The 144,179-nt window shown below is 42.9% G+C and overlaps 2 protein-coding genes and 1 long non-coding RNA gene across 5 annotated transcripts in view; 1 reads left to right on the forward strand and 2 right to left on the reverse strand.

The window, feature by feature from the left end:
• Positions 1-5,362: 5,362 nt before the first annotated feature.
• On the reverse strand, positions 5,363-35,615 carry LOC310893765. Of its 2 annotated transcripts, none has more exons than XR_014579274.1 (4): positions 34,945-35,615; positions 33,303-33,494; positions 18,715-18,892; positions 5,363-15,676 (listed from the first exon to the last, which is right to left on the reverse strand). It is a non-coding gene; the product is annotated as an uncharacterized lncRNA (long non-coding RNA). The 2 variants fall into 2 exon arrangements; XR_014579275.1 differs by having other exon boundaries at positions 5,363-17,492.
• Positions 35,616-36,063: 448 nt separating this feature from the next.
• PIK3R4 (phosphoinositide-3-kinase regulatory subunit 4) lies at positions 36,064-63,314 on the forward strand. Its single transcript, XM_083823148.1, has 20 exons — positions 36,064-36,423; positions 36,673-37,433; positions 38,679-38,812; positions 38,979-39,561; positions 41,805-41,939; positions 43,837-44,058; positions 45,221-45,394; positions 46,591-46,736; positions 48,691-48,894; positions 49,714-49,915; positions 51,483-51,682; positions 52,628-52,838; positions 55,976-56,141; positions 56,930-57,094; positions 58,305-58,516; positions 58,795-58,926; positions 60,283-60,383; positions 61,437-61,525; positions 61,959-62,067; positions 62,695-63,314. Exons 1-20 carry the CDS (start codon positions 36,194-36,196, stop codon positions 62,863-62,865), a joined length of 4,347 nt encoding a protein of 1,448 aa, XP_083679274.1. The 5' UTR covers positions 36,064-36,193; the 3' UTR covers positions 62,866-63,314.
• A 47,968-nt stretch (positions 63,315-111,282) lies between these two features.
• The window catches only part of COL6A6 (collagen type VI alpha 6 chain), a 52,319-nt gene continuing 19,422 nt past the window's right edge, over positions 111,283-144,179 (reverse strand). For both annotated transcript variants that reach the window (XM_083825693.1, XM_083825694.1), the window contains 30 exons: positions 142,809-143,158; positions 141,515-141,593; positions 140,018-140,163; positions 139,814-139,906; positions 138,284-138,337; positions 137,254-137,325; positions 136,743-136,769; positions 134,016-134,060; positions 133,714-133,767; positions 133,397-133,459; positions 132,331-132,396; positions 131,408-131,461; positions 130,456-130,491; positions 129,724-129,786; positions 128,859-128,921; positions 127,897-127,959; positions 126,462-126,524; positions 125,986-126,036; positions 124,121-124,156; positions 123,945-124,007; positions 123,719-123,781; positions 123,252-123,287; positions 122,312-122,348; positions 121,739-121,750; positions 121,143-121,636; positions 117,067-117,157; positions 115,750-116,421; positions 114,220-114,313; positions 113,704-113,972; positions 111,283-112,024 (listed from right to left, as the gene is read on the reverse strand). In XM_083825693.1, coding sequence (XP_083681819.1) covers positions 111,852-112,024; positions 113,704-113,972; positions 114,220-114,313; positions 115,750-116,421; positions 117,067-117,157; positions 121,143-121,636; positions 121,739-121,750; positions 122,312-122,348; positions 123,252-123,287; positions 123,719-123,781; positions 123,945-124,007; positions 124,121-124,156; positions 125,986-126,036; positions 126,462-126,524; positions 127,897-127,959; positions 128,859-128,921; positions 129,724-129,786; positions 130,456-130,491; positions 131,408-131,461; positions 132,331-132,396; positions 133,397-133,459; positions 133,714-133,767; positions 134,016-134,060; positions 136,743-136,769; positions 137,254-137,325; positions 138,284-138,337; positions 139,814-139,906; positions 140,018-140,163; positions 141,515-141,593; positions 142,809-143,158 — 3,482 coding nt within the window. In that variant the 3' untranslated portion in view covers positions 111,283-111,851. The remainder of the gene's footprint in view (positions 112,025-113,703; positions 113,973-114,219; positions 114,314-115,749; positions 116,422-117,066; positions 117,158-121,142; positions 121,637-121,738; positions 121,751-122,311; positions 122,349-123,251; positions 123,288-123,718; positions 123,782-123,944; positions 124,008-124,120; positions 124,157-125,985; positions 126,037-126,461; positions 126,525-127,896; positions 127,960-128,858; positions 128,922-129,723; positions 129,787-130,455; positions 130,492-131,407; positions 131,462-132,330; positions 132,397-133,396; positions 133,460-133,713; positions 133,768-134,015; positions 134,061-136,742; positions 136,770-137,253; positions 137,326-138,283; positions 138,338-139,813; positions 139,907-140,017; positions 140,164-141,514; positions 141,594-142,808; positions 143,159-144,179) is intronic.

Genomic DNA, 144,179 nt, shown 5'->3' on the forward strand with positions numbered 1-144,179 from the left:
CACCACACAGGGCAACCTGCTGAGCTCAACTGCACTTCCCACCCCAAACGTTTGTAGAGTGAAAGAAGCTAATGTTAGTATTTGGTGAATAGCACCTATGCCAACATGGGACAGACCCAAGGAGAATGAATACAATGTTTCTTCAAGTATGCAATGTTTGAGCTGTTAGCCATTGCAAAAACATTAGGAGCAAGAAAGAAAATAATGAATGTTAGTGTACCAAAATAAAACAAAACAAAATTCCAAAATATATCATTTTAAAGGAATGTGCTTTTCTATTTTTTTGTCTGTTGACCTCTCATCTAGAGAAGTACGCTGTTCAACATCATTTAGCGCACAAAGAAGGAAAAATGTTCAACTGTTTCAAAGGAATGCACAATTTCAGCTCTTGTTGTAGGTTTCTTATGAATGTTAACCACATTGCTTAATACTGAGCACATATTGGATGAAAGAACAGTAAATCATCAGAGGTGGCCCTGTTGTAGCTTCACCCCTTCTCCCCCATGCTAAATCACTTCCACTTCCTTGTGGAACAGCAGCAGCTTCACATAATTCAGTTCCCTTCAGAATATTCATATTGGATTTAAGTCAGGAAATCATGATCTACTAAAAAGATTTAAGAAACTAAATTATGATCCCAACTACCAAGAATTCAACCTTTTACTTAACACAGATGAAACATAACAGAGAGCCCAAATGCTGACCAGTCCCTACACCTCATCCCAGAGGAATCAACATTGCTGAAGAGAGTCAAAGCCGTTACAGCACTGAGAGAACAGATACGATATTTACGGCTGGCAGAAAAGTTATAAGAAAGGAAGTCTGTTTTGTTCTGTAGAAATATTTCGGAATTCACTTTCTCAAATGTATCTCCCTTAGTGTAACAAGCAGATTCAAGCCTACCCAAAGGAATAGCAAGTGTAGCAGTTTCTTGAGCCAAGGACATGGAGATGAATGATTCAAGATGAACTGGCATTACACTGAAAATGGCTCATGACAGCAGTGAAATACAGATTTTTGTGATTCTCAATAGACAGGTAATGACTAAACTTTATGATTTCAAACCGCAATTGCTTTGTCTCTCATAATTACCTCAGAGTCAAAAATTATTTGTTCTCAGGGCCCATTTTCCTCAAAGAGCCCTTATAAAAACATAAACATGGCCATTATTCCAAGATACTGACATTTAGAAAACAGTGCAGCTAAACTTCTTATCCTCTCCCTTTAAAACATAGCTAGGTCACCCACAAGGTTACAATTTTTTGTATTATTATTTTACCTTTTCTTGAATCCTCTTGTCTTTCACTGTCAATACAAGTTTCCAAATTACATGGATAAGAATCTTTATGAAATAGAAGAAGAAAGATTTATGCAGTGGATTATCCATAATTTAAGCAATTTCTTTTGCTGCACAGCTAAAGAAGCTTTCACATCTGGAATTTGAGACCTGAACGCATGCTTTCTCCCTCTTCCCAAAAAAAGGTAGTCTTCAAGTGTTGCACAATCCTTTTCTGCAGAGCAAGCAGTGAAAAACAGAACATCAAATGCAGAGCCTAAAACAAATGACCAGTGTTAAAATGTGAGCTGGAAGAATTGAGGGGAAGTTCTACCAAATGCAAATCATTTCCCTGACAGCATGCTCTAACAGTCCTACTTCTGATAAGGCTATTCTGCTGCAAAATAGAATGGTAGTAACTAGGTCCTGATTTTTCCTCCCCTTCTTGCTACAAAGAATAAATCCTAACGCCTCTTAAAGCTTGTTCCGCTGCAGTTAAGCTGTTAGGAAACTGCTGTTCCTAGCATACTCCCCTCCTTTGCCCCCCCAGCTGTATTTCACCAACTGCACTGTCTGATTTCACTTTTGTTTGCGCACAGTCCTGTTATGTGGATTTCAGCCAGATTAATGCATTCTTTCATTCTCCACTTCCTAAACTGGAACTGCAAGGCACCAGTCACAGGGCATAACAATGTAAGCTTATATAAAGCTTAGCTTGCAATTGGAGCCTTTGCCTTAAATCATACCTGCAAGCTCATTTCCCTTCAAGTCATTATATCTCCTTCTTTGAGCCCTTCTCTACTTTGCACCTTTGATCAGCAGACAAGAATTAATGTTTACCTGGATTTTGTAGTGGATGTAAAAGCAGCAGAGCACATTTTCATCAATTATTATCCTAAATTCTTGACTTTAGAGTTAGGGAAGGGTTTTTTTCTTTTCTTTTTTTTCCCCTTCTTCTTCTTTTCTCTTTGTCATCATTGATCTTTTAAGCAGAGGTGTCCCAGAGAGAAGCCAGGTTCTTATTACAGCTAGGCAATTCAGTTCTCACAACTCCGCAGACATTGGAGATTAACTCAAAGTCCTTAAGTCTTTACTAAGGTTACTTCTGTCTACAGTAAATTATTTAGAGCTTGGCTAATACTGTAGAATTTATCCTGAAGCTATTAAATACAGATGCCAAAGACTAACCAGTCAGAGATATGTTATGGGCCTCCTGTACATCAGCGTCTGTGGGAGGCAAAATAAACCATTTCTTTACTTTGTCAGCATAGTTTCTGGAAAGCAATCCATGTGGTAAGGAAATACTACTGCTTTGCAGGATTCTTCTCCCACTCTTCCCTTCTAGCTTTGCACAGCTAAGGAAAAAAAAAATAAATCTCTCAATGGATCCAGGAAAGGATCCAAAACAGATTTTCATGTTTGTTTTCGGTGTTAGCTCATCCCACACTACTTGCACATACCCTTCCCTTTAGGTTCGGAGGCTTGACACAAGCAACCATTCCGACATTTCACGCTTGGAAACTTGCCTTCAGCAAATCCATTTTATGTTCATAAATGACTGTTTGGCTGCTTATACTTCAGCCCATCTGTTTGGATGGCACAAGGCCCGCTTACAAGGTGAACTTCCAGTTTCACTACTCTTCACATCCTGTGATGCAAACCAATTTTGTGCACACTGTACAATTTGCCTGCCCTCACATTGGTACAAGGCCCTGCTGCATCAGAAACACTGCTTCTGTGCTTTTATCAAATTTGTTGGCATTTGTGTAGCTCTGACCACCTGAGGAAGAAATCTGTATTTGTCAGCACTGAAAGTTGCCAAGTACACTTGTTGCTGTGAAGCCGAGGAAATGTTACAAAGCTGAGCAACACATCATAGCATGAGAATTTTAATTGCAAGCACTCTGCAAAGCCAGGCTCACCACGAGCAGAAGGACAAGAACAGTAAAACTGAAGACACAAACCACAGACAGAGAAGCCAAGCAGGTGAAAGCATAAAGCTCTGCTTTGTTGTAACGGTTCTTTCAAGGCGGACAAGCACTAGGACATAATGGTTTTGCATTACATCTAGCTTGTACCTAAGATCAATGTTATGTTTTACGCCATTCACTGAAAAATCAGATGAGGCTGAAGACACGTCTTGTGAAGTTCTGAAGTACATGACCAAGCTCTTCCAGAGGAAGGGGCTGCTTGCCAGTAGGCTTGTTTCAGGCTCTGCTAACATCCGTGCTTCAGCAGCCACGTGTACACCCACCTCTTGCGTGCTGCATGTGGGTATTTACTGAGCACAAAGGGAGACATCTGCAGTAATCCAGATGGCTAGAGCCTTGAAAGCGTAGGAGGACATCATCTGGTTGCTACGTAAGTTTGCCTTGGCCAGTAGCAGAGTTCTACATTTTGTTTAATAGCCCCTTAAATTCCTTACTGGAACAAAGAGATAAAATAGTTAAGTGCTGTACTGGCTTTCTTAACTAGAAAAAACTTGCTAGAACAAGAGTAAGTCAGTGGTATATAAAAAAATGTTTTTCCACCCTTCCTTTAAGAAAGGCAGTAACAAGCCAAGGAAAGCAAAGACAAGCTTTCAACATATGATATCAGCTGTCAGAACGCTTTAGTTTAAGAGTTTAGTGAAAAATTCTCATTTCCCCAGTCCAAAATAATGTGACAAAAAATTCCAAACGAGCATTCTGACACCTGAAAGAACAGTTTCTTCTTGTTGTACACTGTTTTTATTAAAGAAATCTGAACTGTTTCTTCCTGTTGTACACTGTGCTTTTGTTAAAGAAATCCACTGGCTTCTCATGCCACAATATTTAAAAGGGAAAAGAGAACCACCTACAAGTGAACTCAATTTATCACTAAAATAGTGATCCATTATGTGCACAGAAAACAGTAAACAACAGAGAATAAGGCCCTCAGCTCTGGTATGGCAACTATCCAGCATCAGCAAGAATAACATCAACCTGCTTGTTTAACAAACGCATACAGTATCAGTCCAGGTGAATTTAGCAGCTCTCACACAGCACATAGACAACTCCCACCCCGTATGACAAAAATCTTTAATGACAGTAATAAAAATATGTCAATATAGCAGCCAAAACCCAAAAAGAGCAACCAGATCCTGTTGTAAAAGGGGTAAATAATTCTCTTCTCTTTGGATGCAAAATTAGAGAGATCTATATCCATTTACATATATGTATATAGATATATAGATGCACACACACGTATTTATATATAGGCACACCCTGAAAACACACATATGAAGCAGCTGATCAAAAAATATAGATTTTGTTCTTCTACTTCACTGCAAGCTGGTAGTAGCTGGGCAGGTAGCAAGATCTTGTTCATCATGAGCTGTTTGTTTTGCCATCTCCTGTCATCCTGCTGTCTCAGTCATTTCATTTCTAAGTTCCATGGACCAAGACTTCTCTGTCCCAATGAAGCCATGGCTTTTGGCTCCTTTAGGCATATCCTGTATGCATTTTGAGTTTGTGGACTGTCACAATAAGAATTTGCTTCCTCCACTCTTCCACATGCCTTATTGCTTTGATAAATAGCAATGATTTCCAACATAGCTCTTAGTATAAGATTTTCAACTCATATCATTTCCTGTTCTTGCACGCAGGATGTATTTGCTCGGTTCTAGTAAACACTTGGTCCAGTTCCATTTTCATTTTGAATGATGCAAACTCTGTCTTCAATATGCATCGCTGATCTAGATTTTCTAATGTTTTAATGAAGCAGGACATTTTAGTTCTGCATCCCGTTAGGGGCTCCTCAGTACAACAAAGAAATGGGGATACTGGAGCAAGCCCAGCAGACAGCCACAAAGATAATTAAGTGACTGGAGCATCTGTTGTGGGAGGAGAGTCTGAAAGAGCTGGGAATGTTCAGCCTAGAGAAGAGAAGCTCCCATCTCACTGATATGCATAAATACCCGGTGGGATTGGGGTAAGAGTGGAGAGGGCAATGAAGAAGAGGAAGCCAGACTTTTCAGCAGTGCCCCATGAACAGAAGAAAGGCAATGGACACTAACCAAAGTACAGAGATTTCATTTTTTTCTTTTTTTTTTTTTCCCTTCCCCCTTTAATAACAATAGTGATGAAACACTGGAACCTGTTGCTCAGAAAGGTTCAGCTCCGGAGATACACAAAACCTGACTGGAATCAGTCCTGAGCAGCCTGGTCTAGCTCTGCTTTGAGCAAGGGGGGTTGATCTAGATGATTTCCAAGAGTCCTTTCCAACCTCAGCTATTCTAAAGTTTTGTGAAATTACAAGCTATTACTATTAAGTCCTAAGCACACGTAAATGATAGCATCAATTCTGCATAAAAATAAGAGCTTCAAAAAAAAAAAAAAGAAAAAAAGAAAGAAGATAGAGTTTAAAATGTCATCACTTTGATTCCCAAATGTATAGATTCATTGTTGGTGTAGTGCTAACATATAATATTTACTTGAGTTTTTATAATGTTTCTCTTAAACATAATACAGCATTTTTGTGTACATGCATTCATACAGACACACAAATAACTATATATAGTACGTCTTGTTGCAGACTGCTAGCTTGGCGCTGTTTGACCAGATAGTTGGTCTATAACTCCTCCTAAATCTCAAAGTATTTTGAAATTTTTCTATCTCTCACCTCTTCCACACATGCATGCAGCAGTCTGCTTCCCCTCTTCCTTCCTAGAGGCATCTCATTCCCCAAGAATACCAAGTTGTGATAACCAACAGCCAGTGATGGTAGTTTGACTTTGCCAGGGCCTCAATCTAGATGAAATCACTTTTCAAAAAAAGACCACAGTTCTAAGAAAATTCAACAGCAACATACATTTCTCAAAACTTCTTTCCTTGGTTAAGTTACACATGTTCACCGGCCTTCCCCACCAATCAGAAGATACTGCCAATTCAGTTTTGTAGCAGGCAGGAATGGGTTGATGAAGGGGTAGATGGGGGTTGAGACTTTTACACTTAGATTAAATTTTCCATGACCAACAAATCTTCCACCCATTGCATTTGCCAAGTACAGGAACACACATCGATGGATCAGATGCAGGTGCCTGATAGGGTGCCATATGGCTGAAAGGTGGACAGTCAGCAGAGCACACCATGCTCATGTGCCTCTTGGAGGCTGTGTACACTTATCTCTATCAGCTCTTCACTCTTTTCGGAAACTTTATTCCTTTACCATCTACCCCTGAGGTCACAATTGCAGAGGTGTTTTATTATTATTATTATTATTATTATTAATAATAATAATAATTTTGTTTGTTTGTTTTAAATGTGGACAAGAGTTTGAAGTTTTCCATTTGCATTACCACACTGGAAACACAAAACAGAGATCCCTGTGGCCACTGTCCTACAGGCGACCTCCCTTTTTCCTCTCTGCACAGTAAGGACAGCTATTTGTCTTTTTAAAGCTCCATGGTACTGGGATTCGTGCCCCATTTGTTACCCACTCTCCTAAGTTCTTTGCATTACCAATCTTTAATCAGCAGCTTTCCATTTTATAAAGTGTCACCCTCTAGTGTATTATTTAACATTTATCTAAATTAAAATCTCACCCTACTTAAATTTTGCCTCTTATTCTAAAATCTCTTGATCAATCATTCTGTAGCTGGTTTGGCCTTTATGAATTTGATCAATGCATGCTTCATTTTATCTTCCAGATTGTTTAATAGAAACCTTAATTAGTGTTTTCATTAATTAATACCAGACCCAGTACTGATCCACTGATATCCTATTTGATACCTCTCTCACCACTGGTGTTTCACTGCTAATTATTCTTGCATTGTAGCCCAGGCAATTCTATATTCATCTTAAAGGATTATGAAGCAAATAAAGTTTTTTTTTTTTCCTACCAAGTTCTTCCTGAAGGAGCTCCCCACACATAGCAGCAAAAAGCCATACTAGAGTTAGATAACAAAAATCCAATGTGTTTTCTTTGTCTGCTAAACACATAATATGCTGGGGACTATTAACTCTGTTTGAATAGGAAAGATCAACTAATTATTTATATATGCCTCGAAGAAGCATGAAAACATCTTTCTCACTGTACTGATGGGCTGTGAGTTAGTTTTATGGTGCTTGACAGGGCCGTAGGGTTAGAAAGGACAGGCCAAAATCGGCTGCCAGATTCCCAAGCAGCAAGCTTGGCTTCTTTGCACCTCTAACTCGCATCCAGGGTCTAACATGTTAGAGCCCCACGGTGTTGTCTGCCCTGCACAATTAATCTTCCTATAGAGTTGCTGTGCAGTAAGTAGCCTCAATTTTGCCTTCAAACACAGGAAAACAGACCATTAAAACCACACTAAGTTGCTAGCCATCAGAAAACACTCGGATCCATCCCCCTCCAAGCACTGCAGTGAAGGGGACCTTTTCTCATTAGCCTTTTCTCTCTCACATACACAAATCTTCCAGCTCTGAAGAGGACTCATCTGAATGTTTTCCATCTCTTACTCAGAAGAGTCCAATGCAAATGCACTTTCACAGGAGGTCTGCCTCAGCTGGACAGCACTTAGAAATACAGTACAATCCTTATCTTTAATGATCCTGTTCATTTAAGACCTAGTCAGAGACATACAAGGTCAGATTATCTAGAAAACCCACTCTAGAAAACCCATTACAAGACGGACATTGAGGCCCTGGAGCGTGTCCAGAGAAGGGCTACGAAGCTGGTGAAGGGCCTGGAACACAAGTCCTGTGAGGAGCGGCTGAGGGAACTGGGGTTGTTTAGTCTGGAGAGGAGGAGGCTCAGGGGAGACCTTATTGCTGTCTACAACTACCTGAAAGGAAGGTGTGGGGAGCTGGGGGTCAGCCTCTTCTTACAGGTAGCTAGTGATAGGATAAGAGGGAATGGCCTCAAGTTGTGCCAGGGGAGGTTTACGTTGGAAATGAGGAGACATTTCTTCTCAGAAGGAGAGTCAGGCATTGGAACTGGTTGCCCAGGGAGGTGGTGGAGTCACCGTCCCTGGGGGTGTTTAAGGAAAGGATGGACTTGGTACATGGGACACGGTACTTAGGGACATGGTTTAGCGGGTAATATAAGTGGTAGGGGTATGGTTGGACTAGGTGATCTTGGAGGTCTTTTCCAACCTTAATGATTCTATTATTTTTTGAGAGTATACAAAAACTGCATAGTGGACATCAAGGACTAAATCTGTAGAAGTACTTGGGGTTAAGAGACTCATAATATCTTACTAGGATCCCCATAACAGTCTCTAGAATTTTTTTATTATTATTATTATTTTAAATCTTATCAGAACAGTTATAGTAAGAGCCAGAAATGTTACTTGCTTTTGAGATACCTTCCTTTTCTTCACACCTAAACAGGAGAGAAGGTCTTTATCAAACCGAGTCTGGTTCCAGCAATTCACTCTTGAACACTTTGCAGATGCTCTTTGAAATATTTCTCATATAAGGCTAGAGAAAGGTAACAGGGGAATTTAACATGCATTCAGTCATACTTTACATACATTTTTCTCCTTTAAATTAAGAAGACTCAAATATAGTTCACTAAACTGGTAGTAGCATCCTCTAGTAACATACCTCTGGTATTGAAACCTGCTGTGCAATTGCTATTCAAATGTGCAGTATCTTCTGCTTTTTTTCCTTGTGGCTTTATACCTATGCAAAACTTTTTTTTTTCTTTTTTTTGCTTTTTTAAATACAGCTACCATTCCCAAGACAATTCAACAGCTGAGAAAAAATAACTGACCTTTTCTCCCATCTTCTCATAGTCTATAATCTTTTTCTTCTCTGAAGCCTTTCCAAATGATCCCCAAGGAACACATCCCTTGAAAACATTGCTACACACCACAGAAGAAAGGAAGGGGGCTGTGACTGGCTGTATAAGGGGTCACCTTGCCCCCTTCTTTTCCCCTAGTCCTAAGAGACCTAAACTAGCTTACTGTTTATGGACAGTACTGCTAGCTAATGCTAGCTAATTCTTTTTGTTTGTTTTGTTTTGTTGTTTTTTTTTGTTTATTTTTTTTCTCTCATCTTTGCGAAGACATCAGATTTGAGGCTGGTGAAGTAAGCAAGCAAAGAGAGAAGATACTGTGAGCGTATGAAATGTGACTTATCCTAGAGCAGAGAGTGTGAATCCTACTAATGACAGTGTATACAGGATCTAATTGAAAGCATATACGTAATCTGAAAGCCAGTGGAGAGTAAGGACCAAGAAGTGCTGAGCACCTTGAACTCCAAGTGCAATTAATAGTTCAGCTGCTTAACATCTATTGAAAAAAAACATACCTGACTTCATAAAAGACTCAATTTTTAAAGGCCTACCTCCCAGGCCAGTTCATTTCTGTGCTGATCAGATGAAAAGAAGAATGTGTTAGAAACCTACATAAAGCAAAAGGAAGAATCAGCATGACAGTTTAGAGTTTAGAATAAAAGCTTGGCCAACGGGCTCCTGAATTTCATGTAGTAAATTGGCAAATGCCAGACTTGAATGGCATTTGAAAGTAAAAAGACACTCAGAAAATGTATTCTGGAAAATTATTATTGGTACAGGCTTTCTCTGCTTAAATATCAAAGGGTGCTCTTCCTAGAAGCTGCATGTCAATCTGTTCTTTCTGCTTTTTACATACTCTAAAAATTATTTTAGGATTGAATTAGCTGTCAGGTTTGGGTAGCCTGGATCTCTCGTGCTGATGATATACAGCCACTTTAAAGACACCAAGCAGAGAAGATTGCTCACATTATGAGTGGATGATCAAAAAAGTGTGCCTGGAGAATGAGACAGAGCAGTGGTTTCAGTCTTATTTTCTATTTTAGAACCTAAGGATGTGTTTAAACGGGAGCACCCATAGCCAGATGTATCATCATCTCACAAAAAACAGCTGCAGAAATGCAAAGATACAACAATAATGGTCATGAGTTCAAAAGCTTTTGTATGAAGTAAGATCGAAAAGTTGCAAACTGTTTGGAGTAGGCAGGAGACAGACACAGAGGGAAATAAAAGAGTATAGAAGAATAGGGTACAGCACAGAAAGGGTGAGCTTTTATTGCTTTTACTCCATACAGCAGAAGAACCAAGCCACAGGACATATGAAACACAGGAAAGAAGTAAATTTTTTTTTTTTTAGAATGAAATAGGAAGTGATTAAAATGTGGAATTTTTTGCTGCAAGCCATCTCAGAGGTCAAATGTTAGTCAGATTCAAAAGAAGATTGGACACATAAGCATATAATGGGAACATTCATTAGAAATGGTACAGGCTGGGATGTATGCTTCAAGGCATAAGTCCCTAATCAACTCTAAGGAATTAGAAACCAGACTTCTATAAGCAGTTATCCTTGCAGACAGGGAAAGAATCATTAATTTATTTATAATGCTTCTGACCCAAAATACAAGGGGAGTATATAGAAACAAAAGAAAACAGGAATAGACTTAAGAGAAAAAATACAAATGAATCAACATGTGATGACTTAAGAGGAAAAAAACAACTTGCTCTTTAAAAAAAAAAAAAAAAGATCTGAAACATCAATTCATCAGCCAGAGAGAAGCAAATGAGATTCCGAGGTTAGACCCAGTAAAATGCAAATATGAGAAGGAAGGAAAAATGTTCCACATTTTTAAGTGGAATAGAAAAAAGCATGACAGTTATAAAGAGGGTGGAAACAGAACAGCACCATACTGAAGAGATCGATAAATTGATTTTTTTTATTAAAACAAAAATTATAAGAACCAAATTACAAAGCAGATGCAACATTAACCATTAAAATTTTATTAATGTAAGATGGTTCTTCTCTGAGGGACGCAGTTTGTCTAAATCATTTACTATATGTACTTTCTCATCCTGAGCCTGGACGTGGTTCAATTCTAGCACAGGCAGAAGGTAACAGAGAAATGATCCTTCACCAACAGCACTGAAACTTGTTGACAGGAAAGGGTGACGAAACCTGAATTATGTGCTTGTGCACAGAAAGGATCATTTGACAAGGTTGCCAACCTAGCTTCCTTTGACACTAAATTCTCAAGGAAGGAAGGCAGGAAGAGAAAACCTGCCACAGATTTTCCTTCTCATGAGTCAAATGTGATGAACAGATTCCAACTGCAAAGCATGTTATTAACTTTTCTCAAATCTGAACACTGCGTATGTTGATGGACAATCTGTTGATTGCTGGTGTGTGCTTCTTCATTAACCCAGCATTGCCTCAAATGTACCATAAGGCATGTTTCAGCCCAGGCCATTTGATTATCTTCTCCGGTGTACAGTCAAAAGAAACCCCTGGAAATCTACGGAACCCCAACAAGACATGTCATAGTCACTTTACCATCCCTTTACCATCATTGCTGGAGTTCACTGAGCAGCCATGTACATACATACATACCCCTACTGTTTGTGTTTGGCATGGTAACTTTCAACCTTATAAACTCCTGGAAGAGAATCTCTGTGAAGATGTAACTGAATTATAAGTATAATATTACTATTAGACCTACTGTCTTTTCTCCCAGTGTGTGGAACCACAGGTGCTAGATTCACACAGCAAGGAGGCAAGGAGGCAATGTGATGTAGAGGGTGACAGCTGGGGTATGTGCCTGTGCCCCACAGCTGAAGATATACAAAAGACATACAGTGCAGAAAGCACCAACCTCTCCATTATTTGGGGAATGCTCAATGGTGAACAGATCACAGATTGGGTCACCGAACTGGTCACGGCGTATCAGACCTCACAGTGGGCTACAGACATTGGTGAGGCACAGCAAAGACGTGAGAGAGAAAGCTAAGAGATGAGAAACTGTGAGCTATTGTGTACCCGCAGGCTGGTGGGGCACGGCCTCACCACCCAGGCCCCGTCCCACTGCCCCCATGCAGGGTGCAGGGCAGAAGGGAAGGGGGGTCACTGGACACTGCCCAGAGCCCAGGTCACTAGGCAAGTCCATGGGTGATGAGGCAGGTCTGGGGTCAGGCTGCAAAGTCCTTTCATGGGTCAGGGCCCGTGTATGCATTGGCAGGGTCCACAGCAAAGCACGGGCATGGCTGTGATGCAGCTGCAACATTGGTTGAGGTCCAAAGAGACAGAGTTTGAGATTAAAACCAGATTCTGGGTGAACAGGGGGCAAGAGACCCTCACCAAGGCCTCCCAGCTCTCCACCCATGACCACCAGCTGTACAATTGCTAGACAGGGGTGAGGGATGCCCTCAGGGCCTGACACGAGGTGAAAGGCTCTCCTCACCCATTTCTGCCAAACAGAAGGGGTATTGTTGTGTTCTTGTATCATGAGTTATGGCATGAGAAGATCTGGGTTCTCTTTGTATGTCCTAGAGTTTGCCTTAAGCGATTCATAAGAGCAGCCATACCCAGCCTGAGCACGTTTCCGTCAAGACCTGCCTCCTGCAATGGCCGGTAGCGGATGCATGAAGAAACGACTCTGAGCAGATCAGGCACACACTGCCTCTTCTCCACGATACTTCCAACAATCTTCCAACAGTCTGCATGTCATGGACTTCCTGCACCAGAAGTGGTATCTTTAGGTGCACCAACCCAGATGATTTTTTTTTTCTTGCATAAATTCATCTAATTCCTCTAAAAGTCCATATAAATTCTTGGCACCCACAACATCTTGTAGCAATGAGCTCCGCTACTTAGCATTCCTAATTCTGACAAACTCATTTATGAATCAATTTGAGTTCCTCTAAAAAGCAAAAAACCTATACATTAGTGTAGTTAAATTACTGCTGAATTTTTATGGGTAACTGAGAACAGACCTTGATCTCATACAGCTATAGCAGTATCAGTTGCTTTGAATGACTTCCTACTACTGTACATGCAAATATAAAATTTCAGGCTTAGAGATTCAAGTAAAAGGACTCTTGGAAAGAAATGATGCAATGTTTTTACTTTGTGTAAAATATGGAAGCCAAAATGTTGAGCAGATGAAAGGAAAAAGTAAAGGGCATAATGTTAGTAGAAATTTTATTGTGAAGAGATACCTCCAGAGACTGAACAAGCAGAGCAATCACAGAGTCAGCACCATTTATCACTGTGAAAAGACTCAGTGTTCCCACTACAGCCTTCTGTTTCTATGGAAAAGGCATTCTGTTAGCTTTCTACCTGTTGTGATCAATATGATACAATGAATATGCACAAATGCAGTTTCCAGACATAATCATATATTCATAATAGAGAAATGATACACAATTTGTCAGTCAGAAAATATTTAACATATGGTTGGAACAAAATTACTTTACAAATACTGCATTTGGGTTACTTAGTGCAGCATATAATTGGGAAATTCTGCCTCACTCTATGGATCATAGAGAAAATGTGAGAAGTAGAGTTGCAGTACTGGGATAGATCAGTGTATCATGAGAATGATATCAACCTCTGCTGGTATCAAATGCAGGGACTTTTTTCCCTGTGTCTCTGCAATGGGAATGTGCACATGGGTGATTAGGATACTGTGCTGTTATACCTCTATCGCACTGCCTTTTGAAGGGCAGGAAAAGTTGCCCTATCCTTGAATATTGCTTCTTTGGTTTACATGCATTATATTGAAGGAGTGGGTTTCAAACTCAGCTCTCTGGAGAGCTGTTTGCCAAAGCCAGCTGGGCATAGCTTACAGAACTCTTCCAGTCTATCTTGAGTTCCTTCAAGCAACTTCAAGCTGTTGCTGCTGTCTAACATCCTGTAAGAGAAGCTACCCTCTTTCCCAGATGGCATCAGCTCATGCCAGTGACGCTCTGATGGCTTTAAAATCGCAATGAAAAGGAAACTTCCATTTTCTTCATGTCTCCATTTTAGCTTTTGGTTGCTATTTATTTATTTATTTGGAAGGACTTCCTGTGCACAGAACAATCAACTTATTGAAAGCTCTTGAGCTGCTGTGATTGTGGGTGAATAAAGAGGTAAGTTTCATGCTTTCAGGAGAACATTTAATAAGCAGGTTTATTGTGGAGTTAGTGGTGTCACTACTGGAATTAACAGGGCACCTCACCTCCCCCCATTTTTCTATTTAAAGCCCATGCTCAGCATATGGGTCATTCTATCACCCTATAGATGCTTCAAGTGCATGTGTAAGACATAGTACTTTTCTGTTTCCATTAATTTTTCCAGGTCATTCCAGGAAATAACATGATGATATTAACATTGTGATTTACTACTGTTCTCTTTTGCTTCTCATATCTCTCCATTCCAGAGTGCAGTAAGCTAACCTTCTGCTCTGTTGTCTCAATGCAATTTTCCTTATCACCTCATGGGAGCTAAGTCCATATCTTCTTCATAAGCCTTTGATTCTGCTTTAAATAACAATCTTCAATCTGACTTTACAAGAAGTGCACTGTGCTCCCTGCTGTCAATACAATGTTTGATTCAGTAAATAAAACTATTATGACACTCAATAAAAAAAATTATTAACAGTGCAAGAAAATAACATTTTCCTAAACTGTCAGTTATCCACCTGGGAAGACTGAATATCAGAAACATCTGTATTTATTTTTGACTATATCACAATTTGATTCAAAAGTACTGACTTATTTCATTCCCTTGATTAAATGGGTACACAGAGTGCCTTTTATCGGAAATTAAGTAAAAGTTGTGTATGAGAGAGATGAAGATTGCTGGAATAGAAACAAATGCTTTTGGTGAAAAGGAAAACGGTCTTTAATATCCATTTTTGTGTGTCAGGTATAGTATTCATGTCTAATTTACCTGATGCATTTGCAAGGAGTTCTCTTCTCATAGGACATGAAGCTCAGGCAACTGGAAATACAGACCAAATCTCAACTAAGGGTGAGAGGTTTAAGGCCCAGTACCCAGTCAGTCTAGTTATGGCCACTATGACACAGTGAACACTGGTATTCTATAAAGCGGATTTTGCCACCACTGATTCATTGCATATTGATGACATATATAAAAACATTGTCTGTCGTCTGGCCTGGATTCTAACTTACAACTGTTAAAGGCTTGGTAACAGATCTATTTCAGCGTATCCTGAATATGGTGCAGACAAAATAGAAATCTTTGTCTCCCAACCCCACTACCTGGACATTCACTCTTTTGGTTGCCTCCCCATATTCCTGGTAAATGACCATGCTGTAACCACAGAATGACCAGTTGTGATATTATACAAAACTGCAGTGCTCTAATGATCTTATAAATAGGTGCAAGTTGTATCCATTATTTAGCATTTATAACAAATCATTCAAAATGTTTAGTATTAAATTACAATTTGTACTTGATTCCATCTTTCACCTATATGCCTTCCACCACAAAATTACCTCGTGTATTTTATTCAGCAATGAGCAAGTACATAGAGGTAGCATAGATAAAACACATTTGTAAGAAAATAGTTTACTGCATGCATTTTCAATGGAAAGGATGAAAAAAAAGCCTTAGTTCCATTCTTAGATTCTGCTTGATCCTCCGTACCAAAAGCTGAAAGGAGGCTAGAAAGCAAAGCAAGCACGTTATTTCTATCTTCTCTGCAAATAAAAGGCTTTAGTTTCTACAGCTGACACATTACAGCACCTTTGTATAACCACAATTAAATTTAAAAAATAACATGAAAGTTCAAACCAGGGATATCAGAGGACAATTTCCAGTGAATTTACTCTGAGGCAAATCCAGAGTACCTCCAATGAAGTCATGCCAGGGCTTGCACTGGCATACTATAAGATGACATTTATTAATATGGCCATACGTTCAAAGGAAAACACCTGTCACTTGTGATATCACTTTCAAGGCCACAGAATACTGATTCATCAGTTCACTTATAATACTATCCTTTTTTCACTCAAGCAACATCATTCAGAACTGAAGTGCTCTCTCAGTACCTTTTAAGTTCTAAAATGACTACAGTGAACAAAGATCAGTAACACTCACATGCCCTTTCAGCCAAAGGACAATATGAATTTTTCACCCTACATATCATTTACTCAATAGCATATTTGTCCCACTGTGTCACTTCTGTTGGGTAAATATAGCAAAGACTACCCTTTATAGCAGTGTGTCATAAACAAATATTGTCTACACATAGTAGTTTTTTTAGAAAGTAATTTTGACTGAGAGAAAAACAGAAATTCCCAAGCACTAGAAAATAATTTTCTAGGTAATCATGGGCATGCAGTCTCTGCTGCCAGAGATGTCACTCTGAAATTACATTCCTCCCTCTGCAGCATGAAATTCCTACTGTACTGAAGGTAATGGCAATGCCTTATTGATTTTACGGGGATGAAGTTTTCATCCCGTTCTTTCCAAAGCATTAGGCTAGAACACCATTTACCAAGTTATTCTGCTAACAGGTTCCCTTCTGAGCTTACAGCCTGGTTGGGAGTGCTTTGCCCTCACAGCCCCCCGGTTTGTGAGTCAGAGATTCCACGTGAAGCAGCTCAGCTGTTGATAAAAATTATCAAATTGCAAACTTCAGCCTGGTCTTAAAAAATGATCTTGCTTTCAGTGAAATGAGTTGTCTTCTCATTTGACATGAGATGATGGGCTAAGGCCAGAACTCTTACCACCTCTAAACCACTCCTGAATTTTTCTAAGACTTCTCAAATTCTCTTACCAGTTTAAAGCATTAAACTTCTACTAGGTAACAGAAGGGACATGTTGGGCAAACCCATTTCAGTATGCATCATGGCAAATTCCACTGAGAGCTTTATCAGCTGTTTATTAATGCTTGAGGAGAAGGTTGATAAAAACAGCTGTGCAGAAAGATTAAATATATTTCCCATGCTGACATTCATATTGACTCAGAGTTCACAAAAACCTCTCAAAATATTAGCTGTGAAGCAGCATCCATCTAGACCAAACAGATTACACGCCATTTTGTCAGTCAGGACCTTTCATCAGAAGTAAAACAGGTAGAAGTAAATGAGAATTTATAGACAATTCCTTTGCCTCAAAGTTTGCTGCTTTTACAACCATCACACCCAACTGCTACAAAAAAGGTCATAAAAATAATGAAATTTGGATGAATGGGCTGCAGATTGCAGCAATAAACATTTATGTTTGCCCTTGGAGCTTATTATAGTGTATTTAAATAGGAATGTAGAAGAAAGTCTCATATCCTCACTGTTATTACTCTGCAGTGAATGGTGCAGGGAGGATGCCAGGTAACATCTACTTGCAAACATGTACCAGTGTTGTAAAGCAAATGGATACAAATGACTTATAGAAGTTATCTAGTTCAACACTTCTTTAGAGTTTTTCACCACTTGCTCTTCAGATCTTAGATGGCACATTCGCGAACAATTAAAAAACCTGTAACATTAGCAAAACAGAAGGCCAAATATAAGCAAAGAAATGAATAAAAATCTTGGTTAAAAAAAAAAAAAGTTTAGCACAAACAATTCAATTTCAGCCCAGATGTTGCTTGGTTATATAAGAAAACAACTATCACAAAAACTAATATATCTTTCTTTGCTTAAAGCTTGGCTTGTCCTTCCAATAAAAAAGGCTGAGAAACAATGATATATCCTACTGCTCTGCCTTGAACCTAGTATAGGTCATTTCTCATACTGTTTGTTTACTCTGTACTCAAAGACTTTCAGTGATAGACATTCCACAGCTTCCATGGAGCAATTCTAGTGATCTGCTGATGAGTAATCTATCAGTCAGAATATGGCCCCTGTGATGCATTAATATAGTAGTTTCTTAAGAAAATGAAAATAAGAAAATAAAAACCATGTGTTTTTAACACACGTTCTTTCATTCTTTTCTGGAAAAGTGTGTTCCTTTGCAGAGAGAAATTAACAAAGAATAATTAAAAACTAAATATAAAAGAATGAAATATTGAAAGTCATTAGTCCCTGAGACAATTTTAATTACCTTACTCAACACTGCCCTGAAAGGCTACAGAAATATTGTGGTACTAGAAAGTTAAATCATCCAAGGACTAGCGTTATATGATATGATGACATTAGGAGATACTATGACTCAAGTTTTTACATTTGCAGATTCAGGATCTTTATTCACAAGATCTGAAAGGAGGTTTGACAGTGTTATTCTAGTCCCTATCTGTAGATATCAGAGAAAAATGACTGTTGCAGTTGTACAGCTGGCTAAGCCTGTTCAGAAAAAGCTTGGCATGGGAGTAGGAGTGATGCCGTACCTCAGGAGTTAGGTATCACATGCTCCTGTTACTAACACATGAAAACGTCAGCAAACTATTACAAAACCTGCCTTTGACTCTTAAGTAAGAGCCAATGTATCCCATCTGGTATGCCAGGCCTACACGAGGATATGCATGCTGCAGTTTAGGAGTTGCCAAGAAGTGCAAATGAAGGTGTGGTACGTGGGAGGTAGGTGCTGTCAGTGAAAAAACAATTTGCTGTATGGTAATATTATTCCTTAGGAAAGCAGTAACAATGCAGTAAAAGCAGAATTAATGGTCATCTCTAAGATGCAACATTGTGACTAAAAAAACCAAATCTCTTCTCTAGAGAATACTCTCCAGAGAATACAGCTCATCTTGTCTGATTACCTGAGAGAGTCCATCACTCTGCTAAATTGTCGAAATCCGCTGTGAAGTTTCTTGGTTGCAGGTATCTGGGTTGGAATGTCCAGAGCCTGGGAAGAGGTACGATCAGTGGAGATTCCTCATTCCGGAATTCAATTTTCTTTTCCATCCACCACAGTCCTGGTGCTTTGACTGAAGCAGGCTGTGAAAAATAGATTATATCAGTATAGTTTCAAAATGCATTTGCTTGTTGTGTGCACACGAATATGAATTAATAATACTTTAAAACACTTCAGTGCTAGTGGAATCTAGCACAAGTGGAAGCAAATATTGGACACAGATTCTCTGCAGGAAGGTAAGGACGAACCGTTTCCCTTCTTTATATATCAAAAAGCAAGATAATTTTCCGTCAGTTTAGCTCACTGGACATGAGATGAAAGATAATCAAATAGCTAGAATTAAGTATGGCTAGGAGACAAATTATTAGATACAAAAAGTATTTTTTCAGACAATCCTCTGAAACACCTTTCAATGCAAGTCTTGTGACGTTGAACCAAAGTTTTATCTTCTTGCTTTGTTTGTGGAGGTCAATTAATAAAAAAAAATCCTTCTTAAGCAAATAGACTAATATCCCCAGATGCTGGTTATATTGAAAATTTCCTCAAGCATCAGGTTATTTTGTTATCTGAATTTTTTCTTTGGCCACCTTCTAAATACAGGTGAACAAGCATATGGTACAATACAGATGTCTGCTTGTTATTTTACCCAGCAACTCCAGAAACAAGCACTAAATTTGAAGGAATACTATAGCACAATTATCTAAGTTATAGATAAAATGAAAATAATTTCTACTTCCAAGACCATGCAGCTGCTAATGACCATTTTAAATTATTCCTTACTCCTCATGAGAAATGTCTGGCCTACAGAATTATCATATTAGCCTTGACACTGTGGGCTAATTAGAAATTAAGTGTAACAGCTCAAAAAGGAAAAGACCTTCTTCCAACATTAATTCTTACAAGGATCGTTTGAAGAATTTCTACAGCAAACCTATCTTGTGCACAGTGCTCAGAGGAAGCAAAAGAAACACCAACACTGTAGATAATTTTCACCCAGTGAGAGAGCCAAGCGCTTGGAGAAGCAAGATTCTGCCAAACCTCAGCCTGCAACGGACACACATCTTTTTTAGCAAAACAGGGGTATGAAATAGCAGTGCCCAGGAACCAGGACCATTTTGCTGACTTAGCTGTGAAAAGCAAGCTATCCTGCTCCAGAAGATGCTGATGTGGAAACACTTCCCTGCCCACAACTCTGAAGAGCAACTACACATTCCTTTTCTTAACTATTGCTCAGATTACTTTTTTTTTTGTCATGATTACGATATTTCTACACAGTCATCCAGGGAAACAATCTCACAGGCAAGGGCTGAATTTCTGATGTAACACAGAAGCAGAAATGACCGGCATCGTGTAGAATGCATCAGACTTCCTCCATACATCATAAAGAAAGGGGAAAACATTTTTTTTCCTTTGTACACAATAAATACTTGAAGATTTTCAAATAGATTATTTTTCTATCAGAAATTTTACAAGTTTCATATCTTCTCTTGAATGACAATTTGCCTTCCAAATACATCGGTATCCTACAGTAATTTTCAGTCTTATGTAGACTTCATATCCTTGGAAAATATCTACCTAAAATCAAAGTAACTATTCAGAGCAATGTCATGAAATCCAAACTGTGTGTGAATATAAACAACCACTGGTATAGTATAAACCTTTTATCCAGGATATTCTTAACCAGAACATCTCCCTGGATGCTAGTTTAGCACAATTATACTTAATGATAGTGAAACTACTTAGCAGGGATGTATTCATTCAGTGACACAGGGAGATTAGTATTAGCAAGCTTTTAAATCAGCGTGAAACGCCAAACTTCACTTCAATCACGAAAAGAGATTCCAGCAATAAGAAGGAAATAAATGCCAAAGAAAAATGAAATGCTGTGAGTAATCTCCTTACTGGAGAATTTTTTCTTTAGTGGGCACTTTATGCCATGATGAGTCTTTTCAGAAGCATTTTTGCCTCTCCTTATCAGGATAGCTGTTTAATTGAGTTGGCTGTCTACCAGTTCAGAGCATTCAGCTGAACTAATGTTCAGATTTCCTGAGCTTTACCTAAACAGATGTGCAGATGTGGAATTCCTACAAGTCTTTCAATTAGAAAAACAAAGCTTATGCACTGAAGAGTATAGGTTAGAGTAATGAAGAAGATGTCTCGGGGGAGACCTTATAGTGGCCTTCCAGTACCTAAAGGGGACCTACAAGAAAACAGGAGAGGGATTCTTTGTCAGGGGAGTAGTAATAGGACAAGGAGTAATGGCTTTAAACAAAAAGAGGGAAGATTTAGTTTAGATATAGTGAATAAATTCTTTACTATGAGGGTGGTGAGGCACTGGCACAGGCTGCCCAGAGAAGCTGTGGATGCCCCATCCCTGGAGGTGTTCAAGGCCAGGCTGGATGGGGCTTTGGGCAGCCTGGTCTGGTGGGAGGTGTCCCTGCCCATGGCAGGGGGGTTGGAATGAGGTGATCTTCAAGGTCCCTTCCAACCCAAACCACTCTGTGATTTTAAGATTCTGTAACTCTATGTCCTGCAGATATATATTCCTTAGTGTACTTATTCTTCCAGATTACCATCTTTTCTTTTCAATTTTAAACCACTGTTACAAATCACCATTGGAAGAAATCTATGTTTTGTTTACGTTAAGTGATTATATATGCATAAGCTGAATGTGAAAATTAAGGTAAAGAAAATAAGAAAAGAATTAAAGAATTAAAACATCAAAAAGAAGTCCAAATTAAACAAGTAAAAAGTGGCTAAATCATTTTTAAAAATGCCAACCAACTAGGTTGGCTATGTAGTTTTTCTGTTTTCTTTTTTACCAGCGATACAACACCAATCCAAATTACTGTAGAAATAAGGGCACAAACCCAATTTCCATTTATCCCTGCAGGTTATCTTCATGCTACAAAAATAGAAGAAGAGATGTCTACTGGAAGGAGAAAAAAAAAGAAAAAGGAAGATGAACAAATTACTTTCAGAAAGGAATTAATGAACAGTTAATTAGCAACCTTACTTTCAGCAGCCCACATGTAATTTCAAGACCTAAAGCCAAACCTGGCTGTTCTGTGATTTCTGGGGTGTGCAAAAACAGGGTGGTCCTCATCATGAGGTCTGTGCCTGAACACAATCCCTTCCCTGCTGAGTTTTCCTCCCACTTTAGCAATCCTCTGTATTCCTCACTCCTCTGCTCTCAAAGCAGGGGGCTGTGCTGCTCACTCTGACCTGGATACACTTGGCCAGCCCAGAACAACACGTAACATAATGGAACTTAGTAGTAGGGCGTTTATGCAGAAAAATCATTACTAGTGAAGTTTCCAGTCTGTGAAGGTGTATTTCAGATAATGAAAAGGACTGGGAGAAAGAGGTACAGTACAGCATCACGATTTTGTTTTGTGCCTCTTGAACCTGAGAGTTTTCTTCTTTTATGGTAGATTTTTTGTTTGTCTTGTCTTGGCCACTAAGCCCTTCCATGGAGGATATGGAATCTCCTTCCTTTATTTTTCTTCCTTTTTGCATTTTTCTTCCTTTATTTCACCATGGCTTTTTTAGGACCTGCATTTAGGAGCTGTATTGCTCCCGAGAAGAAATTTACAGCTCGGCACATCAGCTCCAGAAGCTGTAAGAGTATCAGAACTCCACTGATGAAAATTCTTTCCACTTTGATGAAAATCTTTCCACTGATGGAAATTTCTTACTTTCTGAAGTGCACAGCAAACAGTACACATTGCTTAAGTAAAAACACGAACTCCAGCCCTTTTTTCTTCCTTTCCTCCACATTTCCACACCACACCTAACCTCTCCCCCTCCTCCCCCCCTCAAGGACACACGGATCTGTCACTCACCTTCCCTACTAGCTTGTCTGCACCATCTTCCTTTCACTGCATCCTCACTGTCCTGCCACCCTTCCCCAACAACCCCTCCACAAACATTAATGTCTCTCTCTGGGAGGAAGCAAAAGTATCCCGCACACAGACTCTGGAGTAGAAGAAGCTGCAATCGGAAGCTTCTAAGCTTGATTTTTTTTTTTTTAATATAACCCGTCCTTGCTGGTTTTGAGTGGCAAATGGAAATAAACTGAAAACAATACTGAAAACTTGGCCATACTCAACACGTATAATGTACTGACTTGCAACAGCTGTGTGTGTTACTCAACCTTTATTTCAGAATAGTTACATTATGCAAATGTCCCACAGAAGTAGAAAAGCAAGACTTTTCTCTCTAATACAAATTTATGGAAGCCTTCTGGTAAAATAAGAAGACGTATGAACAAAAGACCAGCATGGAATCTTAATATAAACTATTCAGGATCCCCTGAATATTTTCTTCAGCTCAGTTTCTGAAATCCCTGCCAAGCTGCTAATGATTTAGAAAATCTCGAATGATGAACAAAGTGCACGTTACTTCCAAAAAGTGAACTGTTATTTATATGAAGACCTAGCAAATAAATACAAGATGTCAACTCGCTGGTATTTTTGCCCATACTGACAGGTTACTGACAGTATACACCAGTTTTCTTCTTCGGTTTATTCTGGTTTGATTTCATTTGTAATTGATAACTGCATTTGTTTTTTAATATTTGCAATAAAATACTGTGAAAACAAAATTTGGGAGTATATACATGCAGTAAATCCAGTATCAACACTGACTGGCTGCCAGATTTGGAACTGATTCACTGATTAGTTTGAGAGTGATTAATTTAAATCTCTGATTTAAAAACACATTTATGAAAAGACAACTGACAGTATAAATAGCACTTCAGACTGATAGAACTGTTCCCTTTACGGACTCTGCTTTTGTAAAGTGCACAGGCAAGTTTTTGGTCAAGTACCTTATAAAATAAGGTGATGATGTTTGGATGACAAATTTTTCAGCTGTTTTTGCAATAAGAAATGATAATTGTTAACATGTTTGCTGAGGAAAGACTTGAATAAAATCCACTTTTTTTTTTTTTTTTCAACTGAGAGGACCAGCAAGAGATGGACGAATAGGATAAAACAGATGTACTTTTGACATAACCACACTTGGAAGTTCAGCATACTGTATGTATATTACTTCTAGCCAGGACACAGCAAGCAAAATGGCATTTTGGGTTCAGATAATAAAAGAACTCCCTGTAGAGAACCCAGTGGTTTGCTTGTTTAAGTGTATCTTGACTAGAAGCTTCTCCCAGCACTGTAATGTCAGACTTGGCATTTACCCTCTCTGTACGCCTCTGTCCAAAACACATGGGAAACATGTAGTCCAGGTCCAGCCATGACCTCCTAGGTCAGTACGCTGTCCTGACTGCTTTGCAATTCTCCAGGAACAGGACAGGAGGGAGCCTACACAATGAACACACTAATAACCAAATGTCAGGACTATGCTGGAAAGAAGGGTTCTTGACACTGTGGCTTGTTTTGAAAGACATTATGAAGAAAAGAGGCCACAGCATTAAAAAATGCTTTTTTGCACAGATTAGGAAGAAAATAACCCTAGGAGATCAAATAATTTATTATTATTAGGACACAGCTGCATGCTTCCCCTTGAAAAGAATGAATACATATCCTCTTGTACCTTTGAACTCATCTAATTCTGGTTGTTTGCCATGGGATACTCTCTTCTGATCCTTCTAGGGCACTTCCTTTCTTAAAATGACAGCAGCATTTCAATAGATAAATTAGATACTGGAAGCTCTCATGTTTTAATTTACATACATGTATAATCATATATATGATTATTATTTATTTGACCTTTTCATCTGTTTACCTCTGCTTGGACATGATAGAAGCTGCCAGTTTTTCATGGAAAATGAAACCACCAATTGCATAATATATTTTTTCTCTGTTCTCCACCTCCTTTCAAAAAGATTTGTAAGTGAAATTCAACATGAATGTAACACTGTCCACTAAGACCCAACATAGTGTATTGCCCAGGCAAATCTCCCAGATGTTTGAAAGGTACACAGTTTGTAACTGTTCTCCTTGGTGAATTAATTTTGGTGAAGTGCCTTTGCAGCCCCTAGAAAATTTCATTCTATTATTTCTTATGGCCATATGCAACATGAATACCAGTACAAATTTGTTGCACTGTTCTGCCTTTCTAGGTAAGAAAAGAAAATTGCCTCTTTTTCCTATTCGATATTTCAGGCTGCCTATTAAAGTGAAAAATTGCTGTAAACATACTGTGTAGCAACCACCCATCACGATTTGGAAGAGATTTCATTGTTTTACAGAAGTCAGGCAACACAGAGCTGACCTAAAGCGATTAACACTGGCTTGGATTATGTTCAAATCAACAACTGAAGGGAGAAATCCCACAGACATCATTACTCCCTCCACAGCAGCTCCACCTTTCTTTGTAGTGAATTGATCCCTACTGAACCGGTATGTAGAATCAGAGGGAATGGCTTCTGGCCCTTTATTGCCTTCCACCGAGGGAAAAAATTGATCATAATGTTAATACTTGACTAGGAGGCACATACAATAGTCTAATTTTGCTGGGCTTATTCACTGTTCTTCAAAGACACAAAAAGTATGACTTCTTGTTCAGAAAGGAAGAAAGGAAAAAGGAAGAAGGAAGAAAAAAAGAAAGAAGACTGTGTTGCAAGAACTTTTTCTTCATCTTTTGAAATAAATTCAGCAATATGTCTTCATTTAAACTGTAAGGGAGCTGGCTTGGGTCCTGGAATAGACTCTGGTTCCTTTTAAGACAGGGAAATAGCTCCTAAATACATTGGTCTGCTTTTTGGAACTTATGAAGCAGAACACAAATCTAAGAGCTGGCAACATTTAATGGTAATGAGGCAATTCTTACATGAGAGAGTTCATTACAGGATCAGCTAACAATGTTTTCCAGCAGCTGGAAAATGGAATCTTCTGCAGGCTGGGAATGAAAAATCTGTCTTTAAAATTATATTCTGTATACCCCAATATACAATTAGTTTAAAATGGAAGCCTAGCAGAATTCATTCTGCTGCTTCTAATGCATTGTGTTTTTTACTGAAGGAAGAAAACATGTTTTCCTCATACAGTGCTGCTGTGCCAGCTGAGCTGCAGCACGTGACGGAAAATGAGACTTGCCTGTGCTTTGGTCCTCTGCAGGACAGGCAACCCTGCTCTTGTACTAGGCAAAAGCTGTCCTTGTGTTTAAAGAGCACAAGGACCAGGATTGTGCCTGGCTCTGGTGCAAAGAAGAGGCTTTTATTTTGCTTTCTGACTTGTGCTGGGCCCTCCTTGCCCTTGTAGACACCGTTCCATTTCCCTCTTCCTCTTGCATGACTGGCTCTGTGGCATTTCCATACAAAGGAACCTTTGTTATCTGGCATAATTCCCCAAGTGGTCCTTCATACTGTATTTTTGCCATCGGTTGGTTTCACAGCACAAGTATGGCCTGGGAGGAGCTGGAGGTCTCTTTCCAGCCTCGTAGCTGGAGCATGGTCCCCACCAGCTCACTTTCACTATTCGTTTCCTACTTAGATTTTGACCAACAGGAGTTGTGATATGTCGTTTTTCAAAGTCAACGTACTGGTCAGTCAGCGGATGCTACTACAATAGAAAATCTAGTTGCTTAGCCTCTCGCTTTGCATTTTTTTCTGGTGGTCTGCAGAGCGTGTACTGAGAGACTCTCTAAACGACTCAGGGCTGCACTACACAAACATCATCACCCCAGAACACGCAAGTCCCACAGGAAATATTTTCCCTCTAGGGTGCTCTCTGCCATTCTTCAAAGTATTTCTTTCCAAAGATGTTACGAGAACTATTTCACTTCTCTTGCTACCTGAACACTCTCTCCAAGTTTAAAAGAGACATAAATAAATCAAAAGCAACAGAACAACAGCAGAACAGATTAGCAGCCTGCACGGCCTTTTTAAAGGACGCAGAAGCCCAGAGGACACCTATAATTGAACCTCTCTGGAGGCACCAAGTCACTCAAAGACAGCTGTGCTTTCTCACCAGCTACTGAGCTGGCTCATACACTTGATGCTGGAGTTGAAAGGGACTGTGGAAACCTAGCACAACAGCTGATTTCCTGGTGAAGCTGAACACTCGGTTACCCAGACAGCTGAGGGAGCTTTGTCATCACTATTTCCCTCCTCTCCAGTTACGCCTTATGCAGGGCTCAGATTTGCTTTAGGAGTGAGGCCACAGAAAAAAAGTCAGGGAATTAGAAGGGGTGTGGGTGGAGAACAGAGGTGAATTGCAGCTGGCAGGGATTTTTAAAAGAAGGACCTCTGTAAGAAGGAGCTGTGCATACTTTCTTGTTGAGGCTTGCAAACATTATGTTAGCCCTGCTACCCAAGTCAAAAGATAAGCAAGCTGGGCGAGAACAGCACTATGAGTCAAAGCCAGCATACCCTTACTTTTTGTTTCAGAAAAATGAATTAGGAATTTCTAATGCTAGAGAGCTACATAAGTTAGACAATAAGCAATGTTTTCTTAAAACAGGTGGGTTGGGGGAGCAGAGGTCAAAGAAATTTGAAAAACCTTGGCTGGAAATAGTGTTGAGGAATCACAAAGTAAGATGTTAGACTGCTGAACCAAGATATTTTTTGCTTCAGCTGGAACATATTAAAAAAAAAAAAAGTGCTGGCAGGAAAAGCAGCAGGTATCCCAGCTGCAAAGGCCAAACAGAGAGCAAGAAACAGATTGCTGAAGGAAGATACTCAAGTAACTCAGCCAACTATTTACTATGATTTATAGCAAAGCTTGGCCCAAAGTCCCATACACTCTAAAATACACTAGATGAACAGTAAGAATATGAATGAAAATGCATCTGCAACTTCTGATTAATTTTATAGCAACTTAAAATTATCATTGTCATTTAAAAGAGTCACCAGCAATGGTTTGAATTTCAGAGACTAGTGAAGGAATGGACAGTAAGCTCTGAATGTGATATGAAATTAAAAAAGAAAAAAGAGAGAGAGAGAGAGAAAATCTCCTCCAATAAACCAATACCAGTATTTTTCTTGGTGACTGCACAAATGTACAGGTTTGCGGAAAGCTGCTGGCTGAATTTTAGCCTCTATCCACTTGAATTCAAACTAGCTGTTAGCAGCCATTTCTGTTCTGAAACCCAGTCTGTAGCTCTAAGAGACTATCATGTTTTCATGGCTCAGTGAGAGCAAAAAAAGAATTTCACTGCTGTTTGCAAATAGAGTGATATGGCTGAAAGTCTGGGTATGCTCTTCTATGCTGGAGAAGATCTAATTTAACACTCTTGGACCCAATTTTACCCTCATTATAGGCAACTGACAACTTCCCAGAGAATTCAGTGAGCAGAAATCAGATCTCTTACTGTGAACTGACAGAAAAAGAATAAGCTGCTACATGTAAGAATGTGATTTACCCAGGATGTTAAAAAGAACAGAATTTCTAATAGATCTATAATATCAGGGATTCTTTAAGAATAGAGGAGGGGAGCATTGGGATGCATAAATGACAAAGCATCATTATGAAAAAAGCCAAGAGCTCAGAAACGTGACAAAATCTTTGGCGAACACCTTCAAAATAGTGGATGCATTAGAGGCATTTTTTTTTGAATCAGTGGAGAGAATAGAACAAATGAGAAAAGCCTAAAAATGGGGGAAGGCAAGCAGTAAAATAAAGTTCTCCAAAGATGAATATGCTATTATTGTTATCACTAGCTTAATTGCAACTGGATTTGATAGAGAGGATTCTTGCAAGCATTGTAGCACTCTGCCTTGCCCTTTCTTACTCTCTTGCTGCTCCCAGAAATGGCAGCTATGTTGCAATTCTTGAAGCACCTGCTCATAAGAGCAAAACCCACAAGGAAGCCTGGTGTGTTTCTTTTCGTGCCCTTTGTGTGCAAGGAGTGAAGCCTTGGTTAATTACCTGCCTCCAGCCACTCCTTAAAAGCTGAAGAGCTTTTCTTTGTATTTATATAGTTACAGTAGCCATGGCAGCTGCTCATTTATTAGTTGCAGCTTACATTAAAGCAGGCTGGGTAACTACATTGTGTGGAAGGTGAAGATGTGTACAATTTTCTATGAAAAAAGCCAACAACGTGTTTACTGAGAGCAGGTAATGGAGATGCTAATGAAAAACAGAAACTGCCTTGTATTTTGCCATAAAGCAAGAATGACTAATGACCATGATATTGCACCTATGAACAAAATATATGCATCTGATACGTCTAACTATCCCAGGCACCTGAAAATAGATCATTCACTAGAGATGGGCCTAAATCCACAATTTTCATCTCAAACTTAAATAACTAGACCCTTAGGCATTGCACTCAGACTGGGATTTAGTGCTAAACATAATGTCTGACTCCGGGAAAGCTCAAACTTGGCAAGGAAGGGTAAGAGTGGAGGAGAAAGGGCACTGTTTGATATCACAGTATAAACATGACTGCTTCTGTCTGTACCAGGACATTGTTATTAAGAGAACAAGATGAAATCATTTAAAGTGAACTAAACTCACTACCCAGGAACTTCTTCAGTACAGACTGTATGTCTACATCAGGAGATCACGAAGAGCAGCTATTCCGTTCTCACTCTTTTCTCATGGGGAAAAGCCCAATGTCACAGTGGTTGCTCTGACACATGGGTCTGGAGGCAGAAATTGTTATCCTCAGATATGGGACTGGCCTGAACTACTTTCATGTCCTCTTCTCTGACATTCCCATAACTAACAGCACTGGCCAAACAGGTGTTCCCAGCTCTGCATCACCTCTCCAGATGTTGCCATGCCAATTCTCCTGCCAGTTGTGCACTGGGCAGGCTGACGGCTTAACAACTGATTTGCCTGATTTGGCTTTCTCCAAACCATACCTGCTCTCAAAGAGCTCACATGCCTATCATCTCTCTTGCAAGGAAATCCTTTTAATTTGATCCAGATTTCACAGCAATCGGGACCCACTTGCTGTTCCTTGCTTGGAAATATGTTCATCTCCGTTCCTCTAAAATTCCAGCAAAGGATAATTTATTAAGCACATGCATTTACAACATAATATTCTGCCTTTTGTCAGCAGAAGACTGAACAGTCCCCTCTACCTTCTGGTAGAATTATTCCCTGCTGAGACAGAAACCTGTGGGCTATAGGAAGCCAAAGAGCTGGAAATGATGTGCTACATTTTTTATGAAAGGTCTCTGTTTTCCATAAATCTGTCTGTATAAACAGACTTCCAAAATGTGGTAGCTACTGTATTAGTCTTTCCCTAATTCTAATCACCGTACAAAATAAACAAATGAAGCTCTCAGCTTCCAGCAAAGCTGCACGAGCCCTGGAAATACTTAATATTTTAGACAGCACGTTTCTGGATGGGATCCCCTGAGCCATGGGGCATTTTGAAGCACTGGTGCTTCCAAGAGTAGCAAGGAAGAGGAAGCACTGCCACCCAGTGGCTAACGAGGACAACCCTCTGATGGAACTAATTCTCAGCCTCAGTGCTCTCAGACTGGTCGTACAAAGCTGGACAGATTGCTTGGGCAAAGTTTCATGTCTGAACCTGCAGGTTCAAATCATACTAGGCTTAACTCATTTAGCAAACCACTGATATTTTTAATGAAGATCGAGTTAAAGAGGTACTCACGAAGCAGTGCCAAAGCACAGTATTTTGGTTTTGTACCCAGAATTTCTAAGGCAGGCTAAGTAGACATATTCTAAAAGAAGAATAATCATAAGGTATTTGGCTGATTTGAGGGCTGACTTAGGCCAAGAAAAGATTGTCATTAACTGATTTGTGGCCAATACAAAAGAGCCATTTCTGAGTCTCAGGAGAAGGAATCAAATGTGGGTTGGGGGAAATTAGATAGTTTGTTCCTTGATATTAAAGAGTTATTGAATTCACACTTAGAACTAAAAGGCGCTGAAATTTCTCCCCCTGAATTTCCATATTTTCGTGAAACAAAAAGCACAACATTCTTCTTGCTCTACCCTCAGCTCCAAGGGCGCTGCTGGTAAGAACTATCACCAGCTTACAGGTATGTTTAGGGTATAATAAAGTTTGGTTTTACAACGTCTTGCTTTGTCATTTTAATTCTCAAAGTTAAAAGTCCTGCAGACGTGGAAGAAAATAGCGTTAGTATAATTTAACAGCAGGAATGTAAGCTAGTACAATTTAACTTATTGCATGGCATGTAGAGATTTGTATCAGAAATACTAAACTTGGTCTGAATGAATCATTAACAGAAAAATATATAAGAAAGCACCAGAAGAAACATCAGAGCAAGACTTAGAAGAATGGTGGGCGCTGACAACCAACAGTGCCAACAGTAACAATACAAATGTTGAGGAATGGGCTGTCCACAGCAGGACCAGAAAGGCAGCGCTCTGGTAAGAGAAAGGCAAGAAGACTGCAGCACACTGCATGTGCAGTCCTCTTCCTTGTTAACCTGACAAGAGAATGGGCTGTACTTGAAGCAAGGAAGCATATGCAAGGGGCACCAACACTTACTGAGGATGCAGTAAGTAATATTTTGGTGAAAAAGGATAACCGCTTGAATCCTGCATGGTCTGCATGAGCTACATCCACAAAACAGGTCATCATTTCCAAACAAGAGGAACTGCAGAGATGCAAGGAGGACTTGATATCCAGTACCAATGTTCTCTGTATTGCACATAAGGGACCCTCGTTGGATTACTTGGACACACACCTTGATGTTTCTAAGTACACGGTGTGGGAATGCAAGGGAGTGACATTAGAACAGCATTTGTAAGTGACTGAAATCAACGTTGTATAAAATGAATATCGCTTTCCCTTTCCATATGGTCTCCCTGAGTTTTGCGAAATTAATTCTGTATATGCTGTTTTGACAGAAGCTCCAGGACCAAGCGATTCTCATTCAAAAACAATTACCATATGACTACAGAACAAATCTGTTCATGCTTCATAGTCTGAAGACTAAATTTCAGGCAATTCTACTTCAGGTGCTTGTAAAGTAAGTACTCTATAAAGGTTTTCTCAGCTCAGCCTCTCTCCCATTTGAGTCCCTGTGATCACTGCCATATCACATGCAGTGAAGTAGTGCTAAATCAGCAAGACAGACTGTCAGAAGATTTGATAGAGGAGAGCTGTGCTGCAGAAGGTTTTAAAATGTTTACACTTACTAATCAGGGGCAAGATGCATAAATCTTGAAAAAAATCCTTAATTAATACTGAGAAAAATGCCATTCAGATAAAGTCAACTGATATATTAATAAACCTCTTAAAAGGCCAAAAAAATCCAAAACACTGACATAAAGAACCATTTCAATGAAATTCTCCCAAGCCCTTTTCAGCAAAACACATGAATTTGAGTTTCAAAAGCCTTGTTCTTACTCCAGGATGCTTTAGAGGGGAGATTCATTAAACCTATCTTTTTCTTCCAAAGCAGTTTTGGTTTCACACAGTGTAAATAACACTATAAGCCCTGGAATTAGTGAAATGTGGTTTTCTGCAGAGTTGTGTCTCCTGGTTGATCAACTCTGGTGTCCAACAAGAACTCACACTTCCTTGAAGTTCTTCCCACTGCTGAAACCCAGAAGAGATCCACTTCCCCTGGGGTTTCTGCCATCAAAAACCTGGGAAGTCATAGCACAGCTCCTGCTCCAGACAGGACACCTACAGAGTTTTTTCCTTTCCCCTCTTTTCCATTTTGAGAAATTTGGTGATTTTTAGCAACTGCATCTTTCTGTTAAATTTGCTAGAAATTGGCTAGCTTAAAAGCTAGAAAGGACACATACACAAACACACAAAAGCACAAACATAAACAATCTGGCTGAGCATAACTTACTTGAGCCTTTTATCTATCTATCTAAAGTAAGATAATAAGACTTTAAGCTTGCCAAACAACAGCCTCTATCTATCTACCTACCTACCTATCTACATATCTATTTTAGTATATTTTCCTTTATTACCTAGTCTTGCATCCAACACTTTTCTTGGTTTACAGACAATTGTTTCTGTTATAGACAACCTGTTATTTAAAAAAAAAAAAAAAGCATCTTGGCCCTTTCCCACTCATTTCTAATTATGGAGTAAATCCTTGGTACCGGATCAGGAGTGTTAGAAGTCCACAGGACACAACGTTGAGAACAATGAGTTTCCAGGCTATTTCTAATCCCCATCCATGATTTAAATGAGATTACTGATACCACAGTGGTTTTGCTTTTCTGCATCAATGCTCAACTCCATAGAAGCAGCAGAGTTGTGGTATTTTCAAGTCAAAAAAAATGCTTTTCAGAAAGGCAAAACAGTCTGCAAAGGTACCCATGGATGTATGCTTTAAAAGGAAATCTGATTTGGGTGATGGGGGAAAACACAGTAATGTATTTGGCAGCTTATTTCATTTTCTTTAACCTCTTATGAGATTTCCATCTTGTGCTAGTGCTGGCTTGAGAAGTCACTCTAGTCCAGTACTACTGTGTCCGCAGAGAAGCATATATCTTAGCTAGGAGACAGTAACTAAGAGCTTCACTGCTTGACTGGGAGCAAAGTCTGCTTACAGGAGTTACAAAAAGCCTCAGTATCAAAAAGCCCTACCCTCTTACTTTTGAAAAGTGAACTTACCTCCTATGGGCAAAGGAGAGAATGCAGCTAGGCAGCAGGGGCTGACAGATGCTCCTCTCCTGTTGTCTGGAGCTCAGCTATGCTGTCTCTGGCATCCCTTCAAAACGGTACTCAGTCATGGGGAAGTACAAGCACTCACGCACTCGGTTTTGGGAGGTGTAGGCTGGTAGGTTGTTAGGAGTAACACGTTTCCTGTTCATAGAGAGTGAGAGGCATGTCAACAGGGTGGGCTGGCTCACTTCTGACTAAACCCTGACAGTTTCAAATCCTGAATAGGGGCTGCTGTAGCTGGAGTGACAGTTTCATAATTTGAGCAGGAAGTAAGAGCATGAACACAGGTTCTGGTCTTCATCAAACACACAGCTAGCAAATACTTAAAGTAGCTTCCATGACATTTATATTCACTAAACTTGTACATTCGATTCCTTGAAATAGATTCCATACATCTGATTCAACTAAGAAAACCTTTCTGCTTTAAATCCAATAGCATTCCCAGAGAGAGCAAACCTGCAAACTTTTTTTTGGTTTTGTTTTCCAAAAAGCCAACGGAGATTTTTCTCATTATCCAGTTACTAACTTTTAAGAAAATGTCCAACTTTCCAGTAGCCTGAAAAAGAGACTTTCAATGGCCACTTGGTTTTCTCCCCATACAGCTGTCCCCAGCCATGTTATGCCCTGAAAGGAAGGAATAAAGTGCAAGGGGACTAGGGGTGATCAGAAAGGAGCATCTGGCACCTGCAGGCTTTTTCATCATCAGAAAGGGAACTCAGGAGTCCTAACATCACTGTCATTTCTCTACCTGCTCTGACCAGAGCTAAATAGCAGTGGTCAAGAGTGTTAGTGTTACAGCACAGGGCTGACCTGCTAAGCCTCAAGCAGCGCAGAAAATTGACTCCATTTCTCTACTCAGACAGATCCGCTTTGGCAGCACCTCATCCAAACCCTGCCCGCTTCCAGGCAAAGGGACTGTGAGTTGAACAGTTATGTCCTGTTCGTGGTTCCCAAGGGGCAAAACGGGCACACTGGCAAGTCACAACTCTAGAAGAAACCATGGCTAGGCGACAATCTGATGGCTACAGGTTTTGTATTTCTCACTCTCCTAACCCGAGTCCTAGCTCTACCATAACCCGAAGCCTGGGCTGAGATGTCTGCCCTGGGACATGCTGAGCCTCCAGGTGCAGACTGTTGGTGGAAGAGTCCTCCCAGCAGGAAGCCCTCACTGCCACAACATGATCCGCTTTGGAGACAACCCGATTAAGTGACCTCACACATGGCTGCTGAAATTGCTTATTTGTGTAAGTTTCCATCATACTTGCACACATGTAGGGGACCCAAATGTCGCTTCTCTTGTAATGTGAGAGTTACAGATGGCAATGAAACAACATGGGAAATGCAAAAAATAAAGGAAAGCAGGAAAAGACTCTGCCCTGGGCTTCTGCTTGCTCTCAAGCATTTTCAGATCGAGAATGAGAAAGATGCCCTTTTCGTTTCATTCTGGGTTCGCTATGGAAGGCGTTTTTCTGCTATCTCAGGTACATGGTTCCAGGACAGACCCAGTAGTGAAGTCATCTGAAAAGTTCCTCGCGGGCATCCAATGCTGAACACAGGGAGAAAGAAACACAGCAGCTACTCGACACTTCACCTGGCCAAAAAGACATCCTGGCTGCACCTCAAGCTGGTTCTACCGACGTAGCTGGTCTCCTGCAGCACCTTCTGATCCAGTTTACACCGCCTCAGTACCAAACTCACTGAAGCAGATACGCTGTACCTCCCCACACTGCTGCAGCTTCTCCTTGACATCGAAAAATGCAGACAAAAATAACACGAAAACTGCCTGAACACTTCACTCTTGCTGCTGTCATATCCTCTTCCCATAACAAAGCAGCAGCCAAAAATAGACGCCTTTTAAGGGATTACAAGTAGCAAAAAAGTTCACCAGAAGAAAACTAGCCCAGATCACTTTCAAGGCCAAAATTATGTCACTGAGTTAGTTATTAGTCCAAAACTCTTCCCTTTACAAGTCACGGGGGACAGCCCAGCAGCCTTATGGAAAACACCGCCAGCAGGCAGCCAGTCTGACGGCAGCCAGGCCTGGCCTCATCCCTCACAGAGGGGAGAACAAGTAAAGCTGATTTTTGGACGATGAAAGTCATTCTCCTACTGTGCATAAGCTCATTCAAACTAGGGAGTAGAACCACAGAATGGCTCTGGGTAAATTCACCAGCAAAAAGATGCAAGGAGGAAAAATGAAAAATGTCTTCACGTATTAATTAAAATGAAATTGGGGGGGGAGGGGGTAAAGAACAGAAGAAATAAGGGCGCAATGAAGGTCCAAGGTATTTAAGTGCTTTCACAGACACTCGTATTGTAGAAAACGGCTCCATTTCACCCTGTAAGGAATTTTGTTATTAGTTTGTGCTGCTTCCACTGCAGCCACGCACCTTTCCAGCTCCTCAGCAGGAGTAACAGCTGCACAAAGGAAACCAAAGAGCGGACAAAAGAGAAGGGTGCAGGGTCCCTTTCCAGGAAAGCTTTTGCCAAGGTTGCAACCCCTCCTTGAAAACTGGAAGGCAGCATTTTTAGCACCTTACGAGTTCCCCTCTCACTCCGCCGTGCCTGAAAGGGAAGGACTAAAGCCTGGAATTCCTTCCTTGGGGTAACTGCATGGGAAGGGCTAACAGGGATGTGGCAAGTCATCCTTAACACACCAAACCTGAGCCTCTAAGCCCTCCTCCTCTCCTCCCCAGGAAATCAAACAGCCCTGTTGGCCTCAGAAACAAAACAAAGGGGTAAAAACGAAGAGCCCTGCTTGTCAACCGGCACGGTAGCTGCTGACCCCTTCAGGTCCCCCCGTCCAAACTCTCCAGGACAGAGCTCGGGAGAATACAACCATGGTCAAAAAAGCAAAAAGGCAAAAAAAAAAAAAAGAGAACCAAAACCCCAGCAGCCCCTATGAGAGGGACGGCGGCTATGGCGGCGCCGTGAGCTCACATCCTGCACCGCCCCTTCCCCGCCCGCCTCATGGTGCCGGTTCCGCCGCCCTGAGTCCCGCCTCGCTCCAAACCGCGGCCGGGGAGGGGGGTCCCGGCTCTGCCTGGGCAGGGCGAGCCGTGCCGGGCCGGTGAGCGCTGGGGAAGGGGCTCCGCTGCCGGTGGGGGACCGCTGTGGGGAAAAGCCCCAGCGGCGCAGCCCGCGTCGGGGCCGGAGCGGTGGCGGCGGGGCCCGCGCGAGGTGGGGGGGACACGGTGGCGGCCCGGGGGCTCCGTGGGGTCGTGGGGGGAAAGGAGCTGAGCTGTGAATGCTGCCGGGGTCGGCCCGGGCCTGTCCGGTGTGAAATAGTGTGAATTGTCTTTTTTTTTTTTTTCCCGAGGCTGAGGGGTGCCGTCCGCCGGTGCGCCGTCATGGGGAACCAGCTGGCTGGTATCGCCCCTTCGCAGATCCTGTCGGTGGACAGCTATTTCTCCGACATCCACGACTTCGAATACGACAAGAGCCTGGGCAGCACCCGCTTCTTCAAGGTTGCCCGAGCCAAGCACCGGGAGGGCCTGGTGGTTGTGAAGGTGTTTGCGATCCAGGATCCGACTTTACCCCTAACGAGCTACAAGCAAGAGCTGGAGGAGCTGAAGATAAGGTTACACTCGGCGCAGAACTGCCTCCCCTTTCAGAAAGCAACTTTGTCCGAAAAGGCTGCCATGCTTTTCAGACAGTATGTACGGGACAACCTTTACGATCGGATCAGCACTAGGCCATTCCTCAATAACATTGAAAAAAGGTGGATCGCTTTCCAGATCCTTACTGCGGTGGACCAAGCACACAAATCCGGGGTCCGCCACGGGGACATTAAAACTGAGAACATCATGGTGACCAGCTGGAACTGGGTTCTTCTCACTGACTTTGCCAGTTTTAAACCAACGTATCTTCCTGAAGACAATCCCGCTGACTTCAATTATTTCTTCGACACGTCGCGGAGGAGAACATGCTACATTGCTCCCGAGCGCTTTGTTGATGGAAGTATGTTTGCTACAGAGCTGGAGAACATTCGGGATCCTTCAACCCCTTTGGTGGACTTGGCAAATAGCAATCAGCGAACGAGAGGGGAGTTAAAACGTGCAATGGATATCTTTTCTGCAGGTATTTGATCTGGAGAGATCAGTGTCTTCTTAACGGTTGTACGTCAGGGGTGCAGAAAAAGTTTTGGGTGGATTTTTTTTTGGTTCTTTTTAACCAATTTTTAACTTTTTTGCAGTGGGTTTAAGAGAACAGCATGTGGAAGAACTTGCTTGTTTTAAGCATTAAGACTGAACGCCAAACCTTTCATTCACAGAAAAAGTACAGACACAATAGAGTAAGCTACATAACTTAAGCACATCATCATGTTCAGGTGGCTGAGGTCCCAGGGATGCATACTGTATGCCTCATGGGACCCAAGAGGAGGAACCAGTCAGTGGCACACCTAAGATCCACCTGCCTGGGGACTGTGCCAGTTTTCAGTGCAATTTGGCAACGTTGACTTTAGAAGCCCCTTCTTGTTTCATTTTTTCCCACAAGTAGGAAGCTGGATAACTCAGTAAGCTCCTCTCATGGTGCTTCTCACAAATACTTGATAGAGCCTCATTGTAGGAGCCTGTCCTGAGTCTCGGGCTTGTCTTGAGTAACTTGAAAGCCATATGTTTGGCCTATTTAAAATAATAATAATAATAACTAAAATCTGGATGTAAAGGTAACGGTTACTGCACTTTTACCAGCTGCTCTTACAGCCAAACTTCCAGGCTGCTCCACTGATACAGCAGGATGCTGACCATTGGGAATAAACTGCAGGAATGGGACACAAGCCTTTGAAGAAGACATGTATCATATACACAATGGGGGGGGAGGGGGAGGGGGAGGGCGTTTGGTAATTTTGTCATTTTTCACTGCGCTTTTGAGCTTGTTTGAGTGAATGTATGCTGTCCCCCAGCATCACTGCAGAAGTAGAGGTTATTCCTTTACCTTCTGTAAAAGGGCCACTTAGTTTTGACCTCCTGCCTGGTCCACACTTGATTTACTGGCACTCTTCTTCCATGTGACAGTGATGTGGGTTCCTTTTCTGGTGTTGTATTTTCCAGCTGGCAGTGCCTCATGTTTCCTAATTGCAAACTCCTCTGCTGTTGGCACGTTTGAAATAGAATACCTGGGAGACATTTCAGGGATCAAGTGCAAAAGCCAGGTTTTGGAGGTGGAAATACTGTCCCATTTCCACAAGCTAATTTCTCAGCTTCTTTGCCTTGTTTTTAATTGAGCTAAGATTGATGCAGGTTCTGTTCTTAACTGCATATAGGAAACAAAGTTAAAATGTCTGCTTATAATCCTCTGATATCTTTGACTATTTTTTTCCAGGCTGTGTAATAGCAGAGCTCTTCACAGAAGGTGTACCGATGTTTGATTTATCTCAACTTTTGGCTTACAGAAATGGCCTCTTTTCCCCTGATCAAGTTCTAAACAAAATTGAAGACCGCAGTATCAGAGAACTGGTAAGGATGGACTACAGCAGTAGAACCATTTGTGTAATCTGTGTGTAGTTTTTCACCTACATTGGTGACAAATTGCTTGTTGATTTTTTTTTTTTTGTTTTTCATTACAAATGTCTAAACCTTTAATCTTTCTCTCCCGCTCCCTCCTGCTTCTGCCTTTCTCAAGGTCACTCAGATGGTCCATCGTGAGCCAGATAAACGTTTAGCAGCTGAAGATTATTTGAAACAGCAACGTAACAATGCATTTCCTGAAATATTTTACACTTTCCTTCAGCCTTACATGGCCCAGTTTGCCAAGGAAACATTTGTATCGGCAGATGAGCGTATATTGGTCATACGTAAAGATCTGGACAACATCATTCACAATCTCTGTGGGCATGATCGCACAGAGAAAGCCGAGGGAGAGACAAAAGAGAATGGGCTGGTTATTCTAGTGTCTGTGATAACTTCCTGTTTACAGACTCTCAAATATTGTGATTCAAAACTGGCTGCTTTGGAACTGATTCTTCATTTAGCACCAAGATTAAGTGTAGAGATTCTTCTGGATCGTATTACTCCTTATCTGTTACATTTCAGCAACGACTCTGTGCCCAGGGTGAGGGCAGAATCTGTGAGGACACTAACTAAAGTTCTTGCTCTCGTCAAAGAAGTGCCACGCAATGATATTAACATTTATCCAGAATACATCCTGCCAGGCATTGCACACTTGGCCCAAGATGAAGCCACTATCGTCAGACTTGCATATGCTGGTAAGAGGAAATCCAGTCAAAACTCCAAATCTTGGGTTTTTCTGTATTTCCTTAACTGTTTTCTCTGCTACTCAAAATCGTCACACAGCTTGCTGTTTCTATTTCAGTGAATCTCCCCAGAAGTCTCAGAAATTTCTGCAGGTAAAGATACCTGTATTCACCTAAGCTAACTGATTCAGGGGGTGGCAGCAACTTAATAATTTATGGGAGTTGGCTTGTATTATCAAATGAGTTTCTAGTGTAGGTCTATGCCCGAAGTAAATAATTATATGTAAAATAATTGGCAAAACTCATTTGCTCTTTGCTAGATGATTTTCTTTTATATGTATAAATTAACATTCATTCTTCTCTGTGGTTCTGCATGTACAAAGAACTTGCAGAATGTGTATATTCATTTTGGGTTAGGGCCTGAATGTAGCACACAGCAGGTCTGCTCGCAGCTAAGGTAAGGGGTCAGAGTTTAGAGCCTTGTGCTCAGGGAAGCAGCCCTGCATCTATTCCCTAGATAAAAAAGAATGTAACGAGTAAAACCACTTGTCCAAGCAGCCATGTGTATCTAAGTATGTGAACAGGGCTTTCTGAGCTTACCCACCCTTTGCAGCTTTTATAAATTTATAGTAATTGACATTTCATTAGCTCAAACTGTTTGCTTGGAGTAGCCCAACTGAAACGAATAAATATGAAACTCCATTTAAAGCATCACTTCGTTATTATGCTTCAGAGTTATTTTCCCACAGAGTGAAATTTGATACTTGGAGCTGAAATCATATTATTTGCTATGTAATAGATTGACTTAGACCTTAGCAGATGTTTTCTTCATATTTTATTCAGTTATCTGAATTCTGGTGGTTCAGGAAGAAGTTTTGTAATGATACCTCTATTTTCTATTTACCAATTACCCTTATTTGCTATGACTAGCATATTTTTACCTTTTTTTTAAAATTTACAAATCCATAAGTCAGTTGAAGATGATGGCTGGCTGTCTTTTTTTTTTTTAAACTAAATAAACTGATAAAGCTCATTATTGAAGGCAATGTATAGGTAGTGGATAGAACCAGGTGCTTTTGTTCACCTTGGTCTTCCACATTTAGGGCTTTATGAAAGAAACATTTTTCTCATGCCTCGCTTTTATTTGTAGGCTAGGAAAAAAAACCAAAACTAAATCTTGTAAAATTCCGGTCTGTTCATAATAAAATTCTAATTTAACTAATATAAAGTTGAGCTTGTTAAATAAACTGAAATGGAAAAAAATAAAATGCCATCTCCTTTTTCTACAATTGCAAAAAGGCTGCAGATTTCACTACTCAATAGATTCCAATTGCATCTGCTTAAACAGAGTTTCTCTTTTTATGTTAAGTAGTTTGACTTTATTTTCAATGCACCTAGAGTATTTTCTGAAATTTGACAGTTATTTGAATTGTAGGTGGTTATCTGGCTAAGTTGCCTTCAATTCAAATAGCTTTTCTTTTAAGAAAACAATTATATTTCAATAAGTAAATAACAAAATATGTAAGGTAGCTTAATGCTTGAGCTAACTTGTGTTACCATAGGACACTTTTTGGACATGGTCAGACTGGTCACTTACAGGATTTGATCTGGCTGTGTACAGTCTCCATTGGCATGCTGGTGTTGTCTTGGATGAGACTCAGAATGACTGCTTAAGTGGGACTTAAGCCTTGACGGGATTATTCCTGTGCCAGCAGTGGCCTGACCCATATAGCTTGGGTTGCTTCGGCAGCTTCCAAACACAGCAGAATAGTGCCAAATCCCATGGATAGATATGGGTATGAATGTCCTAAAACTGGAATCCAGCCCTCGAGGGTAGCCCTGTTGTTATTCCCTAGGGTACATATCTTGGTGTGGTGGTTTGTTGTTGGTTTGGGTTGTTGTTAATTTGGGTTAATTGGCCTTTAAGTTCTATCAGGTTACTTAGTCATTAGCCTGAGATTAGGTAGTGGTTAGGGCTAGTTCTAGAAGACTAAAATTAGTTGTTGTTACATTTGATATCCTTACAATTTTTCCACTTGCTTACATGACATTACTGTGTGATGTACTCAGTAGCTTCTCTGTGGTCAGGGACACGAGTCCCTGAAGTGGGTTAACAGAACACGCTGTGTAATTTCAGTGCTATTTGCCTATCGTGACTGGTGTTCTGAGTGGTTTTAATCTCTCATAAGGGATCATCGAAAGGGTGTAAATTGGCAAAGCAGAACAATTCTTAACCGAAATGTTTTCCTCTGCAGAAAACATAGCGTTGTTGGCAGAAACAGCTCTGAGATTTCTGGAGTTAGTCCAGCTGAAAAACCTGAATATGGAAAATGAACCAAATGGTGAAGAAATGGATGAAACATCTCAGCCTAGTGATAACTATGACACAGGTATTGTCATGTCTACTTACCTTGCCTGCTTATAACAGCAAATCATACGTCAAAGCTCCTGCTTAGTTCTGATTTCACTCAACACTTGAAGGTTAGCCTTCCTATTAAATGAGAAGACTGCTTTGCCTCAACCAGTATCAAAGTGTATCTGATACAGCTTCATGCAGAAACTGACACCTCTGTTCTGAACGCTGTGAAAGACAAAAATAAATAAAGTAGCACACTTTTCTTCTCCAGAAATTCTCAAGGTATTTGACTCTGATGCTGACTGACTGGCTGTATATCCTGCTTCACTCATGGTCCCATAAATAAGTTAGCTGCGTAAAGATGGCTGTGTTCCAAATACCACTTCCTTTGAAGTGCCAGGCAGGGTTAGCTTTGAAAAATCTGGCAAGTTCTAGCATAATCATAGTAGTGTATTGTTCAGTCATTTTTTCCCTTCTGTTCATATGCCTGGCAATTTTTGTCTGTCTTTTGTCTGAAAATGCTGAAAATGTGGATGTCATTGGACAGTAACATGGCAGTCTGTGGTATAGCACAGAGAATGAATTAAAGTTCTAAGGATGGCTTTTTTTTTCTCTCTCCTGGAAAGGAGGGTTAAGAAATAATTGGCCTTTGTGTCAGCTTCAATGCCTTTTAGTGATACATAGTTTTCTTGAATAATGCTGGGCAACTTTTCTAAATTGGGAAGAGCTTTTTGGTTAAAAACATGTCACTTTAATCTACTTAGCCCAGAATAGATCTGTGACTAATTGTAATGGTAAATGGCTCGTGCATACTCCATTTGTCAGGGAAAAATATATGCTTCAATTATGTTTTAAATAGTTGCAGAACAATGCCTTAAAAAAAAAAAAGGGCTCCTTTCAGTTCTTCATGTAAGCCATTGGGTGTTGAGAATTGCTTAAGCATGAAAGAAAGGAAGGTCCATCTCACAGGCTATGTTTCTAAGAGATACTGTCCTCTATTCCTCAAAATAGCTTGGAGATGAAAGAAGTAATGCAAGGAAGAAAAGTTTGATTAGTTCTGTTCTTTTCATGCTTGCAGAAACTGAGCCTGAGAAATTTGAACCCAGAAGGCAACTTTTCTATGTGACTGACAAACAGTGTTTTAGAAAGCAAATTAACTGGTCTTGTGACTGTCTGTGGGCAAATGGTAATTACTCCTGCAAGGCTGGGATAGCAATATCTGAAAATTTTGTGCTATTTGCTTGAGAACCTCCCTTGTACGGCTTTCAGTATGAGCTTATGCATTAACAGTATTATTACTTCCACTTAATGGAGGTGGTTCATTTTTCAATTGCATCATGGAATAGAAGCCAGGGGTGAGGTCACTTTCAAATTGTTTTGTCAGTGTTGTTAGGGTAACTGCTAGTATTGAATGAAATTGGAAGTACTTTTTGGAGTATTGTTTATTTCCCTCTGACCTTAATGAAGCTAATCTACATACCTAAGTAAAAATACAGCCTTGATCTGTTTTCAGTTCATGAATTTGGAAACTGGCAGTCAAATAAACATGTAAAGACATAATTGTTTTGAAGTACTTTGGTTACTGTTGTAACATTGGTGCTGACTTTTTCTAATGATTCTTCACATCTGCGTTTCACCTATATATGAGATGAGTTGGTTCATCCGAGTTGAAGTTTTTACAAATTTAGAATTACATTTTTCTGGGAAGAGTATCTCATATTTCTATAGTTTTTGATTTTACCACCACCCTATTGCTTAGTCTGAAGTCTTTTTATGCCAGTCCTTGGAACTGTTGGGATCCTGTGGCATTGTCCATCTCAGCAAGTTCTTCAGGGTGTTTTTCAGGGTGATGTATCAGCGTAACTCCTTTAGCAACAAGCAGTATATGTGCACATGCTGTTTCTCACCTATCCAAGTGTTTGCTCTTGCAGAGTTGCAAGCGTTGCATGAAATGGTCCAGCAGAAAGTTGTGACTTTGCTGAGTGACCCAGAGAATATTGTGAAACAAACACTAATGGAAAATGGAATAACACGCCTCTGTGTCTTTTTTGGACGTCAAAAAGCCAATGATGTTCTTCTGTCTCATATGATCACTTTCTTAAATGATAAGAATGACTGGCATCTTCGAGGAGCTTTCTTTGACAGCATTGTAGGTAAGTGTATGTTTTCAGCCAGCGTGGAGAGGTAAAATATAAATTTTATTTTTGCATATCTTGGTAACTGTTAAGTCATTTCTTATTAAAGAAGTGCATAATTTTTAGGAAAGGACCTGCTGAATTACTGTGTATAAATGTTTCTTGATGGAGTACACAAGAGACAATGTAAATACAAATATCCTTTTTTTTTTTTTGGTCCAAATATTTCATACAAATGAGGCTGACACATTTAAGGCTAGGTTAGATTAACATAAAAAAACCCACATAAATTAAAGTTTATTTTTAAATCTTTCTAAAGCCACTAATTGAAAAATTTAAATTACAACAAATAAATGCTAAAGTTTTTGAAAGACAAAAAATCCTGCCACCAGAATCTTTCATCAGTGCTCTTTCGTCCTTTCCACATACAACTGCAGGCACTGTGTTCTCACCCTTTAGGAGCACAGCTGGTTTTAGCCTTGCTGTTTCAGACTTTGCTGGCCAGCTGTGTGTTTACATCCATGCCTGATGTCTGGGACCTCTGCAGGCACAGGAATCTGTTTTTGTCAAACAGCTTTCAGAATATTGGTCTAAATTTGAATGGAAAGAAGCTTCCTTTTTTTTTTTTTTAAATGGCTAATCTTCTATTTTCGTATGTCTCTTCAGATGTTCTAAAAATAAATACTTGAACATCAGCAATGATGAATTTAAAAGCCCTTTTTTTAACTTGGGGTTAGTGGAAGAGGTAGATTTAGTAATGTTAAATCATCCCATTTAACTTTTCATGTTATGCTGTCTTATTACAATGTGGTGCTGGTCAATCTAAAAGATTGAAATAAGATTAGAAATAAGTATGTGTCCTTCCTAATCTTTAACACTTTTTTTTTTAATCTCTGATTATAATCTGTGTCGCAGGGAAGACCATCCCTGGTCTTCTAAGTAATTTTAACGCACATCCTGCGTTTTGCGCGTTTACAGTTTTGTTGGACTGAGGCTTTGATGTTTGCTTCTGCATTGCTGTCTCAATATATGCACATATTTCTTGTTTTGATACTTCCTGGAAAATGTTATCGATTCCTTGTCTACCAGAGGATCGAGATTATAAACTTTGGTGAGGAAAGGCAAGGAAGTGCTACTTTGGATTTTTATGTGCTTTCTTTTTGTTTTGTTAATGTTTCAGGTGTTGCTGCTTATGTTGGCTGGCAGAGCTCGTCAATACTGAAACCTCTGCTTCAGCAAGGTCTCAGTGATGCTGAAGAATTTGTCATTTATAAGGCCCTGAATGCTCTTACTTGTATGTGCCAGTTAGGCCTCTTGCAAAAGCCCCATATTTATGAATTTGCTTGTGATATTGGTAAGTTGGAATACTGAAGATAACCTTGTTTTGCTATTAAAGAAAACTTAGTACTGCATAAAGTTTCAGTCAGCTTAGCTGTCTGATATGCAAACCTGTTGTACTGTTTTAGAGTCTACTTGAAATTAAGTTAATAAATTGTTGCTTGTTGGACTGTATTAGTGCTCAGAACTCTTTAAAAAAAGAAAAAAAATCATTTTGGTGGAACAAATTGAAAACGTCTTCTCTGACTTCATATAGGACAGCAAAAAAAAAAAAACCAACACACAATACTTGAACCTTAAGTCTGATAACTTTCTGGTTTAAGATCTTTTCTTATTCTTCATGTCAACCTCGGATCACTAGTTACTTTCTGGAAGCTGGTCAGGCACATAACTTGCGAACTGTCTTACCCATTGGCCTTTGATGAATGGGGGAATCCAGTCTTTCAGACGACACATGATCCCTTCTCATCCTGTTTTGAACACCATAAAATTGCATTTCACTCATTTACAATTTATTATAGAACTTTAAATACAGAGTTGGCCTCTCCTTCCTCATCAGGCTTAAATTAGGCATTTACAAGCTATTTGTAGAAAAGACCAACTCATCTTTTGAAACTGTCTGCTTCTTCCTGTTACGACTTTTCAAAAGCATTCAGAATTTGAGGCAGATGATCCGTGGTTATATCTCATGACTGGATACAGTCCCTTGATTATAACTTCTTAAAACCCACATAACTGAGACAGACTTTTGAGTCAAACAAGAGAACTTAGAAATAATCTTACAACATAAATAGCGACTGTGCAAGGAAGAAAGTGGAAGAAGGAAGGAATAAAGTATTTACTTAAAAATGAAAAAACAAAACCAAAAAACCCCTGTTATTTCAGTTCTCTGTAACTGCCCAGATTAAGGTTAGCATTTATTTTTGGTTTAGTTTCCTTTGCAAATCTGGAGCTGACAATTAGGAAGTGAAATGAATAAACAGGAAAATCATGCTTTTTGACAACAGCAAGGAAGCTGAGTGCCATGGGCCCAGTAAACTCTCTGAAATAGTTTTCTCAATTCAGGTGTCAACCTTGGTGCTCTGCAGGAGGAAGGGCTGAATCTGTGGGGTGATCCTAGGGGAAGGAAATAATATCACAGACTGCCATATACAGGATGATCCTCTCTCTTTAATTTGAATGATGTATTTTAACAGCTTAATTTTCTTTCAGCACCTTTCCTGTGCCATCCTAATCTTTGGATACGTTACGGTGCAGTGGGCTTTATCACTGTGGTAGCACAGTATTTAAACATTGCTGATGTCTACTGCAAGCTAATGCCATACCTCAATCCTTTTATCACACAACCAATAATACAGGTAATATTTCAACTATTAATGTGAATATACCTCGAACAGTCATAATTCTTAGGTCTGTCATTCTCATGGTCCTGGTTATTAGATTTAATTTTTTTTCTAGTAAGGGTAGAGGTGATAGTTTTTTGATCTCAGCAAATGTTGACTGAATGTCCATTGCCATGCATGTTTGAAAGGCTTGTCTCAAATTTTTTGTTTGCAATCAAACTGCTGCAATATTGCACTACTTTGTAGAAGTCTAAAAGGCATGAAAAGTTGGCTATGACACAAGTGTTTCTGTGCTCTGTGCTTTCAGCTACAAACATCTAGTTTGCCCCACTCACTGAAAACATGAACAGTCTGCTAGTATTGCTAGCTTGTGGTTTTTGCAGTGCTACTTGTGTGCTTTGCCCAAGACTAAGAGCAAAGTGCTCAGCATGAGTAAGTTATTTCCTAACAGTATATGTATTGGAATGGCCTGCATAATGCTGGTAACATGAATTATGTAGGCATCTCTGTGTACAGCTTTAGGGCCTGTAGAATTCCTCTCAGGTCTTTAAATAGATAAGAAATAGTCGCAGTACTTGCATTGAAGAGTGCATCATGTGTTTAACCTTTTTTTTTTTTTTTTGGAAATCATGCAGCCGGCACCTTAATTAAAATAATATTTTTCTCTGTTTTCCTCTCCTTGAATGGCTTTTGCTGTGTTTTAGGCATTGGTTGATAAATATCTGTCTTGTTCATTTCTTGCTTCATTTTTAGTGTATGAATCTTTTCTTTGCTATGAAGCACTAAATATAGTAAGCAAGTAGGGACTTGGATTGTAATGAAGAAATCCTCACTTTGGACTAATGTTGAATTTGTATTTCATGTAGACAGCCTGTTATGAGGAGTGAGTTGGAGTTACGAGGTTTTCTGTCACTTGTGAAAAAACAATTGCAGTCTCAACCCCATCCCATTAACTATTTTGAGTATTCCAAGTTTTATATAAGCATTTATGTCATAATTTTGGGTCAAGTTAGGTTTGGCTAACTCTAGGACTGTAACTGGGGGTGTCTATCTCATGAATATTGCCCTCTTCCCTTGCCGCCATCATCTTAAGACCTACTCATGAAACAGGAAAATTTAAGGACTAAAATAAACATGAATTCAAAGGAGTGTTGGGGTTGCAAGTACCCTGAATGGTGTACAAGATTTTATTTGTTCAGACATGTTCTCTAGTCCCAGACATTGAATCACCACCTGTCAGTATTGAAAGTTGTTGTTTTCTGTTTTAATAGTAATGAACAGTCTTTATAAGCATTTCCACAGATAATGATTCTAAATTATGCCCCAACCCATTGATTTCTTGTGACTGTTTACTAAACTCGCAATATACTTTTGATTATTATGTAATTACATTCTTATGCATCCTTATGCCATTGTATACATTGAAGGAAAGACCGTAATCTGACTGATCCAGGAGCTCTTCTATTTGATACTTTTAGAGGGTAAATGTAGGTCAAAGAATGACAGAGTTTGAAATAGCGTTGTACTACTAGTAGATTTCTTACTTCCATTTAGCAATGCCAAGCTAAAATTCTGAGATTACGGGGAGAACAGGGAAAGAAAATTGAGGAAGTCTGGTATATCTAGTATGAGAGATTTCTTTTTCAAGAAAGGAGAGAAGTTGAATTTAGATTATTGGCGTAATCACATGCAATAATTTTGATGTCCTAGTGTGATGATTCTGTTGTTGTTATTGTAAGCTTAAAATCATCTCCTCAGGACAGAGTTTAAAAGTAGCTTTTAGAGCAAGCCTTCATAGGAAGATATGTTTTTATTTTTATTAATATTTGTAGTTGTCCAGTTACTGATTTGTGGGCTAGGAAAAAAAGTTAAACTGTTGTAGACATGGAACTACAGCACTTACTGTTAGATTTCTCCATATCTATATGGATATCCTCTATGTTGACTGTTTTCTCTTTTTGAATTACAGATAGACAAAGAAATAGTTCTGCTAAGTGTACTTAAAGAGCCTGTCAGCCGTTCCATATTTGATTATGTCTTAAGATCAAAGGATATCACAAGCCTCTTTCGACACCTTCAGATGCGTCAGAAGAAGAGGAATGGTGCTCTCCCTGACTGTCCGCCCCCTGAGGACCCTGCCATTGCACAGCTGCTGAAGAAGCTACTTTCACAAGTGATTGTTTTTCATTTGTAATTTGAGAGTTTTGGGCTCTGTATGTCTCTACAGCAGCCCTGCAGTTGATGCTCTTAGAGGCTCCTGGTCTGAGGTTCTGATCCTGCAAACCATTGACTTCTCTGATTTCTGTATATGCTTGCAGGACAAAGAGTTCAGAAGTCATGGAAGAGTCTTAAAAGATCTACCAGAAATAGGGTGACCTTATGTCTGGATTTCCCAAGTATATCCTCTTTTTATAGACTTCAGTTGTATGTCTCAATTTCTGACATAGACAATATGTCAGTATTACAGAATACAGGCTGTGTAGAGTGCTGTAGAGGAGAGTATGCATTTGTTGAAGAGACAGACATGCAAATAACAGTGCCAAAGCCAAAGGGAACTGAAAAGTTTTGAGGTTTATATGTGAAGAGGGGAATGCTAAGAATCACCCACACAAAGCAGTGAGAACTGGGAAGAGGAAGGACTGCAGCTAAGTGTGTGTGGTTGGGTTTTGTTCATTTTGTTTCCTACGGTTTGTGGGCTGTAAGAATAGCTGAGGTGGCAATTAAGCAGATTGCACCAGACAGTGATCCAATATTAAATGCAATTCTGCTCTTTCATCATTCCTAGGCGTTTACCTGAAGAAGAAAGATGTACTAAAGCAACTTACCCAAAGTTCATATCATATGAATGATAGACTGGTGTCTTGAGTTCTGGGGATGTGCTCGATAGCTTTACTTCTGAGCCAGTCATTAGTCTTGCTGCTGCTTGCATCTTCATGCCTTGTTTCATGTTCTTGCTCAAAAAAGAAGTAACATCTTTTCTCTTATTCTGCAGGGGATGACTGAGGAGGAAGAAGACAAACTATTAGCACTGAAAGACTTTATGTTAAAATCAAATAAAGCTAAAGCCAATATAGTGGATCAGAGCCACCTGCATGACAGCAGTCAGAAAGGGGTGATCGACTTGTCAGCTCTGGGAATAACTGGCAGACAAGTGGATCTTGTTAAAACAAAACAGGAGCCTGATGACAAACGTGGTTGGTATATTTTGTGGTCTATATAGATAAAGTATTGTTTTTCCTTCAGAGAACTAAGTCTTTAATTTACTCAGCAATTCATCCTACATAACTTTCACCATCCTCACAGAGTTTGCAATAAGGAAATCTAGAACAGCTTCTCTGTAGCATGCTGCTATTTGAAACATGAGGTGTTGGAATGCTCTCTACAACAGTGAAATATAAGAAAATTTTGCTTGTAAGAGTACTTAAATAAGATTGCATTTGCAGTAGCAATATGCACAGGTTGTTTTAGCTGGTTGCGACAAAACAGGACTAGAGACCCATGGTAAGTAAGCGTAAATTGTGAAGGACACATTTCTACTACTTCTGTTTCCTCTTAAGAAGTGATGAGCTCTTTAAATTTGAAAATCCAGGATGTTTTCTTGAGGTGGTATGGGGAAGACTGAAGCATAGGTGTGAAACAGGCTAGCACTGAGGAGTGTTGTCATTCATCTAAGTACATACTTTTTTTGCTTTAGAGTTCTTCAGCTGCCTGTCCACCCTCATTTTACTTTGTTGCCTGCTTTCCTTTATGCTTAGAAAACAATAACAAAAATAAAACAAAAAAAACCACCTCTCATATTCCCTGGTCCAGCTTTTAAATCCACTTTCTGCTAACCCTTTTCCAGTTGTCTGTATCCTCAAAAGTTTGTTTTCTTCTAGGTGATGTTTGATCTTCCTCTTAGCTCTTTCAAACTTGTAGGTCCCTTCTCTGTATGCCACTCTTAAGTTCTATGGTTTTAGATGTAAAATACAGAAATATCCAGAAATATCTGCAAACTGTGTAACTACTGCCGTCTTATTTCCAGGACTAAGATATTCTCTGCAAATGTTTTGCATCTAATTTTAAAGGAAAGTACATAAGTACAGGATTTTTCATTTTTGTGTATCCTCTGGAGTCAGGAGTGGGCAGGATTTAAAAGTTAGTAGGTGGAGAATGTGCTTGGTCTGATTTTTTTTACACAAAACTCTTGCCTGCAAAGTCTTTGTGCCTTCAGCTTTCCTTCACTGATTTCATCCAAATCTAATCACGTGTTTTCATTTCACTTTCTGTATTTTACAGTTTTTAATGACTCCAAAAAAATGATGAAAATACATTTCCTGTTTACAGATAACATTCTTGAATCTATAGATGATGTGATTTTGTTGGAAAACTGATTGTATTTGACTTATCTACTGTTCTATTACAAACTTATCCCAGACTTACTCCAATAATGGAGTAACACTTGCAAGGAAGAATTTTTCACATGGAGTCTAATTTTGTAGCTTTATAAATACAAAATTTCACGATACTGGAATGAGTCAACTGTAGGTTTAATAAGGTGTAAACAGAGCACTTGCCACATGTTCTGTTTGCTTCATAAAGCCCTGTCAGCCAACTTAAACCACCTAGCAGTGGTTTTTCTCCATTAACTATATACATAATAAATTGGCATGTAAACATTAATCTCACATGTAGTCTGAAAGCAGTGACCAGCCTGGATGAATATTGTCATCACTGCATTTATTCTCTCCCTCCTCTCCCTCATGCCCCAACTGCTTATAGCTAGAAAACACGTAAAGCAAGATTCAAATGTAAATGAAGAATGGAAAAGCATGTTTGGGTCCCTGGAACCATCTAACATCTCCCAGCCAATACCCAAAGGACACGGGCAAACGGCTGATCCTGAGTCTATACAAGCTGGGAAACCACTTCGTTCAGAGTCCTCAGCTGGCATTTGTGCTGCTCTATCATCCTCTCCACAGGTATGGCTGAAAAACACCATCTTTGCATCTTTCGTCTTAAACTGAGATGATTCAGTTGTTTAACATGTTCAGTTTAATGTGGAGCAGGACTACGGGGAAGTGGCATTCTTGTTTCGTTTGGAACTTACTTTAAACTGTTGTTGTTCTCTTGTGTTTTTCTCCAGCAGAGTAGCAGACTTTAAACTTCTTATTTTTAAAATAGGAATTAAAAGAGGAGGGAAATAAGTCTAGTCACTTGAACAGAAAAGCTTTACTAACAAATGTATGCTTTGCATGAAGGGATGGAGCTTTGTGTAATAGCCAATTGTTAGATAAGCTGTTCTGATAGGGAAGACTTCTCAAATTGTATGCTCTGATACGTGTTGTGAGGAAGAGATGAGATACCATGACTTTAACTTGGAAAATAGGAACTGGTGTATCACATCATAGCTGCCTTTAGACATCCTGTACCTGTAATACTTGGTACTGGCTACAGAAGGATGGGCAGGGAGCCTTGCAGGCTGGGGAAGCGTCCCTTGACACTGAGCTCTGCTGTCTGTTCAGTTTCTAGTTGGAAATTAACTTCTGTTAGCTTTAAATAAGTGTCCACTCTGAACTAAGATGGAAACACTTCCCACTTTTATTTTTCAAGCCAAATATAAACAATTAATCATTTGGGAGCTAATTTGTAATTCTGTCAGTCTTAAGAGTGTACAAAAATAGGATATAGAACATACTAGGCAAACTAGGTAGGATAACTGAATGGTTATGCTTTTCTATAAATAATTTTCACTCTTTAATTGTTTTCAAAAGTTTTTGATTGAGTTTGTATCATGATGGATCTGAAATATGAAATTGTCAATAATGTTGTTGCTATTGTATATTTGTATTAAAACCAATCACTTCTGCAAACATTTACTGTTGTAAAATGTAAGGCATGTATTTTTAAGTGCTTATCTGTTACAGACATCCGATGGAACAGTTGTTCAACCCAGGAAACCGACGATACAGGTACCAAGCAGTTCGGTGTCCCCATCTGCATACCAGCTACGCATCACCACTTGCAAAACGGAACTTCAGCAGCTGATTCAGCAAAAGCGAGAACAGTGTAATGCAGAAAGAATTGCCAAGCAGATGATGGAGAATGCTGAGTGGGAGAGCAAGCCTCCACCTCCAGGTAAATCACAGGCCACTGAGGTCATTGGGCAAAAAAAAAAAAAAAAAAAGTTAAAACACGTTAATCCCAAGGAAAAATGCAAAACATTAGGAAAACAGGAAATTTTAGGCAATATGCCTGCTATGCAGAACACCTATTTAGCAAAACATATGCATGACCTATGAAAGAGGATCTGGACCCTGGATCTTTACTTTTCCAGTAATGGACCCAAACCACTCGTCTAAAGCCCGGGGTGTGCTATCTGTTCCAGAGAGTTTTATGAAGCAGGATGTTTACAACAGGATATGTGGCAGATAACGTGCCATCCTGTGACAGCCTGTAGCTTGGTTTCAGCAAGGGTAGAAATGCTGTTGGAAGGTGAGAAATGTATTTTTACCTGGGGAGTGACTCCAGATTTTCAGCCATCCTGTGTGAAAGTTTTAAACTCTCAGCCAGGTTTTGTTAACCAGGCACGCGTACTGGAGTGAGCTGTTTGAGCTGCCCTTGTTTACAAAGGGGCCTGTCACCTTCCGCAGTTGTAGCGGCAATACAGGTGCCCAGCCAAGAACAGATGTATTCCTATACTACACTGTTGCTTTCAGAGAGGAAGGAAAGCCATTTTTACCTCTTGTTCCCTTTTCTTTACCAGAAAGGAGCAACACACAGGTTTTGCTGAACAGAGCTTTGGCAGCAGCCATGGAGGAAACGTGCACAGTTTTAAATTTGTCATCTTCCTATGACCTCAACTTAAATTTTGATGCTCCAAATTCCAAGTTTGGAATTTACCCAGATTAGTCCTCAGAATTTTCTGCTGGTATTGTCCGCTGCATGTGCTTGTTAATGAGTATCCCTTATGAAGATTCCAGGCTAATGGGAATTCATGTGCTTAAATTTCAGATGTTAGCAGAATCTGTACTGGCTAGGCTTGCAGTGATCAACACTATGATGCTAAAGTCTTTTGGTAGATCTAGCATGAAGTTACATAGCTAGGTGTATAAGCTACCACATCAATTTAAGGGAAGTTGTTGAAAATTACAAGGAAACTGATAGAGTCAGATAGCATTTGAACTTAGCTAACCTTGATCAAGCTTGGCTAATTTATGTGTTTTTGTCTTTTGAAGAGAGTTTTAGAACTTATCAAATAATGGGTCCTGGTACAAGCAGCTGATTTGCTCAGCCACAGAAGGGATTGAGTGCCAGAATCATAAAATCACAGAATGGTTTGGGTTGGAAGGGACCTAGAAGGTCACCTCATTCCAACTCCCCTGCCATGGGCAGGGATACCACCCACTAGATCAGGTTGCCCAAAGCCCCATCCAACCTGGCCTTCAACACCTCCAGGGATGGGGCATCCACAGCTTCTCTGGGCAACCTCTTCCAGTGCCTGCCACCTTCACAGTGAAGAATTTCCTCCTAATATCTGATCTAAACCTCCCTTCTTTTAGTTTAAAACCATTCCCCTTGTCCTATCATGTGACTGAGCAAAATGTTGTTCTCCATCCTTTTTATAAGCCCCCTTAAAGTAGTGAAGGGCTACAATGAGGCCTCACCGGAGCCTTCTCTTCTCCAGGCTGAACATCCCCAGCTCTCTCAGCCCTTCTTCATAGCAGAGGTTCTCCAACCCTCTGATCATCTTTGCTGGCCCCCCCTGGATCTGCTCTAACAGCTCCACGTCCTTCTTGTATTGGGGCCCCCAGTCCTGGATGCAGCACTCCAGGTGGGACCTCACGAGGGCAGAGCAGAGGGGGACAATCCCCTCTCTCGCCCTACCGGCCACCCCTCTGTTGATGCAGCCCAGGACGCAGTTGGCCACCTGGGCTGCAAGCACACACTGCTGGCTCATGTCGAGCTTTTCGTCCACCAGAACCCCCAAGTCCTTCTCTGCAGGGCTGCTCTCAGTGAGTTCTTCTCCCAGTCTGTCCTCATGTCTGGGATTGCCCCAACCCAGTTGCAGCACCTTGCGCTTGGCCTTGTTGAACCTCATTAGGTTCACGTGGGGCCACTTCTCCAGCTTGTCCAGGTCCCTTTGGATGGCATCCTTTCCTTCTGTTGTATCGACTGACCATTCAGCTTGGTGTCATCTGCAAACTTGCTGAGGGTGCACACAATCCCAATGACTTCCTAATGTCTAATCTGAGCTAAATCTTTAGTTTAGTCTAAAGCTGCTACCCTGTCCCTATCCCTGTACTCCCTGGCAAAGAGTCCCTCTCCAGCTTTCCTGTAGACCTCCTTTAGGTACTAGAAGGTACCTGAAGGTAGAGAAGGTCTCCCCGGAGCCTTCTCTTCTCCAGGCTGAATCCCAACTCCCTCAGCCTTTCTTCACAGGAGAGGTACTCCAGCTCTGATCATCCTCATGGCCTACCTCTGTACTTGCTCTAACAGGTCTATGTCTGTTAATAATGTTTATATTTAAAGTTTCTGTGTTACTCTGAAATTAGCTGTAGTCTCTACCTCATTAATGTTCATCTGTTGTTAATCCTTCACTGAAGCAGATGCCTGTTAGAAATGAAGCTAGATATGTCTGCTTTGCTTATGTCAGAGGAGGAAACATATCACACAAATCTTGGCAATTTCTTGGCAAGAGTTACTGAATGGCTGCTCAAGTCCTCAATTCCTTTTTTGAAGGGCTTGGATAAAGTTTCTGTGGGATTTAGAAGAGCTGCAACTTCATTTTATTACGTACATAAAGCTGATGTGTAGCTTGTGCTGCAATGCTGAGCCTGTCACTTCAAGCACTCTACAGACAATCCAGGGGTATAAGCCTGCTCAGATGTGTTGCTCGCTATGTGCATTTTGGGCTTTTAAGGGATTGCCATTCACAGCACAGAAGTATGCATAGGCTGATTACAGGTGATCTGTGCATTAGTTTCTCTACAGCATGTACGGGTTCTGAAGGGTTCTTTGTAATTTCACTGAATGTGCACAGAACCCATCTAAAAGAAAACACTTACTCAGTTCTGCCAATAGACTTCAGTTCGGAATTGAACAAGCTTTTGCCTTGAACTTTTAAAATGCATTGCCTGTGTGTTTTCAGTGCCTTCTATGCTTTGGAACTATAATAGCTGTATCCCAGTATGTCTGAGATCAGGGGAATTTTCTTGTTCCTGTTAGGTTACAAAATTAACCCCAAACTTTCTGGTTTTCTGTTTTCCCTGTAGGATGGCGTCCCAAAGGGTTGTTGGTAGCTCACCTCCACGAACACAAGTCTGCAGTGAACCGCATTCGGGTCTCTGATGAACATTCCATTTTTGCTACTTGTTCAAATGATGGCACAGTGAAAATCTGGAACAGCCAAAAGATGGAAGGAAAAACCACTACAACCAGGTAGTTTTAAAACTCATAGGACTACGGGGGCTACTCTTTAGAATAAAAAATAAACTAGAGCTCAGAGGAAATACAAATCACTTGTGGCTATATTGGAGATTTTATTATTGAAATATACTGGTGTTTTTCTTGGCATGCAAGCCTAAAATACTAGATTGCATTTGCAAACCTTTTTCTTTCATTAATTAATTGAAACAGCAGAGGGAGTGCTTCACAGTTGTAATTACAGGCTCTTTGACTTCATTTCTAAGCATAAATAAAAATATTTTGGTGCTGCTGTCTAAAGCCATTTGAGGGTGTTTTTTTCAACAAATCAGCTTTATTCTAAACTGTCTCGTCCACTGATATTTGATGCAGGAAAGCTGTATTGTTGGTTGAAACACAGGTAGGGGGGTATGAGGCTGACACTCTCTGTGAGAAGTATCTTTGGAAGAAGAGGATGTGTCTGAAAATACTTTTGAAAAAGGGCAGTAGATTGCAGTATCAGTTATGTAACAGTAACTACAGTATGATAATTTGATACAGATCTGCGTTAGACTTTTATTCTATTTTGTTAGTTGACAAATATGTGCTGCTGAAGCTGGAGACTGTCATAGCCTAGAGGGTCAAAGATGGACAATTAAGCTTGCAGGAGCAACTCTGGCTTTGTTGCTTTCTGATTTTGGAACACTTAGTAAACATTCTCAGAGCTCTCTCAAGAGCCAGTGGTGTTTGTGGCAATGTAAATAAAAATTACTTCTCTTAGAAAACATTTCTTCTTTTTCTCCCCCTCCGCTTTTACTGTTCAGATCAATTCTGACATACTCTCGAATTGGAGGACATGTCAAGACGCTTACATTCTGCCAAGGCTCGCATTATTTGGCTATAGCTTCAGATAATGGTGCCATCCAGCTTCTTGGTATTGAGGCTTCAAAGCTCCCTAAATCTCCTAAAATTCATCCAATACAAAGCAGGTACGTACTTACAGCATTTAAATCTCACCACACAGCTCAAGCTGTTGGTATATCCCTCGCTTAACGAGTCTTTGCTCTGTGCTTCTTGCTGGCTGATCAATCCCAGGCTGTACTGGAAGGCTATAAGCAGTGATCTTATCCTGCTTCGTAAAGACAGGTTGAAAAGCAACAGCGGAGAGATTTGGATTTATAGCTCTAGGTTATCGGTATCTCCTGTGTCACCGGACTCATTATGAGCTTGAAACAGTCACTCAGTCTGAATACTTCTCAGTTCTTTTATTTATGCCCTGGGATTGGTAGCTTCTTACCTCCACTGTTACAATGTTAATATTTATAAAGTAATTTTAGAGGTTCTTTTTAGAGGTCATTAGATGGTTATTCACAAATGAGCAATAAGTGATTTGGCCTCAGATCTGCAGTTTTTTGTCCCAGGCTTTTAAGGTGAGGAGTAAGGTCGCAAATATATGAGGGATAAGACACTATTTAGTAGAATGTGTGGGGATGATTTAGACCTTTCTTACCTGTCTCCATGTAAGTGATTTTGAATAGTTGGCACTGATTAAACAGCTTGATCTTCCAGCATGAGTGAGGAACACGTCCAGGCTCCATCAAATCTAGCCTTTGTCTCAAAGACTGCTTTTTGTCCAAAGTAAGGTTTTGTTTCAAATGTCCTCTCTTACTGGGATTAAGTTCATAAATGAAGTAAGCAAAATCTAATGGAGGTGTAAACTGCAAACCAGAGGCATGTTTCCATTTTGGTGTATACTGTGTTTGTGCCTGAAGAAGGTCCCATTTGCACACACAGTGAGTGACTGAGTACAATTCTGGCAGTAGGATAGTGGAGAAGAAAAAAATAAAACAGGTATGTGTTCCTGCCTGTAGACTCTGGGTAGATGAATATCTGATAAGCATGGAATGTGAATCTGAGAGAAATATCTGAAACAAAGAGAGCCAGAGCACTGCAAAGAACATGCAAAGAGCTCTCGACAGTATTTTACTAGCCTGCAGAAGGCCTGCAGGTTCTTCGAGCAGAGAGTTTTCAGAGAGTGTAAGCATCCGTTGCACTAAGAGTGGAAAGTTGTTCCCAAGGCAGATGCCTTGAGAAATAATGTGAAGGCAATGCTGGTTGGCCTTAGCTATTGAAAGGAGTCTTAAACTTGGGAGTACTATCTGTTTCTAATTTAGTTTTTTTTTTTTTTTTTTAACCCAGGTCTCTAGATTTGAAGGATGATGGCTGCGTGGTAGATATGCATCACTTCAATTCAGGAGCGCAGTCAGTGCTGGCTTATGGTACAGTTAATGGGTCTCTGGTTGGATGGGATTTGCGATCTAGCAGCAATGCTTGGACACTGAAACATGATTTGAAGTTAGGCCTCATAACTTCATTTGCTGTGGACATACACCAATGCTGGCTGTGTATTGGTAAGCCTGTATTTCCTACTAGCTGCTTTTTGTTTCGCCACTTTAGTTTTATTTTACAATAACTGTAGCTCAAGCTTCTGCTTGATTTGATTTACTAGAATATGCTGTTCTCTAAGAAGGGGAAGGAAATACCTCCTGATCTATTTGTGGGAAGTATTCTGCTCTATAATTATTTGAGGGTGAGGTCCCATCTCCGTAGAAGCAGAATACAACAATATGGAGCTGTGTAAAAACGTGTGTAATTGTCCTTCTGACTGTAGACAGCTGTCTCTCACCAGGCACAAGCAATGGTACCATGGCATGCTGGGACATGAGGTTTCAGTTACCAATCTCCAGCCATTCTCATCCTTCCAAGGCCCGAATCAGACGCCTGCTCATGCATCCTGTCTATCAGTCCTGGGTAATTGCAGGTAAAAAGATTTTAAACTTACCGCATAGTCGCCAGAGGTTGTAATTAAAGAAGCTTCTGTTTCAACTTCTGCTTCAATCCCTGGGTCTTCTTTGTTTGTTTGTTTGTTTTTCTTCTCTTGTAGTTTTTCTTGTGCTTTGCTTGGGGAAAGGAAAAAGGGAAAGTTCATACTTGTATTCTACCACTGTGCCCTTCTTGGCTTTTTAAATTTAAAAAAGAGAGAGGAAAAAATAATAATTAGTGCTAAGCCATTATGAAAACGACAGCCTTTCCAATTCTCATCTTCTGGAGCATTACAACTCTTGTGAGCGTCCCTCCCTGTGTGCTAACACATCATTTTTTATGGACAAAATGTTTTAAAAGACAAAACCCGATCTTGTGCCATACATCGAAGCTGACGGAAATTCTGCCACTGCCTTCAGTGCCTTTGTACAGCAGAGACTGAAAGGTTGTTCCATGTCCAACTGCCTCTTGAATCTGATCCAGCTGTGTCATGGGTTAGAGCTTTCTAAAAACTTCCGAGAGTCTTCATCTGGTATACTCACAGCTGCTTCATCCTCACCGCATGTAGCCCTCTCATATGCTGTGCGTAAGGAAAGTACTTCTAAGTGTTTCTGTCAGGAACATTCTGAAGTGGACAAGTAGCTTAAACTAATCCTACAATAACAAAGCTGATAAAGTTGATATGAAATGAGAGCGATTTGAGTTTCATATCTTGCTTAAACTTGCTTCTTAGGTTTGACTACTTTTAGTAATGAACCACCCTGGGACCTAAACAAATTTCTTTAAAAACATGTAAAAAAAGGAAGCTACTCTGTGCTTTCTAGTTTTTTCTTCTCTGCTAAAGAATAAATTAGTGACAGAGTTAATCATTTTGGAATATTATTCAAAATCCTTGCATGCTAGGTTGATGCCAAGCATGTAAACAGTCCCTTTAACAGAATTCTTTGCCTTTTTACACTAAACATGGGTGTGAAACTTCATTGTAGTTACTGAACTTGGTAACTTTGGATTCCTGTCTTAACTGCCCAGGAGTAATCTCCAAAGTCAGCAGTGCTGAACAGATCATCTATCATTCCTAAAGAAGTATGTGAAGTTATCTAGGGAGGAAACAATGAATTTTTAATACCTTTTTTAAAGGGTTATAGATTAAAGCTCTCTTAAGGGGAGGCACTGTAGTGCTATCAAGGGATAAAATCAACAAAATGCATGCATGGCTGATAAAGCAAGACTAACAAATGCTGCAGAGAGCAAGTAAAGAGCATCTGTGCCATACTCTCTGTCATGTTAGTAAAGTGAGTAGTGAGAGCCAAGCCACATGTTTTATTTGTATGCATTGACATTATCTTTCCTGTAGCTGTTCAAGGCAATAATGAAGTCTCCATGTGGGATATGGAAACTGGTGATCGACGCTTCACTTTGTGGGCCAGCAGCGCACCGCCTCTTTCAGAACTGCAGGTCTGGTCTTTTTCTCTTCCCACTTCTGTTCTGTAGCTGGGGCCAGAACAACCTCAGACTCCATGCTGTGCATCAGTACAGTTACCTGTCTCCATGGCCTTGCCAGTTGCACCAGCAACTTGCCCTGGTATTTATTTTGGCACCATAATTGTTTTGCTGTCAAAATTAAATTCCCTTTGTAAAACACTAGTGTAACTGGAATCTTCATTGGTATCTTCCACTCCATGTGGAATGTACTTGTGACGTTCACTTGTTATATCCAGTCACATTCTCACAAGACCAGTGAGCCAGGCAGGCCTGTAAAGATTTTTAGCAACGCAAAAATTTGTGGTATGGCATCTTGTACTTACTTTTACTTGTAGTTTCTGGGATAATGGGTACCTCCGTAAGCATCTGTTCTTTTGCATGTTCATTTTGTAATATAATGCCACTGCTACACTTAACTGACAGTTTAGAGCATGAAGTTCCTCTGCTTCCAGGAGTTAATTGGGGAAGGAGCAATCTGGGAGATCTTTACATACACAAAAATAACCCCATGTTCTTCATAAACATCGTAAATGCAGATCAGGAATCCACCTAAACTTGAATTTGTACGTACTAGAAGGACTGCAAGTTCAGTTCATTTTGGTCACCCGCTTTGCAAAACCAGACAGGAAACTTCATGATTCAGGCTCGTTTTCTGCTGTTATATCCCTTCCTTAATGCCTTAATCACGTAAAAGTTTGAGCTTCCATATGCTTCTCAATATGATTCACCTGCCTGATTTTGTTAGAAATATTCTTTCTTATTTGCCATCATTGAGAATACTTCTTGGTATCTTGGAAATTACATTATGAAGGGTTTAATTCATTACACTGATCTGTGAACTGTAAGAAACAAAAGGAAGCAATTTACTTTAATATTTTAAGATGTGGCCTGTTAACAAGGTAACTTGGCATTTGTCACAAATATTTGGAAATTGTATGGATGAATATGGTAAAGAATGCATTTACTTCGTGAAGCATGGCAACAGCTTTTGATAGTACTTTTTTATATGTTCTTTTTTCCTAATAGCCTTCCCCTCACAGTATCCATGGAATATACTGTAGTCCAGCATCTGGTAATCCCATATTACTGACAGCAGGCTCGGACATGAAAATAAGGTAATGAAACCAACAACGTTTTTGTTTGACACTCTCCCTTTCTACCCTTGGCAGTGTATTAAGTTTTGCAAAGCACTGTATAAGTAGGCTCCAAGAAGCCAAAACTATAATGCTGAAGATGCGTTCACTAGCAAGCATCAGTGAGCAGAAAGAATTGTTCTCAACAAAAGCAGTGCAAAACTGTGCTTCCCTGGGATGCAGTGTGTACCGTTCTGTGAAGCAGTTGATAGGCTGCATGTCAAGAAACAGAAAAAATAGCATGTCTAAGCTTGATATGAATACTAATTTCTCTTCATCTTCGTTCCACCAAGTGTGGAAAGCATGCAGTATTTGGTCTCACGCATTTTCACCATAAGAGTAAGACAGGTTTCAAACAGCCATATTGAGTTGATTAAAAATTTTAACAGCTTTATTTTTTTCTCTTTCTGTTTAGGTTTTGGGATCTAGCCTACCCTGAGAGATCATACATTGTTGCTGGAAGTTCTAACTGCCCATCCGTTTCCTACTACAGGAAGATAATTGAGGGCACAGAGGTGGTTCAGGTATTTTTGCTTTGTTTGATAGATACCTATTCAGCATGCCTTTGGGATGGCCCTCTGGGTTACATTAATTTCATGATGACTTCAATTACAATTCTCTCTTAATTTTAATGGATGGTGTCAGCGTTGGATTTTGGCATAGTTAGGAAAAAGTTATTTTAAAAGGAAAAAAAAAAAAACAACAGTTGTTTCTGACAAAATTAGGCTTACCAAATAACACATGCAGAAGCCACATCATATGTTTCCTTTTTTATGTTCCTTCTATTGAACTGTTTTTTATAAAAACTCTTGGAAAGCTAAGATGTATGTGTTGCTGTAACCTTTATTTTTCCCTTGAGGAACATCAAATCTTATTAGTTTGTGTTATTGAAATAAATATGACAAATGACCATGATTTTCCCTAATGAGCTGTTATGTCAGTTCAAATCAAGACTTGGGTTGTGTATGATGAAAAGAAATGAACCAAGGAATAATCATAAGAGAACCATCAAAGGGTGGAAGTTTGTTGTTGTTGTTGTTGTTATTTGAAGAGGGGTTTTTTGGTCTTCATATGCTGACAAGCTACTATAAGGGACAATAACCCTTTGCAAATCTCACCGTTCTCTAAATACATTTTTTTTTACTTTACAGGAAATTCAAAACAAGCAAAAAATGGGGCCCACTGATGAGACCCCTCGGAAGGGTCCAGAGTCTCTACCAGTTGGACATCATGATATTATCACAGATATAGCAACTTTCCAGACCACTCAAGGGTTTATAGTAACTGCATCAAGGGATGGGATTGTTAAAGTGTGGAAATAAAAGTTGTACTAATATATAGTATGTAAATATTTGTAATAAAGAAATAGTGTTATAATGAAGTTTTCAAGGACTACTTCCAGATCATGGAATAGAACGGACTTTAAAAGACTGTAAAGGGGGTGATAAAATCAGTTATCAGTGTCCTACCACCCTGTTGAAAGCACTTCTTAATCACTTTTTTTATTAAAGGTGTTTAGTATCTATGGCATTTGCCTGAAAGGCCAAGCAGTTTTTGAAGAAATTGTTTAGCCTAGTTTGTCACTGTTCTTCAAGGATCTTTCAGAAGATGATTGAAAGAATTCCCACACATCTAAACATACAAAAAGGAAACGGCTGGTACAATTTCAACGTCTGACTGCTGCTGCATTGAATCTGAGAAATGAAATACCAACCAGTGCACTAATGTCCCTGTATATTCTAATAACTATAATAAAGTCCACTTGAGCTTCCCTGTTTGGTACTCGGTTCTGTTCATACCCATTGTTCCTCTGCAGTAATTTTGTTATATTGTGGCTACAGTGTAAAAAGAATTTGTGTTATAAGATCCATCTCTACAGTGTTAAAGCGCTTTACAGTGATCATTAGAAGGTTAAAAACTGGGGCAAGCAATGATGCTTCAAAACCTCTTAAGCATAAACTGTATGTCTGTGTGCGGCTCTTGACAGTATACAGTAATGTGGAATGACAAAATCATGGTGGCCATTCTCATGAGAAAACTTGTTGGACTTCATTGGCACTACTTGTAGGGACAACGAGCTTTGGCCCAGCCTTTAGAAACGTCAGAATTGTCTGGCAGCACAGCTGTTCCAGTAGTTCCTCTTTTGGAGATGCTGTAACATGTCTTCTATAGACTTCTGATTTTTCCTTTTTTTTCATTTTTTATAGACAGTTCAGAGGCTTATGTTTGAGCTGGCAGTCTGTTAATGATATCGTGATCAAATACAAAGGCTTTTTTTTCTGTTGTTGTTTAGTTGGCTGGTTGTCTTAAGTGAATGTAGACAGTGATTTGAATATCTGTTGTTACGCATGCTCTGCTGTCTGCCTGTTGGCTGCAGTGAAGCAACTCATAACATGAGAGCCAGTTGCAAGAATTTGGAAACCTGGGTCAAAGCAATTAAAGTCTGTTCTCTGAAGGTGATAGCTTTTATCACTAGTAATTGGGGGGTGGGGAGGGGGGAGGTGTGATTATTTAACAATTTCCATCTACAACACCAATACACAGAAGAAATCGTGTCTCACACAAAACACAAAGTCAAGTAACTTCTTGCCACAGCAGCAACTATGTACTGAAGTGAGGGAGAAATTTTTATTACTTCCTATCTGTTAGCAGTTTGCTGAAAGAAATAAGACAAGATACTGCAGTATGGAAACACTTTGTTCTTCCCTTCTTTGTATGTTTTGTATGTTTACCAAAGGGAACATTCATATATTATATTGCATAATTGTTAACCATGTGAAATCAGAGTCTTTGTCTTACTAGAGTGGGGTGCGCATGTATAAAATCACTAAGCTATTCCAGTAAGACTATACGAAAATCCAAATAACTAGAAGCTAAAGAGCAGCTCCTAAAGGGTTATATAGATCAAAACTCCCATTGTGCCTTAGTGCTGTCAAACAGTATTTCAAGAACAAAAATTCACACCTGTTCACTGTTTTCAAGTTAGCACCTCTGCTTGTTACTGCCTGCTGCAGTCCAGGTAACTCACCCAGCTTGGTCTTTGTGCCTTTGCCTGAGTCGGCAGGTTCTACAAAATAGTGATTTAGCTGAATGGAAACATCTTTCTCAAAGGAAAGAAGGGTGCCTATTAGAAAAAGATTTCAGCTTTATGCTAGTATTTTTATATGCCTGTGCATGTTTCAGCAAAAAGTTGGGCAAGCAACATTTGAGACAGAGTTGTACTTAAATAGACACAGTCTCTGTGTCTAAGAATGATGAGGAGAAAATCATTTTTCTCCTAGTATTTCCCCCCATATCACTCACTAACAGTTTCATTCATCATTATGCATTATTTGTCATAAAATTAGATTCGAAAGGTGACCCAATGTTTTCCTCGGATGCTTTATGGTGAACAATCGTCTTTCAATATCAGATATTAGGGCTTCTGCATAGCGTTGTTCCTTGTGCAGTTCACGCAGATTTTTAGAGGTTGATCTCTTTTCAGACTACATTTTGTAACCACAAAACTTGTAAAATGTCTCTCTGTTTCTGATTTACCATTGTTCTTTCATATTGTTTTTATTCTAGTCCAGCTATTTTTGAAGCAGTTCATGTAACCTACCTTTATAGAAGAGTTAAGAGTGTACTATTTGCCCTAGTTTCGGGCCCAGGAGGAAAGAAGGTACCATAAAACAAGTAAATTATGGGATAATACTTTAAAATGTGTATGATTTAGGAGAACTAGTTTGGGGGAGAACTAGTTTGGGAGAGATCTAATCAGCAAAGCAAATGACCCAAAATGGTCATTTTCACTGTCCTACGATTCCACAGATACAAAACCTACATGAAAAACAGCTGTTCTGGGCTTTGAGTTTCAACACAGGCCTAATGAGCGCTCCTAATGGTTCAGTATGCAGTAAGTCTTGCTGCATAGAATAGAGGATAAGAGAGAGCATTCTTTCAATTTCTCATCATCTTCCCCTGTGCAAATATGTTTCATAGGCCAAAAAGAAGCGCTGATTCCACTCAGCTCCTATCTGAGTTCAGAGACCTTTTGCAATAGGGTAATGTTTTGAGTGTGAAAATCTAGTCAGAGAAAGCAGCCACTGTACTGAATTCTGAGATAGATGCTCATGTGAGTAGCTGTTTTTTTCTGTGCCTACAGTATGTTCCCAGGCAGGGTAAGTGCTGACCCTGGCACAATATTTTGTGAGAGCATTCTGGAAAGTGGAAAGTGTTCATGTTTACTTTCTGTTGAGAAAGGGAAGGCTAAAAAGAGAGACACGACAGCACCACCAACATTTTTTTCCTACTTCATCAGCCACACTTCAAAGCATTACTCTGCAAAAAAATGTTTTGTATTTTGTCTTTTAGAGCAGCAAAGGTTGTTATGGTTCTGAATTGAGGCTGTGAGGAGCAGTTCCTTCTATGACCACAAAGTTCCTGCAAAAGATCACAGCATTAAGCAAAACACCAGCTCTCAGATTTTGTGCTGGCAGGTGTGGGAGGCTGCCAGCTGCCCTGGCAAGGCAGAAGGCCAGCATCTGGCCTGGTGGTGTTAGAAATGGAATCTAGGTATAGCTGTCATGTTGGTGCACCTGCAAACCTATCTGTGGTGCACATTGGACTTGTCTGAATGTTTGTAAGGAAAGAAGGGCCAGGGGGAAGAGATGCTGTGCAGGGTACAAGGTGACGAGCATGTGAAGACTCAAAGAGCCTTTACTTCAGGAGAAGCAAAGAGACAGAGGACAAAATGAATCTATGGCTGCTCAAAAACTTTAGGTGAACTAACACTCCACAAGCACGAGCTGCCCATTTAGTCAGCTGTTAGAGGCCTCCAGCATCAGTGTTGATAGCTGCTGAAAAAGACAGATGAGAAGCAACATTCATTAATGAGTGACCACTCAAGATGTTTATCCACAAGAGCTGGAAACATCAGGATTGTATATGAAGTAATGTTTCATTTACTTAAGGGACATTCTTTCCACCATATGTGAGTGCCTGGTGGTTGCAAAAATGTCCATGTGATAGAGCATGTTTTATCAGTGCACACATTTGATAGAACTCCCTCAATTATGAAAGTTAACAAAACAAGTTAACTTAAAATTAATTAGAATTAAATATTACACTACTGAACTACAGCACAGAATTTTCTATTTTTTTTTTTTTCACATAGGAGAGAGATGATTGTTCCATAGCAGAGCTGTCAACTAGGAGGACAATATCTGTAGGGACTGAAACACAGAGAATTTAGTTTGCTGCATTGCCTTTCTCTTCTAGAGCCATCATATAGTCAGATACTGCAACTGTCAAGAAATGAGACTTTGAAAAAAAGTCTGAACCTCAGCTAAATTTGCTAGTGACCACATATCTAGAAAAGGGATGCCTGCGCATAGGGAAATCTCTGTAGCCAATTGTACGAGGCCAGAGCTAACCAGATATTCCAGCAAGTGTAATTTCACTTAGCAACATAAAAATGAAGGAGAGAAGGACTAAGATATAACCTCTATCTTGCCGCTTTGCCTGCTTACACCTACATCACTCTCTCTTGCACATGAGGCTGTTATGTAGTTAACAGTTTCCAAGAATGTGAGAGATAACTGTTAGATGAAAAACATGGAGTAACGGGCTAGCAGGTAGATTGCCAGCATAGGAAATTCAGCAAAAAGTGCCACAGGAAACCATGTTGACAGGAACTGTATAAACGGGGCATGACCAGCAGCTACTAAACCTCCTGGCATACCTGTGGGCAGGGGCTGCAAGGTGGGCTCATGGCAGCTACCAATCTCCTGCATCCTATTCCCAGGGAAGGCTGCACTCTGGAAAACAGCCAGCCTTGCCTCATCTGCCCTCTCCTTAGCTTACACTGCACTTCATACCTCACCTCACACCTCACACTTTCACACTTTGCACTTCACATTTCAGCTCACATCTCATACTTCACCTCACCCCAAAACCTCACCTCACACCTCATACTTAACTCAACTTCATACTTCATACTCACCTCATATTTCATACCTCACCTAAGCACTCACTCCTTAAACCTTGCCTCACACTTCACACCTCAACTTGGACTTCATCTCAGCCCTCACTTTACCACTTACACTTCACCTCACCTCTCCTTACCTCATGCTTCACCTCATACACACCTCACTGCTCACCCCACCTCCCACCTCCAACTTCACCTGTTCACACCCAAATCTGCTTCTGCTACTATGCACAGACATACCATGCACTAAATACTGAGTGTGTTTAGTGCAAAGATGTAGAGCAAAGATTTTTTTCCCATTAACAATTGCATTAAAAAAGATAATAAAATAACAGTATGCTGAGGCATAGACGTGTGTGTCTAGACAAAGAGGATGATGAACAAAGCCAGCAGCTTCTTCATCTCAAGGCAAAGTCCTCTGCGCATACTTAGTGAGGGAGGTTTTTATTTAATTGGGGATACTAGAATGCATGTAACTGGTCATCCATTGTTCAAATGGTAATTATTATTAAAACCAAGAAAAAAAAAAAAGAAAGAAAAAAAACCAGAACTGAATTCTGAACAGCTATTTACCTTTATTGAAAGGGCATGACTGTAATATTAGCAGTGCTGGGTAAATTATATTTAACTGCTACCATTTCCCATGAAAGGTTTTAATCTTTTTTTTGTTTCTCTTTTTAGTAAACTGTGGTGAAAAGATGTTTACACAGTACTAATAGATGATACAACTTCTGATTTTGGAAGAGGTATTATGGTTTAACCTGAAAGACAGTAAACCACCATGCAGCCATTTGTTCACTCCTTTAATCTCACAGTGGAATGGGGGAGAAAACTGAAGAAAAAAGTGCAAGAACTCATGGGTTGAGATAAGGACAGTATAAGAAAGAAAGAAAGAAAGCGAAAGAGAGAGAGAGAGAGATGGGTGATGCAGTTAGAAAGTTACATCACTTTTTGCATTTCACTGTTGATGAGGACACAAGAAGAAACTGAGGAACAACTTGTCACCTGGAAAGGTGGAAATTAGCCAGAGACAGTGGGAACATGCATGAGAAATTTAGGGTTGTTTAGAGAAAGTCAAGAAACTTTCCCACCTCTTGGCTGTCTCAGGAGGACGATAGAAATGAGCAGCGCCTCATTGGTTACGTGAAGTGGTGGCATCCTATGCCATCTTCTGTGTCAGTGGTACAAAAAGGGCCTGTTTTTTACTCAGAAGGGGGCTCACAGAAGGGATGGAAAGGAAGGGACCTCTTGAGGTCATTCCTTAAGGACCTTCCTTAAGTCCCATCCCTAAGGATGCTGCAGGTTGCCAGGCCCGGTTCCCAGCTGGCAGGCATTCTCTTCTGGCAGGCTTTTAGGAGGCTTTTGCTGTCAGCCTTTGTCCCAGTCGGGCCAGGTCACCTTTGCAGCTGCTCCCATCCCCAACGCTTTCCCATTCCCATGTTGACTTCTCATCCCCCAAATGACTTCTCACCCCCAAGTCTCACTCGGGGACCCGCCACCCGCAGCCACTCCCCATCAGGAGCAGACATCCCCAAACCAATTGGCGGCATGGGCAGCAGGAGAGGTCTGCATTCAACCCTCCTCCCCCCCCAGCCAATCAACCGATGGAGGAATAAGTGCAGGCAGAGGCTTTGCAGGGTGGAAAAGTTGTAATTTATTCCTGGGGTAATTGTGGCTGCCACCCCCAGCCCGTCCCCAGGTGAGGCGCGGCCGCCTGCTCAGTTGCGGGGCCTGGCCTGCCGGCCCGCGTGGTCGCCAGACCCCGGCTCCTCCTGCTGGACCCGACGTAGCCACTCTATGTCCTCCGGGTTGTCGTACCACAGGGGCAGTGGCAGTCTGTGCCTGTCCTGCCCCAAGCGCCAGGAGCGGCTGCGGACAAGCTCTCGCGCTTCAAAGGGGCTGCCCTCCCTGCGCCTGGGCGAGGCGCTGCGGGAGCGGTAGCCTGAGGGGCTCCTCTGCCGCTGCTGCTGCTGCTGCTGCCGCCGCTCCAGCCGCGCGTCGCGTTGCAATCTTCTGCGGGGTCGTCGGGCCAGGCGCACAACTCCAACAATGGGCCCGCGGCACAGCGGGCAGGTGTTTCTTTCTGCAGCCCAGGCCTGGATGCAATCCAGGCAGAAGGAGTGCCTGCAGGGGTCCACGCAAGCTGCGTTGGACAGCTGGTCCAAGCAGATGGGGCATGTCTCGTCCTCGGGGGCCTCCTCTGGCTGCTCCTGCTGCTGTGGCCGGCTCATGGTGCCTGCGGCTGCCGCGACGTGGAGCTGGTCGTCCTCTGGGGGAGGCTGCCTTGGTGGCAGGCGCTTAGCAGCAGCCTGGGGTCTTCAGCACCTCCCTTGCCTCGCGGGTCGCCGGCAGGACCTCAACGCCTCTCGTGTCACCAGCGTGCCACCAGGAGGACTACTGCAGATAGAACCAGGAAGAAAATATTCTAGCAGCAAACAGACATTAGCTTTCTAGGTTCAACCAAGTTGTCTAGAGTACTGTAGCTGTCAACATTCCGTGTATGGATTGCAAACATTGCTATTAGAATGGCAAATATGCTTATGATCGGTTATACTTGGCAAGACTGCGCTTAGGACAGATGAGGTACATAGATGTCTATAGATTTGAGACCCTTACCGAAGGCCCTCGATGGCTCGCGTGCAACAAGAATGGCTTCGCGTGTGCCTCTTGCAACACCTCCGCCTCTCTCTCTCCTTCCAGCCGTGGGACCTCGAGCTCTCGACCACCACCAGCCGGACTGGCCGCAGGCGCGCCGCTCAGGGCACTTATAGCCAGCCACCTTTTGTGAGGTCATAGGGTGACATCAGAAGGGTCTCGGGGTGTCCCTGATGGCAGCACTGACAGAGGTCACCTGACCGTTGTGAGACAATGCTGACGTGAGATGGCTGCTCCACGCTGACAGGAGCCACGTCTGCCAGGCTGGGGTCCAGGCCAGGAGGTCAGCCTGGGAACTGCCCCTGGGAGCCAGGGATGTCCTTGACGTGCAGCTGGACACCTGAGCATTGGAGGCATCCTGAAGAGACCATGGAAACAACGAGTATAAAACACAAAATGTGTAACTGTGACCCGAAGGGATTGCTGAAAATTCTCAGTTGTTGTATCAGCCTCACGCGATAAGAAGACTCAGCTGTATGCATAAAATCCAGGCTGAAGAAGGAACACGGTGCCCAAAGTAGAACTTAAAACAATTAAGCTAGCTGAGTTTATAAAAGATCAAAAGTGCTGAAGCAGTTAAACAATGACTGAGCATGTGCAAAATGGAAAGAAGTTCAAGATGAAAAAAACTATGAGCCTTTATCAGAAAGCCCCCAAAGTGCGACCACCAGAGGTTACTGCACCTGCGATAGTAGGAGGGGCAATATGATAATTAGGTCTGAGAAACCATTAGCATAAATCCTGCCCTTTCTTGCAAACTGCATGAATACGGATATCACCATACCATGAATAAGTACTCCTTGTCTCGCTTAGGTGTACGTGTTGGGTGGAATTATCCCCCACATACCCAGCGCTGTTAATAAAGAATACCTGCTTTCTAATTCTCCCAGAGGAGTCTTGGAAAGTGACACCACTTTTTGCGTTCCACCATTGACGAGGACACAACAAGAAACTGAGGAACAACTTATCACCTGGGAAAGTGGAAATTGGCCAGAGACAGTGGGAACGTGACTGAGAAACCTAGGGTTGTTTAGAGAAAATCAGGAGCATCGGCACCTCTTGGCTGTCTCAGGAGGACGATAGAAATGAGCAGCGCCTCATTGGTTACGTGAAGTGGTGGCATCCTACGCCATCTTCTGTGTCAGTGGTGTAAAAGGGGCCTGTCTTTTACCCAGAAGGAAGCTCAGAGAAGGGTTGGGGATGGAAGGGACCTCTGGAGGTCGTCTGCTCCAACCCCCCTGCTGAAGCAGGGCTACGTAGAGCCGTACGGCCGCTGGGCACCGCTGACCAAAGCCTGGCTCCATCTTCTTTGCATCCTCCCTTTGGGATGTCTAGATGTTGCTAAGATCCCTCCAGCCTTATGTCTTCCCTGATGAAGAGTTAGAGCTCTCTTAGTCCTTCCTCTTTGGAGAAATGCTCCAGGCCTTCCACCAGCTTGTCTGCTGTTCACTGGACTCTCTTCAGTATGGCTTTGGATGGGGGAGCTCAGGACTGGACATGGTCCTTCAGGTGTGGCCTCTCCCAGTCTCAGGAAAGGAGAAGGATCGCATCGAGATACTGGCAATGCTTCTCCTAACGCAGACCGGGGAAGAGTGATTGCCAGTTAAAACTGAGGCCAAAACATTGTTGAGTACCTCAGACTTCTCCATGTCTGCTGCCACTAGTTCTCCTGTCTTATTTAGTGGTGGGCTGGGTGTGTGCATTGTCTTTAATCTCCCTTTTCTCACCAATGTATCTGTAGAAGCCCTACTTACCATTCCTCACCTTCCTTGCCAAAGTTACCTCCTTTGGGCACTTTGGAGAGCATTGCTTGCCCAGGGCCTTTTGTGCAGAGCTGCTTTCCAGCTGGGCACCCCCAGCTTGCCCTGCAGCCTCTGGTCGATCCTTCCCAGGGGCAGGACATTGTGCTTCTCCCTGTTGGACTGTATGAGGTTCCTGTCAGCCTGTAGAAGTGCCAACAGAAGAGCAGGAGTATGTGAGCTGAAAGAAGCTGCAGCTTGTGGAGTGGCCCCACAGGATCTGATTCTTGGAAGTGCAGCCTATGGAGAGGAGCCCATGCCAGCGCTGTTCTTGAGAAACTGCCGTTTGTGGGAAGCCAGAAGGAACTATGGAGTGGAGAAGTGCTGCTGTGGATTAGAACAGCTGTCGGTGTCTGCAGACGATCAATAAATTCCAAAACAGAGGAAAAGAAGGAAGGAGGAGCAGTAATTAATTGTAAAGTTGTGGTTGTCAGGGTGTTCTCCCATTCAAGGGCCATGTCAGCCCCTTATCCTGAATATGTTTGAATGGGAAACCCGGGTTTATAGAAAATGCAAAAAGATGCAAGACCAGGCAGAGCCTTTCCTGAACAGAAGAGACCTGAGTCTCTTCTAAGCCTCACTGCCACCAAGAGACCCAGTTTCCAGTTGCCCACCCATGCCCTCATACCTCCCTCGATAGTGTCTTTATTTTTCCCTTTTAGCTGCATGTCCTTACAAATGCCCCTTTACCGCAACAATTTCAGACAGAGCTGCCATTCGGTACACATCTCCAGCCAGGTGGAGGGAAGGGACGACTGGGTTTATCAGACTGCGTGGATTTGATGGCCTGGCACATCAGACCCACAGGAGTATAAGGCTCTAGTGGGCACCGGTGTACAGTGTGCCCTGATGCCGTCAGGCTACCAAGGGGCAGAACCCACCTCCTGTATTTCTGGAGTGACACAGGGATCCCAACAGCTGATGGTATTGGAGACCGAAGCAAGCCCAGCTGGGAAGGAGTGTCAAAAGCACCCCATGGTGACTGGCCTGGAGGCTCCGTGCATCCTTGGCATAGATTGCCTCAGTAGAGGATATTTCAAAGACCCCAAAAAGGAACCAGTGGGCTTTTGGCATAGCTGCCTTGGAGATGGAGGGCATTAAACAGTTGTCTGCCTTGCCCAGTCTCTCAGTAAAGTCTCCTCTTCTCTTGTGGGGTTGCTGGGGGTCAAAGAACAGCACGTACCAATTGCTACCACGACGGTGCATCAGTGGCAATATCATACCAAGATTCCCCAGTTCCCCTCCACAAGCTGATTTATTAACTGGAGAGCCAAGGAGCGATCAGCAGGACTTGCTCGCCCTTTGACAGTCCCATATGGCCAGTGCAAATATCTAGTAGCAAGTGGATCCTCAGGATCAATGTCCCGGGGGGTACCAGCTCCATCTGCATGAGTAATATGCACTCTGAGGCTTGATTTGTGTGAGGATTTTTTAGCTGACATTCACTGTCCAACATTCAAACGATGAGTGTTTATGTTAATAAACAACCAAAGGAATCAGTGCTGTCCTGAATGTTGGAACTGCTTTTGATAACCAGCATAAAAGAAGGAGGAAATATCCCACTTAAGAATGAAGTTTTCTATTTGTACTACACTGAATTTGAAGAGTTGCCAGGCTAAGCCTATGCCAAATAAAGGCTATTTCCACATGGGCTGTGTTGTGCTTCCAACCCTCTACGGGAAATGGTCCTTAAAATGTCTCTGCGAGTGATGATTCACTGCTGACCCTGTCTACAAAGTGAAGTCTTCTGCATACCAGTGGAAAATACAGATAGTTAAATAGTCAGTACTGGATGAAGGTCTGGATGTTCTCAGGAACTCACAGGTCATAGTGTCACAATGCAATGTGGTTTAGGAAACCTTTGGCCTTTTTCTCAGTAATGAGGGGGTGTGAGGTGAGAGCTTTTACAGGGACATGGAGTGATAGGACAAGGGGTAATGGCTTTTAACTAAAAGAAAGTAGGTTTAGATTAGAGATTAGAAAGAAATTCTTCACTCAGAAGGTGGTGAGACACTGGAATACGCTGCCCAGAGAGATTGTGGATGTCCCATCCCTGGAGGTGTTCAAGGTCAGGCTAGATGGGGCTTTGGCCAACCTGGTCTGGTGGGAGGTGTCCCTGCCCATGGCAGGGGGTTGGAATGAAGTGAGCCTTAAGGTCCCTTCCAAGCCAACCCATTCTCTGATTTTCTGATTCTGTAATACTCAGAAGCACTAACATCGTATCAAAAAGTGACAGATAATATCTGCTTTATGTGTCCAGATATTTTCTATAAGAACCGACAGATATATATGGCTTGAGACAAAAGAGACTGATTTTCAGTTGTAGGCATGGTCCTTCACAGTAACAGAAAACAGTTTTACACATAATTATATTTAAATAAGAACTGTAACTGCTTTCTTGGGACAAAGATGCTGACTTTACTGAAAGTAATATGAAAAGTTTTTCCCCTGCAAGTAAATAAACTAAAAAATTGATATGTTCACAGAAGCTATTGATTTAATTGACATCTATAGCAACTGAAAAGGAACTTGAAGGATACAGGGAAGTACTGCTCTCAGAGAGGAAGACACTCAGGAAAAGAGACTGACAAAGTAGTGATGTCTGTCTTCACAACTTTGTCTACATGTATTAGACAGGACCCCTCAAACCTCTCACCATAGTTTAAAACTAAAGTGACAGACCTGCCTTGTCCAACAAACTTCTAGCCTTGTCTTGCCTGTATGCTTAAATCATCAAGCTAAACAACATGACTGCTCCATGTTAAAAATTTTCATCATTCATGAAGTTTAACTGGTAGTGTGCAGATTAGGAAAATGTGTTCCTTTACAACAAGAATCATAGAGCGCTAAGTATATTGTTAGCTGCCGTGACTGGGGCTGCTGTAGGAAATTTGTGATGTAAGACAAGCTTCCATACACATCTGGAGGAAAAGCCACTCCTGTGGTGGCAGGCTGGTACCTTCCAGAACTGACATCTCTCACTTGGGCATAGAAGGTGAAAACAAAACAGTTGACACAGTGGTCAACTGTCAAAAAATGCCTTCCAGCTCATCCTGAGAAGTAAGTTAATTATTTTAAGTTCAAAATCCACCACCATTTAAAATTCTCTCCAGTACTAATTAAGTTTAGATTTGCCTATTATATAAATACTATATATACTATAAAAGAAAAAGAAAAAGAAAAAGAAAAAGAAAAAGAAAAAGAAAAAGAAAAAGAAAAAGAAAAAGAAAAAGAAAAAGAAAAAGAAAAAGAAAAAGAAAAAGAAAAAGAAAAAGAAAAAGAAAAAGAAAAAGAAAAAGAAAAAGAAAAAGAAAAAGAAAAAAAGAAAAAGAAAAAGAAAAAGAAAAAGAAAAAGAAAAAGAAAAAGAAAAAGAAAAAGAAAAAGAAAAAGAAAAAGAAAAAGAAAAAGAAAAAGAAAAAGAAAAAGAAAAAGAAAAAGAAAAAGAAAAAGAAAAAGAAAAAGAAAAAGAATTAAACCCTCTGTGTTCTTCCTTCATCCCTTACTGTTGGCCTCTCTTACTCCCTTGCACAAGAAACAATCCTTTTCAGCACCATTCAGCTTTCACAGTTAACATTTAACATTCTGAAAGCTTTAAAACTATGCTTTTATTTTAATAATTTATATTTAGTGGGTAAGACAAATCCCTGACAGAAAGCTGGTGGAAAAACTGGTTGCATCATTGCTGGTTAATGTTTGATAAGCATCAGATCAGTGAATAATGTTGCAAGCCTAGAATCACAGGACTGTGAAGTTTTTGTCCACGTAACCATTTGGGTGTCACTTCATCGTTTAGGAACTGAGTGCAAAAAAGAACAAGCTGAAAACATCACTAAAAGGGATTTTTACGTATCTGAACTCTTTTCATTTTTCTCTGTTCAGAAAACTGTATTTTTGTATTTCATCTTTGATATTTTTGTAGAAGTTCATTGCTTGCTGAATGCAACATATCTCCAATGAAAGTCCGCAATTTCTAGATACATGAACACTCTAGAGAAGGTTAGATAATCAGTTTCTGTCTCTTGATCTCTAGGCATTAAAAAAAGTTCAAAGCCTGACTTCACAAAATGCACACTGCAGCAGATAACATTTCACCATACCAAAATGACTGACAGAGTAGGAAACCATGAGGAGAAGTGGAGCCAGACAGAGTAACCTGGATCACTCGATAACTTGTGTTCATTCAAACAGAACATGTTGTAAGGCAGCCCGATACAAAAATATGTTTCTGAAGCATGGTCTATACTTTTAACCTCACACCCCATCTTTTGACTTACAGTGTCACTGCGCCTGAATAGTAGCACTGACATCTCTCTGTGAGTCTGATTATCTTCCGCAGCATTTCTTTCCTGTCACAGAACTATTGTTTTCCAGACAGACTCCGTAGATGCTCATGCCATGTGCACGTGTTTTCCCAGACAGTAATTTTTATTAATTATGTAGTAGTCCTAAAAAGGTAGGCAACCTTTTAGGGCGTGACTGGGGTCCAAAAGACGTTGTGCAGCTCTTTAATGCAGAGATTACCTCACGAATGTTTGTGACTGGAAGATCAGGAATGTTTCAGTGCCTCAACCAGCATGCATTAGCACTGCAGTTGTGAAATGACACCCTCTGATCTGCTCTTCACATTCCCTCTCAGTTCTTGGAGAGCCAAAGGTGACATAAATGTGCCACAGGCTTCTAGTGCAGGATACTGCACCTGAAGAATTAGGAAGGGCCATGCCAATGCCAAGGGTTGGGCTGGAGAAGGCGAAATGTCACAGACGGCACAGAAGAGAGTTTTCAGTCTTGCGTTAAATTTCATTTTGCAAACAGTTTCACTGAGCTAAATTCAATGGTAGTTGCTAATGATGTCCCTTTTACTCTATGTCACTCCAAAAAATTCAACTGCTAGAGTTATATCACGTCTGCAAGCAGTTATTTTATGCTATGGAACCAGTAATGCTAACACCACATACCAATGACCTTAATTGTTGACGTCTCTTCATCATTAGTCTCAGAACACAATGTGAGAGAGAATTAAAATCAAGTTTACTTGCCAGTTGGCAGAAATACTTCCCAGTTTTTCTTAGGAAATGTTATGCTATCTTTTATATATTCCCTCCACATTTTTTAGACTATGATATGTCCATGCCAATAAATGTCCCATTTGATGGAAATGCTACACTCTAGCAGTTCTGCTGCTTCTCCCATGCCAACAGCTGTCCTCGCTTGGAGTTGGAGCTGGTGTCAGCATCTCTGCCTCCTGAGTCAGGCTTCTGGGAAAACAGTTCAGCTGCAAGGAAGAGCCATGTAAGAATGTCTTGGAGAAGCCTTGCCTGGATCTTCTGCCCTTTGCTTCAGGGGGCTGCACTGCAGCCTAGTCTCTTGCTCTGAGAAAGCTAGTTCTCAATCCCAGTCTCCTAAAGTGGAACATTGAAAAACCTGATATTGACCAATCTCTTTAAAATTCATGGCAGTACTCACTGCCCAGCACCAGCAGAAAATGGGCATCTTCAAGTGCCAAGTACAAAAAGTTTTAGCAAGTGGCTCTGTAGAAGATCTTTGTCACTTCAGATAGCTGAAATGGGGTATTGTGCTTTACGTAACTTATTTGTCTTTTACAGCCATTCCACTCAAGCAGCAAAATTCCAGTGTTTCTCCAGCTTCCTCTATAGATCTGCTCTTGATTTACAGCATAACGGAGAAAGTTGCTTAGCCCAGGCTTACTCTAAGAGTGTTCTTAGAATCAATGAAACATGTAGTAATAGCTGAAATCATGACTATAAAACAGGCTTGATATCATTTGCTTTCATTCTATCTGACAAGTCACGAATGTTCCATTTATTTCATCTAGAGCAGTTAGTTTACTTATTAAATAACTGATTTGAAATTCTCCCACACGTAGCAGAAGCGTAGCCACTGCAAGACTGTTAGAAAGAACTTTAAATTTTCTCTTCTGTAAACTAAGCTAATAATCAAAGTATTCAATAAATGATGATAGTGAAAAACTTCAAAATAATTGTGCACAAATGGCTAAAAAGTGTAATTAGGAGTGTCTGCCCCTCTCAATGGACACAGAAAACGTATTAATTCTATTGTTCTTTCAAAAGATCGGTGAAGGAGAAATTCTGTATTACTGAAAAATGTTTTTAGAGACTATGAAAATAAGTATAAACGTAGGTTGTTTATAAAACTAGGCTGTTTATAAAACCCTAGCTAATTCCGATGAACTAGGTTTCAATAAAAGTTACGTGAACTTCAAAGGAAGGACACCGAAGCATGCACATGGCACACCACAACAACCTTGTCTGATAACAAACCCACAGAAACCAATTCTGAGCTGGCAGCAGACAACAACTGAAAACAGCCCAGACAAAGGGAAAAATGTTGTCATGAAACAACAGCTGTGTCTCTTGGTCAGGCAGTTGGACTCAATGACCTTTCTAAGTCCCTTCCATCTATTCTGTCCTGTCCTGTCCTGTCCTGTCCTGTCCTATCCTGTCCTGTCCTGTCCTGTCCTGCCCTGCCCTGTCCTGTCCTGCCCTGTCCTGTCCTGTCCTACCCTATCCTATCATTAAGGACTGACTGGCTGACTATATATAAATTTAGGACTGTGATCAGGCCGTAGTCAATGTGAGTGTGCTCTATCAAATCTTTGTATTGCTCATGATGAAGGTCCCCCAGAATGAGGTTGAGGGGCTGCATGCACATTGCAGGAAAGAATTTCTTTGTAATTCTGTACTTAGGAGTGTCCATGTCCCCTTCCTTGGTCAGCTATAAAAGATCCCATGTACAGTATTTCTGCACAACCAAGACAAACTTCCCCATAGTTTTTACATGAGGAATTTCAGGGGGGTATGGGACTGCATTCAAGATGATTCTTCCAGTAACAGAGAGGAAGAGAAGCAAGAAGCACCACACCAATGCTTTTTTGTGCCCCTGCTGGGTCTGGATCCATCTGCCAGGACTGGAGTTAGCAAGCCATCCAGAGAGGTAAAGAAGCTGGGGGATGCTCTTCTGAAGATCACAGCAAGCAGGTAGCTATTAAAAAACAAAAAAACAAAAACAAAAAAAAACAAAAAACCTAACCCAATATTTCTGAAGCCCTTTCAGTCACAAGAGAGCACAAATCTCTATGAGGCATGTTCAGGAGGACATGGTCAACACATTGTATTTATTTCACTGCTACTTGTAAGTCTAAGGTTCATTGATCAGTTACATTTCTTTTACATTTTTTTAGTTCAGCTGTCTTGGAAAGTGATACTCACCCTTGATTTTCAGGCATTAACACAAATATGTAGATTATATCTTGTTCCTCCCATTCACAGAACTATTTTTTTTTTACTTTTATCAAATCCAGTTGACTTGGCTTTTAGTTAGATTTTAAATATGTGAATTTCAAGAAAAGGATCACCCATCATCGTCCTCATGCCTAACTCTTTACAGTAAACACAATTAATACCAGTAGGAGTAATACTGTTAGAGAAGATCAGGTTCAAGACCATCTAAGGAACCTGAAGGTGCACAAGTCCATGGAATCTGATGAGATACATCCATGGGTCATGATGGAACTGGCAGGTAAAGCTGCTAAGCCACTATCTATCATATTTGAGAAGTCGTGGCAGTCCAGTGAAGTTCCCACTGACTGAAAGAGAGGAACCATAACCTCCACTTTTAAAAAGGGAGAGAAGGAAGACCCAGGGAACTACAGGCTACTCAGTCTCACCTCTGTGCCTGGCAAGATCATGGAGCAGATCTTCCTGCAAACTGTGTTAAGGCATGTGGAAAATAAGGAGGTGACTGGTGACAGTCAACATGGCTTCACTAAGGGCAGATCATGCTGAACACATCTGCTGGCTTTCTATGATGGGGTTACAGCATTAGTGGATAGGGGAAGAGCAACTGACATCATCTGCCTGGACTTGTGCAAAGCATTTGATGCTGTCCCCCACGACATCCCTGTCCCTAAATCGGAGAGATGTGGATTTGACAGACGGACAACTTGGGCGGTAAGGAATTGGCTGGATGGTCACACTCAAAGAGTTGCAGTCAACAGATCAATGCCCAGGTAGAGATCGGTGATGAACGATGTTCCTCAAGGGTTGGTGTTGAGTCCGGTGCTGTTTAACACCTTTGTTGGTGACGTGGACAGTGGGATCAAGCGCAACCTCAGCAAGTCTGCTGATGACACCAAGTTGTGTGGTGCAGTCGACATGCTGGAGGGAAGGGATGCCATCCACAGGGACCTGGTCAGGCTTGAGAGGTGGTGGGCCTGTGTGAACCTCATGAGGTTCAAAAAAGCCAAGTGCAGGGTCCTGCACGTGGGTTGGGGCAATCCTAAGTACAAACACAGGCTGGGTGGAGAATGGATTGAGAGCAACCATGAGGGAAAGGACCTGGGAGTGTTGGTTGAAGAGAAGCTCAACATGAGCCAGCAATGTGCGCTTGCAGCCTGTAGAAAACCAACCGTATCCTGGGCTGCATCACGAGCAGTGTGGCCAGCAGGACAAAGAAGGTGATTCTCTCCATCTGCTCTGCTCCCATGAGATCCCACCTAGAGCACTGAGTTCAGCTCTGGGGCCCCCAGCACATGAAGGACACAGACCTATTGGAGAGAGTCCAGAGGAGACCACAAGGATGCTCAGAGGGCTGGAGCACCTCTGCTGTGAAGACAGGCTGAGGGAGTTGGGGTTGTTGAGCCTGGAGAAGAGGAGGCTCCGGGGAGATCTTATAGTGGTCTTCCAGTAGCTAAAGGGGCTACAGGAAAGCTGGGGAGGGATTCTTGGTCAGGGATTAGAGTGAAGAGAATGGGAAAGATGTGAAAAAATGGCTGATGACCAACATAATATAATTCTTCTCCAGAAATGAGAAAGGGCAGAGATATCTCTGGTCAAGAAATAATGAAAAATAAAAATGAAAAATAAAAAATAAAAAAATTTTGGTTGCAAAATATTTGAATTAAAACTTGCTAGCAAGTCCTTGTTATTGTGCAAGTGATTCCTTTGAATCAAAGCAAAACCTACATTCTTAAAGGATAATGTAAAATTTTACGGGAAGCTGACACTGTTCTGAATTCAGTGTTGGCCATTTTTGTATATAGAATATATGTAATTATTTCATTTTATTTCTTCAGTAGGACACATTTTGTACATGATTTTTACTGCTGTTTTTTTCCAGTGTATTGTTGTGGGGTGTTGTTTTTTTTTTTAATTCTTTTTTTTTTTTTTTCCCAAAGAAGCATAAACAAAGCTGCTGCTAGAAGTATTCTTGTCATTTCTAGTGAAATGAGGTCAAGCCTTCTACTAATCCTTTCAGCATTACTCTTTGAAAGCAAGTTTTCCCAGAGAATTGGTGCCTTCATTCCTGAAAATGAAGCATACTCAAACCAGCTGTGTTCTTAAATGCCCTTTTGTAGATTAGTTCTTATTTCACCTCCTCTTTTCCTCGGTAGCATACCGCTTGGTGTGGCACTACTCTGCTGTGCAGGTTTACCAGGTTTATCAACACATCATTATGTAAATGGATCCAATCTCGGAGGAGGCTGACAACCCTTCACTTCTGCCACTGACACCATGCAGCCAATAACCCAGCACACCCCCAGCAGATTCCTGCTGCCTTAAGGGAAAGCTAAGGTTTGTCACGGTGCTGGCAGCATTCCCTCAACAAGCACAGCCTGCGAGGGCTGCACTGCTAAAATCACAGTCGAAGACTTTGTTTTGGCTGCCAACAAAGTATAGGAAGAGATCAGACTCTGTCTCTCCTCTTCGTCCGGGAAAGGTGTAGCTCCACGCATCTGCCAGCTAAGCTTCCATCTGCAGTTAAGCTGCCTTCTCCCAGGAGTTCTGTGCATGGGGTCAGTCACGTCCCTCCACTGCCGTCTCTGAGTTTGGGCTGTCATGCTGCATTCAAATCTTGCAGCCTCATGGACTTTGTGATGTGTCCAGCTTCTGCCTGTTCAGTTACAGAAAGTCCTGCTAAAACTAGTTGATTTGGCGATGTGTGCAGAACATTTCTTGAGTGAAGAGGAACCAAGTAATTTAAATTCTTTGCTGGCTATCATTATAACTTCTTATTTAACAAGAAACATATAAATTTCTATTATGGCAGTAGGTGAATGCCAGAACATAGAGTTGCTGCTGAAAGCTTGTTTTTCAGCTGGATTCACTCCCACAGCCTGACTGCAGGCAGCAGAGTTATTCTGGAGAATCCAAGGGCAGGGTTGGCTAGGAAAGTTTATGTTTGAAATTGTATATATATGCACGTATATACACGTGACCTCTTAAAAAGCAAGAGTGGAGGGTTGCCTTGCACATCCTACTTTGCAAATAACAAAATCACTTAATGATTCTAAAAGCAAACACAGCTCCCACCAGGCCCTCAGTGTGCTTCAGAAGGCCAAGCAGTTCCTTCCAAGCAGCCTCTTGCAGACCTGGCCTCGTTCAGCCTCAATTCCACATAACTGCACATGTTATGGGAGAATTGAAGGTCCTACAATGACACGGGAAACTTTTCTGGGTCTCAGAATTCAGCTACTCTTGATTACAAAATTTAGACGATATATTTGGATTGACATATGACAGTAGTAGTATTAGATTTAGTATATCCACATTCTTGCACTTTTAAACGACAGTTTATCTTAACTAAGACCCTCACCAGCACCAACGTCACACACAAGTTTACTGTAGCAAAACTAAATTGCTCCCTATGTAGATTTGTGAGTGTGTGGCTTGACTCTCTAACCATGACCTCTGGCAACATCCATAAAGAAGCCACTTCTTTGTTACTTCTGAGAGATTCATGTGTTTTCTCTTATACTTTGGGAGGAATGTGGGATTGAGCAGGGAGAGGTTGTCCTTAATTCACACAGCTGAGCAGTAGGTACATCTTCAGAAGACTTTAATCCTTGGAGGAGAGGATGTTATTTCAGGACAAACAACTATATCCCAGTACAAATAGTCATACCTCAGTTTTTATTCTCTTAATGGGCAGCTATTCCTATACTAATTATTCTTCTTTAAAATGCTGAGATTATGTAGTGGGTTTACGTGGCAAGGTTTTGGTAGCAGGGGGCCATAGGGGTGGCTTCTGTGAGAAGGATCTAGAAGCTGCCCCATGTTTCGTAAGGGCCCCACTGCCGACCAGAGCTGAGCCAATAACCGATGTTCTTTTGCGCCTCAGTGAGAGCAGATTTAAGACAGAGAAAAAAAAAACGCTGCGCCACACAGCAGCTGGGAGAGTGAGAGGAGTGAGGAACAGCCTTGCAGGCGCCAAGGTCAGTGAAGAAGGAGGGGGAGAGGTGCTCCAGGTGCCGGAGCAGAAGTCCCCTGCGGCCTGTGGTGAGGACCATGGTGAAGCAGGCTGTCCCCCTGCAGCCCATGGAGTGCCACGGTGGAGCAGGGTTCCACGCTGCAGCCCATGGAGGAGACCACGGCGGAGCAGGTGGACCTGCACTGACGGAGGCTGCGGCCTGTGGAGGACCCCTGCTGGAGCAGATTCCGGGCCGGACCTGTAGCCTGTGGAGAGGAGACCCCGCAGGAGCAGGGGGTCTGGGGGGAGCTGCTGCCCATGGGGGATCCAGGTTGGAGCAGTTTGCTCCTGACGGATGGACCCCGTGGTACGGACCCATATCTGGAGCAGTTCTTGAAGAGCTGCTGCCTGTGGGCAGCCCACGCCGGATCAGTTCAGCAAGGACTGCATCCCGTGGGAGGGACCCCACAGCACAGGGGACGAGAGCGACCGAGTAGGAGCGGCAGAGAAGAAGCACTGTAGACTGACCATAACCCCCATTCCCCTGTGCCACTCGGGGGGGGGGGGGAGGGGGAAGGTGCTTTTGGTTTCTTTCCTTTGTTTCTCACTTCTCTAGCTCGTTAGTAACAAGCAATAAATCTTACTGTCTCCCTATGCTCAGTCTGTTTTGCCCGTCACGATAATTACTGTGCGATCTCCTTGTCCTTATCTCAACCCTTTTCATCATATTTTCTCCCCATTCCTCTTTGAGGAGGGAGAGTGAGAGAGCGGTTGTGGTGGAGCTTGGCCGCCCACCCGAGTAAAACCACCACAGGCTCTTGTCAGCGGTGCCCAGCGGCCGTACGGCTCTACGTGGCCCTGCTTCAGCAGGGGGGTTGGAGCAGATGACCTCCAGAGGTCCCTTCCATCCCCAACCCTTCTCTGAGCTTCCTTCTGGGTAAAACACAGGCCCCTTTTACACCACTGACACAGAAGATGGCGTAGGATGCCACCACTTCACGTAACCAATGAGGCGCTGCTCATTTCTATCGTCCTCCTGAGACAGCCAAGAGGTGCCGATGCTCCTGATTTTCTCTAAACAACCCTAGGTTTCTCAGTCACGTTCCCACTGTCTCTGGCCAATTTCCACCTTCCCAGGTGATAAGTTGTTCCTCGGTTTCTTGTTGTGTCCTCATCAATGAGGACTGTACTCATCTGTATCAATGAGGAATCTGAATCAACTGTATCAATGAGGAATGTACTGCCGTTAAAGACAACAAAAAATCCTTTTACAAATATATCAACGCGAAACGGAGGACTAAGGAGAATCTCCATCCTTTACTGGATGCGAAGGGAAACCTGGTTACTAAGGATGAGGAAAAGGCTGAGGTGCTTAATGCCGCCTTTGCCTCAGTCTTTAGCGGCAATACCGGTTGTTCTCTGGATACCCAGTGCCTTGAGCTGGTGGAAGGGGACGGGGAGCAGGACGTGGCCTTCGCTATCCATGAGGAAATGGTTGGCGACCTGCTACGGAGCTTGGATGTGCGCAAGTCGATGGGGCCGGATGGGATGCACCCGAGGGTACTGAAAGAACTGGCGGAGGAGCTGGCCGAGCCGCTTACCATCATTTATCGGCAGTCCTGGCTATCGGGGGAGGTCCCAGTTGACTGGCGGCTAGCCAATGTGACGCCCATCTATAAGAAGGGCCGGAGGGCAGACCCGGGGAACTATAGGCCTGTCAGTTTGACCTCAGTGCCAGGAAAGCTCATGGAGCAGATTATCTTGAGGGTCATCACGCGGCACTTGCAGGGCAAGCAGGCGATCAGGCCCAGTCAGCATGGGTTTATGAAAGGCAGGTCCTGCTTGACGAACCTGATCTCCTTCTATGACCAAGTGACGCGCTTGGTGGATGAGGGAAAGGCTGTGGATGTGGTTTACCTTGACCTCAGTAAGGCTTTTGACACAGTTCCCCACAACATTCTCCTCAAGAAACTGGCTGCTCGGGGCTTGGACTGGCGTACGCTTCGCTGGGTTAGAAACTGGCTGGATAGCCGGGCTCAGAGAGTTGTGGTGAATGGAGTCAAATCTGGTTGGAGGCCGGTCACTAGTGGTGTCCCCCAGGGCTCGGTACTGGGGCCGGTCCTCTTTAATATCTTTATCGATGATCTGGATGAGGGCGTCCAGTGCACCCTCAGTAAGTTTGCAGATGACACCAAGCTAAGTGCGTGTGTCGATCTGCTCGAGGGCAGGAAGGCTCTGCAGGAGGATCTGGATAGGCTGGAGCGATGGGCTGAGGTCAACTGTATGAAGTTCAACAAGGCCAAGTGCCGGGTCCTGCACCTGGGGCGCAACAACCCCAAGCAGAGCTACAGGCTGGGAGATGAGTGGCTGGAAAGCTGCCTGGCCGAGAGGGACCTGGGAGTATTGGTTGATAGTCGGCTGAATATGAGCCAGCAGTGTGCCCAGGTGGCCAAGAAGGCCAACAGCATCCTGGCCTGCATAAGAAGCAGTGTGGCCAGCAGGTCTAGGGAAGTGATTGTGCCCCTGTACTCGGCTCTGGTGAGGCCGCACCTCGAGTACTGTGTTCAGTTTTGGGCCCCTCGCTACAGAAAGGACATGGACGTGCTCGAGCGAGTCCAGAGAAGGGCGACCAAGCTGGTGAGGGGTCTGGAGAACAAGTCTTACGAGGAGCGGCTGAGGGAGCTGGGCTTGTTCAGCCTGGAGAAGAGGAGGCTCAGGGGCGACCTTATCGCTCTCTACAGTTACCTTAAAGGAGGCTGTAAAGAGGTGGGGGTTGGTCTGTTCTCCTACGTGCCTGGTGACAGGACGAGGGGGAATGGGCGAAAGTTGCGACAGGGGAGTTTTAGGTTGGATGTTAGGAAGTACTTCTTTACCGAAAGGGTTATTAAGCATTGGAACGGGCTGCCCAGGGAGGTGGTGGAGTCACCATCCCTGGAGGTCTTTAAAAGACGTTTAGATGTAGAGCTTAGCGATACGGTTTAGTGGAGTACTTAGTGTTAGGTCGGAGGTTGGACTCGATGATCTTGAGGTCTCTTCCAACCTAGAAATCTGTGATACTGTAATGGTGGAACGCAAAAAGCAATGCAACTTTCCAAGACTCCTTTGGGAGAATTAGAAAGCAGGTATTCTTTATTAACAGCGCTGGGTATGTGGGGGATAATTCCACCCAACACGTACACCTAAGCAAGACAAGGAGTACTTATTCATGGTATGGTGATATCCGTATTCATGCAGTTTGCAAGAAAGGGCAGGATTTATGCTAATGGTTTCTCAGACCTAATTATCATATTGCCCCTCCTACTATCGCAGGCGCAGTAACCTCTGGTGGTCGCACTTTGGGGGCTTTCTGAGAAGGGCTCATAGTTTTTTTCATCTTGTACTTCGTTCCGTTTTGCACATGCTCAGTCATTGTTTAACTGCTTCAGCACTTTTGATCTTTTATAAACTCAGCTAGCTTAATTGTTTTAAGTTCTACTTTGGGCACCGTGTTCCTTCCTCAGCCTGGATTTTATGCATACAGCTGGATCTTCTTATCACGCGAGGCCGATACAACAACTGAGCAATAGAAAACTTTGTGGCTGCTCCCATCCCCAACACTTTCCCATTCCCATGACGACTTCTCATCCCCCAAATGACTTCTCACCCCCAAGTCTCACTTGGGGACCCGCCACCCGCAGCCGCTCCCCATCAGGAGCAGACATCCCCAAACCAATCTGTGGCGCCGGCAGCGGGACAGGGCTGCGATCAGCCCCACCCGCTGACCGATGCAGGAATAAGTGAAGGCAGAGGCTTTGCAGGGTGGAAAAGTTGTAATTTATTCCTGGGGTAATTGTGGCTGCCACCCCCAGCCCGTCCCCAGGTGAGGCGTGGCCGCCTGCTCAGTTGCGGGGCCTGGCCTGCCGGCCCGCGTGGTCGCCAGACCCCGGCTCCTCCTGCTGGACCCGACGTAGCCACTCTATGTCCTCCGGGTTGTCGTACCACAGGGGCAGTGGCAGTCTGTGCCTGTCCTGCCCCAAGCGCCAGGAGCGGCTGCGGACAAGCTGTCGTGGTTCAAAGGGGCTGCGCTCCCTGCGCCTGGGCGAGGCGCTGCGGGAGCGGTAGCCTGAGGGGCTCCTCTGCCGCTGCTGCTGCTGCTGCTGCCGCCGCTCCAGCCGCGCGTCGCGTTGCAATCTTCCGCGGGGTCGTCGGGCCAGGCGCACAACTCCAACGATGGGCCCGCGGCACAGCGGGCAGGTGTTTCTTTCTGCGGCCCAGGCCTGGATGCAATCCAGGCAGAAGGGGTGGCTGCAGGGGTCCACGCAAGCTGCGTTGGACAGCTGGTCCAAGCAGATGGGGCATGTCTCGTCCTCGGGGGCCTCCTCTGGCTGCTCCTGCTGCTGTGGCCGGCTCATGGTGCCTGCCGCCGCTGCGACGTGGAGCTGGTCGTCCTCTGGGGGAGGCTGCCTTGGTGGCAGGCGCTTAGCAGCAGCCTGGGGTCTTCAGCACCTCCCTTGCCTCGCGGGTCGCCGGCAGGACCTCAACGCCTCACGTGTCACCAGCGTGCCACCAGGAGGACTACTGCAGATAGAACCAGGAAGAAAATATTCTAGCAGCAAACAGACATTAGCTTTCTAGGTTCAACCAAGTTGTCTAGAGTACTGTAGCTGTCAACATTCCGTGTATGGATTGCAAACATTGCTATTAGAATGGCAAATATGCTTATGATCGGTTATACTTGGCAAGACTGCGCTTAGGACAGATGAGGTACATAGATGTCTGTAGGTTTGAGACCCTTACCGAAGGCCCTCGATGGCTCGCGTGCAACAAGAATGGCTTCGCGTGTGCCTCTTGCAACACCTCCGCCTCTCTCTCTCCTTCCAGCCGTGGGACCTCGAGCTCTCGACTACCACCAGCCGGACTGGCCGCAGGCGCGCCGCTCAGGGCACTTATAGCCAGCCACCTTTTGTGAGGTCATAGGGTGACATCAGAAGGGTCTCGGGGTGTCCCTGATGGCAGCACTGACTTGACGGGAGTCTCAGGTATTTGAAGTGACACTTTATTCTTGATACCTTAGGGCCCACTCCTTGGCCCACTCCTGGGTTCGGTCTCTTCCGAGATGGCTTTTCTTAATTAGCCTGATACCGCTCTCCATGCTTGGCTCCTGTCAGCGTGGAGCAGCCATCTCACGTCAGCATTGTCTCACAACGGTCAGGTGACCTCTGTCAGTGCTGCCATCAGGGACACCCCGAGACCCTTCTGATGTCACCCTATGACCTCACAAAAGGTGGCTGGCTATAAGTGCCCTGAGCGGCGCGCCTGCGGCCAGTCCGGCTGGTGGTAGTCGAGAGCTCGAGGTCCCACGGCTGGAAGGAGAGAGAGAGGCGGAGGTGTTGCAAGAGGCACACGCGAAGCCATTCTTGTTGCACGCGAGCCATCGAGGGCCTTCGGTAAGGGTCTCAAACCTACAGACATCTATGTACCTCATCTGTCCTAAGCGCAGTCTTGCCAAGTATAACCGATCATAAGCATATTTGCCATTCTAATAGCAATGTTTGCAATCCATACACGGAATGTTGACAGCTACAGTACTCTAGACAACTTGGTTGAACCTAGAAAGCTAATGTCTGTTTGCTGCTAGAATATTTTCTTCCTGGTTCTATCTGCAGTAGTCCTCCTGGTGGCACGCTGGTGACACGTGAGGCGTTGAGGTCCTGCCGGCGACCCGCGAGGCAAGGGAGGTGCTGAAGACCCCAGGCTGCTGCTAAGCGCCTGCCACCAAGGCAGCCTCCCCCAGAGGACGACCAGCTCCACGTCGCAGCGGCGGCAGGCACCATGAGCCGGCCACAGCAGCAGGAGCAGCCAGAGGAGGCCCCCGAGGACGAGACATGCCCCATCTGCTTGGACCAGCTGTCCAACGCAGCTTGCGTGGACCCCTGCAGCCACCCCTTCTGCCTGGATTGCATCCAGGCCTGGGCCGCAGAAAGAAACACCTGCCCGCTGTGCCGCGGGCCCATCGTTGGAGTTGTGCGCCTGGCCCGACGACCCCGCGGAAGATTGCAACGCGACGCGCGGCTGGAGCGGCGGCAGCAGCAGCAGCAGCAGCGGCAGAGGAGCCCCTCAGGCTACCGCTCCCGCAGCGCCTCGCCCAGGCGCAGGGAGCGCAGCCCCTTTGAACCACGACAGCTTGTCCGCAGCCGCTCCTGGCGCTTGGGGCAGGACAGGCACAGACTGCCACTGCCCCTGTGGTACGACAACCCGGAGGACATAGAGTGGCTACGTCGGGTCCAGCAGGAGGAGCCGGGGTCTGGCGACCACGCGGGCCGGCAGGCCAGGCCCCGCAACTGAGCAGGCGGCCACGCCTCACCTGGGGACGGGCTGGGGGTGGCAGCCACAATTACCCCAGGAATAAATTACAACTTTTCCACCCTGCAAAGCCTCTGCCTTCACTTATTCCTGCATCGGTCAGAAGGGGGGGGAGGGGCGGGGGAGGGGTGCTGAACGCAGCCCTCTCCTGCTGCCTGCGCCACAGATTGGTTTGGGGATGTCTGCTCCTGATGGGGAGTGGCTGCGGGTGGCGGGTCCCCAAGTGAGACTTGGGGGTGAGAAGTCATTTGGGGGATGAGAAGTCAACATGGGAATGGGAAAGCGTTGGGGATGGGAGCAGCTGCAAAGGTGACCTGGCCCGACTGGGACAAAGGCTGACAGCAAAAGCCTCCTAAAAGCCTGCCAGAAGAGAATGCCTGCCAGCTGGGAACCGGGCCTGGCAACCTGCAGCATCCTTGGAAGGCGCTGCTGGCCTCCTGCAAGTGCAGCCTAAGGGTACCTAAGAACCAGAGACTTCCTGAAGACACCACCACCAAGGGCAAAAGCAAGGAACTACAAGAACAACGGACTGTCTGAGAAGGAGGAACGGCTCTGGGAAAGGTGTCCTTCTCAGAGACTAGGAAGCATCGGTGTCTATCGCTTGTCTCAGGTGAAACACAGAAATTAGCAGCGGCTTTTGGCTGCTCTGAGGAGGTGGTGTCCTCTGCCCTCTTCTGTCTCTCTTGATAGAAAAAGGACTCCTTTTCGACCCAAAATGGAGCGCCTCTCTCCCTCAGAACTTCCTGTGCTGCACAAATTGTTCTTGCCTACACGACATCCTAAATCCATTGAACCTTTGCTGGGGATGCCCGGCTGACTCCCAACTCTTTGACAGGAGTCTCACGTCTTTGCAGTGACACTTTGTTCTTGATTCCTTGGGGCCCACTCCTGGGTTCGGTGTTGCGAGATGGCTTTTCTTAATTAGCCTCATACCTCTCCCCATGCTTGCCTTGAATCACAGAACATTGCCTAGTGGTGGTCTGTGGCCATGTGTAATAAAGAGAACTTTTCAGCAAAGAAAGCCTCCGTGTCCTTGTGTATTGCAGCATCCTACCAACTCCCACTTGCCATCTCTCTACGCCTGCAGGGTGGGGGCATCCCTGAAGGGGTCAACCCTCCGGAAGGTCACGGCATGAACTTCACTGTTGTCAGAAGCGGGATTCCGTAAAATGCGCGCTCAGGGATGCTTTTGAGGAGCTGCCGGGAAGTGCACGAGGCTGTCCTGGTTTCAGCTGGGACAGAGTTCCTTGTCTTCCCAGTAGCTGGTATGGAGCTGGGTTCTGGATTTCGGATGACAGTGATGCTGATAACACGCCGATCTTTCAGTTGTTGCAGAGCACTGCTTACACAGAGTCAAGGACGTTCCAGCTGCCCATAGCGCCCTGGAGCCAGGAGGCTGCGGGTGCACCACGAGCTGGGAGGGGACGCAGCCAGGACAGCTGGCCCAAACCGGCCAGAGCCATGTCCCATACCGCATGGGGTCGTGCTGAAGACTGGGACTGAGCGGGTTGGCCGGAGTGTGGCTGCCACCGCGCGGGGTCTGTCTGGGCGTCATCACTCAGTGGGCAGTGAGAATTGTATTGTGCATCGCTGTGCATTCATCCTGGAGGAGAGAAGGTTCGGGGGGATCATAGCAATGTCTAGACATCCCCAAAGGCAGGATGCAAAGAAGACGGAGCCAGGCTCTGTAGTGGGTTTACGTGGCAAGGTTTTGGTAGCAGGGGGCCATAGGGGTGGCTTCTGTGAGAAGGATCTAGAAGCTGCCCCATGTTTCGTAAGGGCCCCACTGCCGACCAGAGCTGAGCCAATAACCGATGTTCTTTTGCGCCTCAGTGAGAGCAGATTTAAGACAGAGAAAAAAAAAACGCTGCGCCACACAGCAGCTGGGAGAGTGAGAGGAGTGAGGAACAGCCTTGCAGGCGCCAAGGTCAGTGAAGAAGGAGGGGGAGAGGTGCTCCAGGTGCCGGAGCAGAAGTCCCCTGCGGCCTGTGGTGAGGACCATGGTGAAGCAGGCTGTCCCCCTGCAGCCCATGGAGTGCCACGGTGGAGCAGGGTTCCACGCTGCAGCCCATGGAGGAGACCACGGCGGAGCAGGTGGACCTGCACTGACGGAGGCTGCGGCCTGTGGAGGACCCCTGCTGGAGCAGATTCCGGGCCGGACCTGTAGCCTGTGGAGAGGAGACCCCGCAGGAGCAGGGGGTCTGGGGGGAGCTGCTGCCCATGGGGGATCCAGGTTGGAGCAGTTTGCTCCTGACGGATGGACCCCGTGGTACGGACCCATATCTGGAGCAGTTCTTGAAGAGCTGCTGCCTGTGGGCAGCCCACGCCGGATCAGTTCAGCAAGGACTGCATCCCGTGGGAGGGACCCCACAGCACAGGGGACGAGAGCGACCGAGTAGGAGCGGCAGAGAAGAAGCACTGTAGACTGACCATAACCCCCATTCCCCTGTGCCACTCGGGGGGGGGGGGGGAGGGGGAAGGTGCTTTTGGTTTCTTTCCTTTGTTTCTCACTTCTCTAGCTCGTTAGTAACAAGCAATAAATCTTACTGTCTCCCTATGCTCAGTCTGTTTTGCCCGTCACGATAATTACTGTGCGATCTCCTTGTCCTTATCTCAACCCTTTTCATCATATTTTCTCCCCATTCCTCTTTGAGGAGGGAGAGTGAGAGAGCGGTTGTGGTGGAGCTTGGCCGCCCACCCGAGTAAAACCACCACAGGCTCTTGTCAGCGGTGCCCAGCGGCCGTACGGCTCTACGTGGCCCTGCTTCAGCAGGGGGGTTGGAGCAGATGACCTCCAGAGGTCCCTTCCATCCCCAACCCTTCTCTGAGCTTCCTTCTGGGTAAAACACAGGCCCCTTTTACACCACTGACACAGAAGATGGCGTAGGATGCCACCACTTCACGTAACCAATGAGGCGCTGCTCATTTCTATCGTCCTCCTGAGACAGCCAAGAGGTGCCGATGCTCCTGATTTTCTCTAAACAACCCTAGGTTTCTCAGTCACGTTCCCACTGTCTCTGGCCAATTTCCACCTTCCCAGGTGATAAGTTGTTCCTCGGTTTCTTGTTGTGTCCTCATCAATGAGGACTGTACTCATCTGTATCAATGAGGAATCTGAATCAACTGTATCAATGAGGAATGTACTGCCGTTAAAGACAACAAAAAATCCTTTTACAAATATATCAACGCGAAACGGAGGACTAAGGAGAATCTCCATCCTTTACTGGATGCGAAGGGAAACCTGGTTACTAAGGATGAGGAAAAGGCTGAGGTGCTTAATGCCGCCTTTGCCTCAGTCTTTAGCGGCAATACCGGTTGTTCTCTGGATACCCAGTGCCTTGAGCTGGTGGAAGGGGACGGGGAGCAGGACGTGGCCTTCGCTATCCATGAGGAAATGGTTGGCGACCTGCTACGGAGCTTGGATGTGCGCAAGTCGATGGGGCCGGATGGGATGCACCCGAGGGTACTGAAAGAACTGGCGGAGGAGCTGGCCGAGCCGCTTACCATCATTTATCGGCAGTCCTGGCTATCGGGGGAGGTCCCAGTTGACTGGCGGCTAGCCAATGTGACGCCCATCTATAAGAAGGGCCGGAGGGCAGACCCGGGGAACTATAGGCCTGTCAGTTTGACCTCAGTGCCAGGAAAGCTCATGGAGCAGATTATCTTGAGGGTCATCACGCGGCACTTGCAGGGCAAGCAGGCGATCAGGCCCAGTCAGCATGGGTTTATGAAAGGCAGGTCCTGCTTGACGAACCTGATCTCCTTCTATGACCAAGTGACGCGCTTGGTGGATGAGGGAAAGGCTGTGGATGTGGTTTACCTTGACCTCAGTAAGGCTTTTGACACAGTTCCCCACAACATTCTCCTCAAGAAACTGGCTGCTCGGGGCTTGGACTGGCGTACGCTTCGCTGGGTTAGAAACTGGCTGGATAGCCGGGCTCAGAGAGTTGTGGTGAATGGAGTCAAATCTGGTTGGAGGCCGGTCACTAGTGGTGTCCCCCAGGGCTCGGTACTGGGGCCGGTCCTCTTTAATATCTTTATCGATGATCTGGATGAGGGCGTCCAGTGCACCCTCAGTAAGTTTGCAGATGACACCAAGCTAAGTGCGTGTGTCGATCTGCTCGAGGGCAGGAAGGCTCTGCAGGAGGATCTGGATAGGCTGGAGCGATGGGCTGAGGTCAACTGTATGAAGTTCAACAAGGCCAAGTGCCGGGTCCTGCACCTGGGGCGCAACAACCCCAAGCAGAGCTACAGGCTGGGAGATGAGTGGCTGGAAAGCTGCCTGGCCGAGAGGGACCTGGGAGTATTGGTTGATAGTCGGCTGAATATGAGCCAGCAGTGTGCCCAGGTGGCCAAGAAGGCCAACAGCATCCTGGCCTGCATAAGAAGCAGTGTGGCCAGCAGGTCTAGGGAAGTGATTGTGCCCCTGTACTCGGCTCTGGTGAGGCCGCACCTCGAGTACTGTGTTCAGTTTTGGGCCCCTCGCTACAGAAAGGACATGGACGTGCTCGAGCGAGTCCAGAGAAGGGCGACCAAGCTGGTGAGGGGTCTGGAGAACAAGTCTTACGAGGAGCGGCTGAGGGAGCTGGGCTTGTTCAGCCTGGAGAAGAGGAGGCTCAGGGGCGACCTTATCGCTCTCTACAGTTACCTTAAAGGAGGCTGTAAAGAGGTGGGGGTTGGTCTGTTCTCCTACGTGCCTGGTGACAGGACGAGGGGGAATGGGCGAAAGTTGCGACAGGGGAGTTTTAGGTTGGATGTTAGGAAGTACTTCTTTACCGAAAGGGTTATTAAGCATTGGAACGGGCTGCCCAGGGAGGTGGTGGAGTCACCATCCCTGGAGGTCTTTAAAAGACGTTTAGATGTAGAGCTTAGCGATACGGTTTAGTGGAGTACTTAGTGTTAGGTCGGAGGTTGGACTCGATGATCTTGAGGTCTCTTCCAACCTAGAAATCTGTGATACTGTAATGGTGGAACGCAAAAAGCAATGCAACTTTCCAAGACTCCTTTGGGAGAATTAGAAAGCAGGTATTCTTTATTAACAGCGCTGGGTATGTGGGGGATAATTCCACCCAACACGTACACCTAAGCAAGACAAGGAGTACTTATTCATGGTATGGTGATATCCGTATTCATGCAGTTTGCAAGAAAGGGCAGGATTTATGCTAATGGTTTCTCAGACCTAATTATCATATTGCCCCTCCTACTATCGCAGGCGCAGTAACCTCTGGTGGTCGCACTTTGGGGGCTTTCTGAGAAGGGCTCATAGTTTTTTTCATCTTGTACTTCGTTCCGTTTTGCACATGCTCAGTCATTGTTTAACTGCTTCAGCACTTTTGATCTTTTATAAACTCAGCTAGCTTAATTGTTTTAAGTTCTACTTTGGGCACCGTGTTCCTTCCTCAGCCTGGATTTTATGCATACAGCTGGATCTTCTTATCACGCGAGGCCGATACAACAACTGAGCAATAGAAAACTTTGTGGCTGCTCCCATCCCCAACACTTTCCCATTCCCATGACGACTTCTCATCCCCCAAATGACTTCTCACCCCCAAGTCTCACTTGGGGACCCGCCACCCGCAGCCGCTCCCCATCAGGAGCAGACATCCCCAAACCAATCTGTGGCGCCGGCAGCGGGACAGGGCTGCGATCAGCCCCACCCGCTGACCGATGCAGGAATAAGTGAAGGCAGAGGCTTTGCAGGGTGGAAAAGTTGTAATTTATTCCTGGGGTAATTGTGGCTGCCACCCCCAGCCCGTCCCCAGGTGAGGCGTGGCCGCCTGCTCAGTTGCGGGGCCTGGCCTGCCGGCCCGCGTGGTCGCCAGACCCCGGCTCCTCCTGCTGGACCCGACGTAGCCACTCTATGTCCTCCGGGTTGTCGTACCACAGGGGCAGTGGCAGTCTGTGCCTGTCCTGCCCCAAGCGCCAGGAGCGGCTGCGGACAAGCTGTCGTGGTTCAAAGGGGCTGCGCTCCCTGCGCCTGGGCGAGGCGCTGCGGGAGCGGTAGCCTGAGGGGCTCCTCTGCCGCTGCTGCTGCTGCTGCTGCCGCCGCTCCAGCCGCGCGTCGCGTTGCAATCTTCCGCGGGGTCGTCGGGCCAGGCGCACAACTCCAACGATGGGCCCGCGGCACAGCGGGCAGGTGTTTCTTTCTGCGGCCCAGGCCTGGATGCAATCCAGGCAGAAGGGGTGGCTGCAGGGGTCCACGCAAGCTGCGTTGGACAGCTGGTCCAAGCAGATGGGGCATGTCTCGTCCTCGGGGGCCTCCTCTGGCTGCTCCTGCTGCTGTGGCCGGCTCATGGTGCCTGCCGCCGCTGCGACGTGGAGCTGGTCGTCCTCTGGGGGAGGCTGCCTTGGTGGCAGGCGCTTAGCAGCAGCCTGGGGTCTTCAGCACCTCCCTTGCCTCGCGGGTCGCCGGCAGGACCTCAACGCCTCACGTGTCACCAGCGTGCCACCAGGAGGACTACTGCAGATAGAACCAGGAAGAAAATATTCTAGCAGCAAACAGACATTAGCTTTCTAGGTTCAACCAAGTTGTCTAGAGTACTGTAGCTGTCAACATTCCGTGTATGGATTGCAAACATTGCTATTAGAATGGCAAATATGCTTATGATCGGTTATACTTGGCAAGACTGCGCTTAGGACAGATGAGGTACATAGATGTCTGTAGGTTTGAGACCCTTACCGAAGGCCCTCGATGGCTCGCGTGCAACAAGAATGGCTTCGCGTGTGCCTCTTGCAACACCTCCGCCTCTCTCTCTCCTTCCAGCCGTGGGACCTCGAGCTCTCGACTACCACCAGCCGGACTGGCCGCAGGCGCGCCGCTCAGGGCACTTATAGCCAGCCACCTTTTGTGAGGTCATAGGGTGACATCAGAAGGGTCTCGGGGTGTCCCTGATGGCAGCACTGACTTGACGGGAGTCTCAGGTATTTGAAGTGACACTTTATTCTTGATACCTTAGGGCCCACTCCTTGGCCCACTCCTGGGTTCGGTCTCTTCCGAGATGGCTTTTCTTAATTAGCCTGATACCGCTCTCCATGCTTGGCTCCTGTCAGCGTGGAGCAGCCATCTCACGTCAGCATTGTCTCACAACGGTCAGGTGACCTCTGTCAGTGCTGCCATCAGGGACACCCCGAGACCCTTCTGATGTCACCCTATGACCTCACAAAAGGTGGCTGGCTATAAGTGCCCTGAGCGGCGCGCCTGCGGCCAGTCCGGCTGGTGGTGGTCGAGAGCTCGAGGTCCCACGGCTGGAAGGAGAGAGAGAGGCGGAGGTGTTGCAAGAGGCACACGCGAAGCCATTCTTGTTGCACGCGAGCCATCGAGGGCCTTCGGTAAGGGTCTCAAATCTATAGACATCTATGTACCTCATCTGTCCTAAGCGCAGTCTTGCCAAGTATAACCGATCATAAGCATATTTGCCATTCTAATAGCAATGTTTGCAATCCATACACGGAATGTTGACAGCTACAGTACTCTAGACAACTTGGTTGAACCTAGAAAGCTAATGTCTGTTTGCTGCTAGAATATTTTCTTCCTGGTTCTATCTGCAGTAGTCCTCCTGGTGGCACGCTGGTGACACGAGAGGCGTTGAGGTCCTGCCGGCGACCCGCGAGGCAAGGGAGGTGCTGAAGACCCCAGGCTGCTGCTAAGCGCCTGCCACCAAGGCAGCCTCCCCCAGAGGACGACCAGCTCCACGTCGCGGCAGCCGCAGGCACCATGAGCCGGCCACAGCAGCAGGAGCAGCCAGAGGAGGCCCCCGAGGACGAGACATGCCCCATCTGCTTGGACCAGCTGTCCAACGCAGCTTGCGTGGACCCCTGCAGGCACTCCTTCTGCCTGGATTGCATCCAGGCCTGGGCCGCAGAAAGAAACACCTGCCCGCTGTGCCGCGGGCCCATCGTTGGAGTTGTGCGCCTGGCCCGACGACCCCGCAGAAGATTGCAACGCGACGCGCGGCTGGAGCGGCGGCAGCAGCAGCAGCAGCAGCGGCAGAGGAGCCCCTCAGGCTACCGCTCCCGCAGCGCCTCGCCCAGGCGCAGGGAGGGCAGCCCCTTTGAAGCGCGAGAGCTTGTCCGCAGCCGCTCCTGGCGCTTGGGGCAGGACAGGCACAGACTGCCACTGCCCCTGTGGTACGACAACCCGGAGGACATAGAGTGGCTACGTCGGGTCCAGCAGGAGGAGCCGGGGTCTGGCGACCACGCGGGCCGGCAGGCCAGGCCCCGCAACTGAGCAGGCGGCCGCGCCTCACCTGGGGACGGGCTGGGGGTGGCAGCCACAATTACCCCAGGAATAAATTACAACTTTTCCACCCTGCAAAGCCTCTGCCTTCACTTATTCCTGCATCGGTCAGAAGGGGGGGGAGGGGCGGGGGAGGGGTGCTGAACGCAGCCCTCTCCTGCTGCCTGCGCCACAGATTGGTTTGGGGATGTCTGCTCCTGATGGGGAGTGGCTGCGGGTGGCGGGTCCCCAAGTGAGACTTGGGGGTGAGAAGTCATTTGGGGGATGAGAAGTCAACATGGGAATGGGAAAGCGTTGGGGATGGGAGCAGCTGCAAAGGTGACCTGGCCCGACTGGGACAAAGGCTGACAGCAAAAGCCTCCTAAAAGCCTGCCAGAAGAGAATGCCTGCCAGCTGGGAACCGGGCCTGGCAACCTGCAGCATCCTTGGAAGGCGCTGCTGGCCTCCTGCAAGTGCAGCCTAAGGGTACCTAAGAACCAGAGACTTCCTGAAGACACCACCACCAAGGGCAAAAGCAAGGAACTACAAGAACAACGGACTGTCTGAGAAGGAGGAACGGCTCTGGGAAAGGTGTCCTTCTCAGAGACTAGGAAGCATCGGTGTCTATCGCTTGTCTCAGGTGAAACACAGAAATTAGCAGCGGCTTTTGGCTGCTCTGAGGAGGTGGTGTCCTCTGCCCTCTTCTGTCTCTCTTGATAGAAAAAGGACTCCTTTTCGACCCAAAATGGAGCGCCTCTCTCCCTCAGAACTTCCTGTGCTGCACAAATTGTTCTTGCCTACACGACATCCTAAATCCATTGAACCTTTGCTGGGGATGCCCGGCTGACTCCCAACTCTTTGACAGGAGTCTCACGTCTTTGCAGTGACACTTTGTTCTTGATTCCTTGGGGCCCACTCCTGGGTTCGGTGTTGCGAGATGGCTTTTCTTAATTAGCCTCATACCTCTCCCCATGCTTGCCTTGAATCACAGAACATTGCCTAGTGGTGGTCTGTGGCCATGTGTAATAAAGAGAACTTTTCAGCAAAGAAAGCCTCCGTGTCCTTGTGTATTGCAGCATCCTACCAACTCCCACTTGCCATCTCTCTACAGCTGCAGGGTGGGGGCATCCCTGAAGGGGTCAACCCTCCGGAAGGTCACGGCATGAACTTCACTGTTGTCAGAAGCGGGATTCCGTAAAATGCGCGCTCAGGGATGCTTTTGAGGAGCTGCCGGGAAGTGCACGAGGCTGTCCTGGTTTCAGCTGGGACAGAGTTCCTTGTCTTCCCAGTAGCTGGTATGGAGCTGGGTTCTGGATTTCGGATGACAGTGATGCTGATAACACGCCGATCTTTCAGTTGTTGCAGAGCACTGCTTACACAGAGTCAAGGACGTTCCAGCTGCCCATAGCGCCCTGGAGCCAGGAGGCTGCGGGTGCACCACGAGCTGGGAGGGGACGCAGCCAGGACAGCTGGCCCAAACCGGCCAGAGCCATGTCCCATACCGCATGGGGTCGTGCTGAAGACTGGGACTGAGCGGGTTGGCCGGAGTGTGGCTGCCACCGCGCGGGGTCTGTCTGGGCGTCATCACTCAGTGGGCAGTGAGAATTGTATTGTGCATCGCTGTGCATTCATCCTGGAGGAGAGAAGGTTCGGGGGGATCATAGCAATGTCTAGACATCCCCAAAGGCAGGATGCAAAGAAGACGGAGCCAGGCTCTGTAGTGGGTTTACGTGGCAAGGTTTTGGTAGCAGGGGGCCATAGGGGTGGCTTCTGTGAGAAGGATCTAGAAGCTGCCCCATGTTTCGTAAGGGCCCCACTGCCGACCAGAGCTGAGCCAATAACCGATGTTCTTTTGCGCCTCAGTGAGAGCAGATTTAAGACAGAGAAAAAAAAAACGCTGCGCCACACAGCAGCTGGGAGAGTGAGAGGAGTGAGGAACAGCCTTGCAGGCGCCAAGGTCAGTGAAGAAGGAGGGGGAGAGGTGCTCCAGGTGCCGGAGCAGAAGTCCCCTGCGGCCTGTGGTGAGGACCATGGTGAAGCAGGCTGTCCCCCTGCAGCCCATGGAGTGCCACGGTGGAGCAGGGTTCCACGCTGCAGCCCATGGAGGAGACCACGGCGGAGCAGGTGGACCTGCACTGACGGAGGCTGCGGCCTGTGGAGGACCCCTGCTGGAGCAGATTCCGGGCCGGACCTGTAGCCTGTGGAGAGGAGACCCCGCAGGAGCAGGGGGTCTGGGGGGAGCTGCTGCCCATGGGGGATCCAGGTTGGAGCAGTTTGCTCCTGACGGATGGACCCCGTGGTACGGACCCATATCTGGAGCAGTTCTTGAAGAGCTGCTGCCTGTGGGCAGCCCACGCCGGATCAGTTCAGCAAGGACTGCATCCCGTGGGAGGGACCCCACAGCACAGGGGACGAGAGCGACCGAGTAGGAGCGGCAGAGAAGAAGCACTGTAGACTGACCATAACCCCCATTCCCCTGTGCCACTCGGGGGGGGGGGGGAGGGGGAAGGTGCTTTTGGTTTCTTTCCTTTGTTTCTCACTTCTCTAGCTCGTTAGTAACAAGCAATAAATCTTACTGTCTCCCTATGCTCAGTCTGTTTTGCCCGTCACGATAATTACTGTGCGATCTCCTTGTCCTTATCTCAACCCTTTTCATCATATTTTCTCCCCATTCCTCTTTGAGGAGGGAGAGTGAGAGAGCGGTTGTGGTGGAGCTTGGCCGCCCACCCGAGTAAAACCACCACAGGCTCTTGTCAGCGGTGCCCAGCGGCCGTACGGCTCTACGTGGCCCTGCTTCAGCAGGGGGGTTGGAGCAGATGACCTCCAGAGGTCCCTTCCATCCCCAACCCTTCTCTGAGCTTCCTTCTGGGTAAAACACAGGCCCCTTTTACACCACTGACACAGAAGATGGCGTAGGATGCCACCACTTCACGTAACCAATGAGGCGCTGCTCATTTCTATCGTCCTCCTGAGACAGCCAAGAGGTGCCGATGCTCCTGATTTTCTCTAAACAACCCTAGGTTTCTCAGTCACGTTCCCACTGTCTCTGGCCAATTTCCACCTTCCCAGGTGATAAGTTGTTCCTCGGTTTCTTGTTGTGTCCTCATCAATGAGGACTGTACTCATCTGTATCAATGAGGAATCTGAATCAACTGTATCAATGAGGAATGTACTGCCGTTAAAGACAACAAAAAATCCTTTTACAAATATATCAACGCGAAACGGAGGACTAAGGAGAATCTCCATCCTTTACTGGATGCGAAGGGAAACCTGGTTACTAAGGATGAGGAAAAGGCTGAGGTGCTTAATGCCGCCTTTGCCTCAGTCTTTAGCGGCAATACCGGTTGTTCTCTGGATACCCAGTGCCTTGAGCTGGTGGAAGGGGACGGGGAGCAGGACGTGGCCTTCGCTATCCATGAGGAAATGGTTGGCGACCTGCTACGGAGCTTGGATGTGCGCAAGTCGATGGGGCCGGATGGGATGCACCCGAGGGTACTGAAAGAACTGGCGGAGGAGCTGGCCGAGCCGCTTACCATCATTTATCGGCAGTCCTGGCTATCGGGGGAGGTCCCAGTTGACTGGCGGCTAGCCAATGTGACGCCCATCTATAAGAAGGGCCGGAGGGCAGACCCGGGGAACTATAGGCCTGTCAGTTTGACCTCAGTGCCAGGAAAGCTCATGGAGCAGATTATCTTGAGGGTCATCACGCGGCACTTGCAGGGCAAGCAGGCGATCAGGCCCAGTCAGCATGGGTTTATGAAAGGCAGGTCCTGCTTGACGAACCTGATCTCCTTCTATGACCAAGTGACGCGCTTGGTGGATGAGGGAAAGGCTGTGGATGTGGTTTACCTTGACCTCAGTAAGGCTTTTGACACAGTTCCCCACAACATTCTCCTCAAGAAACTGGCTGCTCGGGGCTTGGACTGGCGTACGCTTCGCTGGGTTAGAAACTGGCTGGATAGCCGGGCTCAGAGAGTTGTGGTGAATGGAGTCAAATCTGGTTGGAGGCCGGTCACTAGTGGTGTCCCCCAGGGCTCGGTACTGGGGCCGGTCCTCTTTAATATCTTTATCGATGATCTGGATGAGGGCGTCCAGTGCACCCTCAGTAAGTTTGCAGATGACACCAAGCTAAGTGCGTGTGTCGATCTGCTCGAGGGCAGGAAGGCTCTGCAGGAGGATCTGGATAGGCTGGAGCGATGGGCTGAGGTCAACTGTATGAAGTTCAACAAGGCCAAGTGCCGGGTCCTGCACCTGGGGCGCAACAACCCCAAGCAGAGCTACAGGCTGGGAGATGAGTGGCTGGAAAGCTGCCTGGCCGAGAGGGACCTGGGAGTATTGGTTGATAGTCGGCTGAATATGAGCCAGCAGTGTGCCCAGGTGGCCAAGAAGGCCAACAGCATCCTGGCCTGCATAAGAAGCAGTGTGGCCAGCAGGTCTAGGGAAGTGATTGTGCCCCTGTACTCGGCTCTGGTGAGGCCGCACCTCGAGTACTGTGTTCAGTTTTGGGCCCCTCGCTACAGAAAGGACATGGACGTGCTCGAGCGAGTCCAGAGAAGGGCGACCAAGCTGGTGAGGGGTCTGGAGAACAAGTCTTACGAGGAGCGGCTGAGGGAGCTGGGCTTGTTCAGCCTGGAGAAGAGGAGGCTCAGGGGCGACCTTATCGCTCTCTACAGTTACCTTAAAGGAGGCTGTAAAGAGGTGGGGGTTGGTCTGTTCTCCTACGTGCCTGGTGACAGGACGAGGGGGAATGGGCGAAAGTTGCGACAGGGGAGTTTTAGGTTGGATGTTAGGAAGTACTTCTTTACCGAAAGGGTTATTAAGCATTGGAACGGGCTGCCCAGGGAGGTGGTGGAGTCACCATCCCTGGAGGTCTTTAAAAGACGTTTAGATGTAGAGCTTAGCGATACGGTTTAGTGGAGTACTTAGTGTTAGGTCGGAGGTTGGACTCGATGATCTTGAGGTCTCTTCCAACCTAGAAATCTGTGATACTGTAATGGTGGAACGCAAAAAGCAATGCAACTTTCCAAGACTCCTTTGGGAGAATTAGAAAGCAGGTATTCTTTATTAACAGCGCTGGGTATGTGGGGGATAATTCCACCCAACACGTACACCTAAGCAAGACAAGGAGTACTTATTCATGGTATGGTGATATCCGTATTCATGCAGTTTGCAAGAAAGGGCAGGATTTATGCTAATGGTTTCTCAGACCTAATTATCATATTGCCCCTCCTACTATCGCAGGCGCAGTAACCTCTGGTGGTCGCACTTTGGGGGCTTTCTGAGAAGGGCTCATAGTTTTTTTCATCTTGTACTTCGTTCCGTTTTGCACATGCTCAGTCATTGTTTAACTGCTTCAGCACTTTTGATCTTTTATAAACTCAGCTAGCTTAATTGTTTTAAGTTCTACTTTGGGCACCGTGTTCCTTCCTCAGCCTGGATTTTATGCATACAGCTGGATCTTCTTATCACGCGAGGCCGATACAACAACTGAGCAATAGAAAACTTTGTGGCTGCTCCCATCCCCAACACTTTCCCATTCCCATGACGACTTCTCATCCCCCAAATGACTTCTCACCCCCAAGTCTCACTTGGGGACCCGCCACCCGCAGCCGCTCCCCATCAGGAGCAGACATCCCCAAACCAATCTGTGGCGCCGGCAGCGGGACAGGGCTGCGATCAGCCCCACCCGCTGACCGATGCAGGAATAAGTGAAGGCAGAGGCTTTGCAGGGTGGAAAAGTTGTAATTTATTCCTGGGGTAATTGTGGCTGCCACCCCCAGCCCGTCCCCAGGTGAGGCGTGGCCGCCTGCTCAGTTGCGGGGCCTGGCCTGCCGGCCCGCGTGGTCGCCAGACCCCGGCTCCTCCTGCTGGACCCGACGTAGCCACTCTATGTCCTCCGGGTTGTCGTACCACAGGGGCAGTGGCAGTCTGTGCCTGTCCTGCCCCAAGCGCCAGGAGCGGCTGCGGACAAGCTGTCGTGGTTCAAAGGGGCTGCGCTCCCTGCGCCTGGGCGAGGCGCTGCGGGAGCGGTAGCCTGAGGGGCTCCTCTGCCGCTGCTGCTGCTGCTGCTGCCGCCGCTCCAGCCGCGCGTCGCGTTGCAATCTTCCGCGGGGTCGTCGGGCCAGGCGCACAACTCCAACGATGGGCCCGCGGCACAGCGGGCAGGTGTTTCTTTCTGCGGCCCAGGCCTGGATGCAATCCAGGCAGAAGGGGTGGCTGCAGGGGTCCACGCAAGCTGCGTTGGACAGCTGGTCCAAGCAGATGGGGCATGTCTCGTCCTCGGGGGCCTCCTCTGGCTGCTCCTGCTGCTGTGGCCGGCTCATGGTGCCTGCCGCCGCTGCGACGTGGAGCTGGTCGTCCTCTGGGGGAGGCTGCCTTGGTGGCAGGCGCTTAGCAGCAGCCTGGGGTCTTCAGCACCTCCCTTGCCTCGCGGGTCGCCGGCAGGACCTCAACGCCTCACGTGTCACCAGCGTGCCACCAGGAGGACTACTGCAGATAGAACCAGGAAGAAAATATTCTAGCAGCAAACAGACATTAGCTTTCTAGGTTCAACCAAGTTGTCTAGAGTACTGTAGCTGTCAACATTCCGTGTATGGATTGCAAACATTGCTATTAGAATGGCAAATATGCTTATGATCGGTTATACTTGGCAAGACTGCGCTTAGGACAGATGAGGTACATAGATGTCTGTAGGTTTGAGACCCTTACCGAAGGCCCTCGATGGCTCGCGTGCAACAAGAATGGCTTCGCGTGTGCCTCTTGCAACACCTCCGCCTCTCTCTCTCCTTCCAGCCGTGGGACCTCGAGCTCTCGACTACCACCAGCCGGACTGGCCGCAGGCGCGCCGCTCAGGGCACTTATAGCCAGCCACCTTTTGTGAGGTCATAGGGTGACATCAGAAGGGTCTCGGGGTGTCCCTGATGGCAGCACTGACTTGACGGGAGTCTCAGGTATTTGAAGTGACACTTTATTCTTGATACCTTAGGGCCCACTCCTTGGCCCACTCCTGGGTTCGGTCTCTTCCGAGATGGCTTTTCTTAATTAGCCTGATACCGCTCTCCATGCTTGGCTCCTGTCAGCGTGGAGCAGCCATCTCACGTCAGCATTGTCTCACAACGGTCAGGTGACCTCTGTCAGTGCTGCCATCAGGGACACCCCGAGACCCTTCTGATGTCACCCTATGACCTCACAAAAGGTGGCTGGCTATAAGTGCCCTGAGCGGCGCGCCTGCGGCCAGTCCGGCTGGTGGTAGTCGAGAGCTCGAGGTCCCACGGCTGGAAGGAGAGAGAGAGGCGGAGGTGTTGCAAGAGGCACACGCGAAGCCATTCTTGTTGCACGCGAGCCATCGAGGGCCTTCGGTAAGGGTCTCAAACCTACAGACATCTATGTACCTCATCTGTCCTAAGCGCAGTCTTGCCAAGTATAACCGATCATAAGCATATTTGCCATTCTAATAGCAATGTTTGCAATCCATACACGGAATGTTGACAGCTACAGTACTCTAGACAACTTGGTTGAACCTAGAAAGCTAATGTCTGTTTGCTGCTAGAATATTTTCTTCCTGGTTCTATCTGCAGTAGTCCTCCTGGTGGCACGCTGGTGACACGTGAGGCGTTGAGGTCCTGCCGGCGACCCGCGAGGCAAGGGAGGTGCTGAAGACCCCAGGCTGCTGCTAAGCGCCTGCCACCAAGGCAGCCTCCCCCAGAGGACGACCAGCTCCACGTCGCAGCGGCGGCAGGCACCATGAGCCGGCCACAGCAGCAGGAGCAGCCAGAGGAGGCCCCCGAGGACGAGACATGCCCCATCTGCTTGGACCAGCTGTCCAACGCAGCTTGCGTGGACCCCTGCAGCCACCCCTTCTGCCTGGATTGCATCCAGGCCTGGGCCGCAGAAAGAAACACCTGCCCGCTGTGCCGCGGGCCCATCGTTGGAGTTGTGCGCCTGGCCCGACGACCCCGCGGAAGATTGCAACGCGACGCGCGGCTGGAGCGGCGGCAGCAGCAGCAGCAGCAGCGGCAGAGGAGCCCCTCAGGCTACCGCTCCCGCAGCGCCTCGCCCAGGCGCAGGGAGCGCAGCCCCTTTGAACCACGACAGCTTGTCCGCAGCCGCTCCTGGCGCTTGGGGCAGGACAGGCACAGACTGCCACTGCCCCTGTGGTACGACAACCCGGAGGACATAGAGTGGCTACGTCGGGTCCAGCAGGAGGAGCCGGGGTCTGGCGACCACGCGGGCCGGCAGGCCAGGCCCCGCAACTGAGCAGGCGGCCACGCCTCACCTGGGGACGGGCTGGGGGTGGCAGCCACAATTACCCCAGGAATAAATTACAACTTTTCCACCCTGCAAAGCCTCTGCCTTCACTTATTCCTGCATCGGTCAGAAGGGGGGGGAGGGGCGGGGGAGGGGTGCTGAACGCAGCCCTCTCCTGCTGCCTGCGCCACAGATTGGTTTGGGGATGTCTGCTCCTGATGGGGAGTGGCTGCGGGTGGCGGGTCCCCAAGTGAGACTTGGGGGTGAGAAGTCATTTGGGGGATGAGAAGTCAACATGGGAATGGGAAAGCGTTGGGGATGGGAGCAGCTGCAAAGGTGACCTGGCCCGACTGGGACAAAGGCTGACAGCAAAAGCCTCCTAAAAGCCTGCCAGAAGAGAATGCCTGCCAGCTGGGAACCGGGCCTGGCAACCTGCAGCATCCTTGGAAGGCGCTGCTGGCCTCCTGCAAGTGCAGCCTAAGGGTACCTAAGAACCAGAGACTTCCTGAAGACACCACCACCAAGGGCAAAAGCAAGGAACTACAAGAACAACGGACTGTCTGAGAAGGAGGAACGGCTCTGGGAAAGGTGTCCTTCTCAGAGACTAGGAAGCATCGGTGTCTATCGCTTGTCTCAGGTGAAACACAGAAATTAGCAGCGGCTTTTGGCTGCTCTGAGGAGGTGGTGTCCTCTGCCCTCTTCTGTCTCTCTTGATAGAAAAAGGACTCCTTTTCGACCCAAAATGGAGCGCCTCTCTCCCTCAGAACTTCCTGTGCTGCACAAATTGTTCTTGCCTACACGACATCCTAAATCCATTGAACCTTTGCTGGGGATGCCCGGCTGACTCCCAACTCTTTGACAGGAGTCTCACGTCTTTGCAGTGACACTTTGTTCTTGATTCCTTGGGGCCCACTCCTGGGTTCGGTGTTGCGAGATGGCTTTTCTTAATTAGCCTCATACCTCTCCCCATGCTTGCCTTGAATCACAGAACATTGCCTAGTGGTGGTCTGTGGCCATGTGTAATAAAGAGAACTTTTCAGCAAAGAAAGCCTCCGTGTCCTTGTGTATTGCAGCATCCTACCAACTCCCACTTGCCATCTCTCTACAGCTGCAGGGTGGGGGCATCCCTGAAGGGGTCAACCCTCCGGAAGGTCACGGCATGAACTTCACTGTTGTCAGAAGCGGGATTCCGTAAAATGCGCGCTCAGGGATGCTTTTGAGGAGCTGCCGGGAAGTGCACGAGGCTGTCCTGGTTTCAGCTGGGACAGAGTTCCTTGTCTTCCCAGTAGCTGGTATGGAGCTGGGTTCTGGATTTCGGATGACAGTGATGCTGATAACACGCCGATCTTTCAGTTGTTGCAGAGCACTGCTTACACAGAGTCAAGGACGTTCCAGCTGCCCATAGCGCCCTGGAGCCAGGAGGCTGCGGGTGCACCACGAGCTGGGAGGGGACGCAGCCAGGACAGCTGGCCCAAACCGGCCAGAGCCATGTCCCATACCGCATGGGGTCGTGCTGAAGACTGGGACTGAGCGGGTTGGCCGGAGTGTGGCTGCCACCGCGCGGGGTCTGTCTGGGCGTCATCACTCAGTGGGCAGTGAGAATTGTATTGTGCATCGCTGTGCATTCATCCTGGAGGAGAGAAGGTTCGGGGGGATCATAGCAATGTCTAGACATCCCCAAAGGCAGGATGCAAAGAAGACGGAGCCAGGCTCTGTAGTGGGTTTACGTGGCAAGGTTTTGGTAGCAGGGGGCCATAGGGGTGGCTTCTGTGAGAAGGATCTAGAAGCTGCCCCATGTTTCGTAAGGGCCCCACTGCCGACCAGAGCTGAGCCAATAACCGATGTTCTTTTGCGCCTCAGTGAGAGCAGATTTAAGACAGAGAAAAAAAAAACGCTGCGCCACACAGCAGCTGGGAGAGTGAGAGGAGTGAGGAACAGCCTTGCAGGCGCCAAGGTCAGTGAAGAAGGAGGGGGAGAGGTGCTCCAGGTGCCGGAGCAGAAGTCCCCTGCGGCCTGTGGTGAGGACCATGGTGAAGCAGGCTGTCCCCCTGCAGCCCATGGAGTGCCACGGTGGAGCAGGGTTCCACGCTGCAGCCCATGGAGGAGACCACGGCGGAGCAGGTGGACCTGCACTGACGGAGGCTGCGGCCTGTGGAGGACCCCTGCTGGAGCAGATTCCGGGCCGGACCTGTAGCCTGTGGAGAGGAGACCCCGCAGGAGCAGGGGGTCTGGGGGGAGCTGCTGCCCATGGGGGATCCAGGTTGGAGCAGTTTGCTCCTGACGGATGGACCCCGTGGTACGGACCCATATCTGGAGCAGTTCTTGAAGAGCTGCTGCCTGTGGGCAGCCCACGCCGGATCAGTTCAGCAAGGACTGCATCCCGTGGGAGGGACCCCACAGCACAGGGGACGAGAGCGACCGAGTAGGAGCGGCAGAGAAGAAGCACTGTAGACTGACCATAACCCCCATTCCCCTGTGCCACTCGGGGGAGGGGGAAGGTGCTTTTGGTTTCTTTCCTTTGTTTCTCACTTCTCTAGCTCGTTAGTAATAAGCAATAAATCTTACTGTCTCCCTATGCTCAGTCTGTTTTGCCCGTCACGATAATTACTGTGCGATCTCCTTGTCCTTATCTCAACCCTGGAGCCCTTTTCATCCTATTTTCTCCTCGTTCCACTTTGAGGAGGGGGAGTGAGAGAGCGGTTGTGGTGGAGCTTGGCCGCCCACCCGAGTAAAACCACCACAGCTTATTAGCATGCACAGAAAGTCCTTAAGATGCAGTGTCTAAACTGCTTTCAAATTCAATCCAGCTGTAGGTGGAAACATATGGTTTACATATGCAAACATCGCACCAGAAAGGCAGCTGGGGAACGGGGTGGCAGGAAGGCTGATCCCTGACCCAAGATCACCACAAGCAACACAGACCACCAGATATCCTTGTACAGATCCACCATTTGTTTACACCACAGCCATTCAAAGGAATGCCAAGAGTTAAAAATGTCGGTGCTCCATTAACTAGAACAATGTTTTGAAGTTTAAGCACCCAGAAAACAAAAAAAAATAAATAACAGTATAAATTCAGACAATGTATGACATTCAGCATCTAGATTGCTCACAAAAGCTTGTTAAGTGCCTAGAAATAGCAACAGAACTAGAACTAGAACTCAGTGCTTCACAGAAACATTTCACCATCTGCTGAACACTGAAATTCATTCCTCAGTGAAATGCAGCAGCCAGAGAATTCTGGTCAGTTGCCTACAAAATAATCCTTTTCATAGTTTACTTTGTGTAACTGCTCCAAATTCCTAGAGTATTCCATGTGTTTGAAAAGGGAAAAAAAAATAGTCAGCAAATGCTACTTGCTGGATCATCTGACACAACCAGCAGGATGAGACAGCTGTTAGACATCTAAGCATCCTGCGGTAGCTAGAATATTCCTCCTTTCAGAGAAAAGTCAAGGGATTTATGCCAGGGATGAAAGAAAAAAAAAAATAAAAAAATAAAACCAACAGATTAGGAAGCTTTGAGAGTCATTCTTCGAGGAGGGACAGCTGGTTGGTTTTATCTTGCATTGCTCTGGAAGGAGGTTCATCAACCAGCCTGTCTGAGGTAATGAGATGGAAGATGTATGTGTGTAAAGCACGAGCAGTTCAGTCCACACAGGCATACACATTTCCTTATCAAGGAGCAAGGATCCTACACACTAAGACTCTCCCCTTGCTGAAAAAACAAGAAGTTTGAGCCAACATCAAGACTAACTAGCCCCAGATAGCAAGCAAGAGCCAGCTGAAAGGAAGACATGGACTGCAGGCAACTGAGATCCCTCAGGGGACTCCGTGTCTCCTGGGCCAAAGAGAACCTGAGGTAACAGAAGCAGCCTCTGCTACAAGACTTTTGACTTCTGTCTTCCAAGCAAAATAATTATTTATTTATCTGAACAAAATGAAAACATGAGAGTTCTAAAGAGATTGGGAGACCAGATTTTCAAACTGCCTTCTCTTAGAGGCAGAATTTCCATCAGTCTCTTGTAAAAAAACTGAACCAGTTTTCCAAACAAGGCGAATTACATTCCCCACGTACACCTGACTTAAGGAGAGGAAACCATTCATTTTTAAGAGGAGTAAAACCACTGCCAGCTGGCAGCATATGTAAAGAAATACCCATTACACAGAGAGAGGCAATTTGGATGTCAATTATTAATCACTTCAGAATTAAAACACTGTGCATATTGTGGCAAAAAACAAACCGCGGTTTGATCTATTGCTCCAAAATAGCCAGGTCAGTGTTGGGGCCCATCCTCTTTAATATCTTTATTGATGATGTGGACGAGGGAATTGAGTGCACCCTCACCAAGTCTGCAGATGACACCAAGCTTGGGGGAAGTGTTGATCTGTCAGAGGGTAGGAAGGCCCTGCACAGGGACCTGGACAGGATGGGTCGATGGGCAGAGGCCAATGGGATGAGGTTCAACACGGCCAAGTGCCGGGTCCTGCACTTTGGTCACAGCAACCCCGTGCAGTGCTACAGGCTTGGGGCAGAGTGACTGGAAAGCTGTGCAGAGGAAAGGATCTGGGGGTGCTGGCTGATACTCGCCTGAACATGAGCCAGCAGTGTGCCCAGGTGGCTAAGAAGGCCAACGGCATCCTGGCTTGTATCAGGAATAGTGCAGCCAGCAGGAGCAGGGAGGTGATCGTCCCCCTATACTCTGCTCTGGTGAGGCCGCACCTCGAGTGCTGTGTTCAGTTTTAGGGCCCTCACTACAAGAAGGACATCGAGGTCCTGAAGTGTGTCCAGAGAAGGGCTACAAAGCTGATGAAGGGCCTGGAACACAAGTCCTGTGAGGAGTGGCTGAGGGAACTGGGGTTGTTTAGTCTGGAGAAGAGGAGGCTCAGGGGAGACCTTAGCACTCACTACAACTACCTCTAAGGAGGTTATAGCAGAGTGGGGATTGGTCTCTTCTTCCAAGCAACAGAGATAGAACAAGAGGAAATAGACTCAAAGTTGTGCAGGGGAGGTTTGGGTTGTATATAAAAATTCTTCACTGAAGGGGTTGTGAGGCATTGGAGTAGGCTGCCCAGGGAAGTAATTGAGTCTTCATCCTTGGAGGTATTCAAAAGATGCGCAAATGTGGTGCATAGGGATGTGGTTTAGTAGTAGACTTGTCACTGATAGTTTAATGGTTGGACTTGATCTTAGAGTTCTTTTCCAAACTTTTCAAAGAACCAATGGCAGAAGTGAAATATTCGAGAAAGAATGACTTTATTTATATATTGGATTATTCAGAAAAAAAAAAAAAAAAAAAAAAAAAACAAAAACAAAAAAAAAGAAAAAGCTGAAAATGATTCTATGGTAGAAAATCCTCCACATCAAAGTGAAGTAAGTTCTGGTAATTCAATGACTGCGGGGAAAGTTAACTCCATCCCAGCCAGACCCAGCACACCCTTGCTTTTTGGTATTTTTCTGTATATAAGCAAATACAAACAAATTAACTTAAACATTTTGACATTAGTGTCTCGCATCTAACATCATTTCATCAAAATATCTGAAGGGTTATTTTATTTTATTCATTACATTGTAAAAGTGCATATTTTGGTGTTTTAGAAGAACACTTACAATACTTTAAACAGTAGGGTGTTGGCTAACAGAAGTTTCTCAGTTCTCAACATCTCAGATCAATTAAGCAATAATTTTAATTTTCTTTTCACTATTAAGTTACTAGATAAGAACTTCTCTAACAAGTATTTCTTTCAGCTGAAATCTGGGAGCTGAAATGCTGTGTAAACCTTTCCCTTCAATCTCTTTTGCTCATCATCTTGATAGTGTAACCAAAGATATAAAGTAATTTAAGTTTCTCTGCACTAAAAAGACTTTATACACAAGAATTCACATTCCTCTTGTGTTTCAAATCTGTTTCTGTTGCCTCCACAGCCCCCATACCAGAACCGACTACACATTTTCTGGTCTTTGTTGTAGTACCACTTCAGATCAAAATTCTGACATTCTCCACTATCTTGAGGCAGGTCGCATGCATCTGGAAAAGGCAAATAAGAGAGAGTTTTAATGAAAGATTCCACACTGGCATTGGAATTTCAGGGGAAATAGTGTTCAGCACAAATTAGCAGTTGAGAGAGGTAGTCAGTGTTCGAAGTCTTAAAAGGAGTCGCTAAGTATCCACACACAAACCTACAGTGTCAGTGTGGCCAGAGGCGCCACTTATGATTGATTTGATAAGAAGGAATGTCTGAAACTAGATTTTCAGAGGCATAAACAGAAGAACTGCTAGAAGTCTGTCTTCTAACATGGACAATTACTAACATTGTTGTAAAATAATTAAACCCATTCTATAAAGCACAGGCAAACAAAGCACAAACTACTCTTCAAACTTTTCTGAATGTCCCTCTGCTTTACACCAGTATCCTTCAGTAAAATTTCACAGTTGAACATACACAGATGGTTAAATTATCCATAACAGTCTCTTAGCCAAATTACAGAGCAATATAGAGTTGAACTGTATAAATGAAAGGTGAAAGTTGCACACTTTGTAGCAATCTGGCATTAGGTGAGTACAGATCAGTACAAAGCACATTTCCCAAAAGGCAAAGTCTCACACTGTGCTACATATTTTTAGAAGTAAATTGTTGGGTTACTAATTACAAATCAGGATTGAGAACTGCAGTTCACACCTCTCCTGTAAGTGCCTTATGTCACTGCTCCCATGAGTGCAATGAGCCTGACTGCTTCCTCACAAGAAACATTTTATTTGCAAAGTGAAAACAGTAACATATCTTCACTGTTAATGGAGAGCACTGATCCAAGAATGTAGACATGTAGTTAGGCCATGGGACTGATTCTGTCTGTGCAGAGCAAGCCAGCCATGCACTGTGGATGTCTGGGATTTCAGAGGTATGTTAGCTCTTAATTAAAAGATCCATTATTAAAACAGTTTTGCAAAAGCACTAGCCATCTCATTCGGGATGGGGCTACCAGACATTCTGCAGATCCTTTTTGACTGGAAAGATGAAAAACAGAGAGATGGGAGCTGTATCAATGAGCAACAACACCCAAAGTTATGCAGACACCATTGGATTTTTCCAAAGAAATTATCACCAAGTACAGTCTGCATAATAGAAACACTTAATAGTGTTAAAAACATGTTGGTAAGAAAACTCACGATCAGATTCACATACCTATTGAATCAAATGGCAAATCTGGAAAGAAATATGTGTAAATAGGAGGCAAAGTAAAAAAAAAATAAAAAAATCTATATCTATATCTATATATAGGTATATCTTGACAGGATACCTCTGGTGAGGAATCCTGTTCTTCCTACAAGAATAGATTGCAGCAGAGACATGTAATTAGTTGTTCCACATTGAGCTAAGTTAGCAGCACGAAGTAATTCAATAATTAAAGTGCAACTTGGGGATTTAATGTGATCAGTTGTTCTAGTAAAGTGGATTATAACTTTATATTTTATTATTGATAAAAATTTATAAATCAAAGCTAAAGTTTAAACGACACCTGCAGTTCAGCCTTTAATTACAATCTCTTACTGTACAGATCTGGACCAAATACAGACATGGCAACAAAAAGGTTTGGAAAATGTAATTAATGGAAATGCTTCATACTGAGTAAATATTCAACCAAGTCCTTCACAGTTTAGAGTCTTTCTACAGAATTCAAAGAGATTTTTGTGCTCTAAAATCGTACCATAAACACTGTAGTCAGCTCCAGTTTCCAATGTTGCCTCTAGGTTTTCCTTTTTCTCCTGAGCTCCTCTATACTCTTGTGGCTTTTCTCCTTCAGCATCTTCCTCTGTGAAATGCTCCTTCTCCTCAGAATCATATCCCATTTCTGGAACCGTGTATACAGGTTCTGTGCTAATCTCTCTAACTTTTTCCAGGAGTCTACTTTCCGTTGTTTCAATGTCTTTTAAATAGCCACTGTAATCAGTTTCATCAGTTTTGGAAAAAGGCATCCTGTGAAGGAGGGAGGGGAAAAACAAACAAACAAACAAACAAACAAAAAACAGTGTTTAAGCAGCAGTACAGCTATTAAAAATACACATGGCTCATTCCTTCTGAACATTGCAAGATTTTTTTTTCTGTCAAAGGTGATTTGAATATAACTAGTAATCCAAAGGGAGATATCTTATGTTTGGAGATAAGTGTAAATATATCATTTTATCCCATACCCACACAACAGGTTTAATAGGTAGTTCCAAACCTTTCAGTGGTAGACACTTGCTTTCGTGTGTCACCTCGATCTAAGTTTTCACACTCTTCTTGAAGTTCAGGAGGAGGATATGTGTTAATTTTTTCTGCGGGGAAAGCATATGTGCCACAGGTAAATTTTAAATTCCTCCAAAGCCCAGTATGTTTAATAGAAAGCAGAAGAAAAAGTAAAAGAGAGAAAAAAAAAACACAAAGGAAAAAAATAACCACATTTTTTCTCGTGAACAGGAGATTTTATCTTTGAATAAGTAACACACCATATCTACAGAGACTGGCACAATGTCCAGGAAAATAAAATGATATTAGAGATCAGCTAGATGAGCGTGACTCCTGAATCAATGGTTTATACTTTTATCTTGCTCTGTAACACACTATTTATCCTTCTATAGAAACTTTGATATCTAAGCACATAGTTATGATGGGGATTTTAAATCAGTGACAATTTCCTTCTTGATGTTCTCTGGCATATATTTCAAAGCACCTAAAAACTGCTCATCTACATGAATATGTCTTAGAAAGTTAAGAAGTACTTTCTTTGCTCTACAGAGGAGGAATAACTGCAGTAAAGAGAGGTTAAAGCCAGAACTGCTAATGTTTAAACTTTTATGTGCCCAAAAGCCTAAATAAGCATTAACAGCTCAGTAAATCTGGATCTGCTAAGGGTCTGAGGAGAAACATAGGTGTCAAGGATCAGAGAAGAAATGGAGACCTAAATCGGGAAAATAACTGTGCTTTCTTGGCTGAAGAATAGTCTTTCTTCAGTGATAGTGGAGTCAACATAGCCATAAAAACTTAAGGAAAAAAAATACTTAAGATTTTGACCCAAAGCATCATTTTTGAATATAATATTGTTCTGTAGTCACTAGCACTTTGACTTGTGTAAGACATTCCACTCAGAAAGACATCAGGGCCCTGGAGCGTGTCCAGAGAAGGGCTACGAAGCTGGTGCAGGGCCTGGAGCACAAGTCCTGTGAGGAGTGGCTGAAGGAACTGGGGTTGTTTAGTCTGGAGAAGAGGAGGCTCAGGGGAGACCTTATTGCTGTCTACAACTACCTGAAAGGAAGGTGTGGGGAGCTGGGGGTCGGCCTCTTCTCACAGATAACCAGTGATAGGACTAGAGGGAATGGCCTCAAGTTGTTCCAGGGGAGATTCAGGTTAGAAATCAGGAGACATTTCTTCTCAGAAAGAGCAGTCAGGCATTGGAATGGGTTGCCCAGAGAGGTGGTGGAGTCACCATCCCTGGGGGTGTTCAAGGAAAGGTTGGACGTGGTGCTTAGGGACATGGTTTATTGGGTGACATTGGCGGTATGGGGATGGTTGGACCAGGTTATCCTGAAGGTCTTTTCCAACCTTAATAATCTTGTGATTCTAGTGTCCAGCATCTGCTGCAAACTATAGATGAAAGACAGACTAGTTAGGTTATGACTAGAAAGAATGATAGTGCATACACTGACTACCTTTTTTACACAGCATTTTCTCATTCTTTCTGTAACTTATGCAAACACCATTGCATACTACTTACGTTGTAGCAGATTTAGAAATGCCCGGCTAAACCTCTGCGCATATGCCATCTCAGATGTTGAAACCCTGCCCAATGTCAGTAAGTGCTGATCTGTGGGGGAGCTTGACAGTTCTATCAGCTCATTGTCATTTACATTACTGCCAAGCGCAAGAGTGAATACAGTAAATCCTTGGCACTTGACTCTGAGTGAAATATCTTTCAGCTTCTCTCTGTCCCATGTGCTTGTTTTGCTTCCAATTATTACAAATATGACCCTGTGTTTTCTTTGTCTGGGATCTTTAAAAAATACATTTTCAACTGTCCACTGTAGTGCAGAAGCAATGGCTGATGGCCCTTCCAGTTGGCGAACAGACTCCTGGATATGGTTCTTCATCAGATCTTTATTAATATATGTTCCTAGATTAAACTCCAAGGCCACAGGAGTTTTGCTTCTGTCAGGCAGGAAGCCCCTGGGAGCCTGTTGTACCAATGCCACTCTGATGCCTCCACGTGATTCACTTGGCTGTGAGGCAATATCAAACTGATCTACCATGTCGCTCACAAAGTCTTTGGCTCTCTGAAAGTCTTCACTGGTGATGCTGTGAGAGCTGTCCATAATGTAAGCGATATCCATATCCATCTGAAGAGGTAGAGAAATGGGCACTTCACAATGCTTACTGGGCTTGCATTTATCTAGAGAAGAAGAACCAATACGCAGCAAACTATTTAGCAATATAGCAAAAACAATAGCTTAGAAAAAGACATTTTTGAGTCCTATTTACCTAATTTTTCTTAAATTTTTATTTGAAAAAAATCAATTTAGCAATCAGAAATCTTGTTGTTCTTACTAGAAAAAATGGATGAATTTTGTTAAACAAGGTTTTGAGATACCATGGGAAATTAGTCAAGTATGAAATCAAAAAGTGTTCATAAGGTAAAAACAGATAAGAGTTCCCCTGAGAATTTTTCTATCTTTTATAGAAAGAATAGAATATACTGAAAGAATAGAAGATAGAATTTTTCTATCTTTTTCTATTTACTTCAGACCACTGTTCAACATTCTGAAACGTTATCATCATTTAGCAATTTCTCCCCACCTCAAAATACAGAATTTATAGTAAACGAACATGTGTTCCTAGAAACATGACATTATTTTAAGTGCATTTCTGTTATAATTAAATAGCAATTGGATAGCAATTAAATAGCTTTTGTGGTTTTGAGACTCTAATTCTTACTATTCATATTGCCCAGAAGAATTATTTTATTCAAAAACATAGGATTTGTTATTGAAAGTGTAAAAAGACCAATACAACAGCTGGAATATGTAAAATGTCTTACCAAAGCAAAGTGTACAATATATGATGCTGTCCAAACTCTCATCCAGTTGTCTTTCCCAAACAAATAATTGAAATCTTCCAGTATTATCACTCTAGGTTTTAAAGCAGACATAAAAGTAATGTTAAAATGTATATACGCCAAACACAGATCACGTTTTCTCTTTGTTCTTAATTCTTAGTATCATTACTACTTCTCTACTGAAATATATTTTGTCCCTAACTTGGTGGTTTCACTGCTATTGTGATACTGAACATGTAGACAGAAGACTTCAGTTGCCACCTGGAGCATTCTATCTGCATATCTGGAGCATTACAAGAAGATCTCCGTGTTCCTAAAGATTTAACACCATGCTGTACAGACATTGCTAAGCTTTTGCAACTCCTAATGACAATTAACTGGTATTAACACTTTTACTAGCCAGTTTAATACAGTCATAATAGATCATTCAAAGCTAGCTCAAATATTTCTGAATGGTGTTGCACTGAAGTCCTATGTACAAATTCATTTTATACTTTGCCTTTCATAGAATCTAGATTAGGTATGGATTCAACTTTTATTCTCTGTATGCATAAGGTGACCCATATCTTGATTAGGGTGGCTGTGTGCTATTATACTACAAATGAGGGGAAAAATGAGACATCGTGTGATTGTAACTGTAAGTAAATGAAAGAAAATGAATGAAAGAAAAATCTCACAATTTCAATTCCTGTCATCAAATCTTTTCTGTGCAGGTCACCATAGCCTCCCCTTGACAATGAAGAACATATATTCTGGCCTGAGTAACACAGTCTTTCAAAAAAAAAAAATGTGGGAGGAGGCATCTTTATAGATGTCACTTTTTGCCAGTGAAAACCCATAACCTTTGTTCTTTTCTTAGTAGGGTGCTACAGAGAAAAGGACATGATTTTCTGTCTCAGCTCTTTTCGAGAAAGAAAAATCCTCCTTAGTGAAAATGCTTTCTTGGGAGATAAACTTCTAGCATTAGAACAACAAATGTTTTGCCTGTGATCAACTGAAGAAATATATATTCTCCAGCAGAAAAAAAAGTTTGTCACACAAAGGCTTGAGGAATCCTGAAGATGCTTCACTAGCATCTTAACATTTCACTGACCATCCAATCCCATCTAAATATGATTCAAGAGAAAACATACTTCCTTGTCGACTAAGCTAAATAAAAATGGCTGTACAACATCATCTCATTGCAGGAAGTTAACCACTTAAATGAGGAAAGAAATAATTATTACTTTGCTTTAAACTTAAGCTTTACAGGTGTGTTATACACAACACTGATAATAACTTCTGATTAATATCTGTAAAGGATGCTATAGATGGATCTCTTCAAATGAATTAAAATTGACAATGACTGGTTAAGTGATCTCCAAACTGAAGCTCCTAAGGCAAACTAACCAAATAAATTAAGAATCTGCAGCTAGTCTGAAAGCATCATGAAGATAAAACATTTCTGAATTGCAAGGGCAGAATACTATTTGAAAGAAAAAGGGAGGTTGTATTTTTTGGGTGGTGGTGGTGAGGTTGGTTATCATTCCATGACTGTAACCATAAATGAGAGCTGGGCAGTGAGGTTTGCTTTTGCTTTTCCCCTTGTTAAGCAGCTGCTCATAGCTTTGCCTTGAAGTTGGCTAGGTTGCTGTTACTCAAGATTGCTCTGTGCTCTAACACTTTCATGTGCTATTTATAATTCTGCATTGTTCACGTGTATGATTCCTACCACACCTGGAACGAAACTCCTGTAGTAAAAGACATGACTTATATATTATCTGTAAATCAGGATGAAGCCAGCACTTCACAATGCGGGTTAATGCTAGTTATCCTCTTCATTTTTATACAGCATATGGACAGACTCTAGCCTGGTGTTTGTGAGGTTCGGTATATTCAGAGTATTAACTCTGTTCAGATAAGTGTGTTGCTTACACACAGGGAAAGATGCACCAGCAAAAAAATATTCTTACAAACTGAGACACAATAGGCAAAACCCCACAATCTGTATTTTCTGTCTTCATTTTGATTCTATACAGACTGAAATGCAGATCTGTTAGAACAAAGCATGGAGGAAATGGCTCCATACATCACATACAGCATAGCTAAAAATCTCTGGTTACTGTAAAATGCAATGTATTTACATTTCAGATTTTTGGACTACATCTGGTGGCCCAGAGGGCCAAAGGCATCCTGGACTGCATCAGAAATCATGTGGCCAGCAGTACAAAGAAATTGATTGTCCCCTTGTACGTAGCACTGGTGAGACTGAACCTAAAATATCGTGTTCATTTTTCAGACCCTCACTACAAGAAGGATATTGAGTTGCTAAAGTGTGTGAAGAGAAGCGTGACAAAGCTGGTGAAGGGATAAGAAAACAAGACTTCCAAGGAGCAACTGAGGGAACTGGGATTGTTTAGTCTGGAGGAGATCTCATTGCTCTCTACAACTGCCTTAAAGAAGGCTGCAACAAGGAGGGGGTTGGCCTCTTTTCTCAAGTGAACTTTTCTCAGGATGCGAGGAAGTGGTCTCAAGTTGCTTCAGGGGAGGTTTAGATTGGATATTAGGAAGAATTTCTTCATGGAGAGTGTGGTCAAGCATTGGAATGGGCTGCTCTGGGAAGTGATGGACTCACCATCCCTGGAGATATTTAAGAGACTTGTAGATATGGCAATAAGGGACACAGTTTAATGATGGGACTCAGCAGATTAGGTTAATGGTTGGACTTGGTGATTTGAAGGTCTCTTCCAACCTAGATGATTCTATGATCTGTTCCCAGGATACCTTTAACTACCTATCAGCCCTTGGATGATGCTTCATTGGAGTCAGAATGATCTGACAAAGGCCGTACTTCAGCCTGCTAATATAAATGTAAAGACTGAAAACGGATCTCAGTATAGCCTTCTATTTATTTCTTTGGGAAGTTTAAAATGCCCAGTCTAACTGTCCTTCCAGCCAATGGGAAATATGGATTAACTGGAAAATGTGGGTGTTCTTTTTCTAATCTTTTCTACTCTGAAAACTGACTTACGGAGAGTTGGCACCTTTGTACATAACACGTGATATGCATTCAGATTCATAATCTGCTTATACTAATAAAACAAAATAATGATGCTTGCTCTTGTTTAACCTGGGAAGCAGCACAGGGAATAATTTTCCTTCTCATATGCCAACAGAATTCTTTCATTCAGATTAATTAACATTCAGCCAAACAAATATGTGAATTTTCTAACAGATAAGAGGCTACATGAGAAAAATTGCAATAGAAAGTATTAAAGGACTGACATAGATGCTACTAAATCACAACCTAGCCTCCAAGTCTTACATTTTTCATTACATGTAACACAATTTCCTTCTATAAGGATGACTGTGAAGAAACAGCAGCTGGAAAGAATATTATTTTGAAAAAGTTATAATTGATGGTTCTAAACTGAATGGTTTAAACTGATGGTTTTAAACTGATGGTTTTGTACCATCTGTACCACAGATGGTACAAAAAGAAATTGAAAAGAGAGAGAAATATTTAATTCATATTATCAAACCTTAAAGAAACCTAGAATTGTTGTCCTTTGGTGCCTGGAAAAATTCAGTGCTTATTTTCTGTTTACTACCTTTTCATATGAAGTAATATTTTGAAAGGAAATGCTTTATTTCTTTCTCTTGTGCTAATGGAAATATAGCTATCAAAAATGATTTTGCTTTTGGAAAACAAACTGGTATACTTGAAGCCTTCTACTACTGCTCTTTCTAGAAACAACGGCTGCAGCTGTTCTTTTTGTTTGTTTGTTTTGTTTTTAATTAAATGGTTAGTAAATGTCACCATTTCAAAAGAGAAACACCATGAGTAACCAAATGAAATTTAAAAGTTATTGAAATTATATGATTTGACCTAAAACAATGAGTTATAAATAGTTCACATGCAGAAAGAGGTCAAATGGTGATCATTATGTCAAGTGAACCAGTATTTCTTTGTTAAAATATTATACAACTTACTAGCTTGAGAGCATGCTTTACTCAACTACTAGTAGATACTAAGCAAATGGACAACTGATCCAATTTTCCATAGTCAATCTACTTACTGAAAAGGCACGTTTGACATTTGGCACTTCACTGAAGGCAATAATCACTGGAGTGATATCCAAGGCACTCAACTCCAGTACAGCTGTATTGATAACCATATCATCCTGAGACGGACCGTTGGCAAAAAATATGGCAACTTTTCTCGTGAGGATGCCCTGACGAACCCGTTTGAAGACATTTCTTGCAACAAATCTCATGGCTGCCCCAATATTACGTTTGCCAGTGGATCTCTCCAGCGGTATTCTCTGGACTGCTTGGAGCAGCAAGTTGCTTTTTTGGAATTCTGAGAAACGGATGAGATAACGCGTGTTGGCGTTGAAAGAAACAATGGAGACACGAGCACCTGTTGGGCAATTGCTTTCGCTGATCTTAATGGTCTTCAGCAATAACATAACAATGTTTCTCATTCTTTCAAATGCAGATGGAGTAACATCTTCGGACATATCAAAGGCAAACACCACCTCAGTCAGATAAGCTGGACAGGTGCCTGTATCTTGAAACAAAACATTTGTGTCAAAGTATTTCCACAACTCGTATATTGTTAGTTTTTTCCTAGTCTATGAAGAATGGGCATGCAGAGGACTGATGGGCTTACCTGAAGAGCAAGCTGGAATGAAGAGACGGAGAGGAGTTAAATTATTTTGGAATCACATTCATGAAAACAGAGGCATATTCACTCACTTTAAGGAGACCGATCTAAAGCTCAGACAAGTATCAGAAACTGTCACAAGGGACAACACTTCTCTTCAACAATCAAATACTCTAAACAATGCAATTAGACTGGATTAGATTTAAAGAGGTTGTTCTAGGTTCTGCTAAGCAGAGAAGGCTGAGAGAGAATGAATACTTCAAAACAGGAGGACAGGAGGACAAACATTTTCTTCTCTGAGAAGTCACCAAAGGTAGAGTGGTACAATGACAAAGAATTAATTTAATTTTAAATGTAGAGAAGAGAAATTTGTTACAATTTTTGTAATTATAACGTAGGAAAAACAAGCAGAAAGTGTAAACCTGCTTTACATACCTGCTGAAAAATTCTGACAATTAAAAGCTACTAGTCAACATCAACCCAAGACCTGATACAAACTAACAGTCTACAGGGCTTCCAGAGGAGGCTTTTTCTCATAAGGGTGACTAGGTGGAGTCAAAGAATATGCTCCCTACTTACGGCAGTTTTTTCGTGTAAAATTCACAAGTTCACAAGGCTGCAGGAGCAAAAAGAAAAAGCAATTAACAGCAAATCCCAGACCATACCAGACTGGGAATCTTACTTCTGGTTTGAGTTGAAGGTCAGATCTAAGCTGCTGAACTCTCACTCAGAGTCCAGATTCATACATTCCAGTTCCTCTCTATTTCAAATTGTACAGGGGCTCTGTCCCTGACGCCTGATGCAGAAATTAAGTGTGGTGTGTTTTTTTTGTTTTGTTTTGTTTTGTTTTCTTTCAGACATGCTCTGTTGGCATTTAGCCATGATTTGGAGTATGAAACAACTATTTAGCCATTCTTTATTTTGTGTAATAATCATATCTAGGAGGTCACTGGGCAATGGCACTTCCAAAGGAGAATGAGAATTTCAGTAGCAACTTGCAGAGGAAGAGGGAGGTCTGTGAAGGAGGACCAGACCTGTCCTCCCCTCCTTGGAATGCAGAATATACCTGCAGTAGTGTTGCCTGCAGATACTTGTCCGTGCAAGGGTTAGATGAAGCCTTTACTTAGGAATTCTCATCCTATATGAGTTAGGATTCTGAAGAAATCCTGCCCTGTTATTCCCAATGAAAACAGCTATTGCTGATGAAATGCCTTTCTTTACAACAGGGTGAGAAATAACCATAAACCTGAGCTGGTGTTTAAACTGATGTGAATGAGGTAACAGGTACAGGAATATGAATGTCTCAAAAGTTTGTAAATAGTGTAAATCCATCTGCATACTTTTTTCCTTATTTGCCAAACAGAAGGACCCACTGTACTCACTGTACTCTGAAAAGTATTTGAGAAAGATACTGTTTTCTAACAATTAAATGTGCTCATTGCATTCAGTGCATACAAGTAGATGATGACTAAAACTTAGTTCTATGTACAATGCAGTTAGCTGTGAGGTAGTTACTTACTTCCATTAAAATGGTGCCTCTTGGTCCCTTGGCACCCTGAAATAAATTAAATACAGATCCAGAAAATCAGACTATGATAACATATCTCCATCTATGACTCTGTAGGCCAAAGAAAATGCAGGCATACAGTGTTTCCCCAATAATCATTTGCTAATTTGAAATATGAGGAGACAACATTGCTCAGCACAGATTTCTGAGCACCTGAAAGAGTTGCAGACCAGTAGTCTGACCTATTTCTCAGCACATTTTCCTTCCTGTTTTTTCAAATATTCACTACCTGTTGCTCTTGAGGACCAGTATCAATCAGAATTGGATCTTCTTTCTTGTGCCCCCGGGCTGGTTAAGTATTGTTTATCATACAAAACACTATCAAATATTCCATTAATCTAGAAGTGAGTTTAAGAGCAACTAAGAGCTTTATATATATATATATATTTTTTTTATTTATTTAAATAAAAGTACATTACCATAGGTCCTGATGGTCCTTTGTCCCCTGGATCTCCCAGGGAACCTGGTATGCCAGCATTACCCTGTAAATAGAAACAAAAGTTTTATTCTTTATAATTCCACATACAAGTGCAGAATTTCAGCACAGAAAAACCTCTAAAACTACACTGTGAGCTGGAAACACTCAGGACATATGGGCTTTACTTACAGAACTCTTTACAGAGTTAACAGATTTATCATTCTTACCCTTCTACCTCTAACTCCTTTGGGTCCTTTAGCTCCTGGAATACCTGGGTCTCCATCTTCTCCCTGAAAATTAGTGAAATTTAGAACTTTATATGAAGGGAGAAAACAGACAGATTTCAAATGAGAACAGTGTAAAACAAGAAATAATAAGAGCAAGCATGTCCATTTAATCATACCTCTGGACCAGGATACCCTATGAATCCAGGTTGTCCCTGCCAATAGAAAGAAAATAAGACTTCATAAGAATCTAGAACTTTGTGATCTGCTTAGCGTTTAATTTCTTTAAACCAAAAAGAATTTCAAAATTATTCTTGGTGTTCCAGTCCATTCAAGTAGCAGCGGCTACTCCTCTGGTCTCAAAAGACTCCTTTTTAGATTAACAACTTTTTCACGTAAAGCAAGAGCATTGTAAATCATTCCAACAGTTTCTGAATTTTCAACAGCATCCCATTTCTCAAATAAGTGTTTTAACAAAAATTATTTATGACTCCTAGTAAAATACAGCAGTAATCTTATTCAGTGATCATGAGTAAAACAAAATATTCAAAGCAGTGTTTAAAAGCATTTTCAGAATGTTGTACATTCCATACTGAGCAGTGATACTATAACATATTATTGGCATATTAGAAGTAACTTCATTAACTGTTTTGGGTTAGTTCAGTTCTTGGCATACTCTTTGCCTGTGTATCAAAAATGAGAACTCTCAGGAAGACTGATGAGAATGGAAGCTTATCTTTCCTTGACATTAGAGTAACTAGCAGAATTCACACTACTTATGTATGTCCTTGTTTTAAGAGTTCTTTCCTATGAAACTAGACATGGCTGTCAAACATCACAAAGCAATCAAGGTTTGCCCAGCAGATTTTTATCACATGACTTTATACTATTATTTCTAGAAAGTTACATGCACATAGACCCCACATTATAAATAAGAGTGCAATTTAACTTGTGTACCTCTGTGATTTATAGCAATCTTAAGCCTATGCACTTAGCTATTAGGGGAAAACCAATTCTTTCTGGATCATCATTCTGGGTTGAATTATTTTTATTTTTAATTATATATATATTTTTAATCTAAGCCCTGCCAAACCTTGGGCAAATATATCAGTGTATAAGAAGGGCTTTAAGTCAGTCCTTTAAAACAATGAATAACAACAAGGAGATTTAGCAGAATCCTTTTCTCTTCATTTGTAACAGGGAGGATCTTCCCTGAAATAAACAAGTGCTCCTACTTATTTTATTTGAAGAGATTAAAAGAACTAGTCTTATATATAATATACACGTAACCTGTGAAAATCTCCCATCAAAGGAAATTGTTGGGGCTAAGAAGGCAAGAAAACAGATTTTTTTTTTTTGCACAGCAAGAAGTATCAAGAGTCATTTTTGTAATAAGCCATTTGAAAAAAAAAACCAAGAGGTCATCAGTTGGAGAGCCTCCTGGAAAGCCTTTCATACCTTTTCTGAAGCTTCTGCAGCATTATTCTTCTCCCACAAAAAGATCAGAGAGTGAAACAGATGCGCCTCCAGTGAATCCACTGGATTGCTTCTGTTTCCCAAACAAGAGGAAACAACTCAGTTGAAAACAAGAGTGGCTAGTCAAGCAGACTGGGTACTCCAAAAAGTTCAACTTACACCCCTATATTCATACACACCAAGGAAAGGGTGAGTGGATATCAAAAGAGCAGCTCCTTCCCATTCGTTCTCATGTGTTACCATTGTAAGTCACCACTTGTTCAGAATGGGAGCATAATTCTCACTCCAGTCTTCAGTCATCTCCAGAGTCAATCTGTGTTTGTACCAAACCACATTCCTAAGGTCTCATGAAACAGAATTAGAGGTCACAGCCACATTTGTTTCAGTTTCAGATAACCCTTTTCAGAATTTCTCACAAGGATGGATGTCGGAAGGCTAAGCCTCTTCCTGAACCTCAGGAGCACACTGTGGCCACATCTTACATCCCTCTTGAATCAACTTTGATGGTCCCATTAAAAGTGACCTTGTGCAATGGAGTCTGAGAGACGTTCTGACTCCCAACACTTACCTTTGCTCCTTTGCTCCCTTCAGGACCATGCACGTCTCTGCCATCCATGCCCTGCAAAGGTTGAATATAATCAGTTAGCTTTTAATAAAGGATTGGATTTATATCCGGTTCCATTTTGGAAAAGAGACCTCCCATTACAGTGCTGTGTCCAGGCTGCTGATACTGACGAAGTCAGACAAGCTATCATGACACAGTCTAAATGATGGCAAAATCCATACAGAGAAAAAGGGATTAAGGCCATTCTCCACTGTGTGACCTACCTCTAGCAAATTCTCTTTAGCACATATAGAGAATTTGAGTGAAAATATATTATCTGTAGACAACAAGGAATCTGGTTTCCATAAGGAAATTGAGAACCAAATGTGAAATCATTTTAACTGTGTCAAACTGAAAATAGAAGAAGGGAATGAACTGAGCTGATCCAGCTGAATGAATGTTGAATTACAGGGGTCCAGAACTAGGGCAGAAAGACTCACTCGTACACCTCTCTGTCCAGTTGGTCCCAGAGGGCCTTTCTCTCCAGGATCACCAGGTTCACCCTGTCATAATTGAAATGTAACAAACATTATTTTGGCTCATTCAGGAGAACTTGTTTCTGAAATGTAAACTTGTCTGCTAGACTGAATTGCGCTTATACTTTTTACAAGCTATGTGATGCAGATCAAAACATTCTGTTACAGATGATATTTGAGAGAAGGTTTCTTGGGTATGTAACTGGAAAGTACTGGGCAAATCGGAAGACAATGAGAAAACCTCATGGGCTTTCCTCAGAAAAACCTCCCATTGTTACACAGAACTTCCTACTGGCAAGAGTGTTTTCTAGGAAAAGTTATATTAACATAGGCGGGACATATCTTGGAATTCTACCAGCATGAAAGCGTCTGTTTGTAGCAGAGGATATTTCTCAGGAAGGCTGTTTGGTCTGTGTTCTTAGTCCTCTTGCAAGTTTTCTTTTCTTTCATTCCTTTTTTTTTTTTTTTTGGTTTTCACTTTCTTATTGAACTTTCTTCTAACAAGAACCCCAAATGTAAACAGCACAGAATCAGACTCTGATTCTGAGTGATTCCAGTAAAAAACAGTTAATATGGTGGCTACAGCAAAAGACAAGGTGATTAAATCCAATGTTTCTTCCTAACTTTGTCACTGTGTGTTTTCACACAGCGACTCTTTTCACAGCAGCACTCTGACGTTCTGACACCTCTCTGTACTGAATGTAGTAATTCTTCAAAAAGACTAAAAAGGCTTTGTTAACTGGTATTCGTTAAGCCTTCTAGATCCAGAAATACAAAAACACCTAAAATCACGTATTGTTATTTAATAGTCTCCTGTATCAATGCACATTAATTATAGGAAAGTAAGGGATAACATTTATTACAAGTAATTGAGCCATAATGTGGACCGTGTATTAGGATAAGCCTTTCTGTTGAAATTCATGTTGATTTAGTTCTTCTCAACATATTAATTCCTTTATAATAACCATCCTAACAGTCAGGGGTCTTTGAACTGGCTAGGAATCTGGAACAAAAAGGTTAAAATGAACAGCTATGCTTCATTAACTGGTACTTATTTTCAATAGATTGGACAGAGTTTAAGAATCTTAAAACAAGCTCAAGGGTCACCACTGCCATACCCCTACTACAGTTTGTGAGAAGCCAGGTCCCATCAAGAACCATGACCACAACAGCAATTAGAACAGCAGTCATGCTGACTAATAGCTTCATAGTATAGCTCTGACACTGGTAAGTGACCTTGAACACATTGCTTGCCTTCCCATGCAATCTAAAAATTCTTATGAAACTTAATTTTTACATGTTCCACATCAACAACGCAAGTGTTAGTTCATGCTTTTTCAGTCAGAATAATGAATGATGTGCTCATATTGCTGCAATCAAGTGCTTTAAAAATGTTTACCTTTGCTCCTCTTGCACCTAGCTTTCCAACAGAGCCAGGTAGACCTGGGGGACCCGGACTAGCCTGTAATCAGAAATATCAGTAAAATGGTATACAATGAAGAATTCAAGGCTTCATTACACTCAAGATTCATTCACTGTCACTTGAAATTATTGTAGAATCAATATAGACATTAGAACATAAACAGACTTTGCCAAAGCTTTTGAGGACCACAATAAGTTATGGATCAAGCTATCATTCAAGTTATTTCCTGGTGTCTGTGTGACTACTCTAAAATTTCCGAAGTATTATTAAGTATGATATAAATATTATTTTCTATCTACATAGCTATTACAAGTATGACAGTGAAAGCACAAGCAATATGAATATATATATATATAAATATACACACGTATAAATGGGTATGTAAGCTTGAACATGACTAAAGTAGATATCCAAAGCTGACATAGTCAGATGTTCTAATCCTGAGTTATACTGGTTTAATTTCAGAATAAGAGCCCCAAAATCAACAGCATCACACAAATGCAAGGAAGATCAGCAGTCAGTGCTCAATAGTTAAAACCTCATCATAACTTAGCATTAAATCTCACAGGTCATATTTTAATGAAAGCATTGACAAGCTGAATATCTAACTATGCCCTCAACTCATCCAGTGTACATCTGGACCAGTAGGTGCTGCAAGCCATGGTGTTACTCCTGATACAATGGAACTGAGAAAGGAATCTAAAGCTAAGGAATCTAAAGCTAACTCTGAAGTTCTCTTCCTATTCACCCACCTAAACTTATTTCTCAAGATTTGCAGCCTCATATGACCATCAGTTTGCTTAAGAAATATACTGAAAAATCTTCAGTTTCTTCGCTCTGTACATTTGTTAAAAACTCATTAGAAGAATAACACAAACATTGAAAAATGAAAAGCCCTAAGGTGTGCAGCAAGGATATATTATTTATTTAAGGCTAACCGGAGGGCCTGGCATGCCTTGTGGTCCTGGAGGTCCTCTGATCCCTTGTAGTCCTTTTGGGCCCTGACATAAACAGACATTGAAAGAAAAGTCAGTTCAGTGTTCATAGTCTTTCAACGAAGATTAGATTACTGCAATGACCAGAATTCAAGGGCCTGTTTTGCAAGCCTCAATGCACAGGTGAAACTCCTGGCTGTTTGGTTGTAGGAATTAGACCTGGTGAAGCAGCTAAGAAGGTCACTGCCTGAGGGCTATACTCAGAGAGCCTCTATGATGTCTAGGATATCAATAAGACGTCACACAACACACTACTAGGCGTGTTTTCTCCAGATGCCTATATTGTCAGTGGATGGAGAATATTAAAACTGGAATCTACAATAAGCATTCTACCACTGTGGTTCTCTTTAAAATAACTCCACAAACCCTTTTTTTTTTAAACAGGATTTTTTCATTGGTTTTGTCAGTCAGTAAGTATATCATTTTCACAATTTCAACAGTTTGTAAATAGAGTACATTCAAAAATGCAATAAAATTATCTACTTATTAATAGAAATTTCTAATGAGTTCATTTTGAAGATCTGCTTGACATTATCCTGGAAGCTAGAGACATCTTGACTAAATTATTTATTCTGGCTACTCACTTTCCTCTTGATTTCACTAGAAGCTGCATTTGCATAAACAAAAAGAGAAACTTGGCCCATTTAATTCCTCAGGGCCACAGAGTCTATTTGCCAAGGATTTTTCCTCATAATATTCATTAGTTGAAGAAAACAAAGCATTCCAAAAGAAAAACAAAAGATTAAGACTGACAACTCATTTTCTCCACAGCTAACATGTAGATCATCTCTAAAGTTCTTTTAGCTACCTGTGGGCCTTTAAAACCAGGATCTCCTGGGTAACCTGCTTCTCCCAGATCTCCTTGTCCACCCTGCCAGAACAAAAGCAAACATTAAAAAAAGAAAGGGTGGGGGCAGGGGGGAAGAAAAGAAATTAACACCTATCATATGCATATCAACAGGTAATCATTTCATGTCTGCACAGAGTATTAGCTGACAGAATGTTTTCCAGTGGTTCCAAGCAGCTTTCACTCTGCTTCAACTTCCACTTAAGAAAACTCAATTGAACAGCAAAAGAATTTAATAGCTTTGTTTTGTTGTGGATTTTTCTTCTTTTTTTTTTTTTTGGTATACGGTGTGTGACAAACACTTGAGATACAGCGCAAAATATCAGTTCCATTTGCTTCACATTTTACACCACAATCTCAGAAATATTCCTGCATTCCTGCAGCCTTTCCGTTCATCCCTCATCTTTAGCAACAGTCTCTCCTCTACTTGTGTTCCCAAATTTGCCTTAATAATACAAGAGTCTGTCCTTTTATTTCAACAAAAGCTGTCTTTCTCCTTTCCAGTTCTAAATCTTTCAAGCCAGGACTGCCTCTAGTACATTCACCTGAGGCTGTCTTGGCTTGAAATAGACTTTTTGTTGCTGAATACTTCTGTCTTGAATCACACTGAAATTTCTCCAGTAAAGAGGAACAAATGCTCAGGCTGGACATATAACTGCATGTAAATAGACAGCAGCAGTGTTAGCCACTCACCTTTACACCTGGAGGGCCTCTTCGACCTTCTGCTCCCTAGGAAGGAATGGCATGAGATTACGTCCAGAACACCAAGCAAGGTGAAAAAACAACTTATAATTAAGTAAATACATTCAACTTACAGAGACCAGAGACTATTTCTGAAGAAAGAAAAATCCCATTTTTTAAAGGTAAAAATGAAAAAAAGAATCAATTTGGGACAGAAATCCTTACACAACTATTACCATCATCAAAGAAAAGCCCTTAGTGAGTAAAGAGGGAAGACATCTCAACAGAATTCTGGAAAACATCTTCCCAGTCAGCTGCTCCTTGGCTAAAATAAAAAGCCATCTCCTCTACCTCTGAGCCAAAAGGTATGCACTGCTTCCTTCTGCACACTGTTCAGAAGCGCTAGTGAACGTGACTGTTAACATCACTAGCAACCTTCAGAATGCTTCTGCAGCTTGGATGAGAAGTGATCATGATCTTATACATTAGCATTAGGAACCTTTCTAACAGACTATAGGAGGCGATTTCATAGGTTCCAGTCCCCAGTGGATGAAAAAGAGCAGCAGGCATATGGAACTTACTGTTACAGGGAAGAAGGAGGGATAAAAATATCTATGGCAAAATTACCAGGCTATTAAGCCTCACAGAAAAGGCTGCATTGAATTTAAGGCTTGCAATTTCACGTGAATCAGACCTGAAATTAATTTTATAGCAAATTCCTGATTAAAAAACAAACAACAGAAACAAACAAAACAACAACAAAAACCACTGCAATACATATAAGCTAGTAAATTTGAAGCCAAGTATATTGAACTATGAAAATTGTAGAAGATTTATGTTCCTTCTCATTGCAGGAGTTTTACATGTGGGATAAAAGGAAGAAGAGAAAAATTGGTTGTCTCAATGGGAACCCCACTGCATCTTAGATCAGTTATTTTCAACCTGTATTGGCTACTGTTCTTACATTAGGGCCATCATGACCCTGCTCTCCTTGGAGTCCATGTGGTCCTGGGTCTCCCTGCAAAACAAAGTAAAGAACAAGCACTTTAAATACTGTTTATTTTTCTTGTAATTACACATTTTTCTTTTTATGGTCCTTCTTTTATTCTTCTCCTAAGTAATTTCACTTCAATCAGTTGCATCATGCTAAATGCTGACTTGTTTTCTGCAAACAGTTCCTGATCATCAATTATAAATGAGAGTGAAACTATGCTTGTTTTGAATTTCAAACCATCATCCACCACCAATTACAGATACTTTCCTACTACTTATCTTTGCTTATTGATCTAAATTAAGTGTGACAGTTAATGGGCTGCGCTCTTGTGTTAGATTTACTTTCTTGCAGTATGGCTCAAAAACCCAGTAAAAATTCAGACATCACTTTATCAGCACATAACCAAGTTCTTATGTTCTACAGGCCAAAATGGAGTTTTGGAGTCTCGTCACCATGAGAAAATAGCAGTTACATAGTAAAGTGGGTACAGCATCCAACACATTTACAGTATCCAACACATTTTTCCCAGCAGGGTTTTTAAAAAAATCCCTGCAGCCCATCACCAGGAATCTCTCTATTTGGTGATATAAAATTGAGATAGAATGATATATTTATACTAAATCCATATCTTGCTTTAGCTCAAGCCCAGTTTGATGGTGTATTCCATGAGAATATTACCATAGTCTTCATTAACTCTTTGTTTTTCTTTTAATGAAAAAATAAAACAAAACAAAACCCAACATCATGCACATTTTAAAGTTTTCTGTGTTGCATATACACACTAAAGGCAAACTGAAAAATGAAAGAAAAGAGCTGCTTTGTCAATGGACAGCCAATACAACTTGGCAATTATCCAAACCCTTACTCTTCTTAATGCAGAATTACTTGCTTACCTGCCATGCTGAGTTTCCCTTTTCACCCTTAGGACCAGGAACATTATTGTTAATCCCAGGATCTCCCTGGAAAAGTTAAGCAGAAAGTTAAGCATTTTCAGTGACTATACCTTTGTTAATCTAACTACAGACACAAGATATGGAAATAAGATTAATGACATTTATTATTGCAGCCAAAAAGGAATATAAACATTATTTTGAATGAACACGCTTGCAAGAACGCTATATAAGCTCTTCTGCAAAGTCCACAGTTACCTCTTCTGCAAAGAGGTAAAAATAAATATTTCCAATGGGCAACAAAGCAAATCTTGAAAATGTGATGCTGTTCTGGTTGTTTGGGTATTGTTAACTGAATTAAGATCACACCTAGCTACCGATTCTCATACAGGGTCATACTAGAATGGAGTTTCATTTATCCACTTAATGCTAGACACATATAAAATCCTGATCCCTCAAAGAGGCCAAGTTACCATGGCACCTGATTTCTTTCATAAGTGTTAGAAGACAGGAGTCATCACATTATCCTTGACTCTAGAACGAAGATCTTTGAAATACGTATAAGACAAAGTTGTAGTACACCTCCACTGAAATTTTAGCCCTCAGAGTCTGCATTTATATAGAGAGCTCTAAAGCATGCATTGAAGAAATGTCAGCATGAAGAAGTAACTTGCCTTTGCATCATTATAAATTTATAACAAAGAGTCAGTTCACTTGGGTTTTAAGTGATAGAGAAATCCCTCTATTAGGTGAGAACCACAGGGTAGGACTAAACAGCTCCAAAAGGAGTTATCTGTCCATGGTAAAAACAAATAAATAAAACAAAAATGCAAGGAACAAGTTGGAGACCTGAAGCTTAAACATCTGCTTCCAAGCAACGCATCAAAACACACAAGTCCATCTGCATCTGAAGAGCACAGAACTCCTGGAATATGCCATACTCTTTGGAAAGTACTGCACCATCTAGGATCATGAAAAACTCTTCAAATAACTTATATCTCAGGCAGCTCCTTCAGAAAATATAAGCACAAATTAGTGCAACCTAACAAAAATGAAGAAATACACTTACATGATCCCCTCTTAGACCAGGTTCTCCTCGTTCACCTGATTCTCCTCTGGGGCCTTTTCTGCCCTAAAGTTATAAAAAGAGTACAAACAATTCTGGTGTGGGTAGAGACAGTATCTGTGGTAGAGAGAGGCCAGACAAGATAACACAGATCTGTTTAAATCAGTGGAGCTACACTGATTTGCAGCAGAGGCCTCATCATATATGAGAACAGGCAGCTATATATATTAGATATTATAATATATTAGAGAAAAAGTCACAGGCATTACACTTCAGAAAGACATTTTTGTAAAATCTTGTTACTATAAATGATACTTCACCCGTTTTCCAGGGCTGCCTTTCTCTCCGGAAAGCCCAGGAGGTCCATTGTCTCCCTAGACTCACAAAGAGGGAAGAAATTATAAAAAATAATGAATGTTCTTTCTGATAAATGCGGTTCACAAATTCTGTCTGACAGGATCCAACTTCTATTAGACATGTAACTCCAAACACTAAACTGATTTTCTGTTCAGGTTTAAAGCCCATTCAAAGAGGCAGAAATCTGTGCCTTTGAACCTTGAAATAGGTTCAAAATAGGTTAAATAGGTTTTTAATTGAACTACACATTTGAAGCATAGCTTACCTGCTCTCCATCAATGCCATCAAGTCCACCATCGCCGTGTTCACCCTATAGCAATAAGCAAAAAGCCATCATATTAGCATCAGTCCACTTGTGTCCTTGATCAAGGAAAGAGGTGTTGATCCTGTTTTTGGATACTTGAAAAAGAATAGCTTTTTTTGATGGTTAGCAGGAATAATTAAGAATAATAACTAGGAGCTAATAATTAAGAATTTAAAAAGAATTACTAACTTCTAAAAGAGTTCATAGTTAAGAACAGTTAATAAGAACAATTGTTAAAACTACAGATCTTATCCAGGATTTAAATTGTGCTTTGCTATATGCTGGTTTTTCACAACTGCAGCACCTTCAAAAACTAGGTATATTCTGAAATACAACTACCTTATATGTCTGAATTGTTTATTTGTTTTTAAAACTCATTTTATTACTGTGAAAGGTGTATTGAAAAGCTAAAAAGAATAACCATGATAAGAACAATTACAGAAAGTTTATCTTAGGCTTTGGGACATGTTAAAAAAAATCATTGTTTTGGCAATGTAATGCTTGTTTCCATCAGGATCAATCCTGACATCCGTGATATAAAATAGTATTATTCAAAAGGTTAACACCTCCAAAACTAATGAAGGCACTATTTGCCAAGGTATTCGTGGAATCAATGTAGCAGCTGTACAATTAGCACAAGACTAATTGTAGTCTTGCATAGCAAGCTTGAGAAGACAACACTATAAATACAAGTAAGAGGGCTGCTTCTGGCTGATCTAGGAAAAGAGATTAAAGAAAAAGTCAGTCTATCTTGCCTTTTGTGCCACGTAAAGAGCAACCCTGCTCCCATGCAAACAAGCCCTGCTCTTCTCTTCACTTTGCAGAAATCAATCACCACATTGCAACCATTTATGGAAGTCAATTTGTCATAAAAATACCTATTCAAACCTGAGGATTTTGTGATGTTAACTTGCTCTGGAAATAAAGAATGAAGTCGCTGAATAGAGTTATAGCTGTCAGAAAATCACTTCATTTATGCATCCTCCACAATGTTTCAGATCTGGCCATGCAATACATTCATTTTTAAAGATATTTTGAAGTGCTTCCCTCTTTCATTACTGGATATAAGAAAAGAATTAACTGTGATGTTCTTACTTTTAATAATAAATGAAATTTGCCGAGACCACAGTCATTTTACTACCTGAGATCTGAAAAGGTATTCAACAAATCACTGAATGTGGCACAACAGCATGTTATAAATGTCAGTTATACCAACAGGAGTCTCAGTCTGACAGACTCTACAGATGCAATAGTTTTGTAGGTTTTGATGTTAAATTGAATTTTCAAAACCACCAAGGTAAAGTTCCTGAGGAAAAGTGTTACTCATTTTTAACAGTTTTAAATGTACTACAAGAAAAATCAGGTGGCTGTACATTTTGGCAAAATTAACACCATAAACAAAAATTTCTTGAATTAAGTATTCAAGAAGAAGTAAACAGTCCTGACTCTTGCTCAAGTCTTATTTTCTCCCTCGCTCATTTCCTACCTCAGACAGCCTGATCTAAACTTCATTGTATTAAGTATTCTGTATTGCCTTTTTTTCCAAATAGTTGTATTAAAATTCCTTGCAGACTTCAATAAACATCTTCAGCCTTACTAAGTTAACAGTATTAGATTCATTTTTTATATGCTGAAAGTTTAATATTTTTAGTTGAAATAAAAAGTGGATTTGATGACACAACATAATGAAATATTCACATTTTCATTAGATTTCAGTAGGGTTTTTGCTCCTGGTAATTCCCACTGTACAATTCAATTTGAACAAGTCAAAATCGTCAGCAAGTACTCTCCCTTCTCTATAATGAGATGTTTCAGATACTTAAAGGAGGACAAATTATTTCAGGAAACAGAACAGAAAATGGAATAGGAAAGAAAAATACATAGGAGGATTTAAAAAGTCAGTAGAGAGCAGTACTCTAAACAGAGTTGAGGTATCAAAAAACACACTCAGAACTTCCTCACATGTGCAGGTTCTCAGGATGGAAATAAATGTCTTCCAAGTCTCTGAGGCTCCTAAATCTTTTCTAGGGGTGTTTTTGTCATGAAAGCATGACATACAATTTAAATTCCATTTTAACTGCTCTAGCTTGGAACCTAATACTGCCATTCTGATCACTGTCTTCCAGAATTCACTTTTTATTAACAAATTGGTAACAATCTCTCTTTGATGAACATGTATGTTTGAAAGGCTAAATAAGTAGAGTTGCAATATCAGTGAGTGACAAAAATAGCTGAAAAGAAGTTTGGATATTGAAAAAGTGTCAATAACGACTGAAAAATACTGCCTAAATCTGCAATAGATATCAGTCAGTCTTCCCCCCCACCCTTTCTCCTCTGCTTCCTCAACATTCAGAATATGAAATTCAGCCGACCTGAATTACTGCCTTGACAGACGACTAAAATAGGAAGTAAACTCCTTTCTTGTCAATTAGAGTAAATCAATTATGACTGCAACCATCCTAAACTCTCAATACAAATAAGACTTAGCATCTCATACTTAAATCCACTCTTATACAATCATGTCGATAGTATATTAAATACTCTAAGGTTTTTATGCTATTCCTTCCTTGCTATAGTGTTTATAGTAATAAACACTATTACATTATATTACACAAAGTAATAATGAATTAAAATGAAGCAGAGCACAGTTGTCCTGAAAGAAAATTGATCACACATGCAAACACATACCTGACTTCCCTGATAACCTCTGTAGCCCTGAAATTGAAAATAAACGTGAATGAAATTTGGTGACAATTTTTTATTTTTATTTTTTAAATCAAGCTTCAGAAGCAGGACACAAGTTTGCTATGCAGAGGCCTGATGGGCTCAGTATTTGTAACCCCTATTGGAAACCATTCCCCTCCTACCACACAGGGGACTGACCCCCTTCCTGTACGAAGATGGTACAGCCTTCATTTTCATTCTCATTCTGTAAAGTTTAGTAGTTTTACCTGCAGCCAGTCTGGAGTTTGTGATAGTAAAGACATCGGCAATTACTGAGTCAGCAAAATCCCATGCCATTTGACCAGACTTTGAATACACAAAGTACCTCTCAAAAAGTTCTTTTGAGACAGCAAAAATTGTCTGTTCTTACAGCTGGAGGTCTTGCTCTCCATCCATACCTCAGGAATACAGCACAGTACAAAAAACAGTTTCATGGAAAACAAGATTACGAAATGCTTCTAAGCGACATACTTGCCTTAAGGCCTCTGGCACCTGTACATCCCCTGTCTCCTCGAGTCCCATTGAAACCAATTGGACCTCTGCCCCCCTTAAGAAGCAAAAGGGAATGTTAAGATTCACCCATATGAAGATTGTTACATGTTATATCATGAAATAATGTATCTTAAATAATTCTGTGGAAATTTTCTGTAGCAACTAGTTACAACCAGTGATTTCCAAAGAAATTGTTAAACCACCATCCCAATGAAGTTTCTTGATAAACTTAGATGACAACTGCTTTTCTTCATTACTGTCTTCCTCTTAACAGGAGGTTGACTTGCCCTAAGTAGTTTCACCAAAGGCAAATTCAGGCTGACCAATCTACTGTGAGAATTGGAACTACTCCAATGCAGACTTTACAATTAGGTGCAGAGAGAAATCCTTGGCTTGTTCTTGGCTTGCAGGCTTCTGACCTTTAGTTAGGAGTGACATCCATGTAATGGGGGCAGTGCTGTAAACCTAGTTCTATGCTTTTAGTGCTAAGGAAGTTACTTATTCTTCATGGGATTTTTGTTTATTTCTAGACAGCAAAAGAAGAAATACTCCCAGGGGACTGGACTTTGGCATATGCACATTATGCTGAATTCTATGAAAGGAACAGCACACTGCAAAGGACTTAGAACATCACCAAAACACTACAAAATATAATTTTGTTACCCAGTTATAAGATATTCAGTCATGCTAAGAAGGGAAGAGATGGCTCTGAGATTATCACACAATCTGTCTAGAGTCTGTCATGGAAAACGATCACATAAATTACTCAAAAATATACCACATAAGATGTTGTTGTATGATTCTTTCTAACTGATGCTGTTCTTACATCAAAAGCTATTAGTTATTATGGTGAAGTACAGATACATAGAGAATTAAGTCCATATATTTACCTTAAGACACACTTTGCTTAAATACATTTTAGGTTAATATTGATGATGCTGTGTGAATGAGTAAATGCAGACAGATCTAGGCACCAACAAAAATGATTGCAGCAGGAAAGAGTGTTTACTTACAACCCCACCTTCCTCGCCAGGATGACCAGGAATTCCTCTGTAACCTGCACTTCCCTGAAAAAATGGGAACATAAGAGATGATAAACTGTTCTCCAAGCACATGGGTTCATTAGTATTGGATTAGTCTGCACATGCAGATAGAAAACATTTCTTGGAAACTGGATCTGGTTATGCTGGAGAGGGCAGGCTTCTCCAATTGCAGTTATACAGCCACTCTGCACAATTCCAGAATACTTCACATGGTTGTGGGGAAAAAAATACACCACAGTGCAACAATGTCCAATATAAGAGTTCAGTATACTATTTCATGAAACTGCTTAATGAATTAACAAAGCCCAGTGGGTTTTTGGTCAAACTAAGTATCTTCCTTTGCGATTTTGACAAGGAAATATTATACAGTAATGAAATTCTAAGGTGAAATGAAAAATATAAGGAAGTGGAAATTTGTTAGGACAAAGGTTTTGCAATACCTTACAAAGACTTTAGGAATATTGCAACTTTGTATTTGAAGTGATGCAAACCTCACATCCTCAGGTTAAAAAGAAAAAAAAATCTCTCAGAGAAGTAAGAACAGACAGAATTTCTAGGAATGAAAATGAACAAGAATGAGACAATTTTGTGCTGCAAGAATGTGCTTTTAAAATTGTAAGTTGTGCAACCCAAGGCATCATGCCTGTCTACCTGCAATACAACTACAAGTACATTCTGAATACTGTTTTGTCTGAGCACTATAATCCAGATATTTCAATAAAGCAGGTGTAAGAATATCAACAAGACTAACAGAAGAGATCAGTAAACTGTTTTATGAATACTTATTGCAAGACTATACCCGTGCTAAGAGATAACCAAAAATGGTTTTAACTGAAACCAGATAATTGAAGAGTGTAAACTACAAATACAAGTTATTTAGTGTGTTACTGGAATAAGCAGAAGTAATGGAATGAAAAGAACACAAGACAAATGGAAACTACATATACCAAAAGCTTTAATAATGAGGTCTACTATTATGCTGTAGAAGTGGTGAAAACTGCAATATTTAAAACAAACAATAAAGGAGACAATATAAAAGCTTTAAGGAAACGCTGTAAATTAGTGCTGTATTGATAAGGAGAAACTTACAGTAGAGAATATTCAGAATAACCAGAACACACAAAAGGATGAAATTCACATCTAGTGAAGAAGAACTATTATTTTCTACTCTTAGTTTGGCAACTGGAAGTTTATTATTCACAGTTAGCTAAAAAGGCTCTTGGTTAATCAGAAACCATTTTGAAATCTCTCTCTACTTTCTGCTGAATTCTGCAAAGAGTGCTTAAAGACTTCTATGTGTCTGAATGATTTTCATTAAAAAAATACTTTTGCAATAGGAACATGCAGTAGAGAAATGATCACATTGCATGTTTCTTCTTCATAAATCCTAATAGCAAGGGCTGTGGGCACCTGCATGCATGCTTCAAATTACCACAAAACACAAATAAACCTTGAAATAATAAAGAAATTCTTATGTAGCATCTACCGCAGCTCTCTTACCTTACTTCCAGGAATTCCCCGGGCACCACGTTCACCAATTTCTCCAAGGCATTTACAAAAAACATCACAGCATTTTCTTTCTGCAACAGTATCCTGAAAAAATGACAAGCAACATAGCATTTGTGTAAAGTTGATTACAAAATAAAAAGAAAAAAAAAAAAAAGATTGTTTCCCCCATTTTGTTTATATCACAAAAGGACTTACAAGGCTGTTCTGCAAGATGCGTGCAATATCCGCAAATTCAATACTCAGAGGTTCGTTGTTTTCAAAACCTCTGCCAAACTCTATTTCTCGAAGTTCAGTCAAATTCTGTGTATTGTCCAGACCAACTAATAGAAGTGCATCAAGGCCTTCAACATAAGCATAGATTGAAGTTTGTGAATGCCTGACCTATATTATTTAACCAACAACATGATTGCGAATAATAGCAATTCTCTGAAACTTAAATTTTATAGCATGTTGAAAGAAATCAAGCCATTGAGAACAACACATGAGACAAAAATTAAGACTAGTTATCTTCCAGTTAACTTCTCTCCCAGCTGACAGACTGAACTGCTACTTCTGCTCAAGAGCTAACCTCAGTGTCCAAAGAGAAGTGTAAAACTCTTCTCTTCCACAGAAAACAGATTTGGGTCTAACATCTGGCACTACATTTGTCAGTAAGAGGGACTGCTCTAGCTGCTGAAGGTGCCCTCCAGAAAGCAGGAAAATCTCAGGCCCTCTGCACCCTGGAAGTGTTTCTTCAAATATCTATCAACCCATGAATGGAATGGTTCATGGGGATAACAGTGGGAAGAGGGAACTAAAGCTTGCTCAAGCCATTTCTTCAGCTGGAGGCCAGTCTCAGATGATCTGTCTACCTTTACCTACTGAATTACATATTCATACAAATTGATTTCAGGGCTCCTCAGCTTCCATTTGATCTTTCCTGCTGACAAATAAAGTCAGCATTCCTCTTTAGGTCACAAGAGAATTGTATTTTACATCGCACATTTTAATCAGTCATTAAAATTTTCTTCTTATTGTAGATACATCTTTGGCCTATCTTACAGTAGAATGAAGTGAGGTCAGTTTTTGAGGAAATCTTTTATCCTCACTTTCCACTCTTTCTACCACTTGCATTTAAGGCAGTGGGAACCTTGGAACATGCAGTGATGTGACAGAAAAGGTTCTAACCAACAGCCTCTGTTTGATGGCAAAGCTACAGAAAAGTACAAGCCAAAGGAACACAATAAAAGGAAGGTATCTTGTACTGAAAGAGTAATTTTCTGCAGTGGAATTCATCCTGAAGTACTTCCAGAAGCTAAGTGTCTACCCTAAGCTTAGAACCAGCCTCTGCTTAATTTCTACTTTAGATCTGTATTGCAGAATATTTTAACATAGATCAAACCCAGAAGAAAAAATCTGTAGCTTAAAATAATAGATAATAATAATAATAAACAGTCTTCATTTACTACATTAAAATATTAGCTCAAGAGTACAACTAAAGATGAAAAACCCCATGCAAATACCCTAGAATGGATAATAATTCTGAACATCACAAACATTGATACACGTGGAGAAGCAAACACTCTCCCAGTGACTTGCGAGGAATACCCTCAATGGGGAGAGTCATGTTATTTAGGAAAGTTGTAGTGGCAGAACAATACATTGGTTCATGTGTCAGTAGGAGGCCGGAGCATTGATGTAGTGCCCTAATACCTTTGAAGCGAAAAGAATCGGCTGCTTTTCTGAGATCTTCCAGTGCATCGTCCAGTCCATCTGAAAACACTAACAGAACCTGTCAGGAAAGGGAATAACACTGAATCACTTAAGAGATATTAAAAGCTGTGTCAGTGTGAAAAGTACAGTTTGCGCTGGAAACTGACTACAAGGTAGTTCAAATTCCACTACTTTGTGGTAGACCTAAAACATGCACAGTGGAAAAAGAGCAAGAAGAAAAGAACACAAAACTCTCTTTTCTCTGACAACACTCCTATGTGAGGGATCTGTCTTGCCACCCATTTCTTAGCATTGCTATTATTGTATTATATGTGTCATTTTCTTAGTATGCTAGCCTGAAGACCAGCTCTGCTGTGACTTAAACAATGAAGAGTTTTCACTGATGTCAGAGGAGTTCTCCTATATGTGAATGTGGAAAAGAAGTTTGAAGAAGCAAAGATTTTCTTTTCTGCAAGATAACCTTCAGTTGGATGCCATCTGAGCTGCATCTACTCCATCATCTCTGGGTAACGGCCGGGACAGCTACCCCCAACCGGCCAGATGGATGTCCCATACCACAGAATCACAGAATATTAGAGATTGGAAGGGACCTTGAAAGATCATCTAGTCCAATCCCCCTGCCAGAGCAGAAACACCTAAATCATGTCATACAGGAATGTGTCCAGGTGGGTTTTGAAAGTCTACAGAGAAGGAGACTCCACAACCCCCCTGGGCAGCCTGTTCCAGTGCTCTGTCACCCTCACCGTAAAAAAGTTTTGTCTCTTATTTAAGTGTAACCTCCTATGTTCCAGCTTGCACCCATTGCCCCTTATCCTATCATTGGATGTCACTGACGAGAGCCTGGCTCCATCCTCCTGACACTAACCATTTACATATTTATAAACGTTAATAAGGTCACCCCTCGGTCTCTTCTTCTGATGTATTTACCCTTACAAGGGCAAACATGTCCTTTCTCAGTAAGGTGTTCCTTAACAGAGACCTTAGCAAGTGAAAATATTCAAACAGCTACTATACAACGTGCCCAGTGCCTTACTGAGTCAGCACCTTATTAAAAGTAAACTGTCAAGGCAATGATCCTGAAACATTTCAATGAGATTTTTTTTTTTTCACTTAAATGGAAAGATTCCTTTCACTTCAGAAGAGATTAGGTCAAGCCTTTGAGACCACCAATTCCTGAGCTACCTTTTTGCTTCCCTGCAGTAGTCAGCATCAGAGTCAACAAATTTGAAACTACGTAATTTTTCCAATTTGTATACTCACACCATTAAATTACCTTCACTTTAGCAGAGGTTGCACTAAAGAACTTCTCCTGAATTGCCTGTAAGAAGTCCACATTCAGGTAAGTGTCCACTGTGGCCTGTGCATCTAAGAACTTCTGGATGATCCCTTCATTATAGTCCTCAAAATCAGACTCAAAGATTAATTTTTTGGCCTGTGCCAATACTTGAAATTTGAACCTAATGTTGACTGGAAAGCCAGTTTTACAACAGACACTTGGCCGCGATTTCATTTGGTGTAAAAGTTTGGGGAGGAATGTTTGCAATTTCTGTTTCAGAAGCAGTGAAGATGCTGGCCGTGTATGCCTTGAAATATCAATTCCTATAGAAAGGTCCATATTGCAATCTGTGAAGAAAGCAGAGGAAGCAGGAAATTATAAACATACAACATTTATGAACTGTGTCTTTCATCAGGATCATGGGAGTGGAACAAAAATCAACATGGTAGATTTAAAACCAGAAGTCGGAGTCAGTGAGATGGTGTTTTATATTTACTGAAAACCTATCGGACCACCAGTTTCAGTGGGGATACATAAACTTGCAGCTACTAAGGCCTGATCCTATATTACCAGACACATGTACACACACAAACTGCAAAACAGTGAAGAAGAGCTTACAGCTCTTCTTCAGCTGCCAAATGGCCTCAAAGGGCTTAATCTTGAAAGTATTTCCATAAGCTTTGCTACCAGCAGAAAATACACAATACATATCCCAATTGCAATGCAAAGCTTGAGGGCTGACTGTGCTTTATCGTTTTGCCACAAGATCTGATACTACATACAAACATAGAACAACAGGCCAAAGAAACAAAAGTGATAGTGGCAGCATCCTCTACAGGCAATATCCGTGAATAACACCGTGAATAACAGCTGCTGTGAGGTGAGGGCTACCTCAGTTGCAGAATTGCTTGCATAGTTCCTGATAATAACAGCAAATATTGTGATGTGGTCTGTTACTCCCCTGCAATCTCTTGCCCCAGTCAAGCAGCCAAACTACTTGGTTTATTTCTTCTGTACCTTGATTCTTCATGTGTCATGCTGGATTTTATTGTGTCCCTAGATGCATCACTATCCATCACTGTATCTCTGCAAGGTAGTCTGAGACTTGCAATTTTATGTGTAAAACAGCACTCGCCCTAATTTTGTTCCTTCTTCACCCACTGGCTCTGAAACACTTGTCAAACACAAGGTTGTTTTCCATGTTTGCTACTTTGGGCTAATTCTTATGGGCAATTATTCCTTAAAAATTTCATTGCAGTGTTGTCATTCATAGCTCTGTTTGCAGGGGGAACAAAGGATATTTAATGAATGAATGCAATTCGGATAGTACACATATGTAGAATAGAAAATAAGAGCAATTGAATTTGG

The sequence above is a fragment of the Anser anser genome (genome assembly GCF_964211835.1).
Source record: "Anser anser genome assembly, chromosome: 2".
Classification (NCBI taxonomy): domain Eukaryota; kingdom Metazoa; phylum Chordata; class Aves; order Anseriformes; family Anatidae; genus Anser; species Anser anser.

Excerpts from the sequence above, each read along its gene's own strand:
- PIK3R4 (XM_083823148.1), top strand. The coding sequence starts at position 36,194 with ATGGTCAAAAAAGCAAAAAGGCAAAAAAAAAAAAAAGAGAACCAAAAC. Across the intron at positions 57,095-58,304 it reads ATTCATCCAATACAAAGCAG|GTCTCTAGATTTGAAGGATG; the intron begins GTACGTACTTAC and ends TTTTTAACCCAG. Across the intron at positions 58,517-58,794 it reads CCAATGCTGGCTGTGTATTG|GCACAAGCAATGGTACCATG; the intron begins GTAAGCCTGTAT and ends GTCTCTCACCAG.